Genomic DNA, 136,618 nt, shown 5'->3' on the forward strand with positions numbered 1-136,618 from the left:
CAAACCCAGGTTCATCCAAAGGGAGCACATCCAAAGCCCAGCTGGTTGCTCTTGGGCATGGAGCAGGAGACTTTGTGCTCACGGCGGAAGTTTTAAAAATCAAAATATTAGTCTTAAAAAGAGAAAACAACAAGCGCAACAAACTTCCTGTGAGCAGCAGTGGGAATTTTTCACATTTTTTTGAGGGGGAGGTTGTTTGTGGGTTGGGGTTTTTTTTATTCTTGTGGTATTGAACTGATATTCTCATATCTTATACCTCGTTTTTCCCAGCTCACTGCTTTTCCACCTTCCCTGCAAATCTAATCTTTGGATTAACACTTTTATTTTTCTTGACATTAAACTGCTGAAAACACAATGAGGTCACTGCGAGTCCTGAAAACTGGAAAAAGTCCTTCTGGTTCAAAGCCCTCCTGGGACAACCCTCTGACAAGGAAGAGATCCAAAACACAACTGTTCCCGGAGAAAATGTAATTCCTGCAATCTGCCCACACTGGATCAGGCCAGGAACGAGCTCATGACAAGGAAAACACTGGATTGGAATTAGAGCAGGGCTCTGTAGCCAGCCAGAACCTCCCAGCTGTAAATGTCAGCTCGGAGACACATGGATAGCTTGGGAAAGTCTCCTGGAGCCAAGGTAAACTTGGGATAATCTCCCAGCACGCCTTCGGAGCAGCGACGCCCTGGTACCACCTCCTCCTTGGCATGGGCCTGATGGATGGTTTCTGTCACATCCTATCTCCCAGGGGCTGGTATTTTGTTACAAAGCAATTTTCCTGGCAGGGAACGATGATTCCAGCAGAACTGAGGTGTTTTGTGGGAATATGGCTGACCCTCCCCACGAGGGCATGTTTTGATTTTTCCTTCAGGGACCAACTTTCCTCCCCACGACAAGATGGGTTATCTTTTTCAATCAGAGCTGGAATAAAAGGCCCAGATTCATCCCAGTGTCTGGTTTCTCTCTGGAGTTTTGTTTCCTGGCAAATTCTGAGAGGTTTTTGAAATGAGTTTGCAAACATGGAGCTCACTCCCAGCAATCCTGGCAGGCAGCAGCTCCAAACATCCGACGGCAATCCAAGAGATGGAGAAAAACCTCCACCTGCAACACTTAATTCGTGGGCTCCTAACAGAGGCTGACCCAAGCAAACCTTCTTTTGCAAGGGATGCTTTTCCCTGTTTTTTTCCTCTCCCAGAGATTTTTTTTTTCCCCAGAGAAAAGCTGGTGTTGTTTTCTCAACTCTGCAAAAAAAAACATGGAGAAGGGAAGAGTCACACATCCCGTGTGGATGTGGCACTTGGGGTGAGTTTGGCAGTGCTGTGCTCAGTGGTCTTAGAGGGCTTTCCCAACCTAAACTCCTTCAAGTTCCAGCATGGATACCTAGCAGGAGATGCTGGGATTTCCATACAAAATTGTGGAAAACACAAAATTGTGGATATCCATACAAAATTGTGGAAAACATCACAAATTACAGCAATGAATTGAGGTCATGGTGGCAGCTGGGGAATTGGAGATGCCCAGTCCTGAATGGCAACACAATCCAGGATGAGCTCCTGAGGGACCCAGAGGGTGGAAAAGGTTGGCATTTTCTTGGAAAACCACTTCTGAATCCCAGTGGTATTCCCAGGCTGGGCTTCCTTGGCCATGAGTCCTCTGGAAAACTCCTGGCCTGGGATTGGGAAGCAAATCTCATGGATGGCTTAGCTGAAATGTATTTTGCCACAGGCTTAATGCTCTGGAAAATTAGAGTGCAGGTTTCTTCTTCTTTCTTTTCTCAAGTGTACTTCGGAATTAATTGAGCTCAGTGTTGGAGTGGAATAATTGCAGAACATGCAGAAAAGAGGACTTTTTAGTCCAAACCTCTTTTTGAGACATTTTGAGTGCACAGTTTGCCAAACCATGGCTTGGTTTTGTTGGCTGTTGTAATGGGAAATCTGTCCTGGGTGTGTCCTACCACAGATGTGATCCATGGTGGTTTTCCCTGGAGAACAAAATTCACTCCAAATCAACTGCTCAGGGGTCAAAATAGTGAAGCATCTTTTGGGAAATCTCTTCCATCTGGAGAAGGTCTTATTGGGAAGTGCCATCAGTAGTCACCAAAATGCTGTTGCTCCCCTGAATATATTAATAGATGAATATATGAATATAAATTGGCATGATTCCCACAGAAGTGAAGGAGTCAATAATGTAGGAAGAGGAATAAAACCAGATTAATGCTCTGAGGGTTGGTCAACATCACTGAATCCCAGAATGGTTTGGGATGGAAGGGACCTTAAAAAACATCTTGTTCCACCCCTGGGACATGGGCAGAGACACCTTCCACTATCCCAAGGTGCTCCAAGCCCTTTCCAACCTGGCCTTGGACATTTTTAGGGTTCCAGGGGCAGCCACAGCTTCTCTAGGCCATCTCGAGGGCCTCACCAACATCAGAGGGAAGAACTTTAATGAGGCCCTCAGGATTCTTGCAGGGTTTATTAATTGGGGTGTTGGTTTTTCTCTTAACAAAGATGAACAAAAGGAGCCTGGAGAGATGAAGAAATGGGAAAGAACTGGATACTTTTGCTGTAGGGGACAAGCCAGGAAACTGGGAAGATGCTGGTGTAGGGGATCCAATCCCACTGTGTTCTAGAGTTCTTAAAAAAAAAAAAAAAAAAGGCCAGATTTTTGAGGGATTTTTTTCCCACTACTTTTACAAAAGCTCTGAAAAATGCTTTGTCTGGACCCACCCAGAACTGCTCGTGGGACCAGCGCCGAGGTTTTGCTCCTGGCATCAGCTCCCCGTCCCTTTTGTGCAGCAATTTTTCTTCCCACTGAGGTCACTGCTGAACAGAAAGCCCTGGTTGTTTGGAAGCAGAAAGTTTCCTGTAGAAAAACATCCAAATGAAACATTTCAGCGCTGCAAAACCTTCCCTCCCACCCACTCTGGAATTGCTTGGTTCTCCGCATGGAAAAACCCTCGTGTTGCAAACCCGAGGCTCATCTCTGTCCCCCTGCTCTGTCTGGGGCAGAAGAATCTTCCCACTGCTTATCCCTCCTGCCAAGCATGGACACAGAGGGTGTCTGGTCACTGGTCAGATTTTTGGGAAGCCCAGTGAGGTGGTTTTTAATGGAAGTGGAGGTGACACCCTGATTTTCCTTCCCTCGGCAGGTGTTACAGAGGGAAACAGGAACATTGGGCTGGAATTGCCACAGCTCAGGTAACACTGCACTGAAATTGGGAATATTGCAGGGGAAGCAATTCCCAGCCCATCTGTTTGCTGGATGGTGAGGAGCACAGGCTGTGGTTGGGCTGCTGGTGCTGTCAGTGACACAGCTCTGCTCGGGTTCCAGAGGGAATGGGGACATTCCTACATGAAATTCCTACATGGCACACCGAGCTGTGTGCTCTTCACCCTCAGGACACTTTTTCCAGAGCCCCTCTGCTCTTGAGCCCAATGCAGGTGCAGGAGGAGCTGATTTCCCACCTCCATAGTGCTTTGGAGTTGTTCTCCCTGGGTTGCACTCACAGGTCATTTCCCAGTCTGGCACAATCCTGAACTGGTTTGGCTCCTTTCCCTGCTGGGACAATCCCAGTTGAATGCAGGATTTCTCCTGGGTGTAGATATTATGTGACCATTAAGGACCTCCAGATTTCCTGACATTTCTCTCGGTGAGCTGCTGGCAGGACAAACTTCCAGTGCTCCAGATCAATGCATGTCCTGCCTTGGTGTTCCCACACCTGAGGAGGCTTTTCTGCCCCAGACTTGGGCACTGCTGCTTCACACCTCATTCCCCTGCTTTGCTTCCTCCTTTTCATGTCATCCACAAGAAAGCAAAGGGAGAGACTGAACCAAAGAATCCTGGAATGGTTTGGGCTGGAAAGGACCCTAAAGTTCATCTTGTTCCACCCCTACCATAGGCAGAGAGACTTCCATTATCCCAGGTTGCTCCAAGCCCTGTCCAACCTGGCCTGGAACACTTCCAGGGATCCAGGGGCAGCCAGAACATCTCTGGACAACTTGTGCCAGGGCCTCCCCAATGTCTCCTGGATGTCTCTCATCCAGGATATGCAGGTCACATGTGGAATCCCATTTCGGCAATCCCAAGCAGGTTGTTCCTGGTGAGCTCCTGGCAGCACTGGGACTCTTGGACTTGGAAGCAGCTCTAGGACAGCAAAGAAAAACACAATATTCATGATGTTTTCCATGGCAATGGCAAATGGCTCCAATCCCAAAGAGGAGCTCCAGCCTCCAGTGGAGGGATGCTGTGGGATGTGGTGTAATGGTGGACTTAGTTCTAGGTTAACACTGGACTCAATAATATTTTCTTAATGATTCCATGAAACAAAAACTGGCAATCTCATCCTTCCTGAAAATGCCCATCTCCAGCCCCTGGCATGTGTCACTTCTGTGAAATACACTCCAGCATCTCACAGGGAAACCCTGAAACCAGACAGAAAATTTAGGGAGAAACTACCTTGGAATGATCTTGATTGCATTTCCATCATCCTCCCATACCAGCTGCAACACAAAGGAGAGGAAAAGTAATAAACTGTTTAAAAAGTCATATTTCAAGTTAACTACCCTTTTCTGATGCTCCAGAACAGCCTGGGCTGGGCTGAGCCGGAGTCTTGGAAGAAAAATGAAGGGTTGTTCTTGCTTGGTCTGAACTGGTTCGTTGAGTCATGCTCTTAGTTAATCCCTGGCATCGGCACAGCACAAAATCCTGCTGGAGGGGAAAAACTCACTCAGGGAAAGTTCAGGCCGTTCGTGCTCCTCCGAACGGGGCGAGCAGACAAAGCCTTCTTGTTCCAGAGGCGGGGGAGAGGAGAGAGGAAGAGGGAGGCGAGGAAGGGCGAGGGATGGTGGGATGGAGCCGGAGAAGAGGCGGATTTGGGATGCCTGCCCACGGCGTGCTGCTTGCCCAGCCCCAGCCAGCCGGGACGCATTTTTCTGATGCTTGAGCTGTGTCAGGAAGAGGCATTCCCTGAGCTGGAGGGGTGCGTGCCTCAGAGGGGCAGGATGAGACAAAGCACGGTCTTGGTGGGGTGGGAAGAGCAGGATTTGGGGAGGAATGTCAGATCCCTGGAGAGGAGCCCGTTGGTGGTGCGGGGAAAAGGTGGGATAGGAAGAGCAGGATTTGGGGAGGATCATCAGGGCCCTGGAGATCCCATTGGAGAAAAGGTGGGATAGGAAGAGCAGGATTTGGGGAGGATCATCAAGGCCCTGGAGAAGATCCTGTTGGTGGCATGGGGAGAAGGTGGGATAGGAGAGGTGCCCGATTTGATGGGCAAGTTTTCCAGGCAGGGAAAGCTTTCCCAGGCAGGTTGATGGATTCTCCATTGGTACAACAGCTCCCATGCAGGCAGAGGTTGGAATGTCCCTCCAGAACAGACACAAAGCAATTCCCTTGGGAAATACTGGGTGACACTTTGTGCAAGGCTCTGCTCACCTCGAGAGCCCCTTCCACCCCATCCCACACCAGGAGAGGAGGTGGGATAGGAATGAAGGACATTTTTCCAGCACACACATCCACACTGAGCCAAGCTCAGGCCCCACAGGAGGTCCTGGCAGGTCAGGGCTGTGACAGGACACAGCTTCAGGCAGGCCACCACCTCCTCCTCCTCACCTCCACTGCTGTCATCAAAGGGTGGCAGCCAGGTAAACGCCTCCTGCTCTCGCTGGCTGACTTCCAGGGCTCAATTAGAAAGGCAAAACTGGTTAATTAGGGATGCCTCCAAGCTGGCCAGACGCTGGTGGGTCTGCAGGGAATATCTCTGAGCTCATGCTCTGGAGGATCACAGCAGCCATCAGCCAAATGTGATCTAATAAGCAAATAAATAATCTGCAAATCAACTGCAGCTCTGACAAGTTCCTGCATTTACAGTGGCCTGGAACTGCTCAGGGCAGTCAGGTTGGGTAATTCCTCCTGCCTCCAATTCAAGCTGGTGTTTTGCTCCTCTGTGAGGAACAAATCTGCAAAAGCTGTGGGAGGAAGGGGAATGGCTCTGGCAGCAAAGCATCAGGCCAGAGATTCTCCTGCTCAACCCGTGGAGTGAAAAAATTCCCTAATTACTGAATAATTGCTGCCCCTCAGCCCCTCATGCTCCTGGATAAGAGGTATTGATACCCAACTCTTGTCCTCTGCTCCAGCATCCCATGGGATGAACACATCAGTGAACTCCTGCTTGGAAAGAGGATATATTCATATTCCATATATTATTATACTCTACAGAACATTATCTAGCCCATAAAATCATGTCACTGCACCTTTTATTCTCTTCACATCTATATTATCCCTCTCATCTCAATGTCACCCACTGTCTACATCTGCAGCCACTTCCAGATCGGGTTGGAGACAGAATGAATCATAAAAGTCACTTTGCATTGGCTCGCTCTTAGAATATTCCTAACCTTAAATCCTCGCTCAGCTTAAAGCAAGGCTTCCACATTTCAAAGGGGTGTTCTTTTTTTTAATCCCACCACGCTTCCCAGGTAAGCCTTCCCTGGTTGCCTCTGTTGGGAAATGAGGTCGTTGTGCAGCTCAGTGTTCACAGTGTTCACAGTCGAGTTTGGGTTTAACAGATGATAGAGAAGAGAAACAACAGAGGGAAAGTTCTTCTCTTGGAAAATGAAAAATCAATTCCAAGACGAGAGAAGATGACCGTGAAGCCATCAGGGCTGCACAAGGACAACTTTGTGTCCTTGGCCAGGTGGTGTCCAAGTGGAACACTGGAAGTGTCCAAGGCCAGGCTGGATGGGCTTGGAGCAACCTGGGATAGTGGACGTTGTCCCTGCCCATGGCTGGGGTGGGATGGGATGATCTTTAAGGTCTCTTCCAACTCAAACCATTGTGGGATTCTGTGACACATCCTATAAGGCTCAGCCAGTCAATATCATACATGGGGGAAAACACCATCCTACAAAATAACCCCCTTTTGTGGGGTAATCCAGCTGGATGGATGAAATGCACCTTTTAATATATGATTTTCTTTAAATTTATATTTTAGAATACAGCAGCAATGCTCCACTTCACGGAGTGGGTTTTCTTTTGGAGGACATCTGCCTCCTGGGATCTTCCTGCCGGTATTTAATCCTTTAATATCAGCTTTATGGATATTCTGTGGAGCTTAGATTTAACAGCAAGTTGGGGAGCCCCTCCCTGCCTTTGTTCAGGCATCGTTACACCTGGTGCTGCAGGTAGGATCCATGTTTGGATCCTCTTTCCTTGCCCACCAGAGCTTAAATCCTTGTTTGTGCCAATTTTCTCTTTTCTTTCGTGGCCAGCTGCTGGCTCTGTTCAACAGTCCAGCTGCACAAATCCCCACGAAAAGGGGGAAACACCATCCAGCACCTCCCACCTGCGAGGCATTGGGTTTCTTGGGGCCTTTTGCACAGGTAAAGATGAGACTCTGATGCTCTTCACGGCAAGGAGTAACACAGAGCTGGTTCCTCTGGTTATTTGTCTGCTTTCCTGGGCTTTCCCTGCAGTGAAAATTGCATCCTGCTGCATTTCAGTGCTCAATATCTTATGGAGAGAGTCGCTGGCAGGCTGTGCTGGTGTTAGCAAGGATTTCCAGGGCTTCATCCTCCTTCTGCTCTTCCCAGAGTCTGCCCAGGCTGTTCCTTAGCTTCTGGGGCTATTTGGCAGGAAAAAGGGTTTAAGGATCTCCCAACACAGGGCTCCCCTCCTTGCCAAGAAGCCGGAGCAGAACATGCTTGGCTTAGAAAAGATTTTGGGCTCTGGCTTTTAGGGCAGGCTCAGCACAAAGCAGATCCCCACAAACTGTGGGACAGGAGACCCTGCTAGGGCCACCAAATCCCCCTGGGAGGGTGACAGAGGCCACCACCCCGTCCAACAGAGCCGTGGAGGGAGATCAGCCGGCCCTGGGAGAAACTCTTGCCGCGGGGTGGCTTAATTATATCCTCACTCCAGCAGCTCAGGGCCTTTGATGTGGGGATGTGGCTCAGGTATCTCGCAGAGGAGATGTCTCCCCATCAGCCGCCGTCTAGACTCCCTGTGCACGGCTGGGAGGAGGTGACTCAGCCTGTCTGCATCCCCCAGTTCTGAGGTGACTCCTCACAACCTCAGTGACAATGGGATCACAGCCCTGACACTCCTGGAACCCATCAGTTGATGGTTGAGCAGCAGTGAGCTGCTCCAGGCAGGCAGGCAGGGCTGGCAGGGTGCTCTGCCTCTTATGGTTGCTCCATCAATGCTTCCACAGGTTCCCAAATCCATTGCATGATCCGTTTTCCCTATATTCCAAGTTATCCCTTTGCACCCTAAGTGTTCAAGGGGACATTAAGTGTCCCAGGCCAGGCTGAATGAGGCTTGGAGCAACCTGGGGTAGTGGAAGGTATCCCTGCCCATAGCAGGAGGTGGAATGAGATGGTTTTGAGGTCCCTTCCAACCCAAACCATCCTGGGATTCCAGGATTTTATGCAATACCCAGTGATTTGCTCCCCAATTCCCCAGGCTGGACATTGTCCCCACCAGCCAGGGACAAGCTGAGTCTAAGTTCTGCACAATTTGGGGTGAAAGCATGACTTAACTGGAGCATGGGTGTCACCAAAACAGCTCCTGGCAGGCAGTTGGGCTAATTAAAGTCCATTTAGGGGAAGGAGTTGCCTTTCCCATGGCAGGAGGCAGCAGCTTCCTGGGCTCTAATAAAGTCAGGGAGGAAGGCATGGATGTGGTCATGGATACAGGGATGCTGCTCGTTAAGAACCTTCAGGGGAGGAAGCACTTTGTCCAATTAGCTGGAAATGTAGGAACATTCCCAGGCTCACAGCAGGGAGGTGTGAGCTGATGGCACCTCTGCTCTCTAGGGCCATCAGCTGTAGGGTCAGCACAGCTCCTCCAGCAGTCAGCAGGGATCACCCCCACCGAGGTGAGATCCAACACTGGGACATGAAAGAAAATACAAAATAAATGAATATATTTTGTTCTTTATTCTCCCTGTTCAGACTTTAATGTTCTCTGTTGACCTGGGAGAGTGGTTCTGGCCTCTTTTTTGGCTTTCCCAGCTCTCCAAACCATCCTCACAGAGATTAATTTCTTCCCAGTATGCCATCTTTCAGTGAGAAGCCATTCCCCCTTGTGCTGTCACTCCATCCCTTGTCCCAAATCCTTCTCCAGGTCTCCTGGAGCCTTTTAGTCCCTGGAAGGATCTCCCTGGAGCCTTCTCCTCTCCAGGTGAACACCCCCAGCTCTCTCAGCCTTTTAGGAGAGGAAACACACTTCCCAAATCCAGAGAAAAGGCAGACTGGAGTCCCTCTAAGGCTGACTCCTGTGCCAGCAGCACCTTCCCTGCTTGGTGTTTTTCCCACTTTTGATCTCAAGAGACAAATAGGAACATCTGACAAGCAAATGACACCGTTCCTTCCCAGCCCTTCCAGGTCCTGCACCCGTGACCTTTGGGAAAATGCCACTTCCAGGGGCTGAGCAGAGATTTCACGCCCCAGTCTTTGGGTCTGATGTCCCTCAGCCATGTGTCTTCTTCAGTCCACCCTTGCAGGAACTCTGGCTTTCCATGAAGGCTTTTCCTGAGGAAATGGCTCCCTTTTCCCTCATCCTGCCCTTGAAAGGTTGGCTTAACCCAGCTCTGGATTTCTGTCTCCCACCACTGGCCGCTCCCCAGATAAAGATCCATGTGAAATTTATCTCTCCATCTTTCATTAAAATAAACCAATTAAGCAACGCTGAGGAGCGTCTGATCCAGGCCAGCTCGGTCAGTTGGTGTATCCATGTTTCCAAAGCATCTTCCTTCTCTGCTTAGCCTCACATCAAAGCAAGCCAGGGACCGGCCCTGTCCTTGGAGCCAAGCCTCTCAAGAGACTGGGGAAACAGCTGATTTAATGCCGAGGAAATTAGTAACCAAATGAGTTCTTAGCCAAACGGCTCCTCTTCTTGATCTTGGGAAAAGTGGTGTTTAAATTCTCGATCTCATGGTTTTAGACTCAGGAAATGTGATTACACATCTGTCATTATTTTACTCTTCTGTGTTGATGGCTCATATTAAACAAACCACATTCCTGCATCGCTTAGTAATCTCTGCTGTTCCCTTTCCTTGCCGAGGAGACAAGTTCCAGCTTGACATCCCTATCCCTGTTGATCACAGCTCTGCTGTGAACCAACCGGCAGAGCCGTGCCGGCACCAGCTGCGGGAGCATTCGCACCTCTGACCTCTTTTCTCCAGCTTCCCACAACTTCACAGCCCCCTTTTCTCCTAAAAAACATCTGGGTGAAGAGCAGGAGGACCAGAGCGACATCCACACCCTGCTGAGATCCATGTGTTTTTTGGAAAGGTGGTCCAGCCTACCTCTGTCTTCCACCGAGCAGGTAAGAACATGCGCTTTGGGGTTGGACAGCAGTCAAAAAGGGTAGGTCCTTCCAAGCAGAGCACGATTCCCAGGGATCCTGGCGCCTCACCAGCCCGGGAGGACGTGGAGAGCCCCACGGCTCCTGCGGGATGAGCTCCCAGCGGCCACGCAGGAGGAACCTGCCTTGAAAAACGCCCACCTCTGCAGGGACTCTGAGTTTTTTCTCTTGGTGGCTTTCTCTTCCAGCTGTGCTGAGACAACCCCGAGCTGGCCATGGAGCTGCTGGAGGAACCTGACTCATAGATGTTCCCAGCACCAGGTAGGAAAACGAAAGCCTCTTTTAATGGCGTTGGGAAGGGAAGGGAAAGGTGGGGCAGGTGGTGACCTGTGGGGACATTGGAGATGTGGGGCTGTGGTGTTGGCTGAGAGGTGCCTGTCCAGGTGTTTCCCGTAGCTTGTGAAATCCTTCCCACCTGCTGGGAACTCAGCAGAGGATCTCAGGGAAATCACAGTGTCAGGAAGCTTTGCCTTCCCCTGGTGAGGACATGGTTGGCCAAGCGTTGGCAGCCGTGCTCCTCGTGGCTGTGTTTCTTCTTTATCACGGCATTTTGGCACAAGAGCCGTGCCAGGAATGGTGAAGATGCCTGGGAATTCTTGTGGAGGATTTTATGATCTCAGGAAAACTCCAAGCTCCTGGTGCGATGCTGTTTGCTTGGATCTTGGGTTTTCCCTTGGGTTTTTTTGGTGAGATTTCCACCTTTTGCCTGCGCCAAGCCCCAGATTTCTCCCATCCAGAGGTGGAAGGGTTGGAGTGGACGGGATATCCTTCCTGTCAGCAAACCCACCATGTCTGAGCCAAACTAATTCCTGTGGGAGAAGCGAGGCTGGCATGGCATCGCCCTGCTCTTGTCAAAGAAGAATCCATTTGGTTTAAAACATCTCCTTTTGTTCTCTGCCGTGTGAGATAGGGAGTTTTCCTCCACCAACCCCTACAGGACAAGAAGGGAAGGTCCTGGTGAAGTGGGATTGAAATGAAATGGTGGTGGGAGTGGGAGGGCAAGGCTGGGTGTGGGCAGGGGACCACTCCTTGCCGTGGGAGGCTGGGCGAGGTCCTGGGGGCACCTCTGCTCCCACCCTGCACCCAGAAGGGATCCAGTTTCCCTTGGCACGGGGCATCCAGAGCCCCATCTTCCACACCCACCCACCCAAGGGTGCTTTGGGCAGTGGGTGCAGCACTCTGCCTTCAGGTCCTGGTGCTTGTTGCCTCTGAGCTGCCATAACCTGAGAAATGAGCTGGGATTGCTGAATTCCAAGCTGCCTTCGGGTTTTTAAATATGTATGGCAGGTGTTCCTGGGGTGTTTTTGGCAGGAATCTCCTCTGGATTGCATTGGGTCACACAGTTTGGGGACAAGGCTTCAGAAGCACTTTATGCTTCGTGGCTGATCTTTCATTATATGAAATCATCTGCAAGGTTGATGTGGGCACAGATACTGTCAAACTGCTGGAACAAGTCCAGAAGAGGCTGTGAAGGTGCTCCAAGGTCTGGAGCCAGGCTGGGAGAGCTGAGGATGTCCAGCTTGGACAAGAGAAAGCTCCAGGAAGACCTCAGAGCCCAAAAATAGCTACAGGAGAGTTGGAGAGGGACTTGGGACAAGGGATGGAGGGACAGGACAAGGGGGAATGGCTTCCCACTGCCAGAGGGCAGGGATAGATGGGATATTGGGAAGGAATTCCCTCCCTGTGAGGGTGGGGAGGCCCTGGCAGAGGTTTCCCAGAGAAGCTGTAGCTGCTCCTGGATCCCTGGCAGTGTCCAAGGCCAGGCTGGACAGGGCTTGGAGCAACCTGGGACAGTGGAAGTTGTCCCTGCCCATGGCAGGGGGCAGAACAAGATGGTCTTTTATGTCCCTTCCAACCCAAACCATTCCATGACTCTGTGAAACTCCTCTGGGACTGCTGGAACACAGGACCAGGCTCTCTTGGCATGCAGAGCAGCGTGGGAGGAGTGTCTGTAGGACGGCTCTTTTTAAACAATTAAGAGCTTCTCCAGCTCATTTCCTTCAATGCCCTCACAGAGCAAATCAGCTTAATTAGCAGTCTTAGTGAATAATTAATTTTCTCACAGGTTTTTTTTGATAGCTTCTTTAAAACAAGAGGGCTCGAGCTGCCGCTGAGCATCTCCTGGCACAACCATGCTTTAGCCAGGGCCTGCAGACCCCAAGGCCCATTTATTCCCTCATGGGCAGTGGAAATGACGAAAAAATGGCACAAGAAAGGACAATGCATGCTTTTCCACTCTGTTTTCCATGCAGTTTTCTACCCCCAGCATCCCATGGAGATGCAGCTTATCAATGTCCTCACAAAGCATTGATATGTGGCCCCAAAACCTGCTGCCCAGCCAACCGACAGAGAGGGGTTTGAGGCTCCAAAGCCATAAAAATCATGTTTATTTTCAGCTTTGCCTCTGCTTTTTAATGATAGGAGGGTCTGCTGTTGTTTAGACCTGAGCGGAGAGACTTTAATTACTACCTTGGTGCCAAGGATGTAAATATGGACTCGGGGAAGCAGCAAGGGTTATTAAAAAGAAAAGACTGTAATTGCTGGGCCCCTCCCTCTCCATCAGATTTTCCTCTCGCTCTGGTTTGGAGAGGACTGGCTGATCCAGTCGGGCTGTCTCTGGCCATGGGTTGCAGGCTCTCCCTGAGGAGGGGGAATATCCAGCAGCATCCACCCAAGTCAGGATGGAATTGCCTTTATTCAGGCAGGAAAACTTTGTGGAATCCCTGGCTTTTAGCACGGCCACAGGGAGATGTTTGCAGTGTGAGGCATTTTGGGTGGGTTTTCCCTGGGGAGATCTTTTCGGCCGTGAAAGAAATTCCCAGCCCAGCTGTAAACAGCCTCTCTCTCGGATGCAAACACTCCCATGGCTTTTTTTTTTTTTTTTTTCCGCTCCTATCTTTGATTTCATTTAATAATGGATGAATTATCAGAAATACGTGCTGGCAGGGAGCCCAGGTTTTGTCAGGAGGCAAATGACTTCAGTAACGCGTCGGTTGAAAATATTTTGAAAAAGAAAAAAGGGAGCGAGAACAAATAAAATTTAAAAAAAAAAGAAAGTCAGTCTATGCAAAAGCCTCCGGGGGTGGGAAAAAAACCAAGTTGGCTGCAGAACTTTTTTTTCCTCTCCTTTTTCCTTCATGCCTCTGCTGAGCACAGTGAGAGCACAGTGTTGCTTCTGTGGGTTGGAGGGGGAATATCGGAGCTGTGTCCTCTCTGGAGGAGCCTCATCCCCTCCAATAATTTAGGCACAGCCAAAATTTGGCCGTGGGGGCGCAGAGAGGTGATGCTCTTGACCACATCTAAGGCTGTGCCTCGCTCTTGGCCATGTCCCCTCCATCCATGGCCGTGCCCATCCCCGGGGCAGCACCACAGGGAGCAGGCAGTGGGTGCCAAGGGGGACTTTTGCCGCAGGGCTGGAGCAGGGCTGGAGCGTGTGGGGTGAAGCAATCGCACACAGTCATCGGGCAGGAACAGGGCGAAGCCGGGGCGAGCAGGAGCAGGGGAAGGCAGGGCGAGCAGGAGCAGGGGAAGGCAGGGCCTCCCCACGGCCTGCACCGACACGCCAGGCCCGCCATGGCCTCCCCACAGGGCCTGCTCCAGACAGCCCTTCAGAGCCATCCCAGCACAGGCTGGGTGGGGAATGGAGGGAGGGCAGCGCTTGGGGGTGTTGGTGGGTGAGGAGAGCGATGTGAGGTGCCCGTGGGAGCCCAAAAACCAGCCGGGTGCTGGGCTGATCCCACAGCGTGGGCAGCGAGGAAAGGAGGGGATTCTCCTCCTCTGCTCCACTCAGGTGAGACCTCACCTGCAGAGCTCTGGGGTCTCCAGCGTCAGGAGGATGTGGAGCTGCTGGAACAAGTCCAGAGAAAGCCATGGAGATGCTCTGAGGGCTGGAGCTCCTCTGCTCTGGAGCCAAGCTCAGAATGTTGGGAATGTTCACCTGGAGAAGGAAAGCTCCAGGGAGAGCTCAGAGCTCCTGCCAGGGCCTAAAGGAGCTCCAGGAGAGCTGGAGAGGGACTGAGGACAAGGGATGGAGGAACAGATCACAGGGAATGGCTTCCCACTGCCAGAGGGCAGGGACAGATGGGATATTGGGGAGGAATTTCTGGCTGTGAGGGAGGTGAGGCCCTGGCACAGGGTGCCCAGAGAAGCTGTAGCTGCCCCTGGATCCCTAAAAATGTCCAAGGCCAGGTTGGACAGAGCTTGGAGCAACCTGGGACAGTGGAATTTGTCCCTGTTCATGGCAGGGAGTTGGAACAAGATGGTCTTTAATGTCCATTCCAACCCAAACTATTTCAGAATTCAATGACTCTGTGATCCCTTTGCTCATCCCCAGGCTCTGGATAATTTTGCTGGCTTAGGGATTAGTGTTTGGGATCCCAACACTGGTGATAACATCACCTCCTCCCTCAGCCACGGTGGCTTTGGCTGTGTGGAGGGGACTTTCCCACCTGTCCTGTATTTGCCTGATTTTAAGGTGGAAATGGTGAGACAGGGAATTGCATCCCCCAAAGGCCTGACTCCATTCAAGCTGCTTGCTCCAGGCAGTGAATTTGGCTTTGTTTCCCTCTAGAATGGGATTTCCCTTCTCCAAAGTCCCCATGCTCCCTATGGGATGCTCAGCCCTGGCAGGTTTGGGATCAGTCCCTGTGTCCTGGCAGTGTGGCTGAGGCAGGAGATGCTCCTGAGCCAGATTCCATCCCACTCCTGTGTGCCTGAGTCAGAGTGAGTCAGCCCTCTGGATTGCTCTCCTGCTGCCCTGAGCCAACCCAGCATATTTATTAGTTAATTAGTTTGCATTTCCTCCTCCTCTCTTCCCTTCCCTTCACAGCGAGCCCTCTCCCCCGTCTTCCCTGCAAAACAAACTTTGGGGACCTCCATCCCATAAATATCCCCATCACCCCCTCCCAAAAGCACCACCCTTCCTGCAGAGCCCTCAGGACACCAGCTTAGTCCCCTGTCCATCAGTGGGTGGCAGGAGGGACCCACGCTGCTCCCAGCAGATCCCAGAGTCTCTCCCAGCTTTTCCCCCCACTAAGACCCACTTTTGGCTCTTCAGACAAGCCCAGAAATGTCAGGATTGAAGTTATTTTCCTGCCTGTTTTTCCTGGCAGAGGAACTGGCGTGCCCCATGACACAGGAAGGGTGCAGGCAGCGATTGTGACATCCCGATGAGTTATTAGCAGAGAGGGAAGCATGTTAAGGATTGCAGGGAAGAGGAGGAATTCTTGGTGGTTTGCAAACTGTTTGTCCCCAGGGCTGGTTTTGCTCTGTTTCCATGTTCTTCAGAGACTCATGGAATCCCAGAATGGTTTAGGTGGGAAGAGATCCCATTCCAACCCCCTGCCTTGGGCAGGGATGTCACCCACTAGATCAGGATCATCCACCTCTGCTTCGCAGAGTTTTATCCCTTAGGGAAGTAGCTGAGCTGGGTCCCACAGGACCCACATGCACCAGTGTCATCCTCACCTAGAAAACCTGGAATTTAGCTAAAAACCCGGGATTTAGCTGAAATCCTGATAAAAACCAGAGCTGGCTGAAAAACCTGCAATTGCTCCAGCTGCTGGAGGAGAGGGTCTGTCCTCCACTGGGAAAGGGATGGGAATGGGTAGAGGAACGAAGGTGGAAATGGAGATGGGAAAAGGAATTGGGACTGGGGACAGGAAGAGGAACAGGTATAGGGATGGGGATGGGAAAAGGAACAGGGATAGGGACAGAAATAGGGACAGAAACAAACATAAGGATGGGGATGAGCATGGAGAAGGAGATGGGAATGGCAATGGAAATGGGGATGAAAATGGTGACAGGAATGGGGATGGGAAGGAGGATCAGGATGGGAACAAGGATTGGCAATGGGGATAGGGATGGAAAAGGGGACAGAAACAAGTATAGGGATGGGAATGGAAATGCAAACAGGAACAAGTATGGGGATGAGAACAAGGATAAGGATGGAGAACAGGGATAGGATGGGAATCTGATGGGAACAGGGACAAGGACGGGGATGGGCATGGAGAGGGGGATGGGGCAGAAAGGGAAAGGCAGCAGCCTCCTTCATTCCCGGCTCAGCCAGCTCAGGTAATGAGCAGCTTCCCTGCCCTCGGCTGCCCCGCCTGGGTGGGGAGGGTTGTTCCAGCACTGAGGGTTTGCAAGTGAGGCACAAGAAAGCAGTCAGGGATGAGCAGGTGATTTTTATCCCCATGAACTAAGCACTGCCATTTCACTTGGAAAACGCGTGGATAATCCTGCTGTTCCTCGTGCTCTTTGTTCTTCCTCGCCTTGTTTCCCACAAGAGGGATGGGGAGACCTGGAGGAGCTGGGCAGTGTTAATGGGGCATGTTGGGTCTGATAGGAATCAGGTCCAGCTCTATCTCATCTCTGCTGGAGAAAAAAAAAAATCTCATTTTCTTTGGCTTTGCTGATTAAAGTTTAATTACCTTGGATGCAAATGATTCATCAAAGGAACACAGATTATTTTTTTGTGAGAAGTTCATGTGTAGCCTGGGAAGGAAAGTGTTCATTGAGGTGTTCTCTGAACAGGGTCTGCTCAGTGTCAGGCAAAGCTTTTGGGCAGAAACAGGGAAAAAATTACCTTTGCTCTGCTCCCAAATCGCTTTTCCTTCCCTGAAAGATTTCCCTGAGCCCCTGACAGCATCACACAGCTCATTGCACAAGTGACTTATATTTTCCTGCTGTCCAGGTTTGCAAACCTATCACTTGGAATTGCCCAGACTGGGGAAAAAATGGGGCCTTTGATGGTTTTCCATGTTCTTTGTGTGAGTTCATACACTGGGAGATCTGATTGCAAAACCAGCCCCACAGTCAGGGAGACGGAATTCCAGGCAGCTGTTCCCACTGCACTTGGAGAGCCTCTGCTTTTATTTTGGGGTGTGTAATTCCTTTATCTCGCTTATCTTTCCTAGAGATGCTTCTATGAGCCCAGAGCAAGACTTGCTGGGCAGCCAGCAGAGTTAGCAGGGCTGATAGGAACTGTCTGATCCCCCAAAATTAAAGGGAATGACAGTGTGGGAACACCACTTGGAGGATAAGTAGTCTGCGCTGTGAAAAATCACCTTGGCTTTGTATCCTGATGGATTTAAAGCAGGGAAATGGCTGAGGAGGAGTTGACACCATCATGGTTTTTATTTCCAATCCCGAGGGAGCTGGTCCTGCTGGGAATGGGGCTGTGGAGGGGAAAAGACCTTCCTGCACAATGCTCCCCATGAAAACCCCTGGAAGCAGATAACAAAATAACGCTGCGCTTCTTGCCCTTCCCAAAAATAACCCCAAAACCTCTGGAACACCGTGGGTGGACCCTGTGCTGCTCATCCAGCCTCCTCCCAGTCTCCTGCAGATGTTTGCAGGAATGAAACGCTCAGGGGCAGCCGAATTCCCCTGAAAACCCCAACCTGAGGAATGGATGCAGCAACACGAGAATGCTGAAGAGCCTCGGGGTGAGGGGCAGTGCAGCCATCCCCCCAGGAATCAGACACTCCCAGGAGCAGATAAAAGGGAAACGGCCTGGCTGGCTGCCCGTGGAAAATCCCAGCCCGATCTTCTCACCTGGAGCTGTTTGCAGAGTCTCCTCCTCCATTAGCATGAGCAAAGCCAACTCGATGCTTCCTTCGATCCTTCACTCGGCCGCTGCTCCTGTCGGGATTCCGGGCTATTTTTAATGTCATTCTCTCCTCCCCTGGGACACCCGGAGCAGGACCAGCCTGGCATGTCCTGGCCGCCGGTATGGGCAGACAGACCAGTCCCAGTGGCCTTTCATCAGCTGGGCACCAGCGGGCTCAGCCCTGCCCTGCAGCCATCGCCCCATCCCGTGGGTCAGCCAGGGAAATTCCCATGCCAGCCATACCCTGGGCTCCCCACTCGTGCTGGGTGCTGTGGGAAAGATCCTTTGGCACCCCTAAGCACCCACTTTTCCAGCTCATAGCAAAAATCCCCCATAATCCAAACCCCCAAACACCTCTGCACGTGGCAAAGGCATTAAAATAATCGATCTGCAGGTGTTTAGGAACCATTTGCATAATGCAAAGACGTTATTAATTGCCAATTAGTAGTCAAACAGCACTAATGGCACCTGGCACAGGGAGGGAACATGCAGCTGGGCTCCTGCAAGTGGAAAAACACCCAGCCCTGTGTAATTAAATGTCTTCTCCAGGCTCACCCCACCCGGCTGGCCTGGGCACTGCTGTGGGAAGCTTCCCACGCCGCTGAAATGGGGCAGTGGTTGGATGGGACAGCTCCAGGATGGGATGCTGGGGGATCCCACAGGTGTATTGTCCTTTCCTGGTGTTGCTGGCATGGCTGGGGAGGAATGGATCTCTCACAGTTACTAGGAGCAATCCCTGCACAGGGTAATTGGGGTGTCTGAGGGATGAGAGCTGGCTTAGGCTGAGCTTTAGGCTGGGTGTGAAGCCCAGCTCAAGGGAGGGCAGGCCTGGTGTTTCTCATGCAGCAGCTTGACACCCAGCCCTGTCATAAACACAGCCATGGGAATGGGATCAGTCCAATCTGCAGGGTTGTTTGCTGAGCTCCGAGGTGGAGGAATGGAAAAGGCTTTCCTTGGAAATTATCCTGATTATAGCTGAGAAAGAGGGATGGACGCTTGGAAAAATATACTGGGAGTGTTTTTTCTACTTTGTATAGCTGATTGCCTCCTAGGAGCACTGGCTGGGCAGATGTGTGTCTGCAGCAGAATTCCACATTCCTGAAAAACTGGGAAAGCCTCAGGCATAGGGAATATTACTGTAAAGGGGGGAAAATCCCCACGGTGGGTGAGGGTGGAAAAGAAGGTGGCCTGGCAGAGCCTATGCCAGGCACAGGGGTCCTGGTTCCTTCAAGGAGTGATGCTGCAGCTCTTTCCTTACATACAGAGCACAAAACTGGGGACTTTATGATTTTTTTACCATTATTTGGGGGGGATTTTTGTTTTGTGGCGATGATCAGGATAAGCTGGTGTGGACCTGGGGACTTCCATGCCCTCCATGGGGCTGGACAGAGCCATGAATTCCTGCTCTGACAGCCCAAATCCTTCCCTTCCTCAAGGCAGCATCTCCCCAGTCACTGATGACATGAAATAAATCGTTCCAAGTGGGTGCTGAGAGTCTGTAAATCAGGGGGGTGGGATGTGCTGACACATCCAATCGGAGGAGGAGTGTAAATGGATTCAAACTGCCAGAGGGCAGGGTTAGATGGGATATTGGGAAAAAAATTTTGATGATGAGGGTGGTGAGGCTCTTCACAGGTTGCCCAGAGAAGCTGTGGCTGCCCCTGGATCTCTGGAAGTGTTCCAGGCCAGGTTGGATGGGGCTTGGAGTACCCTGGGATAGTGGAAGGTGTCCCTGCCCATGTCAGAGGTGGAATGGGATTATTTTGAGGTCACTTCCAACCCAAAACCATTCTGGGATCCCAAAAATCAGGGGAGCTGGCTGTGGAGGGGATGATTAGCTGGGATGGCTGAGCCTGGGGACTCCCCTTCTGCAAAGCACCAAAATAAAGAATCTCTTCAGAACAAGAGGTCTAAAGACTTAATTTGCAGCAGGAAAGGCGCAAAGTGGGTACCATAGGCTGGAGAAAATCATGGCTGGAGATGGAGGCATCTGTGCCTGGGCTTTGGAGCAGGATGGGATATGTGGTGAGCCAGGATTGGGATTATTGGGTGGGATAATGCAGCAGGACCCTGATCCCTCTGCAAAAAATGCATTCATCTGAAATACACCAGTGCTGGCAGAGCATGGGAGCTGGAAATGGTGCTCTAAGCAGGGTTTCAGTGTGGTGACAGTTTCCCAATCTTTTTCTGGGATATCCACAGCATTCTTCACCCCTTCCCTTTATCCATCCTTGGACAAAGATGTTTTGGCAAGGCTGAACAAGGAACACCTGGGATTTCTCCCTCACTGCCCATCAGCAGCTTCCAGCCACTTAATTTTTAGTATTTTCTTTAAGCAAAAATCATTGGAAATAATCTCCTGGGATGGATGAGAGTCAGGGCACTGCTTTTCATGCCCCTGCAGTCAGGGTTCTCCTTTAAACCTCTGTTTTCCAGGGCTTTATATCTGGATCATAAAAATTCAGAGGAGGGAGGGAGGGAAAAAAAGGAATCGCATAAAAGGAGGTCGTAGCCACAGCTGCTTTTGGTTTCTTGTGCTCAAAGAGCTCATAAACAGCTTGGGTTTGGAAGTGGAGAGGGCCAGGTGGGATGTTTGGGGTAGGAACCCAGGGATTTTGAGGGTGCCATGAAAACGTGAGCACATGGGAGAGCGGAATGAGGTTTTGGTGATTGGGGTTTGCCCCAGTAATGCCCTGCCCAGGGACACAGGTCCTGCCAGGGATGGAGGGGAGGGCTGCTGGGGTGGGACCCCAAAATGTGGTTGCATCCTAAAATCCCAGAATGATTTGAGTTGGAAGGCACCTTCAAGACCATGCAGTTCCAACCCCCTGACACAGGCAGGGACACCTTCCACTGTCCCAGGTTGTTCCAAGCCTCATCCAACCTGGCCTTGAACCCTTCCATGGATTGGGGGGAGCTGTTGGGCCTGCCAGAGCAGCACAGGACATTTTTGGGGTGTCCCAGATCCATCCCCAAAGCCGTGATTCCTCCCTCCTGCCTCACACCGACTCCCAGACGCAGCCCTGGGGAAGGGCGAGCCGACTCTTTCCCTTTAATGAAACCAGTGCTGGGGCTCCTGCTAGGAATCCTACCTTCCCCAGACCCTGGGAAGGGAGGGAGGGGTCTAAACACTGAGCAAATTCCCTCCTGGAAGTGCAGGACCCCGGGCTGGGCTCAGCAGCCTGTCTGCTCCCCCATCCCCAGGGTGCCAGGTCACCCCAGCACCCACGGTGGGTGGCTTGGGCACTGTGTCCATCCTGGAGCTCCCATCCTCTGGGGTGGAAACCTCCCTGGACAGGCTGGTCTGGGCCACATCCCTGAGCCCCTCAGCCCATTCAGGTCTCCTACACATCCCAAACACGAGGCAATGATTTCATTTCAGGGCCATGTTTCCCAGAAATTAAATGTGGTGATACTCTGGGAGACAACATTCCTCCAAAGGGGGCTTCACTGGCTTCCCGAGGGAGAAATACTTTTGGAGCAGGATAACCCCGCTGGGTGAAAGCTGAAAAATGATCATTTTGGCACAAGGCAGTGCCTCTGCCTGACTCACCATTGCAACACATTCCTTCCTCCGTGCCACGGGTTGGGAGCAGCGTGTGGAGCTGGCAGGGGGAAGGCGCCGGCGGCCGGAGATGCCCCAGCTGCTGCTTCCCGGGGAAATGGCATGGCTGGGAAAGGTTTCCACTGCAAGTTGCCCTTCAAACCAAAACAAAATGATGCCTTTTTCCTGCTGCAGAGAAGGGAGGGAGGGAGGGAGGGCGGTGGAAATCATGGAGTCACAGAATTCCAGAATGGTTTGGATTGGAAGGAACCTTAAAGCCCATCTCATTGCACCCCTCGCCATGGAGAGGGACACTTTCCACCAGCAATTATTTAAATTGCTCAAAATTTATATAATAAATATAACCAAATGCTGTATATACATATATAAATATGTATATCCACATATCCACAGGCTTTCCCTGCCAAAGGAGCACCCCAAGATCCTGCCTGGAAAAACACACTGCAATAATGCACTGCGGTTTTGCAACCCCTCAAATGCATTTGCTCACTTGCTGGTTTAGAAGAAAACCTTCCTGAGCTCTGATATTAATTCACAGCCAAATAAGCAAATAAACACATAAACAGTAGGGAGATATTAATAATCCATGCCTAGAGCTGTGGGGTTTCAAAACTTTTTGGGACATGGTGCCAACTCCAGACTCCCCCATGGGTGCCAGAGCACTCAGTGGTGACACTTTTCCGGTGAGATTCCCCAGGGAACTGGACTGGGATAAAGCCTGAGGTTGTTTCTGAGCTGGTGTCCAGTGCTGGTTCACTGTGCAGCCCCAAAAATGGGGCTTTTTGGCCTTGGAGACTGATGGAAGAGAGGGAAAAGGAAGGAGAGGCACTGGGTGAGGTGGGAAGAAAAAAAGGGGGTGGCCACAGTGGAGGAATGCAGGGATATGGGACCACAGCAACATGTCCAGGGAGCTTGGATACCCCAAGAGCTCAGGGATTTGGGGAGATCAGGGACCTGGAGAGCTTGGAGATCCTGGGAGCTCAGGGATTTGGGGAGTTTGGGGGATCCCAGGATGCAGGGAGCTCAGGGCCACAGGGAGCTCGGCTGCAGCTGTCTGGTTCCTGTGTGCCATTAATAAACACAAAGGGATTAACGAGCTATTTGTGGGAGCCCATTAGACAAATATTAGCCCAGCTATGGATCCTCCTAGAGGCTGCCTCAGTCCATTTCATAAAAATCAATTTGCTTTCGGGCGGGCGGCGGGAGAAGCCGCGGCGGCTTCAAAAAGCAGGGGAATTGCACAAATCCTGCCCAACAACATCAGCACCTTTGGAGCCCCTCGCGGGAGGTGCTTGTTCTGATCCAACTCAAACATTCCTGTGTCTGCTGGTGCTCCCAGGATTGGTTTTAGGCTGAGTTGGTGACCCTGGTGGGAAGCAATTCCCGCTGTCTCCAAAGGGGGTTTTCAGCCCTGATGTGACTTAAACCCCACCAGCCCTGGAATGCCTTGGGGTGCCAGAGTGGGATTAGGTGGATGTGGAAGTTGTTCATGGAACGAGATGGGCTTTGACATCCTTCCCAACCCAAACCATGCCATGTTTCCATGTCCCCATCTGCTCCAGGCTCCTCCAGCATGGCAGCATCAGGGATGCTCAGGATGAGCCCATGGTGCTCGTGGGGTCCAAGGGGGCTCTGCTTTTGTCTGCCTTGCACTCCCATCCCCTCTCCCCTTTGCCATCCATCCCTTCCCCTGCCAAATGGAGCGCTGACCTTGGCCAGGGCCGCTGGGAAGCCCCGGAGCACAAACAGCTCTTCACAGCAGCAGTAAATCATTGATAGGTGCCTGATGGACACATGGGGCCACAGCCAAGCTCCGTGGGCTCCCTGGGCTGCTTTGTCCCTGGGGATGGAGGAGGGGACGGGTGGCCTGGGCTGGCTTTTCGCTGCTGCAATCCTGTTTACAAAGCATGAGGCCGGAGTGATGTTTACCTGGGCAAAGAGGTGCCTGCCTGCTTTCCCTGGGGATACAAACAGCACTTCCCAAAGCATCCCAGAAACTTTAAAGGAGTTTAAAACAATCCCCATGTTTTCAACCATGCCAAGGAAAGCACATCCTGGTGGGCCAGTGCCACCCCAGGGCATGGGGATGTGGATGGAGAGAATGCTGAGCCCATGGGAGCCTTTGCATCCTGCTGTGATGGAGCTGGGGTTTAAATGATGAGAAAATCCTAATTTAACTGGGTTAGGGTGTGAGGGTGTGACTGGAGTCACTCCAGGAAGTGCACTGGAGGATCTCCAGTTCTCCCAGTGGGAATGTGGTGCTGGTCCATGACCCCTCGTGCTCAATTCATCCCTGATGTGGCTGCACTTTGCATGGGGACAGAGCAAATCCAGCCCTGCTCCCCTGACCTGCTTGGCACTGGCTCCTCATCCCAGCTTTATCCCACTTCCCTGGGTCAGGTTTGGAGCAAAACCTACTGTTTCATTACTCCATTCCCAGATTTCACCCTAACTCCTGCAAGCTCCTACCCAAATCCTACTGCCATGGAAAAAATGTGGGCACAGGTGAGCACTGAGCTGGATCACCAGGATGCCAAGGGTGAGATGTGCCCCCCACACCTCCCCTGTGGAGCACCCTGATGGATGCCCTGGCTCTTTCCAGTCTCTCACCACCCAAATTCCACTTGTTTTTCCAGCAGAGAACTTCCCAGAGCAGTTTTCCTCCCACCCCACCACACTGAAGGGGGAATTCTCTGATGTCTCATAGCATCGGGGCTGTTGGTGACCCCCCTAAGGGGGCCCTTTTGGGGTTTCTCTCCCGTTTCAGGGCACGGGAGCAGCCCTGAGGCATCTGCCCCTCTGTCAGATGGGATTGAAGTCATGGAGTGGCGGTGAAGCCGGAGAGCCGGAGAACAGACGGGCTAAAAATATTCCCCCGCGCTCCTGTGATCTTTCCTCCCCGTCCGCCCCTCCCCGCCGCCCTTTCCTGCTTTACACCACAATTCCATGGGATTTCAGCAGCTCTGGCAGGCTGAGAGAGAACTCTAGGAATAAACCCCAGGCCCAGAGCCACCAAAAAAAAAAAAAAAAAAAAAAAAAAAAGGCCCTTTTGGGCCTCAGAAGACAGAAGGGATGGGGGAGCTGGGGTGGGAGGGGGGAAAACGGGATTTTTAAAGCCGGGCTGTGGGAATGCCGAGTGGATTTGGGAATGGGCTGAGCTGTGGGAAAACCAGACCGACTCCACAGAAAATCCCTGCCCACCTCACCCCGCATTTCTCAATAATTTAGTGACAAACCCCAGCTCGGTGCCCCGGTTTGGGAGAGGATTAGGGGTTCGGTTTGGATCCCGCCTTTCCCTCCAGCCATCCCGAAGAATCTGCCGGGCTCCAATCGCATCCGGCTCGCTGCTACAGAGGATGCTGGGCTGCAGGAGCTGTAAATACCGCGGGGTAGATTAGCAGAATGCACCGTATCAGCAGTGCCGAGCCGCGGAGATGCTTCCCTGCCGGATGCACGCTTGGATTTTCTTGATGGTTCCAATACTTGGGGATTCAGGCTGGATTTGCTCCCTCTCCAGCCTCGTTGGGCTTAAATCTCATGCAGCTCCTTTTTTATTTTCGTCCCTGCTGACTTTCCAGCAACGAAAGCTGGCAGGGTAAAAAAAAAGCTGGGGCAGGGTAAATACAGAGGGAGATTTTGGGGTGGGATGGTAAATGTAGTAACTCCCCCTCCCCAATTGGTTTATAGTTAAAAGCTCAGGCTTTTAGTTATAAACCAAATTGAAGCAGAGGCTCGATTATATCTCTGTGAATTGGGTATTTATGGCCAAAAATCAGACAAAATTCTCCTAAACAGCACAGAAAACACTGGCGAGGATCCCTCTATCCTCGTGGTTTCCGTGCTGGGGGGAGAGGGACTTATCCACCCCAGCCTGGATGGGGAGGGAGGAAAAACTTCCTTGGAAATCCCCGTGAAATGCAGGAATGGGAGAGAGGTCCAGCTCCTCTCCGGAGTTTATAGCAACGCTCCGGCTGTTGTGGCTCTGCTTTTCTTTATTTAATTTCTTCCCCTTATGGGCTGAGAAACCTTCCCAGCCCCAGCACAGCCCCTTCACAGTAGCTGGGATTTGTTTTCCCCTCTTGTCCAGGGAGGAATTTCCGAATCCCAGCTGCAGGCAGAGCTGGAGCCCTGGAATATGCTGAGCTGGAAGGAGCCCATCGGGATCACTGAGGCTGTGCCAGGTGTCATCGAGCAGCGGTGACACCTCTGTCCCCAAATGCACCCCACAAGGCTCGTGGGCAGTGCTGAGGTCCTCGTGCTGCTGCTTCAGGGTGAATTTTCCACGCAGGACATCCCAAAAATCCCTAGAAATGGATGCTGAGCACTGACAGCAGCAAGCTTGGGTCGGCACAACTGATCCATCAGCCTTTGGGAAGGGAATGGGATGCAGAGATGGGAATGGGCTGAGTTGTTATTCTGTTGCTTTTGGAATAATTTTCATGCTGTTAACAAAATCTGAGGGAAACTGTGAGATAAGAGAGCTCCCACGTCCATTCCTGCTGGAGACAATGCCGGCATTGAAATTCTGGGATGGGAGACACTCGGCTGGTGATAATGCAGGATCACAGTGAGCTGCTGCTATTTCCTGTCCTCTCCGTATAAATACATCCAGTGCGAGAAAAATCCCTGTGTTTTATGGGAATGGTATTTTCAGTCACAATCACTTTAAAAAAAATTTTTATTTTTATTATTATTATTTTGAGATAGGCCTAGCCATGCCATTAGCTAGGCAAAAGGAAAAAAAAACTAAAACACCCCCAAAAAGAATTCCACTTATTCCATTTTCCATCTGTGTTTCCGCTCCTTGGGACTTTGGAGTGAGATTCATTCCAGAAGTGTGAGAGAAATGTCACCGGACTCTTTGGGCTTTTCCTTTCCCAGAGAGGAGAGGCAGAGCGGACGCTGGCTGAGGTCCATCTTTCCCAGTTTTCCCCACATCTCAGCCCGGGATGGCTTTTCCCAGAGCTTTTCCTTGCGAGCATCTCCCGTTGGAATTTGCCGAGCCGTTTCTGCACCCGCGCCATCCACGGCGCTGTTTATACATCGCCTCGCTGGCATTCGAGAGCTCTTCCTGCTGCTTTATTTAGCCTCTGCGGCAAGGCAGGCGCTGGGTTCCTGTATTCCTGTACTCCACAGGGTTTGGAATGGGGCTGGGGATGTGCTCAGCAAGAATGATTTGTCCTTCTCAGCATCACAGCGATGGGGTTGTGTCCTGCTCGTGCCACCCCATAGCCCTAAAATGTTGTATGGGTTTGGATAAATGAGCCAAAGGGCAGCTTTGCCTGGTTGTCCCCCTGAGTTGTGGGCAGGAATGGTGTTTCCAGAGGGAGTTTTTGGAGAAAAAAGGCATTTCTGGCTGGAATGCCAGGCCCTGCTTGGACAGGATGCTCCCTGTGCCCTCGGCAGTGGCACCAGTGGCTTTGTAAGCACTCAAACAGGAGGTGCTGGGTAGAAACCTTCTCCTGGTCCCATATGACATGGACAGGAGCGTGAGAACGAACCCAAAGCCAAGGCTTTCCCAGCCCCAGCTCCACCGAAAGCCAGGTTGTTTTTTTCCATGGATTCCCGGAGCTGCTACCGTGCACTCCCATAATGTAATTACCCAGCACGATCTGTTGAGCTGCAAACAGATTTCAGCAAGGAGTGTCAGGGTATTCACAGCAGAGCTGCTCTTTATTTAGGGCTGGGAACAAGCGGCTCCTCTCTCCCCGAGCCTTGTGGAGACTGCGGGGGCCGAGCTGGCCTCGCGGGTCAGCCCAAGAAACGCCTGTAGACGCTGAAAAGTGAGGAATAAATAACTACTCCAAAAACAATCTCGCCAGATGGCACTTCTGAAGGAGGAGCGGCTCGGAGATGCTTTGCTGCTAATTTATGGTGCTGCTGCTGTTGCTATTCCCGGCCTGGGTCACCTATGGAGAGAGATCTGAGTGTGCATTGCTCTGAGGGGTGGTTGGGCCTTGCAGGAGTGAGCCCAGCTCGCCTTTATCCAGCTGCCAGGGCATCTGTGGGGGATTTATTGGGAACGGGGTTTAATTCTGCTCTGGCCTCGGTTTGATGTGCCAGTGGCACAGCCAAGGATGAGGATGCTGGGTTGGGTGTGGGGGATCCCCTATCCAAGGGGGTTTGGACCCCCAGAGAGGACAGGTGAGGCACTTCCCTGGGAGATCATAGAATCCTGGGGTTGTTTGGATTAGAAGAGATCTTAAAGAACATCTTGTTCCAGCCCTGTGCCAGAGACAGGGACACATTCCACTATCCCAGGCTGCTCCAAGCTCTGTCCAACCTGGCCTTGGACACTTCCAGGGATCCAGGGGCAGCCACAGCTTCTCTGGGAATTCTATTCCAGGGCCTCAGCACCCTCACAGGGAAGAATTTCTCCCTCATATCCCATCTAACCCTGCCCTCTGTCAGTGGGAAACCACCCCCCTTATCCAAAGTCCCTCTTCAGCTCCCTTGGAGCCCCTTCTGGCACTGGAAGGAGCTCTAAGGCCAATCCAAGCTGGACACCCCCAGCTCTCCCAGCCTGGCTCCAGAGCAGAGGTTCCCCAGCCCTCGGAGCATCTCCGTGGGCTCCTCCAGCGCCGCTCCGCCGAGGTCCCCGCGGGAGGATGCTCAGCTCCGCTCCCGGGCACCTTCGGGTGGCTCAAGTCCCGCAGGGACAGTGCCCGTGTGCCTCCCGGGGGATGCTCAGGCTCTTTCCAGAGCCTTTCGTGAGCACCGTGCCGGCGGCTGCCCGACTCCCCGCGCCTCCTCCGGGGCCAGCCCTGCGCTCCCCCGGCCCGTTCCCGTCCCTGTCCCTCTCCCCGCTGTCCCGGGCACGGCGCCGGGGCGGGAGGCGGTGCCGGTGCCGCTCGGGGCGGTGCGGGGCGGCCCGGGAAGGGGCGGGGGCGGCGGGATGGGCTGGGCTGGGCTGGGCTGGGCTGGGCTCGGCACGGCTCGGCTCGGCTCGGCACGGCGGGGTTCGGCACGGCTGGGCTCGGCAGGCTGGCACGGCTGGCAGGCAGCGCGCTCCCCGCAGCCGCAGGTAGGTGCGTGCCCTGCGCCCCGCTCCGCGCTGCCGCTCGGCTCAGCCCGGCTCCGCTCAGCCCGGCTCCGCTCCGCCCGGCTCGGTTCGGCTCGCTTTGGCTCAGCCCGGCTCGGCTCGGCTCGGCCCCGCGGGGCTGTGCCGCGGGTGGGCCCGGCGCGGCCGCTTGTTGCGCTCGGGGGCGAGTTGGAGCCGGAGCGGTGCGAGCGGCCCCGGCTGCAGGAATGCGAGTCATTTCCTCCGCCCGCCCGCGGGAGCTGCGGCTCCGCCGGAACCCCCCCACGGCCCCCGACAGCCGCGACACGGCCACGACACGGCCACGGCCACGCCGGACCCGCTCCGGCGCAGGGCGAGCTCCAGGGGCGCACTCACCCACGGGACTCCTCACCCCTGGGTCACACTCGCCCTCAGGTCCCCTCGCCCGCAGGACCCCTCGCCCGTTGGTCACACTCGCCCACGGGTCTCACTCACCCGTGGGTCACCTCGCCCCCTCACCCACAGGTCTCGCTCACCCATGGGACCCCTTTTCCCTGGGGCTCACTCGCCCACGGGGCTCACTCAGCCTTGGCACCCCTGTCCCCTGGGTGACACTCACCCCTCGCCCATGGGACCCCTTGGTTCTGGGTCACACTCACCCACAGGTCGTCTCACCTGTGGGTCACCATCACCCGTGGGTCCCTTCATTCCTGGTTTGCAGTCACCCACAGCTGCCTTTGTCCCTGGGTCACACTTGCCCATGGGTCCCCATGTCCCTGGGCCACACTCACCCAAATGTCCTCTTCCCCGTGGATCCCCTCACCCCTGGGTCACACATCCCCATGGATCCCCTCACCCCTGGGTCCTCTCTGCCTGTGACAGCTCTTTCCCATGGGTTGTGGTGACCCACAGGTCCCCTCAGCCATGGTTCCCATCATCTGTTGGTTCCTTTGCCTGTGCTCCTCCTTTGCCATGGATCCTCCCTTTTCTGGGTCACTGTCACCTGTGGGACCTCATTGTCCCTGGGCTCCCCTCACCCACGGGTGCCCCCCACCCCATGGAGGTGCTCAGGGTGCCAGCTGGTCCCTGGTAGTGTCCCTGATGGTCCCCTCCGTGTTTCCTGCCGGGAACACATATCCCCGACGTTCTGTAATCTCAGAGGATAAATCCATGCAGCTCCAAAGCCAGGCTCTGTCTGACACGGTGCCCTCGTGGCAGCAGGGAAACTGGGGCTGAGCTTTCCCAGCACCATCCTTGGTGTTCCTGTGTCCTTTGACTCTCCCGTGGGAGTGAGGCACATCCCGACCCTGCCATGCCCCTGGCCCCCTGCCACCTTTGCTGCCATCTCCCATTCCTGAATCATCCTCTTCCTGCTCATGGCCAATGCCTTTCTGGCCATCAGGGATGTTTTTCCCTCTAAGCCAAACTCTGCTTTTCCAGAGATGCTTCCGCGTGGCACTGATGGAGCTTTGCTGCTCTGCCTAATTCTGGGCTGGTTTGTGTTGGTGTTTTTCCACAGGGCTCGCTCTCCCTCTCCGAATCTTGGATAGAGCTGGGATTAATTCGAGCTCTCTTGCCTGAAAGAGATGTTGTTCCGTTTAAAATTCCCAATCCCGAAGGCATATTGGAGTTTGGTTCTAGGTACTGGATTTTTTACTATCGGTTTTTTTAAAGGGGTTTCTTTTTTTAAACTGGGTTTATTCAGGCGCTTTAAACCCCGAGTCTGTAAGCAATTATTCCATTACATGAAAGTCAGGACGCTGAGAAAGATTAATTCAGACCAGATGTAAAAATAAATGGGAATTTGAAATTAAGATGATGTCAGTTCCCTCCTGCTAAAAAAAAAAAAAACCCAGCAGCCTTTGGACTCCAGATGGAGTACACAAACCATGGCGCTGGTTAAAATATCTGCCTGCTCCTTGATTGAGTTTTATCCTGCTTTTTTTTTTCCTCCTTGACTGAAAAGTGGGCTTAGGATATTTTTCCAAAAAATCTCTCCCCCATTGCAGCTGGGGCAGGGAGGTTGATGGAGGCTGTGGCGTGGCTGAGGAGCTTTCCCAGCTGGAAAACTGGAGAGCAGCTCTGCTGAGGGAAGACAAATCTCCCTCTGCCCGCCCCAGGATTAAAAAAATCAGGAACTTGGTTTGGCTTTGTTTTGCTGGATTTGGAGCTGGAGGAGAGGACACCACAGAGGGCAGCAGGAGCTCCGGATAGTCCAGGCATGGATTTGAGTATTTTGGCATAAAGTGGAGCTGGGTTTTGGGCACTTGGGTGTCTGCAGAGCTCTTTGCATCCTGTTTTTTTCCCCTCTGGGCATTGCCCAGAGTGGGAATGGGTTTGGACACCAATCCCACGTAGAGGAGTGTGCCTGTGAGTGGGATATTGGGAATGGGGCTCCTCAAAAATGCCTATCACTGGGAAGGAAGGGTTTGCCCAGGGTCAGAGCATCCTGGGGGTGTGTTATTATGTAAAAGAACATAAACATTCATCGTTGTCTATTATTAATATTAATATTATTTGACATTATTAATTATATCATATTATATTGTTAATTAAATTTAAAATATAACTTCAATTCATAAAGAGGGAGCTCCATGGTTTGGAGACTCAGGGCTGTGCTTTTTGTGGCACGGGGAATTCGGGATGGCAACTCTGGCCCTCAGGGCTGCTTTGTGGTCCAGGGATCCCACAGCCAAATCCCAAGGGATTTACAGCAGCTGCTGCAGCCTGCCCATGGAGAGGGCAGCAAAGGCAATGCTCCACATCCATGAGCATCCTTGGGAATGGAATTGGAGCTCTGGGAGCTTTGGGGCTGTTGGTGCCAGGGGATGGTTCATAAAATGCCTGGGAATGCTGTGGAGCTGGATGGGAGAGCTGGGCTGCCCCAAGCACAGCTCTCTCCAACCCAGTCTTGATATTGTTGTAATCCCAAGGGCTCAGGCAGAGTTTCCCAGAAGGAAATCCGATGGAAAGGGTTGGTTCTGTAGCAGAGAGGGGAAGAGGAAGAGCAGGCGTTGTCCCTCCCTCGCTGGAGCCCTTGCCAGGAGAAATCCATCTCTGTGTCCATCCCTGGCGGAGGCTGGGACACTTTATTTATATTTTAGTGTTCCAAAGGCAGGGAATGAAGAGGCCTGGGATGCCTCTGCTGTGGGTTGGATGGAAAATCAGCTCTTCCAGCCTGGATTCTGCTCCGTGCATGACGAGATAGGCAGGGGAGCAGTTTCCTGAGCTGCCTGTGTTTCCCCACGGAATGTGTTGTCCCGTGGGGCTCATCAGGAGGGGACATTATCCCATGTCCTATTTTGAGGATAATTTTGAGGCTCAGCCATCCCTGTTGTCCCTTCAGCAGCTAAGGGGGAGGAGGAAGAGGAAGAGGAGGAATGTTGAAGAGGTAGAGACAGGCGAACTCCTGGAGGAACTTTCCTTGGAGAGGCTTTTTTGGATACCCCCAGCACTCAGGGGCATCTGCAGAGGCTGGTGGGGGCTGAGTTTCCAGCATCCAAATAGCTTTTGTGGCGGATGAAGTAATGGAATATTTATAACCGAGTCCTTTTTCCCAGTGAAGGTCTCTTTCATCTGCCTCTCTTCATTAGGAGGAAACTGTTGAGTTCATGAAGAATTGGAGACGATTTTAATTACGGGGCAACCGCAAGCAGGAATTAATCTGGCTTTTGGGTTCGGAGGAGCTGCATTAAGGGACGGCCCTAAAACTTGTAATAACAGCTCTGTGCATACCTGTGCCTGTGATGTGGGGTGAGACCCACTCCAGACTCTTCAAAACAAGAAATTCCTGCCCCGTGAATTCATCTTCCCGTCTCGCCCCGCGCTCTGGGCAGCCTCTGGCCTCTGCCTACGTGTGGGTCCTGGGCTGGATCCCTTCCCTAGCCCCTGGGGTGCTCCAGGAGAGCTGGAACAAAAGCCTGGCAGTGGGTTAGAATCAGGGAATTGTGGAGCTGTTTAGGTTGGAAAACACCTCTGGGATCACATCCAACCCACTAACCCACGTCCCCGAGTGCCACATGGCTGTTAAATCCCTCCGGGGATGGAGATGTCTGATAGGGCAGAATTTTTTTTTTTTTAAAGCGGATATTTTGTCAAGCAGGGATGGATTTGGGTGATGGAGAAAAGGGCAGGATCTGCCTGGAGGCTGTGGATCGTGGCTGGGTTGAACAGGGGTGCCTGGTGGGTACCATGGGGGTACAAACCTGACCCAAACCCATGAGGACTGAGACTTATCCGCTTCTTTTAAATCCGACAAAATCCACGGAGAGGGGAAAACGCTGCTCATCCACCCAGCCTCGCTTCACATCCACGGAATCTGGAAGAAAACCCTACCTCAGCCCAAGCCATGCTCGATCCCCACCCTGGAATTACATCCAAATTTATGTTCCTGACAAGAAGCTGCTCCAGCACCTCCATCTGAAGCCACCCCAGGCTCTGCCTGCCCTCGGATGTGTTTGCAGGACCCCGGGATGAACAAATCCCTCGCCGAGTCAGCAGCGCCGGCCGCGGCTGCTTTCCCCAGGTTTTTTGTGGGATGTTTTCTTTGCGGCAGAGCTTTGCGACAGGATTTATCCCATGGCATCAGCATGAGGGATTGAGACAATATTCCAGCAGCCTGGGCCCGGAAAACACGGTGGATCGAGGAATTTTCTCGGCGTGGCTCTGGAGTTATGAGCAGTTTGCAGTGCCTTCCTGTGGAGTTTTAATGCTCTTTTCCCAAAGCAGGGAAAACATGGCTGGAAGACGTGGATCTCCTCACGCTGCAGAGGCTGATCTGTGCCCAAGTCCTCATTCCCAGTGTTTTTTCCAGCTGATTTTGCTCCCTGGATGGAAAAACATTTGGAAAACTGCCTGGGATGGAGGTTCCTGCTTGGAGTGTGGGGTGACCTGTGTCACCCCGTCTGCTGCGGGGCAATCCAGGGGGGGCTCTCCCTGCCATCCAGGATCTTTCCAGCTTGGAGCCGGGAAGGCAGGGCTAGATCTTTAAAGCTCCCTTCCAACCCAGACCATTCCACGATCCCACGTTTGTGCCTCCAGTCAACATTTCCGCCGGAGCAGGAATGACTCGGCGCGGGGTCGCGGGGAATCAAAGCTGACATTGTCGGAATGAGCAGCAGATGCTCGGAAAGAATTTGCCGGCGTCTGGCCGAGGCTGCTGCAGGCACAGCACCCTGGAAAGGGCTTTGTGTGTCCCCTCGCTGAATCCCTGCAGCTCCCAGCACTGGCAGAGCCCCTGGGAAGCGCCTGGAATTGAGGGAATCTCCACAGGGACCGTCCCTGTGTGGTGGGCTGGTGGAATGTTCTCATTCAGCAGCGGGAACTGCGAGGTTTTCTGTAAAATACCAAAATGTACGGTTTGGGGTTGGTTTTTTCCCTCCGATGTCCGCGCTCTGCTGACACCAGCTCGTGTGGTTTAATCCCTGCTGCTCTGGGACCAATCCAGGCTGCAGGAGGAGGAGGAGGAGGAAATGCAGTGGTTGGTGTGGGGATGAACAGCCCTGGAATGCCAGAGAGGGACAGGACTGGAGGGAATGGTTTTAAACTGGCAGAGGGCAAGGTTGGATGGGACACTGGGAAGGAATTCCTGTCTGGGAGGGTGGTGAGGCTTTGGCACAGAGAAGCCAGGATGTGGTGTAGGGATACAATGCATGGGTGCCATGGTGCTCCAACAATGCATGGATGCAGTGTAGAGGTGCAGTGCATGGCCAGGATGCTCATCTGTGGTGCATGGATGCAATGCATGAATGCCATGAGGTTCCAACACAATGCATGGATACTGCACTGCACAGCTGCAATCCATGGATGCCATGATGTTCCGAATCAATGCATGGATGCAATGCAGGGCCAGAATACATCCCACAATCCATGGATTCATGGATGCAATGCATGGCCATGACACAGCTGTGATGCACACATGCAATGCACAGATGCCACAAAATGTGGGTGCAATGCATGGATGCAGTGCCTGGCCATGATGCACATGGATGCAACACATGATGCACCACCACAACGCATGGATGCAATGTGTGGGTGCAATGCATGGCCAGGATGCAATGCATGGCTGCAATACATGGCCACAACAGACCATCCCACAGCATGGGTGCAATGCATGGGTGCCATGATGCATGGATGCACTGCATGGCCACGACACACGTTTGAAATCCACGGATAGAATGCACAATTCACAATGTACAGACACAATGCTCAGTGGTGCAGACCCAGAGTGCCCTTGAGATGGGAAAACATCACCTTCAGATTTCCCAATTTCTGTAAAACCCCAGGAGCTGCCAACAAAAAGTCACCTCGGGGCACTTTTTTTCCCGTGCTGCTGCAGAAATACGTGAATTCCAGGCTTTCAGAAGCCAAAGGCACTTCCATTCAGCCCAAAGCAAATATTTGGTGACAAGGGAGATGCTCTGCTGTCTGGGTGCCAGCGAAAATCTGGGGTAGGAAAAGGCTGAACTAGGTCAGGGTTTAAAGTCCATCCTCATGGTGTCACGTGGGAATTTGTGTCCCTGTGGACAGTGGGGTAAAAAAGAATATTTACCCTCAGAAATGAGAATTTCCTGGGGTCAGTGCTGGGATGGATTCGTTGGCTTTGAGTGGGAATTCCCATCTGTTAGTGCTTGGATTGTTTTGTTTAATGCCAGTAAAGAGTAGGATTGGGGTGAAGGATGCTGGAAAGGTTGTGGTGTCCACAGCATTTCCTTGCCTTTCCACGGCTGGCAGAGAAACCTGCTTCCTTGCTGGCCCAACCGGGTTATTCCCAGCGGATCAACTTTTATTTATTTTAATTATGCCAGGAAAGCCTTTCTTGAGCTTTTTCCAAACCCGAGCCTGGGGGAGAATCAAACTGCTGGCTCAGGTTTTTGGGGCTGGGCCAAAAACCAGGGGGTTGGAACGGGGTGGCTGTGGTGGGGTGTGCCCAGGGGTTTTGGGGTTCACCCCAAATGTGACCCCACACCGTGTGAGGCCATGCTGAGGGGCGGGAGGGATACCTGCAGTGGGATGTGGGGAGCTCAGGGTGCCATCCTGGGGTTCACCATGCTCTGTCCCACAGGGATGGCACCCATGGGGCCTGAGGCCACCCCGGCCCGCCGGTGAGGTGACCCCCAACACCCCCTGAGCCCCCTGCCAGGAGCACGATGAGCAAGCTGCCCTTCCACAACAACAGAGTCATGCAGGACCGGCGCAGCGTGTGCATCTTCCTCCCCAACGACGACTCCCTCAACATCATCATCAACGTAAGGCAGCCTGGGGAGCTCCCTGAGCGCTCACATTTCACACCCTGGGTTCCATCTGGAGCCTTCCTGGCCTCGCCCAGCCGGGGAAATTCACAGGAGTTGTTCCCCTGAAGGCTGCAGCGGGGTTTGGGGAGGGTGATGAGCCCCATCCTTCAGCCCTCGCTCCACAAATCCCTCCTGGATGGCACTTCAGCCTCCTGTAGCCCAGAGAATAAACAGAAAGGGCTTTGGCTCTGATTGGGATGGAGCATTGAATGTGAAATTCCCCCACCTAATGTTTCTTCTGATGGAGGAAAAAAATTTAAATTCCTTTCAGAACTTAAAGGGAGCTTATAAAGAAGATGGAGAGAGAGATTTGGAAAGAGGCAGATAGTGATAGGATAAGGGGAATGGTTTTAAACTAAAAGAGGAAAGATTTAGATTAGATAATAGGAATAAATCCTTGCCTGTGAGGATGGTGAGGCCCTGGCACAGGGTGCCCAGAGAAGCTGTGGCTGCCCCTGGATCCCTGGAAGTGACCAAGGCCAGGTTGGATGGGACTTGGATCACTCTGGCATAGTGGAAGCTGTCCAGGGATTGTAATGAGACTATGAATGTTCTGATTTCTGCCCCCAAAACATCTCCCCAGTGTTTGGCTCCTCTACCACCTGCTGTTCTCGAGCTGCTTCATGAGCATCCCATCCCTGGCAGAGCATCCCATGCTTTTGGAGACTTCCCATGGAGAACTGACCCCACAGTCCAGCTGTCACCCCCATCCTGCTCGGGGTCCTGGTGTGGGGTTGGTGCTCCCTGCCTGGCTCAGGTGGGCACAGATACACCTGGGGCTCATATGGGTTTGGTTTTTTTTTTTGCAGGTGAAGATTTTGTGCCAAGAGTTACTGGTGCAGGTGTGTGACCTCCTGAGGCTGAAGGACTGTCACCTCTTCGGGCTCAGCGTCATCCAGAGTAAGTCAGGGGCTTAGGTGTGGAGATTAACCCTTTTGGTGGCCTCGTTAGGTGACGAGGAGGTCACAGTCCCTCTCCACCCTCTAATGGGTCGTGGTGGGAGGCAGGGGACACTGGGGACACTGATGCCACCTCTGTCCCTCGCAGACAATGAGCACGTGTACATGGACCTGGCCCAGAAACTCTACAAGTACTGCCCCAAGGAGTGGAAGAAGGAGGCCAGCAAGGTCAGCGGTGAGGTCTTGCATGGAGAGCTGACGGCAGTAAGGCCACCTCTGTCCCCGTCGCAGGTCACTTCCAGGAGCTGGGAATGCTGCCAGGGGTGGGGGGCTGTTAGTCAGTGTGGGGCTGGGGGGTGGATGTGCACTGTGACATCCCTGGGGGCGGTGTTGGTGACACCCCTGGGGTTGTCACTCCAACCACGTGGCCCTGCTGGGGCTGCATCCTCCACGCTCCATCCCTGGAGCTCGGATTTTATTTTCCTCCCTTATACTTCAGCAGAATTTTTAAGGTCCCTTCTCCCAAGTTCCAAAATCAATTTTGGGATTTTTTCTCCCCAAAGCACCTTTTCATTATTCCAGTGCCGAGGGGGAGGTGTCAAGGCTCCAGTGCTGAACTGGTGGATGATGGACTAGGAGAAGGATTGCAGCACTGAGGGTGTTGCAGACCCTCTGGGGGTTCTCAAACCCAACCACTTGCTTTTTTAAATCCAAATCCCCTAAATTTCCAGCATTTTGTGAAGGAAAAATGGGTGCCAAACTCTTAATAGAGGAAAAAAATTAAATTAAGCCATCAGTGCCATGGCGGGCAAGGGACAGCTGTGACAGACATGACCCCAGAGATCTGAGTTGAGGGCTGGGGTGTGATGCTGGGATCCCCATGGGATTCCTGAAAATCTCCTCCATTCCAGGGGATTGACCAGTTTGGCCCCCCGATGATCATCCACTTCCGAGTGCAGTACTACGTGGAGAACGGGAGGCTCATCAGGTAGGGTGTGCCTCATCCAGGGGCATTTCCAGGGGTGGCTGTGCAGCCTCAGGGTGCTGTGGGGTGCTGATCACATCCCAAAAGCTGGGGCTGTTCACGGGTGGATGCTGAGTGGGGACAATGCCCCCAGCCAGCGATGACAAAGCCTTTTGGGGGGTTGGGGATATCACGTTTAGGGGTTTAGCACAGCCTGGTTTGAGCTCACCTATGGCTGGGTGGGAGCTGCAGGCTCTGCTGTGGGGATAAAACAATTTCCAAGGGTTTTTGGGGACACAGTGGCATCTAGAGACCTTTCTGGGGGTGGGGATTTGTGATGCCAAGTGGGAATTTTAACATAAACCAGGGAAGAGGGAGCACAGCCCCACCCTGAGGGCTGGCCGGCTGGTGTCCCCTGGCTGCTCCCTCCTCCCGCTGTCCCTGTCCCTCCCACAGTGACAGGACAGCTCGGTACTACTACTACTGGCACCTGAGGAAGCAGGTGCTGCACTCGCAGTGTGTGCTGAGGGAAGAAGCTTATTTCCTGCTCACTGCCTTCGCCCTGCAAGCCGACCTGGGCGACTTCAAGCGCAACAAGCACTACGGGAAATACTTCGACCCCGAGGCATATTTCCCTGCCTGGGTGAGACATGCTGGTGGGGTGGCTGGTCTAAGGGTGGTGAAGCTCCTGATGCTGGGCTGCTCAGAGCCTTTGGGTTGCATCCTTGGGTTAATCCTGGTTGTTTGTAGCCTGGAAGAGCTGTGGGGATGGAAATAGCTGGGGTGGGGTTGGTGGGGTTGGTGGGGAATTCCCTGTGTGCTGCAGGGATGCCCAGGGGGATTCCCTGTGGACATCATCCCACCACTGTCAGGTGCAGCCCTTTGGGAAGTGTGTCATGAGATCCCAGAATCCCAGAGTGGTTTGGGTTGGAAGGGACCTTAAAGCCCATCCAGTGCCACCCCTGCCATGGGTAGGGACACCTTCCACTGTCCCAGGTTGCTCCAAGCCCTGTCCAGCCTGGCCTTGGACACTGCCAGGGATCCAGGGGCAGCCACAGCTTCTCTGGGCACCCTGTGCCAGGGCCTCACCACCCTCACAAGGAAGAATTTCTTCCCAATCTCCCATCTCTCCCTGCCCTCTGGCAGTGGGAAGCCATTCCCTGTGTCCTGTCACTCCAGGCCCTTGTCCCAAGTCCCTCTCCAGCTCTCCTGGAGCCCCTTCAGGTGCCTGAAGGTCTTCCTACATCCTTTTCTTCTCTCTTCCAACCTCTTTTCTGGTTTTGTCCCAAAATCTGCCAGCCTGTCCCTTTTTCACACACATCACTGAGGAGTGACGGCCCCAGGGCCATGTCCCCAGCCACTGGGAGTCTGTGTGTCACTGTCACACAGGTGCCACCAATGGTGTAAGCACCACAGCATGGGCACATGGCTTACACATCCCAGTGGGAAATCCTGCTGGGAAATCCTATTTTATTTTTGCTCAGAGGTCTCTATCACAAATTCCCAATTTCCCCTTTTCCCTTGCAATCACCACTCCCAGGAGCTCCAGGGCCACCATCCAGCCCTGAGTGAGCACAGAGCATCTGGACAAGCTTCCCTTCTCCTCCAAACAGGTGGTTGCCAAGAGGGGCAAGGATTACATCCTGAAACATGTCCCCAACATGCACAAGGACCAGTTTGCCCTGACAGCCTCGGAAGCCCATCTCAAGTACATCAAGGAGGCTGTCAGGCTGGACGACGTGGCTGTGCACTACTACAGGTTGTACAAGGTGAGCCCTGGCCCTGTGGCTTCTGGCAGCTTCATTTTGGGAATGTCCTCCCTGAGGAATACATGCTGGGCTTTTCTTCCTGGAGCAAAGAAGTTTATTTGCTGAGAGAGCGTGAGGTGTTTTAATAGAATCCCAGAATGGTTTGGGTTAAAAGGGACATTAAAGCTCATCCATTCCACCCCATGGGCAGGGACACCTTCCACTATCCCAGATTGCTCCAGCCTGGCCTTGGACACTTCCAGGGATCCAGGAGCAGCCACAGTTTCTCTGGGCAGCCTGTGCCAGGGCCTCAGCACATTCACAGGGATAATTTCTTCCTTACATCTAATCTAAATTTCATGCTGCCACTCTCTGCCTGCATCCAAAGTCACTTTTCATTTTTAATTTGCCACGTTAATTATAAATGGTGACTGGGGCGACTGTGGGAGGATCCCTGGGCTGAGATGGGGCAGATTCATCCACGTCATGCTGCAAATTGTGTATTTAAAACCATTTTTTTCCCATTAGGACAAAAGGGAAGTGGAGGCTTCTTTGACTCTGGGGCTGACAACACGGGGCATCCAGATTTTCCAGGTAGGTGACTGAATGAAGGTGATGGCTCAGCTCAGCTCAGCTCAGCTCAGCTCAGCTCCTGCCAGAATCCTCAGCCATGGCTCTCTCCTATTTTTGCAGAACCTGGATGAGGAGAAGCAGCTGCTCTACGACTTCCCTTGGACAAATGTGGGAAAACTGGTTTTTGTGGTGAGTGTCACCATCCCCACCCTGGAGCACTGCTTCCAGCTCCAGGGTCCTCAGTGCAGGAAGGGCATGGAACTGCTGGAACATGTCCACAGAAGGCCATGGAGATGCTCCAAGGGCTGGAGCATTTTCCTATGGAGCCAGGCTGGGAGAGCTGGGGGTGTTCACCTGGAGAAGAGAAGCTCCAGGGAGACATCAGAGCTCCTGCCAGGGCCTAAAGGGCTCCAGGAGAGCTGGAGAGGGACTGGGGACAAGGGATGGAGGGACAGGACACAGGGAATGGCTTCCCAGTGCCAGAGGGCAGGGATAGATGGGATATTGGGAAGGAATTCCTGGCTGTGAGGATGGTGAGGGGCTGGGATAGAATTCCCAGAGAAGCTGTGGCTGCCCCTGGATCCCTGGAAGTGCTCCAGGCCAGGTTGGACAGGGCTTGGAGCAATGTGGGACAGTGGAAGGTGGAAGGGGTTGGACTAGACGTTCTTTAAGCCTCCTTCCACCCCAAACCACTCCACAATTCCACAATCCCCAGGCAGAGCCTCTCCTAGGCTCAGATATGGTCATGGGATGCTTTTCCACAGACCCCAGCAGGTGACAACAACCCCTCGGGGTAACAAGGAGCTGCAGCAGGACCAGCTGAGAATTGGGAACATTCTCCTCTTTGCTCCTGACATCTCCCTTGTCCCACGCAGGGCAAGAAGTTCGAGATCCTGCCGGACGGGCTGCCCTCAGCCCGCAAGCTCATCTACTACACGGGCTGCCCGCTGCGCTCGCGGCACCTCCTGCAGCTGCTGAGCAGCAGCCACCGGCTCTACATGAACCTGCAGCCCGTGCTGCGCCAGGTCCGACGGCTGGAGGAGAACGAGGGTGAGTGCTCCAGGCTGCCACGGGGCTTGGCTGCCTCGAAAAGCGCCTGGTCCTGGTGCCAGCCCTGTGCCCAGAGCCCCCGTGGATGCTCGGGGTGGGAATGAGCCCTGCTGCCATTTCTGATGTCCCACTTCCTCCCAGTGCTTCAGCACAGCTTTCCCAGTGTTTCTCATTCTGTCTCCGAGCTCAGGAAGCACTTGTGAAAGCATCTTTCTTTTCTTTCCTCTTCTCATCTTCCTCATTTTCCTCTCTCTCCTCCTCCACCTCCTCCTCATTCATTCTTCTTGTCCTACTCTTCTTCATCCTCCTCATCTGCCTCAACTTCTTCCTCCTTCTCATCCTCCTCATCTTTTTCTTCCTTTTCTTCCTCATCTTCTTCCTCATTCTCGTCTTCATCCTCCTCTTCGTTTTCCTCCTCCTCATCATCCTCATCTTTTTCTTCCATGTCCTCCTCATCTTCTTCCTCATTCTCATCTTCATCCTACTCTACTTTTGTTTTCTTCCTCCTCTTCCTTCTCCTCTTGTTTCTCTTCCTCCTCCTCATCTTCTTCCTCTTCTTCCTCATCTTTCCCCTTCTCATCTTCCTTTCTTTTCCTTATCCTTCTCTTTCCTCTCTTTTTTTTCCTCATTTCATGTTCTTCCTTCTCATTCTCATCTTCTTCCTCCTCATTTATTTTCTTCTCTTCCTACTCCTCCTTACTTTCTGTCTTCTTCTTTCTCCTCTTCCTCAACTCATCTTCTTCCTCCTCTTCTTCATCCTCATCATCTGCCTCAACTTCTTCCTCCTTCTCACCCTTTCCATCTTTTTCTTCCTTGTCTTCCTCATCTTCTTCCTTGTTCTCATCTTCATCCTACTCTACTTTTGTTTTCCTCCTCTTCCTCCTCTTCCTCCTCTTCCTCCTCTTCCTCCTCTTCCTCCTCTTCCTTCTCTTCCTTCTCTTTCTCTTCCTCCTACTCTTCTTCCTCTTCCTTCTCTTCCTCTTCTTCCTCCTTTTTCTCATCTTTCCCCTTCTCATCTTCCTTTCTCATCCTCTGCTTTCCTCTCTTCTTCTTCCTCCTCACCTTATTCCTTCTCATTTCATGTTCTTCCTTCTCATTCTCATCTTCTTCCCCCTCATTAATTTTCTCCTCTTCCTGCTCCTCCTCTCCTTATTTTCTGTCTTCTTCTTTCTCCTCTTCCTCAACTCATCTTCCTCCACTCATCTTCCTCCTCCTCTCTTGGTGGGACAGCCCAGCCCAGAACACAGCAAGTTTGGAGCTCCTGCCCCACCGTCCCTAAATACCACCGGCACAGAGCTGTGCCACCACGCTGGGCTCAGGTGACAATCCCTCTAGGTGCCTCTTCCAGGAGGTCCAATTTACCTCGGGGATGATGGGAATCATGCTGACTCCATGTTTCCCTGCAGAGAAGAAGCAGTACCGGGAATCCTACATCAGCGACACGCTGGACCTGGACATGGAGCAGCTGGAGAAACGTTCCCGCGCCAGCGGCAGCAGCGCCGGCAGCATCCGGCACAAGCGGCTCTCCCGGCACTCCACAGCCTCCCACAGCAGCTCCCACACGTCCGGCATCGAGGCTGACCCCAAGCCCCGGGAGATGGGCCCCGAGGATGGATTCTCCGGCGCCGGCGCCCACCGCAAGCTGAAGACCTGCAGCTCCATGACGAGCCACGGCAGCTCCCACACGTCCGGCGTGGAGAGCGGCGGGAAGGACCGGCTGGAGGAGGATTCCCAGGATGACGGTGAGGCACTTTGGGTTTTCCCGCGATTTGGGGTCGCAGGGTGCTCGGAAGGCTCTCAGGGGTGACTCGTCCTGTCTCGTGGTGTCCGGCAGAAATCGAGATGCTGGTGGATGACCCCCGGGAGCTGGAGCAGGCTGGGGACATGGAGGTGAGCCCCGACATGTGCGTCTACATCACCGAGGACATGCTGCTGTCCCGCAAGTTCAACGGGCACTCGGGTAAGGTGGTGGCCGCTTCTGTTCCCAATCCCCCAGGGCAAGTCACACCTTTGGGAATGAGATGATCGTTAAGGTCCCTTCCAACCCTGGTCGTTCTGGGGTTCTTTGGTGTTTGGGGAATTAGCCCGAAGTGTCCATTTGGGATGCTGGGAAAAGCTGTTTGCCCAATGGGCTGGAGGAGAGATGGGGTAAAAAATAGAGGAACGTCTCTCAAGTTGTGCCAGGGGAGGTTTGAGTTGGATGTTAGGGAAAATTTCTTCATGGAAAGGGTTGTCCAGCCCTGGCATAGCTGCCCAGGGCAGTGATGGAGTCCCTATCCCTGGGGGGATTTACAGTCCATGTGGATGTGGCACTTGGGGACATGGGGCAGTGGTGGCCTTGGCAGTGCTGGGGAACAGCTGAACTCCATGATCTCCTCTGGGTCTGTGCCTGTGCCCAGAAAGTTGTCAGCATTTCCAGCTCCATGCTGGGAGCTGCTGGGAGGTCTTTGGGATGCCAGGCTCCCTGGAAGCTATTTTGGGGCAAATCTGGGATGCTTTGCAGTCAGTTCTGGTTGCAAGTGGAGCTGCTGGGCTGAAGGCACCGCATTGCACCTTTGTCCCCGTGGACAGCAGGATCCCAGGAGAGCTGAGCCACCCCAAAATAACCTTTGCACCCTCCTCTTCCTCTCTCCTCACTCAGGACTCATTGTGAAGGAGATCAGCTCCTCCACCTCCAGCTCCTCGGAGACAGTGGTGAAGCTGCGGGGACAGAGCACCGACTCCTTACCCCAGGTAGGTGGGGTTGGGCTTTTGGGGTTCCCCAACACCCCAAACTCCCTGGCACCTCCTGATCCTCCTCTTGCCTCTCCCCAGACCACGTGCAGGAAACCCAAGACGTCGACAGACCGGCACAGCCTGAGCCTGGACGACATCAGGCTCTACCAGAAGGACTTCTTGCAGTTGGCCAACCTGTGCCAGGACACGGCGCAGAGCTTCACCTTCGGCTGCGCGCACGGCCTGGACGAGGAAGGGCTCTACTGCAACGGCTGCCTGGCCCAGCAGTGCATCAACATCCAGGACGCCTTCCCGGTGAAAAGAACCAGCAAATATTTCTCCTTGGATCTCACCCACGATGAAGTCCCCGAGTTCGTGGTCTGAGCTCGTGGAGGCTCCGATGCCACCCTGCTCCCTGCAAGCCGTGGAGGATTGTCCCGATGAGGGGCAGGATGGGAATCCCTGGAGTTGATTCTGGAGGAGTTTGTGCCAAACACAAGTTGTCTTATTCCGCTGGGAGGAGCAGAGCTCAGCTGGAGCTGGCATTAGCCCACCCGTGTTTTCTCATGGCGAGGTGGCCTCTCCCCCTCCTTGCCCCCAGGTGACTCCAGGGTGGCTGGAAAGTGCCAGACTGTCGTGTTCAAGCCAAGCCAAAGAAATGTAAATAACCCTAAAGGCCAGTATGGGAAGGGAGAATTCAGCAATAACCAGCCAGGGATCTCCAGGCATGGTGATGTTCCATGGAGGAAGGCACAGCCAGCAGCTCCTGGAGCAGAGCATCATCCCAGATTTTCCAAAATCACGTGCTGGAGGTCAGGCCACAGCAGTCCCAGCCAGGTGGATGGTGGCTGGAAGCTCTCAGAGCCATTTGCAACTTGTTTTTATCTTTTTTCTTCGAGGGTTTTTTTTTTTTTTGAGAGCAAAACCCCACAACCAAAAAAAAAAGCAAAGAACCCACCCAAAAAAGAAGAAAAAAAAAAAAAGAAACAGAAAGCAAAGGAGGATGCAAAAAAATAGGTGCCCTGTAAGGATATTGCAATAATGCATCCCAAACATTGAATATCTAGAGAACACATATATAAATATATCAAGGTATGTATGTTTATATATGTCTGGATCTTACAGACCCACCTGCATTTTACTCCCACTCTAAAACACCTTTTATACAAAAGATCTGCCTCTCTTCTTTCACGAACTCTACCAACAATCCTATTGGTTTTTTTTTTTTCTAAGCACTAAGGTGAGAAAACAGACTTTCCTCTCGAGGACAATGTGCATCCAACCGCCTTGTCCGTGTGGCTCTTCCCGCTGCAGTCTCCCTTCTCTTTTCCCAAGGCTTTTCATGCGTCTTTAGGTGTCTTACAGCTGGAATAATTCTGCCAGAAGATGATGGTGACGTGCTAGGAGCATCCAGGGGTGGTTTCTGAGTGTGTCCTAGGGAAGCCAGACAGCCCAGGTGGAATATTTGCCGTCGGTACCGGAGGGGGAAGCGTTGCAGAGTTAATTATCACAGCACAATGCCTTTGTAGTGGATATTTTTAATTAGAGTTTAGCCATTGACAGCCAAAGTTTTGCCATATTTTGATATACCACCGTTTTTTTAAACTGGAAGCTTTTCTTAAAAAAGAAAACCAAAAAAAAAAAAAAAAAAAAGAACTCTAATTATTTTATAAGTAAGCACAATCTTATTTTTGTAAGAAATGTCGGGGGAGGGAGCTGAGAAAGGGGAGCCAAAAGAAATGGAGCGTAGCTATAGGCACAGTGCAAAAAAAAAAATCTCTTGGGATGTTGGGATATGGGAGAGCTGCCTTGGGACAGTGGCACTGGCACTGTGTCCCCACCCCAAAGCTTGAGCTGGCCCTGCCTGAGGGGTTTTATGGGAAAATAATGTCAACATCCCAATGCTGGCAGGGCAGGCAGGAGGATTGGTGTCCCTAAAGCATCCTTACCTCCCTAAACCCACATGGGGCAGCCAGAGGGATGCTGAGTGCCCTGCTCTGGTTTTGGGGGACCCCACCAAACACCCCAAAAGCCTCTCTCTGGGTTCCCCATCCCAGGCTGGGATAACTTTTGCCACTCCAGACCCCCACCCATGGCTGGGTTTGCAGTGTGTGCACCAGCAGTGCCAGTTCCCATGCTGGCACAGGCAGGAAAATTCCCCAAATTCATCCCCAGCCCCTTTGTCCCCCCTCTGCCAGCTCCTGCATGGTGGCACCACCACCGTGGGATCCTCACCCTGCAGAAACACGGAGCTAGGGGGAGCAAGGGGATAAATTGTGTAAAGAAATGCTCAACACTGCCAACGTGGGGCAGCTAAACCAGGACCTCTCCTTTTTCCCTTTTTCCCTTTTTCCCTTTTTCTCTCCCCATCCCATTTCCCTGCAGCCAAAGCTGGAGTGGAGTGCTGGGGCTGGAGTTGGGCTGATGCTGAGGGCTGTGATGGAGTTTATCCCTACAAACAGGGGCAGTGCCAGGCAGGAAGGGGACACAGAGATGCCATTTATTCCCAGTTATTCCGCAGGTGGCCGGGGTGGCTCCGACAGGGGCTGTGCCTGCCTGCCCTCGGGCTGTTCCCCCTGCAATAAGGAGCTGTCTGTCTGCACAAAATAGTCCTTTCTGTGAAAGGATCTTCCCATCGGGGCGATGGGAGAGCCCAGTGACTGTGTTGCAAAAGGAACAAAAAAAAAAAAAAATTAAAAAAAAAATACAAAACTCAAGGAAAACGACACGAAAACCCCCGGAGCGAAATTTCTTTTGTACCAATGAAGTTTGTTGTGTGCCTTTTGCAGTACGGCTGGACGTGACAATAAAGTGACAGTTGTTTGCATCACTTTGGCTCTTGGAGATCTGAAATGCTCCCAGGCTTAAGGAGGAGATGGAGCACGGCTGAATTTAAGGACAACGTTGCATTTATTGTGTTCTCTGCTCCGGCAATCCCAGCTCCGGAGAGCAGGTTAAGGCAACTCCTGCCTCAGGCAGGGCAGGGGATGGGCTGAGCCTTTCAATCCCGATTTTTGGTGATTTTTGTGGAAGTGGCAGCCTGTTCCAGCGCTCTGGAGTCGAGAGGAGGCGTGGGGGGAACTCCTGAAATAAGTGGGAGTATGGAATGCCGATAGTAAGGATCCCAGTGGGATGCTCAGGGATGTCCCCAGCCTTCAGGAGCTGTGGGGATGAAGAGCTGGGGGAGCTCCTGAAATAAGTGGGAGTATGGAATGCCAATAATAAGGATCCCAGTGAGATGCTCAGGGATGTCCCCAACCTTCAGGAGCTGTGGGGATAAAGGGTTGAACCCCAATTGTGGAGCAGAGCCACAGGGTGTGTCCCCAGCCCCCCAGGACCCCAATCCTGCTCCCCACCTCGGGCAGGGGACAGGCAGCAGTCGCTGTGTGATGAACAAGCCCATCAGTCCCTTCAATCCCTCTTCCTCCTTGCTCTCCTCAGGAACAGCAGGGTGGGAGTTTGGGAGCACCCAGGGTAGTTTCCCGAGGGAGGAATCTCCTCTGTGTTGGTTAAAGATGTGTCTCCGAGTGGCATCCTGAGTTTTTGGGTGGATTCTCCGGTGTCTGAGGAGGGTTTGTGACACCTTTCTCCCCCACAACACCAGGGACAACCTTCCCATCTCCCACTTGGCGCTAATTAAACTCCTCAGAACATAATTGGCCACTTCTGCTCCTTGTGATTTTGCCAGGTTTGCTGATCCTGGCACCTCCTGCCTCCAGCCCAGGAAAGCTGTTTGTGGAAGGTACCAACACCCACAGCCTTTCCCTGTCCCCATTCCCAGCTTCCGGAGCATCTCTTGATCCTCAGTGTATTTATCCTCTCACAGGGAGAGGGTGTGGAGTGCCAGGACAAGGGGGAATGGCTTCCCACTGCCAGAGGGCAGGGAGAGATGGGAATTTGGGAAGGAATTCCTTGCTCTGAGGGTGATGAGGGGCTGGGATGGAATTCCCAGAGAAGCTGTGGCTGCCCCTGGATCCCTGGCAGTGTCCAAGGCCAGGCTGGACAGGGCTTGGAGCAACCAGGGATAGTGGAAGGTGTCATGCCCATGGCAGGGGTGGGATGGGATGAGATTTAATATTTTTTCCAACCCAAACCATTCCGGGGTTCTGTGAGGGTGAAGAGCTTGTTTTCCCATGGGGAAGCAGCAGCAGGAAACCTTCCAGAGTGGTTTCTCCCAGCATTTTAGACTGTCCTGTGGCCCTGGATACAGCCAGGCCTTATTTTCAGGCTAGGGCACTGGATCCTGCCTGCCTTTGCCATTCATCCCTCCTCCAAAAACCCTGTGAAAGGGACAGGGATGGGGACAAGGACAGGGACAGGGATGGAGCCATGGGGCTTTACCCCTCCCCTGGCACCTCCAGCATCCCCAGTGCCAGGAGCATCCAGTGCCTTTTCCACGGGCTCCAGAAATAATTGCATGTTCCCAGCGAATTCCCTTTGTCCTCTAAAAATATCCCTTGGCCCCGGGGCGGGGCGGGCGCTGACCATCCGCAGGTCCCGAGCCCTAATTGCTGATTTCTGCTAAGAGGCGACATTTTCGGGGCAGGAGGGAGGAGCACGAGGGAATGAGCCACTTCTGGGAGGGCGACTGCATTGTCTGCGGCTAAGTATAGCCTCCAGATTTCATCCCTGCCCTCTCAAACCCCGGAATTTTCCCCAAAGCAGATGGGGAAGGGTTTGTCGCACCGGCCAGCCCTGTCTGAGGAGGGGAGGAGGGGAGGGAGCTCTCCCCTCCCTCAGGGCTGCGCTCAGGAAAGGCCAAATGGGGATGAATTTAATGAATCCCACTCCCTTTGATGACTCGACCTCCATCCCTCCTTCATCTCAGCACGGCCGAGGTCCCCAGGGGAGGGAAAGGTCCTCGAGTTCCCACCCCGGCTGTCCCCAGGCAGCCACGCTGGCCTTTTCCCCGGGATGCTCCCTGCTGCTGGCAGCTCTCCTGCTGCTCTGCCTCGCCGTTCCACGGATTTAAACACGGACAAAAAGCTGCACCATCTCTTCTCCAGTTGCCCCACTCCCAAATTTCGCAGCTCCCATCGCGATTTTGTGGCAGCTGGGGAAGTAAAAAATACTTGGGATTTGTGGGGCGATCGTGGAGAAATGCCACTTTTACGGAGCCAGCTGCAAAAAGGGAAATGTTGCAGCAGTATCCTTAATTTATGAATTAATTTTCCCACCCTGCTCTCTCCTGCTGTTAAGGAAGGATGGTTGTACCTGGCACAGGATCCTCTTTTTCTCAGCCCTCCCAAAACAAGGATCGCTGGACGTGCCCATCAGCATCACCCCAGTGAGCCACCGGTGACTAACGGGTGATAATTACAAAAATCCCCCGCGTGCTGGTGTCTTTTTAAGGAATTTTTGGCACCCTGGAATTATCACTGGATGCAATATTTTTAATTAACGCAGCCCCGCGGGTCCCCTGCGCGGTGTTGGGGTCACCGCGGAGGGGTGGGGTGACCCTGCCAGCTCCACGCTGGGTGCCAGGGGGTTCCAGGGTGATGCCAGGGCTGCGGGGACAGCTCGGGGTGGCTTTTTGGGGTGTCGGGGTGATGTGCCAGGGCTGAGCTGCCTCGCCCCGCGCGCAGGGCAGAGGAGGAAATCAGTCATCGAAGGAAATCAGTCATCGGTGTTGCTGTGGAAACCGCAGGGGAAGCTCGGTCCGTGGCAGCCAGCGCGGCTCTGCCAGCGCCCTGCGGAGCCTGGCCGGGGCTGGGGTGGCACACAGCGCCCTTGTCCCCTGCTGTCCCCCGGTGTCACCCTTTCGGGATGTTCCCAAAGGGAGCTGCATCCCGCGGGGCTGCTGCTGCTGAGGGCGCTGGCTCGGCTGGTTTGGGGGCTGTTTTTTTGGTTCCCTGCCCCAGCCCTGCCTGGGGGGACAGGAATTTCCTTCCATACAATCCCAGAATGGTTGGGGTTGGAAGGACCTTAAAGGGGTTGGAAGGACCTTAAAGCTCATCTTGTTCCCAACACTCCCTGCCGTGGGACACCTTCTGCTATCCCAGGTTGCTCCAAGCCTCGTCCAACCCTGGAAGCTTCCAGGGATCCAGGAGCAGCCGCAGCTTCCCTGGGAATTCTATTCCAGGGCTTCCCCACCCTCCCGGGAAGGATTTCCGTGAGGACACAGCTGGGATGGGGCAGATGGAGGAAAGGGAAAAGTTGCCTTATTAAAACCCAAACAGCACCCTGTGCCTCCAAAATCTTCCATCTGAAATGCCCCAAACTGGGCTGTGGGGTCATATCGATCGGGGGAAAAAAAATATAAAATACTGAGTGATCCCCTGAGCTAAATGGGAACTTTAGAGTGGGGAAGGATTTGAGGGACAGGGAGGGGTCTGGGTGTGCCAGGGGGATTGGGGCTTAGTCGGGGAGAGGATGGGAGGAATCCAGGGATTTGGGGGCTCAGGGGACATGGGGGATCCAGGCATGAGGTGTTTGGAGCCTGTGGGGGGCGAGAGAGGGTAGAGATGGATTCGGAGGGGCTGTGGGAGCAGGGATGGGGTCAGGGGTGGTTTAGGGGGTGCGATGGGTTTGGGGGAGGTTCAGGGTGTGAGATGGGGTCAGAGGGTATATTTGGGGTGCGGGTGGGTTGGCTGTAGGGAATGTGGGCGCAGTGTGGGGTGCAGCACGGGGGCTCCGCGGTGGGAGGGTTGTGGGCTTGGCACGCAGCATGTGTGGGGTGCAGGGTCGGGCGGCAATGGGGTGGACAGGGACAAGGGACCATCTAAGGGAGCGGGACGGGGAAGGGACAGGAGAAGGGAGCGGCGCAGGCTGCGGGCAGGGCAGGGCAGGAGGCAGCGGCTCTGGGCGAAAGCGATCCGCAAACCCCGGGCGATGGCAGAGCAGAGAGCAGGAGGAGGAGGAGAGGAGGAGGAGGAGGAGGAGAAGAGGAGGAGGAGGAAGTCGGGGCTGAGCCGCTTCCTGTAGGCAGCGGGATGAGCGCAGACAAAGCTGGGTGGGGACTCGCCGCTCGGGGCTGCTGCTGACCACCCTCCTCCTCCTCCGGCCGCATCCCTCCGGCCCTCCCTCCTCCATCCCTTCCTCCATCCTTCCCTCCATCCATCCGTCCATCCATCCATCCATCCCCGCGTCCGTCCGTCCGTCCATCCCTCTCTCCATCCCTCCGTCCCGCTGCCGCCCGCCCCGCGGGGATCGCGGCACCGCCGCCCGCTCCAGGTACGGGGGGAGCCGGGGGGAGCCGGGGCTGGGGACACTGGGGACACTGGGGGCACTGGGGGCACTGGGAGGGCTGGCACTGGCCGCACTGGCCGCGCTGGTGGGGCTGGGCAGGGCGGTCCCCACCCTCGCCACCCGCTGGCACTGACCCCCGCGGGGACCGAGCCGCTCCCAAATGGGGGGAAATCCCCCCAAAATCCCGCACGGAGCCAATCCCCGCACCCCTCGACCCCACGGGGACCCCACGGTCTCGGGGGGCGATGGGCGCGGGGGTCTCACCCCGCCGGGGAAGGTGCCTTGCACGGGGAGCTCAGTCTCCCAACAAAGGTTGGATTTAGAGGGTTTGATCCTCTTTAATCAACTGATTTGCCATCACAGGGAAGGCTTTTTCCCTGCATGAATGAGACGTAGTGTTCTTTTCTTCCCCGATTTTTTTTTTTTTTTTTTTAATCGTGGGAAGGAACGGGGAGACTTTCCCAACCCCAAATCCCCGCAGCAGCCTCAGCTGGGATCAGCCCCAGCCTGGCTGGGAGGGATTTGGGGTGATGTCCGCGCAAGTGAAGGGGCATCCACCCTTTCCCCAGCATTTCTATCAAAATCCTGATTTTTCCCCGCAGTGCTTTGGGAAAAGGATTCCCGGGAAAATCGCTGGGAATCTGAGCTCAGGGAAACCTGGTCCAGGGCTCGCTTGCCCCGGTGGGAGGGGAATCCAGGAAAAAACTGACAGAGGGGAGAATTGGAATAGATATTGGGAGGAAATTCCTGGCTGTGAGGGTGCCGAGAGAAGCTGTGGCTGCCCCTGGATCCCTGGAATTGTCCAAGACCAGGTTGGATGTGGCTTGGAGAACCTGGGACAGAGAAAGGTGTCCCTGCCATGGCTGGGGTGGAATGAGATGAGCTTTAAGGTCCTTTCCCACCCAAACCACTCAGTGATTCCATGATTCCTGCCTCCTTGGTGGAAAAATGATTTATATTTAAGGCAAATCCTGACGCACAGCCGTACCCCCTCATTAATCAATTCCTAATGAGTTCCTAATGAACTTAGAGCACGGCACCCGGAGGGCAGTGCCTCGGAGCAGCAATGAGCTGCCACTGCTGCGGCTCCCATGAATTATTTTTCCTTCTTTCCCTCTGGCCTCCCGAGCTGCCAGCGATCCATCTCCTCACCAGGGATCCAGGAGAAGGGGCTGGGGCAGCAGCACATCCCCTGGCAGCAGGCTGGAGCCAGGCACCGAGGGTTTTTCCTCATAACTGGATTTCCCTGGATGCAACTGGAGCGTGCGATTTTAATCCTCTTGCCTACCATATGGCCGCTGGCTGGATTGAAATATGACTCAATTAATTATTGCCAGGAAAGCCCTGGGGCCAAGCCTTTCTCCAGGAGGAGGTTTGGAGGTGCTGATGGGGCTTTTCTCACCCCGTGCTGTGGGATCCAGGATGTGGCTCAGCCCATCCCACCCCAGCTCCCCTGTTAGCCCTACAAGGCTGGGCATCGCCCCAGCTGCTCCTTGGCACCAGTTTTGGGGATTTTTTAGGCATTTCCAGCCTTGCCGGAGGAGGCAGGGATGCAATGTGCTGCCGGCTGCTCACCTGGGACACGAGTTTGGCAGTCTCAGCATCACCTGGATAACCACTGGAGGCAGCCTCGCCTCCAAAATGGGATATTCCCAGCTTAGGAGCCTCACACGGTGTCCATCCTCTCTCCCAAATTCCCTGGGAGCTGCCAGCTTGTCTCCCAATGGTTCATACATCAGTTTCAAGGATCCCATGGGGTGTCCCGGCACTTGTGAGCCGCTGGTGGCCTTGTGGGGCACATTTTGGATCTGGGGGAGATGACAGCTGAGCTGCTTCATGGCATGGGGGTTCTCAACACCAGGAGCAGGCAATCCCAGCGGGATTCCCACGGATTGATGGCTGCAAGCTGGTTAAGAAGCTCTATTATTATTATTATTATTATTATTACTACTAATCGCCAAGCTCGCCTGCTGCTTTGCCACCCCGTGCCAAGTGGGAAACGCGATAAAAAGGCAACTTTGGCAGGGCAGGCAGCGCCATCCCAACCTGGCAGCCCCGCGGATGCTGCCGCTGGAATTCCAGGGGAATGGCCGAGCTTCTCCTCCCGAAACCCGGTGAGTCACCGAAGGAGGACAGCCAGGCGCCGGCGCCGCCTGTTTCCATAGTAATTAGGGCTGGAGAGACGGTGCTGGAGCCCCACGGACCCCCCGTGTCCCCAAAAAGCACAGCCCGGGGTGGCTGTCCTGCTCCATCCCGGGCATCCCAGCCGGGATGCTCCAGATGGGAACACTGTGGTGCTGCAGGGATCCACTGGATTACCCTGGTTGGGGCTGGGAATGAGGGATTGATCCTGGGAAAAGCAGCGTTTTCTTCTCGGTGTGGCTTCTCTGAGTGTTCCTCTCCCGTGCCCAGAGCGGGATGGGAAAGCAGGATGGGAATTTGGGATGTGTCCATGTGTGCTCAGAGCCAGCACGGCAGCAGCAGGAACGAGCAGAGGGATCAGGGTGGATTTGCAGTTTTTCTTGCTTTTCAGGCTCTTTTCTTGCAGTTTCTCCCTCTTTGGTTTCTCACTCAGCCCTTTATGGGAGCGAAGGCAGTGGGAGATGGAGCCCCACTCCATGGAGCAGGGTGTGGGTGCATCCTGGTCCATTATCCAGGGAATTTTTGGGCTTGTCCTTGCACAGTTTTATCCCCTGCTCGCTTCCAGCACAGCTTTCCTCGTGTATTTTTCCTTCTGGGTGCCACATGCATGGTCAGGCTTGCTCCAAACCCCATCCTCACTCACACTCTTGGCTTGAGCCCCATGGAGAGGCAGGTCTGAGCTGGAGAGAAGAGGATCCAGCTCTGAGGAGAACATGGATTTGGCTCCGTGGGGAAGTCAGGCTTGCTCCAAACCCCATCCAGGGTGGCTGAGATGGTGTTGGGTCAGGCCAGTGATTAATTAATTAATGCTGTTTTTGATTCGAGATGTCGAATTGCCGGCGCTTGGCAGGCAGTGAGGCAGCTGGATGCAGGATCAGGGAATCATGGAATCAAGGTTGGCTTGGGTTGGGAAGGATCTAAAAGACCATCTGGGATGGGTGAGGACACAGCCATGCTGAGGCTGGAGTCTAAAATCCCTCCTCTCTGCATTTCATGTGGGAATGATGGACTCCAAGCACCAGCAGGATATAAAAATTCCTTCTGAAATGGCATCGGACCAATCCTTAAAAAATCAGCACCTCGCAGCTGAGATCCCCTGGATAATTCCTGGGAAGCAGCTGCACCAGGACCTGCTTATCCTCCCAAACACAATTAGTTTTCACCTTATCTCGTCCTTCCCTGCCTTTTCACTCAGCACTTTCCTTCCCCTGTTGTCTGTCATCATCATCCTCGTTAGAACCTGCCTTAATTAGTTTACCCAAGGCAAGCCCCAGGTGTTGCTGGATCCTCCTCCAGCATCCCTGATCCAGCTGAGCTGCAGGTTGGTTGTTCCAGAGGTGCTGCTGTGCTTCCTAAAGTGCTGCTCCTGGCACAGCTGGACACCCCAGAGCTGCTGGATAAGCTCCTTTAGCTGGGCTGCAGTCTCACTTTAACAGGTTTATCTTCCTGCCCTCGCCTGCTCCCCTGAAGGCTTTGGAAGGAGAGTTGGCTCTGTCCATCCTGGGATGTCCCCTAGGAGTGACTCTGCTGGCTGGAAAGGTTCTGCTAAGAGGGATCTGGGTGGGGAAGGAGCAGCCTTGCCCGAGCCTTGGAGCTCAGCAGGGATCTGTGCTCCTTCCTGGATCCCATGAGGTCCCTGGGAAGAGGAAAAACCCCTGGGAGAGCATGGGATATTCCCACTGCAAACTGCTCTGTGCTGCTGGTTCTGCAGGGCTGCTCAGCGTCCTTCCTCCTGCTGCCAGGGGGGATCAATCCCTGCTCCAAAGCCTGGCTGCTTCCTGCTTTTCCTGTGCCTCAAGATCAGTGCCGTGGGGACATCAGTGCCATGGGGACATCAGCACCCTGTGCCACCACCAGCGCCTCTGTGCAGAGACATGGACGGAATTCTGGCAGATTCCCAGAGTAAATCAGGGCTGAGAATCTCCCTCCTCCCTCTCCTGCTGTGCCTTCCTGGGTGGGAGCAGCTGGAGGAGCCCTGGTGTTCCTTCCCATGGATCCCAAGTGATCCCAAGGGTGGCACCTCCGGGAAAATGGTGACAATGCAGGGGTGGGTTTGTGTGCTAATTATGATTTGGGTGCTGTCATGACTCTCATGTCCATCCTGCTGTGCCAGGAAACCTCAGGCTTAGAATCATGGAATTGTTGAGGTTGGCAAAGCCCTCTAAGATCTTCAAATCCAACCATTCCCCCAGCACTGCCAAGGCCACCACTGCCCCGTGTCCCCAAGTGCCACATCCCTGTGGCTTTTGAATCCCTCCAGGGATGGAGACTCCACCCTGGGCAGCTGTGCCACTGCCTGAAATTCTTGTGCAATTTTGGCCAATTCCCTTTGAATAATTTGTTTTCCCAGCTCCTTTGCCAATGAACAGATGTGACATGGAGCCCCTGCAGCCAAGGAAAAGCCACCGAGGTGGTGTGACCCACGTGGCACCCCTGGGACAGGCAGAGTGTCCCTGCAGTGATGGGGAGGAGCTGTTTTTTCTCTTGCCCCCATCTGAGCTGTGTCCCTGAGGAGACAGCAGGAGCTGGATGAAGTTCAGGAGTGTTTCACCTGTTGCAGCATCCCATGGGATGGCACAGGGAACACTGCCAGGTGTCCCAGAGCCACAGCCTGAGGCGTCATCGCCTTAAGGGGAATTCTGAAGGGACGCTGAAGGGATTCCCCAGGCTTCAGTTGTCTTAAAATCCTCCCTGAAGCTGTGAATTCCTGTGGACTGAGCACTGCAGGAGCCGTGGGTTTGGAGGAATGGAGCTTTTGGGGTCATTTTGGGTAAGAAAGCACCAGCTGTCAGCAGATGTGAGACGCTCAGTGCTGATTTAATTCCTCTTTGGAGCCAATGTTTTTGGTTTTCCTGTGAAGCAGGTGCAAGCAAGGCAGGGAAGGAGGATAAAGAAGGTGTTGAGAGTCAGGGGTGCCAGGAAAATGTCTTCTCAATCCCACTGTCCCCCACGGGATGCCAGGACAGTGCCAGCCTGGGACATTTGTCATTGTTAGGGCCAAAGGTCCCCTTCACATAAACCTTCACAAGGCAGGGCTTGGTTTGAAATTCCTGAGGACAGGAAAAATTCTCAGTGCCCAGAGCGAGTCCTGAGGAGGCCATGGAGCTGCTCCAGGGCTGGGAGAGCTGGGAATGTTCACCTGGAGAAGGGAAGGATCCAGGGAGAGCTCAGAGCTCCTGCCAGGGCCTGAAGGGACTCCAGGAGAGCTGGAGAGGGACTGGGGACAAGGACTGGAGGGACAGGACACAGGGAATGGCTTCCCACTGCCAGAGGGCAGGGAGAGATGGGATGTTGGGATTTGGGAATCTCTGCTCTGCACTCAGGGCAGATCAGCACTGTCCCCACAGCTGTGCCATGAGCCCATGTGGTTGCAGGTGTCCCCAGGATGTCCTGTGAGGTCTTCTGCACATCTCCACATTCCTTCTCAGGGACTCCCTGTCCCCTCGCTGGGTCTGCAGCAGTTTGGGGTCCTTAGTTTGGGGCTCACCAGCCATCACAACCTACCTGAAGCTCTTCCAGTTCATCTCCAGCCCTCTGGCTGCTGCTGGAGCAGCTCAGATCCAGCTGGGAATTGGCCAAGCAGAGGTTTCCCACCTTGGCAAACGCTGAACATTGACCAGGCCTGGTGGATTCCATGGCTTTGTGTAGAAGTGGTAAGGACCTGGTGGGGACAGAGCTCCTGGGACAGCTTTAGGTGTTGGGAAAGGCTTCAGGTTCAGCTCCTGAAGGCTGCCTGGGCTGCATCCCTTGGATTTTTCATCTCCTGGAGATGGTGGTGTTTGTGCAGCACTGGCAGGGCTGAGCCCATCAAAATCCCTTGCATTATTTATCAGCTGATTTAATAGAATTGCTCAGCCTCACATCCTTGCTCCAGGATTTGTATCCTCCTCCGGTGCTTCCCTCCTTCTCAGTTAATGCCAGGGGTGGGAAACGACTCTCCCTCCCTCCTCCCTCCACACCTTGAATAAAAACAGGGAATAAAGGGAATAAAAAGATTATTTTAATGCAGCTGCAAGCCAGGCTTATGGAGAGGTATAAGCAGCAAAGAAGGGAGGTGCTGATTATTATTTTTTAAGCCTAAAATCAAAGCCCTAAAATCTAAAACTGTGTGTTTCTGTTAAATGATGTGAAAGTTAGGCTGGCTTTGCATCCGTGCTGCTCCTGCATCCTGCCTGGAGCTGAGCCCCACAGAGCAGCTGCTTCCAGTGGTTTTACAGCTCAGGAAAAATAGAGAAATCTGCTGGAACTGAGGTTTCCCAGCAGCAGGTAGGCAGGGAAAGGTGTTTATCCTCGGGAAGGCAGCTCGTGGAGCGTCGTGGTGCAAAGGCAGTGATTCCAGAGGGATGGAAGCTCTGGGAATGGACACGGAGTGGGATAAATGAAGCACTTGGGGCCACGGCATGGATTGATCTCTGGAACATGAGTGATCCATGCATGGGAAGGGAAGGAATCCAGCAGTCTTGTCCTGCTTAACCCAGGCTTTGCAGCTTTCCTCGGGCTTTAAATTTTCCATCCTTTCTTCCTTTCCTGCCGTGTAAGTGTCAAAACCACCGCCCAGGCTGGCGGCTTCTCCTGCCGCCTGCGTAATCCCGCTGTGTGCTGAGCATGTGTCGTTCCACAGCCGGGATGGGGGGGAAAGCAGGGCCCTTGACTCAGCAGGAAGATGCTCTGCCAGGGTTTTAAGGGGGTAACGGGGTGGTTCAGGGATTTAGGGCTCTGTAGGGAAGCTGAGATGTTGTGTGTGGAGGTCAGTGAGCGATGAGGGTGGGTGAGGATGGAGACAGGCTGGGAATGGTGTGGGAAAAAGCTCCGAGGGCACAGCTGGGGAGGGAAAAGGCAATTTTGCTGTTTTGCAGGAGCAGCGTGGTGAGGGAAATGGAGGTGGGTCAGGCTTGGAGCAAAGGGAAGCTGCTGAGCACAGCCTGCTGCTGCTGCTGCCTCAATCCCACGCCGTGTCCCTGTCCCAATTCTGCCACGCTGGCCGTGCCCTGCTGTCCTCCTGGGAAGGACCCAGGTGTCCCTGCCTCCAGCACCAGGGCCTACTTTAGCCCAGAATGCAGCAGGGCTCAGGGGAAAAGAGGCAGCAGCGGGGCACGGGAGTTAGATTTAATTGGGATAATATGGGTCAGCTCGGCGACCGAGCAGCAGCAGCAGCAACAACCTAATTCTGCCCAGCTGACCCGGTTAGAGCTCTGCCAGGGCTGCAGGCAGGGCTGCATCCCTGTCTGGATCCCTTCATCCCTGCAGCCCTGCATCCCTGACTGCATCCCTGTCTGGATCACTGCTCTGATCCCTGCCTGCATCCCTGCCTGAATCCCTACCTGAATCCCTATGAACATCCCTGCCTGCATCCCTGCCTGAATCCCTACTAACATCCCTGCATCCCTGCCCTGATCCACACCTGCATCCCTGCCTGAATCCCTGGATCCCTCTCTACACCCCTTCCTCCATCCCTGCCCAGATCTCTGCCCACATTCCTGTCCTGATCCCTGCCCACATCCCTGTCCACATCTTTCTCCACAGCCCTGCCACAGGCTGTCAGCTTGGAGAGCCTCCTCTCACAGCCTCAGGTTTGCCAGGCTGTGAAATGTCAGAGCCAGCACGAGCCACAGGAAATTCCTCTTCAAAGTCATCGATTGTGAAAAGGCAGAATACACAGGGAATTTTTTTCCTTTTTTTCCTCTTTTTTTCCTCCTTTTTTCTCCTTTTTTCCCTTTTTTTTGGTCTCTTTTTTCTTTTCTCCCCTCCTTTTTCCTCTCTCTTCCTTTTTTTTCCCCCTCTTTTTCCTCTTTTTTTCCCTGTCAGAAACCTGCTAAAGCCACCCCCATTCCATGTGGATCCTCCACCTGCACGTTGGGATGTGGCCACCAGCAGATGCTTTACTCACTTCACGGCTGTCTCAGAGATGTGAAACCCTCCCAGCTCTGAGATAACAGGGTTTTACCCCACAGCCCACACCTAAAACACACCAAATCCCAAAAAATAACCACAAAACTCCCTTCTCCATGTGGTGCAGCCACTATTGGAGTAGTGGCTATAAAGGCACCAGCTCTGCATGCTGTGAAAAACATAGAAAAAAAAATAGAATCCATGAATGGTTTGGCTTGGAATAGACCTTGAAATCATCCATTCCCACCCCCTGCCATGGGCAGGGATGATTCCCACTATCCCAGGTTGCTCCAAGCCCTGTCCAACCTGGCCTTGGACACTCCCAGGGATGGGAATAAAGAAGGAAAATCATTAGACCAGCTTGCTCCAAACCCCATCTGACCTAGCCTTGAACACTTCCAAGGATGGAAGGAAAATAAATACAAAAATTTTTTTAAAAAAGGTAAAAAACATTCCCAGCCTTGTTCCTTCCACGACAAGGATGGGAAGAGAGAAATACCAGGCAGCAGCGTTGGGAATTCTCTCACCACTCTCAGCTGGGCTGTGACCTGTTTGCTGTATTTGAAGCTTGAAATAGAGCCTTATGAGTAATGTGGTTCAGGTGCTTATCACCAATTAATTAATTCTTTTGCACGGCGGATACCTAATTAAAGCAGTCTCAGGTAATTCCTGGGGGGCAGGAGGGGCTCAAACTAATGGGGCTGCTTAACGAGGTTCTTCCTCTGCTGATGGAACTTGCTGGGTGATTCCCAGCGGCTGCAAAGGGTCATTGGGCTCCCTGTGAGTGTTACTTAAAATCCAATCCTAGTGAAGCTTTGATCGGGGTGAGATCATGGGAGGATGATTTCTCATCACGAGGATTTCTGCAGCTCAGGGCTTTGCCTGCTGCAGGGGGGTTTTTTTGGGGGAAAAGGGGAGGTTTTAGCAAAAAAAAAAAAAGGGATTTGGGGTTTATTTGAGATGAAAGGTGCTTTGCAGAGGGGTGGGTCCAGCAAGCTGGCATGAGCTGCAGTCAAATCCAAATGCTCCTTTCCCATTCCCTGTGGTTACATGGAGATTGTCCCCTAAAATAGGATATTTTAGCCAAATCAGGGCAATGTGTTGTCCCAATTCCTCCAGGGTGGCTGTATCCCCATGCCAACCAGCAGGGATTGGTAAATCATGGAATCATTTAGGTTGGAAAAGATCTCTGGGATCGAGGAGCCCAATCATTCCCCAGCCTTGAATTTGGGGTGATTTGTGTGATGTTTGGGGTTGGTTTGTCTCTTACCAAATCCTCTTGGAAAAGTGATGTTGGCACAGCCAAATACCCAAATCCTCCTGGAAATGTGATGCTGGGAGAAACAACTCCATTTGCAATGATCTCTTCATCTTCCCTTCCCTTTCAATCCCCATTTCCCATCTTCCCTTTCAATCCCCATTTCCCATCTTCCCATCAAGATCTCTATCCTAACTCTGGCCAATACTTAAGAGCAGGACGTTAAAAACCGAAACCCAAGGCTGGATCCGTTAATTAACGTGAAATAATAGCTCTTGGCTGCTTCCCTTAATTGAAGGTCAGAAGTTCAGAGCTGGATGAGCAGATAAGGAGGAAATTCCTGGCTGGGAGGGTGGTGAGGTCCTGGCACAGAGTGCCCAGAGAAGCTGTGGCTCTCCCTGGATCCCTGGAATTGTCCAAGGCCAGGCTGGATGAACAGCCTGTGACAGTGGGAGGTGTCCTTTCCCATGGCAGGGGGTGGAATGGGATGAACTTTAAGCTCCCTTCCCACCCAAACCAGTCTGGGATTCTGTGATCTGTGTGCTGAAAATACTCTGATCCATCCATGGATTTCAGGGAATTTCTGAAGCTCTGTGTTCTCCTCCCTTCCACTCGTGTGCTACAGCAGCCTCCAGCCTCCTGGTGGCCTCTGGGTGTTGTTCAACATTTTATTAAACCTTAAAACCCCAACCCAACACAAAAAACCCCATTAAACCTTAAAGCATTTTCATTTCTGGTGCAATGCAGCTGTGGTGGGGCTGAGCCCTGGTGGAGCCATTCCAGCATTTGAGAATCCTTGTTCCTCAGCATTTGGACATCCTAATTCCTCAGTATCCTAAATTCCTTAGGATTTTAGCAGCCCTGAATTCCCCAGGATTTTACATCCTTATTCCTCAGTCTTTGGGCATCACTATTCCCCAGGTATCTGGGAATTCCTTTTTTGCCCTGTATATGGCCATTTGTATTCCTTGGTGTTTGGGCATCCTTGAATTCCCCAGAATCCTTATTCCTCAGTAGCTGAGCATTCCTATTCCTCAATATTTGGGCATCCTTGTTCCTCAGGCTTTGGACATCCTTGTTCCTCAGGATTTGGGCAGCTCTGAATTCCTCAAGATTTGAGCATGTTAATCCTCAATATTTCAGCATCCTTGTTCCTCAATATTTGGGCATCCTTGTTCCCCAGTATTTGGATATCCTAATTCCTCAATATCTTGGCCTCCATGTTCCTTAGGATTTTAGCAGCCCTGAATTCCCCAGTATTTGGGCATGTTATTCCTTGGGTTTTGGGTATCCTTATTCCTCAGTATTTCAGCATCCTTGTTCCCCAGTCTTTGGCCACGGTCAGGGCTCCAGTGTGGGATTGTCCCTTGTGCTGGGATTGTCCCTTGTGCTGGGATTGTCCCTTGTGCTGGGATTGTCCCTTGCTCACCCACACTTTTTCCCTGGGTTTTCCCCCAGCCAACAACCCTGGAGCAGGCTGAGGGATCACTCCACTGTGGATGCATTCCCAGTGGCATTCTCATGGTTCTGGACCCTTTTTCCAACCCTGGAGCAGGTCTGAGCTCCCTGCCTGTGGCAGCAGGATGGAGAGAGTAAAAATCCTGTGGGAACAGTGGCAGGAGGGACCAGAGCAGATGTCCCAGCCTGCTGGCCCTTCACCTGAACAATCTTTTTTCAAAAACCCCAAAAAACAAAAAAAGGAAGTGGAGGTTGGTTCCTGTTTGCCTCGGTTTGAGCCGTTAAGGGTGAGAAAACAAGCAGCTGAGGTTCTCACGTGATGCCCACGGGGCTGGGACTGCTCCAGGAAAAAGGGACAGAGAAGGGACAGAGAAGGGACAGCCTGGGAAGGTGAGGCTGGAGCCTCCTGACCCCATCTGGGCTCCAGCAGTCGTGGTCAGCTCCAGCTCAGCACACAAGGTGGGTGGAGGGCACATCCTGAGCCAGGCTCTCTGCAGAGCCAATTCCAGGGCTCAGCTTTTTCTTTGGAGCAGAAGTAGGGAAAACAGGCTTTGCATTGCCTTGATAATTCCCATCCCTGGAAATGCCCAAGGCCAGGTTGGACAGGGCTTGGAGCAGCCTGGGATGGTGGGAGGTGTCCCTGATGGAGTGAGATGAGGTTTAAGGTCCCTTCCAACCCAAATCATTCTGGGATCAATAATTGGGACTGAGATGGGAACTCATCCCACCTCTCCCGTTTGGCAGGAGGGATCGGATGCTGCTGGGATAACGAAGCTATTGCCATGGAAACAGGCTCATTTTCCACTCTGTTGTCTTTTCATTTATTTATTTATATGTTTGCCAGCGCATCTCTGACCTGCAAGCTGCTTCCCAGTGATTTAAACACAGTATTGGACATCCAGGACTAAAAATACCTGGGAAAGGGAATGAAATGCATGCAGAGAAGGGCTGGGAGCTGTGGCTATAACCACCACTCAGGATTAAGGTTTTTTTGCCCTGGGGAATCCCACAGGCAAAAATCGAGCTCAGACCATTTTCTTTCCTTAAGGAAAGGGTGAAACATTTGGAATTTGGGTGTATCAAGGCTCCTTTCCCAGCCAGATCTGTAATTCCCATCAGGATCAGTGGGACTATCCCACCTCCCACCCCCTGGAAAACATGGCTCTGCTATTTTCTTCCTTGCCTGTTGTATTTTTATACTTTTCTGGATATATTTAGCAGGTTTTCCTATTTTTTTTTTTCAGCTGAGCCACCTATTTTTAGCCATGGCTTTTAGCAAAAGCCACAAGATGCCTGGCAAAGCCATCCAGCCCCTCACGAGGGATTCCCACGCTCCAGCCCGATGGTGACCAGCAGCACCAGCCCTGCTCCCAGTTTTTCCTTCTGGATGCTGCAGCCTGGCTGGTTTGGGGGAGAAAAAGGCAATTTTTAGGAGAGCCTCCTTGCCTCGGTGGGGTTGCATTGAGCTGGGCTGGGCTGAGCTCTTGGGAAGCTCAGGGAGCAGGAGAAATCCTAGCAGGAATGAGACCTGGGATAATTCCCTCCATTGTGGTACCCAGCTTGGAAACTTTGCTGGACAAATCCCACCTTTTCTGGACCAAAAAAACCCAAAAAAACTAAAACCCAACCCCAAAAAAACAACCTTTTCTGGAGCAAAACCCCCCTGGGTGATGCCTGCTTGGTAGGAACAAGCCTGATCCCTGCTCTCCCCAAAATCCTGACTGCCCCAATGGAATTCACCCTCTTTGCTATTACTGAGTGGAACATGCTGGTGCATCAGGGATGGAAATTGGGATTTTTTTTTGAAGCTGAGGAGCAGGGAGGCTTCTGCTTTCACCCCAAAACTGAGCTGTTGTCAGGGCTGGCTGATGCTGCTTTCGGTCTCTGTGGTGAGGGAACAGAGAGGTTTCACCCTGGCCAGTGTCAGCACTTTCTCTTTCATTCCTGCTTTTCCTTTTGGTTCAGATGGGGAGAGAAGGGTTTTCTGGGAAGCTGAGAAAAGCCTGACTGGGAGGTGAAAAAAAGCCTGGAAAATGGAATCCTAGAATCATTAAGGTTATAAAAACCTCCCGGGATCATTTTGTCCAGTTGTTCCCTCAGCTCTGCCAAAGCCACCGCTGTCCCTTGTCCCCAAGTGCCACATCCACATGGATTTTAAACCCCTCCAGGGACTGAGCTGCCTATTCCAGTGCCTCTCCCTGCCTATTCCAATTCCAGCTGGCAGGAAAGGATGTGTTCCACAGGTTTAAACTGCACAGCTGGGTGGGCAAAGACCTCAGAGCTGGAGAGATGCAGGAAGTGCCTCCTGATAGCCACGAAATCTCACTCAGTGCCAGTTTGGAATGTCAGGAAGTGCTTTCCAGGGATTCTTCCCAGGGTTGGGACTGCCTTTGGACAGTGACAGGCCCAGCCTAGTGCAAACTGTGTTTTGAGAGAGCTCTTCTGTAAAGGCAGGGCCTGTTTGGGGTAATTGCACTGATTAATCAGCCTTAAAATCATGAAACTGTGGAATGGTTTGGGTTGGAAGGGATTTTAAATCTCTTGTTTTTCCACCCCACACCTTCCATTATCCCAGGTTGCTCCAAGCCCCATCCAACCTGGCCTTGGACACTGCCAGGGATGGGGAAATGCCATTTTTTTAAACATTCAGAATTCCAATCTCCACCCACATGGACATTGAGCCAAAACCCAACTAAGAGAGGAGAACAAACTTACCAGAGGTGGTTAAGCTCTGATTCCATGGGTTTGGAGCTGGAGCTGGTGATGGATCCAACACTTGGATTGCAGGATCCTTTCTGCTCCAGAGCCTCTCAGCTCTGTGCAGAGCAGGCAGCAGCTTGTGCTGACGAGGAGCTGGCAAACCAAGCCTGATCTCTCCTGCAAGCAGAGCTGGCAGCTCCTGAGGAGCCCAGGCTGGGAGGGAGGAATGGGATGGCAGCTTAGCAGGAGGGCTCAGCAGCAAGAAATGCTCCTTTGGCAGTGGCTGTGTTGGGTTGGATGTGCCGTTTGGTGTGGAATTGCATCCCGAAATCCTGGTGGATGGGATGGACCTGCTGGGATGGAGGAGGGCTGCTTGTCCCCTGGCCCAGAGCAGGGGTGGCTTTTAGCTCAGAGCACTTTAAACCCCAAGCTCATCCCAGCAGGATGCTCCACATCCACATTTTTTGCTCCATATCCTGGGTAAAATATGAAAATTCTGGCAAAGCTTCAATGAGCAGACCAAGAGCTGATGCAGCTTCATCAGGGGTCAGGGATGTGCCTCGCTGTTTGCCCACGAAAATCCCAAATTTTGGTGCCTGTTTGGGCTGAGGGCTGCTGGTGACAGAAGAAAATGTCATTTAGATGGACCAGAGGCTCTTCACTCACCAGACAGCAACAAATGAGGAGGCTTTGTGGAGCTTAGGGACCAACTAGGAAAAATCAGCAGCAAAATTTCTGTGTCCAGGCATTTATTGCAAGCAATTTTAATAGAATTACAGAATGGTTTGGGTTGGAAAGGATCTTAAAGTCCATCCCAGTCCATCCCAGCCATGGGCAGGGACACCTTCCACTATCCCAGGTTGCTCCAAGCCCTGTCCAACCTGGCCTTGGACACTTCCAGGAATCCAGGGTTTTCTCTGGAAAACCTGTGCCAGGGCCTGCCCACCCTCACAGGGAAGAGATTTAAGCCAAGCCAAGCTGCTGGAGCATCCTCCTCTCCTTCAACCCCCAGTTCCTCTTTACTCATTGCAGTCAACCAAAGAACACCCAGGAAAGTATCCTCAAATCCGAGGAAAAACGCCAAAATATTTGAGCATTCATTTAGAAGGAAGCTTCTTTTCCAGGCATTGTAATTCCAAGCATTTTCCCTAGCAGTGGCAGGCACTTCCAGAGCCAGGGCTGGAGATGTGGTGGATGCAGAGAGCCTGCCTGATCCTATTTGGGCAATCTGGGCATTCCCAGGATGGTGGAGGGATGGCAGCCCTTGGGTTCAGCTCACTCAGGGAGCTGTGCCAGCATTATCCCAATTCATCTCTAGATCTCCTCCATCAGATCTCAGCTCTTGGCCCTGGCCAGCAAAATCCCAAGGATAAGGTGGAAAACCACTGTGCTTCCCAATGTTTCCTGGTGTTCCCATTATCTCTCACACCCACAAGGAAAGGAGTTTCATGGCACTCCCAGGGGAATACAGGCAGTGCCTTATTTCCCTCACTGAATGGCAGGTGTGCCTGGATAATGGGATTCCTGCCTTGGAGCCCACAGGTTAATGAGTGCTTACTCATTATTTTCATGCTAATGATGTTTAACATGGCCAGGACATGGATATTGTCTCTTTTGGGCTCTGCACTGTAATTACAACTCGGGATCTTGCCAGGTTGTTGTGGTACTTTGTTGTGCAGAGGGGTTATGGTTTATTAACTGCTTGTGGAAGGGGTTGGGTTGGTTTAAAGGGATGTAAAAAAGCTGGAGAGGGACTGGGGACAAGGGATGGAGGGACAGGACACAGGGAATGGCTTCACATTGGAAGAGGGGAGATTTAGATGGGATATTGGGAAGGAATTCCTGGCTGGGAGGGTGGGGAGGGGCTAGGATGGAATTCCCAGAGAAGCTGTGGCTGTCCCTGGATCCCTGGAAGTGTCCAAGGCCAGGTTGGACAGGGCTTAGAGCAGCCTGGGACAGTGGAAGGTGTCCCTGCCATGGCAGAGGTGGAATGGGATGAGCTTTAATATCCTTTCCAGCCCAAATAATTCTGGGATTCTAGGATAAATCCACTCAAAAAGAGTTGGAGGTTTGGGTTTGCTCCTGGTGGCTCCACACCTTCCCAGGGGCACAGTGGGGTCTCCTCACTTTGGGATTTTCAAGCTGCTCTTGTGGCTGCCCTGTTTGAGCACCATCCCTGCCCCCTGAGCCAGTGCAGGGCTGATTTCACAACCTCAATCTGAAGTGTCACCTGCTGCTTTTTTGTTATTTACAGTGGAGGAAACACCCCATTTCCCCGGGGTGGAAATGCTCTAAAACCATTGCTGGCCCCAAACTGGTTCTCATTTCTGCTTGAAGCATCTGCAGAGCATCTGGCTGAGGGTGTGGTGGCTCCTGGGAGGCTCCTCTGAGGTGGCTGAGTTGCCCCAGAGTCCCCCACGTTGTCCCCAGCATTGTCCCAGCAGGCATGTGCTCACAGATGGTCCTACCCTTCCCTAACCTTATTTTTGGGGCTGTTTTCCCCACTTTAGTGCCCCTAGGGCTGGATGGAGTAAGGGTTTCCTTGCAGGAGGGTGGCAGCAGTTTATGATTTATAAACCTATAGGATAATTTAAAGGATCAGGGCTGTAACAGCCCCAGAGATGCTCTCAGCAGTCCTCCCTGCTCCCATGGACCCTAAACGTGGAGTGACTGAAATCACTGAAGTGATCCTCTGCCACTGGAACAGATCCTTTGGCACAACATGGAATCATTAAGATTGGAAAAGCCCTCTGAAATCGAGCCTAGCCATTCCCCCAGCATGTCCCCAAGTGCCACATCCACCCTTTTGGAACACTTCCAGGGATGAGATGATCTCAGGGATGAGGATTCCATCAGAATGACGTTAGAAAAATCTCCGTGGCACCCAAACCGTGCAGCAGCAGCACCTGGGCTGAACCTGCACACTCCATGGCTTTTCTGGGAGAATGGGAAGGAATAGCAGCAGGGATGCACTCTGCTGCCCAAACCCCTCTCCAGCCACAAAAAAACGGGGGAGAGATGAGATAAACCAGCATGGAAACAATGCAGGGGCTGAGCTACACCTCAGGCAGTGACAGAGAGATGGACCAGAGGGGAGCAGAGCCAGCCAGGAGCTCGGGATGGAGGATTCTGGCAGAATTCCCCAGGAGATGCTCCTTCCATCCCACCCCAGCACGAGCTCTGTGCAGCAGACAGTGAAATCCATGCCCTGTCCCTGTGCATCCTCCAGCCTTGTCGTGGCTGCCAGCAGCCCTGGGCTACTTGCCCGCTGCCTGAAACCTCTTCCTGTGCTGAAAACCTCGCTGAATGCAAACAAAAATGTGTCACTGGGGGCTGGGCTTGCAGGGCAGGGGGCAGGGGACACTTGGGAGGAAGCTGGGGATGTGGCACCTGTGTCTGTGAGGGTCCCTGGTGCTGTGATGATGTTCCTGCAGAGCTGAGTTTCGTTTTCTGTTCTCTTTGTTTGTAGGCCAAGAGGAGCAGAGCTTCCTTTAGAGGCACAAATCAGCGGAGAGATCGGATTCTGGTAAAAAATAACCCTTCCCTGTCCTTCCCTCCTCATCCTCAAACCCTGGCTGGCCCTTGCTTGATTCCTCCAAGCACAGGCAGCAATGCCAGCTTGATTTTTGCTATAAATCCCAGGATGAGCCTCTCTCCAAACACTAAACCCCCTGAGATGGGCTTGAGCTGGGCATGCCCTCAGCTTTCCCTTGAAACACCACAATTCCCTTATTTTAGGGCTTGTCCCATCGCCCAGGGGTCTCAATGTGCAGGACATCGCCAAAAAACCCCATTTTGGAGCTGGCAGGCAGGAGCAGTGCTGGAAAACACTGCTGGAGATGCTGGAATTCTGCTGCCTCTGCCAGAGCTCACTGCTGGTGGAAGGTGCCGGAAAAACATCCGTGATCCAGCCTGGCCTTAATGAGCATCCCCTGCCTGCCTGGGCTGGAAATCTCGAGAAACAGGAAGCTCCAGCATCCTGTTCAGCATCTCAATGTCCAAATTGGCAGCAGGGACAAAGCCAGGGAGGCCAAGGGACACTGGACACACGCTGGGCATTGGCAGGGGCAGGGAGTGAGTCTGGCACGGCAGCTCAGGCTGCTGGGGGGAGGCTGTTCCCTGGTTTTTGTTGCTGTCCCAGGCTTTCATGGCACAGCAAACACCAAAGGGCAGCTCAGCTGGGGTGCTGCTGCTGCAGGCTGGGCTCTGGATGGCCCCAGTGTCACCTCAGGGTGACCCCCTGCTCTGGGGATGATGGGGAGGGCACCACTGGGTTGGCATCTCCCATCCTCGTTCCGACGGCTCTGACGCTCCACGTGAGCAATCCCAGCCCAATTTTGGGGGTCTGGAGCAGCCCAGCAGCTGATCCTGGTGTGTTCCTGCCCCAGCCCATCCTGGGAACACTCCTGGCCTGCCCATGGCTAGCAACAACACTGCTAGCATAGCACAAGCCCGCAAGCTGGTGGAGCAGCTGAAGATGGAAGCCAATATCGACAGGATAAAGGTAGGGATTCTGGGGATTCGGTGGCTCTGGGAATGCTGGGAGGTGGTGGGAGCTGGGATGTGGAGCCAAGTGGTGTTTGTGGAGGATATGTGGTCCTGGTGGTGCTGGCTGAAGGCAGGGGGAGATCCTCACCCATGGGATCATGGAATTTGGGAGTGGTTTGCTTTGGAAGGGACCTTAAAGCCCATCTTGTTCCAACCTCCTGCCAGGGACACCTCCCACTATCCCAGGTTGCTCCAAGCCCTGTCCAGCCTGGCCTTGGACACTTCCAGGGGTGAGGAAGCATCACCTGGAGCCCTGTGGCTCCAGGAAGGAGTGACTATCCCCAGGGCATCTCAGCTCCTTGCTGAGAGCCTAAATCCAGGGAGAGAAGTGCTCCAGGGCTGGGATGAGCTCCAGTGGCTCGGGAGCTGCTGCCATGTCTGGGATAAGAGTGAGGTTGGTGGCTGAGGGCAGGAAATGCTGCTGTGGCTGCTCCTGCTTGCAGGGATGCTAAAGCCAAGTGAAGGATGGGGAAGTCTGGGAATGGGAATTCACCCTGCCAGAGCACCTCAGAGCCCAGGGGTGAGAAGCCAACCCCAGCAGGGATGTGCTGCCGTGCCTTTGGTCAGCTTCTTATCTCAGACCTGATGCTGCCAGCCCAGCCCTGCTGGTGCCACCTGTCCAGCTGGGATGTCCCCAGCCTGTCCCTAACGCAGGGCTCCTTCCCTTGCAGGTGTCCAAAGCAGCAGCAGACCTGATGGCTTACTGTGAAGCCCACGCCAAGGAGGACCCTCTATTGACCCCAGTCCCGGCCTCAGAAAACCCCTTCAGAGAGAAGAAGTTCTTCTGTGTGATCCTGTAAACCCCACAGGAGCCTGACAGGCACTCAGGCCACCCTGAACACTGATGTAGAGTTTTTAGGAATGGGGACGACCTGCTGGCCCGCAGAATTTAAACAAAAATCAGTTAAAAAACACGGCCTGGAAGCTACAGAGATGTGCATGTTTAAAGAACCTGGCCACCTTTGGGGGAATCAGATGATCTGCATTGCGAGGCAAAAGATCTGAAGTCTGTAGAGTTGCCTAGAAAGAGAAAAACAAAAAAAACAGAAAAAAAAACCCAAAAAAAAAAACCCATGTAAAGAATAAATCTGTGTCACTTTTCTGCTCATGAAATTGTTTGATTGTTCCATATTTAAAGCACCAGAGCTGTGCTGAGCAAAGTTAACTGCTAAGGATGTGTATAACCTTCTTGGAATGATATTGTTGGTTTCTCTCCAAGCTAATATTTTTGATTTAAGTTGTCAGATATATAGAGACAGGTTAGGTGGCTGTGCTGTTGCTCAATGTTTGGTCTTGTGCTTTTTCATTTCTGGCTGTAGCGTAGCAGGGCGGCCGAGGGGACACTGGCAGCTCTGTGTTCCCAGCAAACCCCACTTTTTATTATTCTCTCTATGGTTAGCTTTGGTTCTGCAAGTAAAAGTGATTCCTGTGTCGTGCTTGGTGCTCCATAGCCCTGTGATGACATTCAGTGGTAGTGCATGAGAGTTTGAATTCTGTTCATCCGCTCCAGACTTTTCTTTTCTAGCGTTCGGCACCACGTGCTGGTGGAAGAAGCCGTAGGGAGGAAGCTGAGGCGATTCTGAAAGCAAAGAGAGCTCCTGAGATGCCTTAGACGTGCCTGAAATACCTCCTGTGACAGGGCAGGTGCCAGCCCGGGGGCAGGGGGAGCCAGAAATCCCAAAATCAAAGTCGACCGCTTCTTTCCGGGGTCTTTCCTTTCTCCTACACCTCTGTGCCTCTGCCCTCCTCGCTTGGTCCTGCTCTTTCCCGGTTCCTGGTGGCACTTCCTTCCCTTGGGGCTGGTCTGGAATGCTGCTCCGTGCTGGGATGGTGTTCAGTGCTGGGATGCTGCTTTGGGGTGGGATGTGGCTCCAAAATGGGATGCTATTCCACCATGGGATGCTGCTCCGTGGTGGGATGCTGCTCCGTGGTGGGATGCTACTCCAAAATGGGATGTGGCTCCAAAATGGGATGCAGCTCTGCCATGGGATGCTGTTCCACCATGGGATGCTGCCCCATGATGGGATCCTGCCCCATGGTGGAATGCTGCTCCAAACTGGGATGTGGCTCCTCCATGGGAGCGGCTCCATGGTGGGATACAACCCCATGGGGGGATGCAGCTCCAAAATAGGATGCAGCTCTGCCATGGGATGCTGCTCCATGGTGGGATAAAGCCCCATGGGGCTGCTCCAATATGGGATGCTACTCCAAAATGGAATTTTGCTCCATGGTAGGATACTGCTCCACCATGGGATGCTGCTCCATGGTGGGATGCTGCTCCAAAATGGGATGCTGCTCCAAAATGGGATGCTGCTCTATGGTGGGATACAGCCCCATGGTGGAATGCTGCTCCTTGGTAGGATGCTGCTCCACCATGGAGTGCTGCCTCATGGTGGGATCCTGCCCCATGAAGGGGTGCTGCTCCATGGTGGGATGCAGCCTCATGGTGAGATGCTGCCCCATGGTGGAATGCTGTCCCACCATGGGATGCTGCTCCATGGTGGGATAAAGTCCCATGGAGGAATGCTGCTCCATGGTGGAATGTTGCTCTGTGGTAGGATGCTGCTCCACCATGAGGTCCTGTCCCATGGAAGGATGCTGCTCCACCATGGAATGCTGCCCCACCATGGAATGCTGTCCCATGGAGGGATGCTGCTCCACCATGGAATGCTGCCCCATGGAGGGATGCTGCTCCACCATGGAATGCTGCCCCATGGAGGGATGCTGCTCCAAAATGGGATGCTGCTCCACTGTAGGATGCTGCTGGATGCTGGGATGCTGCTTTTGGTGGGACGTTTCTGCCCCTTCCCGCCTCTCCCATTCCCGCTGTCCCCTCGGCGCGTTGGGAAGGGCCAGGGGAGCAGCTCCAGGATCCGTGGGGCTGTCCCTTCAGGAGGTGCCTGATTCCCTGTTTACACACAGCCTGGGCTCCCTGCCAGGCTGGGGAATTATTCCCAGGTCTTCTTCATCCTCTCTCAGCTCTGGGGGGACACACGCCACGTTTCTGGGCTCTGCTTTGGGTCCATGTTTTTGAGGATGTGGCTTGTCTCTCCTTTCTGCTGCTAAACCCCTCCTGGCTTTCCCCACTCATCTGTCCTCCTGGGAAACTTTGGGAATCATCACCTTGGGAATCCTAATGTGGGGATTTATGTACAAAATGAGCTGGGTGTCACAGAGGGCTTTGGGGGTCTGTGGTGACCCTGCTGAGCCAGTTCTGAATCAGGTGTGAGCTTAAAAATCCCTGTGGATCTGGGAGGGCAACAGTCTTTAGGTACCTTTTGGTGACTCTTTCTAGCCCGTCAAAAAGTGCTTTTTTTGGTTTTTCTACCTTTTCATACTCTTTTTCTAGTTCTTCTACGGAGAAGGCCAGTTGTTCTCACACTGGGCTCCAAACTTTTGGCATCTGGGAATGTTTATAAGCCACGAGTAGCCTAGATGGTCCCAGCACTCCCTAATTCCCCCAGTTTTGCTCTTTTTACTACAGCTCCCACAGCTTTAGGATGAAGGATGGATGAAGCTGTTAGCTCTGCAGCTGGTTTCACTCTTGGTGTCACCAGGCAGAGATGTAAATACCCCATCCTGGGTTTTGGCTTTTCTTTTTAATCTGATTTATTGCCACAGAGAGTGAAGTGCAGCCGGTCTGACCCGGGGCTCCCACCCCACCCCTTCTCAAACACTGCCCTAAAGTGGTTTGTAATAATTTTTTAAACGACTTGCCTATTTTACAACTCGAATTCTTAATAACTTAGATGATGAAATAAACCTGCATGACTAGGGGGGAGCGGGGAGGGGGAAATTTTGAATTAACCCAAACTACTCATTGAAGGTGTTTTACGTTGCTGGGCTTGATTTTCTGTTGGTTGTGGTGTTGCCATTGGTGTGCTGCCAGGTATTTCACCCTAGAATTTCTTACTCACACAGGTCTGCCTTTGTTAGCCAAGCAGAAATCGCCTGCCAAGGTTGTTTCCCCTCCTCACAACAAAAATCCCAGCCATCCCTCCATCCCAGCGCTGGATTTCCAGCCTGGCCTCAAACAACATTCCACTACCCCCAGGCTTTTAAAGAAAAAAAAAAAACATCTGGAGTACTGGAAAAAGGACTTTTCTTGTCTGCAGAGGGAGCAAATCTGCCCATGGTTTGCCAACCTGCCTCCAGCAGGGTTTTGGGGAGGGGGTGGTTGTAGGCGAAAGCCAGTCGTGGTGTAGCGCATCCCCATCCCACATGGTCTGTGTACTCGTTGGAAATAAACTTTTGGATTTGTTTCAAGCCTCTGGAGATGATTCTGTGTGCGTGTCGACCTCTGGGGAGGAGGGTTCTCATCCTGGTCGTGGTTGGGTGTTGTTCCCAAGGGGGTCTAAGGGGGTTTGCCTCTCAGCGAGGGTTTAGCAGGAGTTTTGCTGCCTGTCAAGGAGGGAATGTGAAACCTCTTGGGTTTTCAGCAGCTTTTTGTTCCCACAGGATGAGCCAGGTCAGGGGAGAACTAACTCATTCAGGGTGGGATGTTGCTCCTTGCTCCAAAATTTGGAGATACCTAAAATTTCCAACTTCATTGTCCATCCATTCTCCCCTCTCTTTCCTTCTCCTGCCAGCCCTGGGAGTCAGAACAGGAGCAGGACCAGAGGAGGCCATGGAGATGCTGGAGCCCCTCTGCTCTGGAGCCAGGCTGGCAGAGCTGGGAATGTTCACCTGGAGAAGAGAAGGATCCAGAGAGACCTCAGAGCTCCTGCCAGTGCCTAAAGGAACCTTATAAAGAAGGACAGATTTTTATAGGGCCTGGAGTGACAGCAAAAAGGTTGTAAACTAAAAGAGGGTTGAGTCAGACTAGATGTGAAGAATTTTTTTAATGAGGAGGGTGGTGAGACCCTGGCACAGAGTGCCCAGAGCAGCTCTGGCTGCCCCTGGATCCCTGGAAGTGTCCAAGGCCAGGTTGGACAGGGTTTGGAGCAGCCTGGGACAGTGGAAAGTGTCCCTGCCCATGGTAGAGGGTGAAACTGGATGTGCTTTAATGTCCCTTCCAACCCAAACCACTCCAGGATTTTGTGATTCCACGATTCTTACTCATTCTACTGCCAAAACACCTCCTGATCACAGCATCAATCATACTCTGCTCCTACCAAATTCTCCACATCCTGAATTTTCCCTCTGGTTTCCCAGGACCCTCACGGGTGAGTGTTTTCCCAGCAAAGCAGCAGGACACAGTTTGAGGCTGCTTGGCCTCAGCTCATTCCTGGGGCTGGGAACAAGGTGTCACCGTGGGTTCTGCAGTGAAACCACCAGCACCGAGCCCAGCGTGGATCTGTGCAGCCATTCCAGTTTTCCCATCACCCTGACGAGCAGCAACATCACCTCCCAGCCCCTCCATCCTTTCCCGTGTCCATCAGAGCAGCTCGAAAGCAAAATGGTGTCACCGGGAAGCAACGAGCCAAGTCTCTCCTCGCCTGCCAGGCAGCTCAGCTGTTCCGAACCTCCCTGGCTCCTCTCCAGCTCCAACGCTTGCTCCCTTCCATCCTCACCTCCCCAGGCTTCAGCTCGGAGCAGCAGCACCTCGGAGCCAGCAGCATCTGCCGAGCGGGAGGAGGTGTGGAGCATCCGTGGAGAGCGTGGGCGAAACGCTGCTCCCTGCGCTGCTGCCAGCCCTGCCGCCGGAGCCAAGCCCTGGCCGGCTCCCTAATGACAATAAACCCATCTGCACTAATTGCGTTCATTAGCCGCAAGGCCGGTAGCTCCGCAGCGCGGGGAGGAGAAGCACGAAGCCTCGCAGGGATGGGTTTGGCCCGGGGGGTGCTGCAGGAAGCCGCTAGGGGATGGGGATGATGCTCAGATGCAGGGTGGGATCCAGGGATGGGTGGGGAAGAGCTGTTCTGAGGGTGAGCAAGGCAGGGAGGGGTGGAGAGCGGAGGTTTCACTGCCTCCGTCCTTGTCACTCTCGGTGGCACGGACAATGTGCGACACTCGTGTGGCCGAGGGCACTGCGGGGATGGTTCCAAGCTCCTTTTAGCCGTGCTGGAGTTGTGCCTTTCCTGCTCACTTGCCTGGCACTGCTGGCACATGTGTGGCTCCAGCTGGGAGGTGGGAGAGGGACACTTCCTCAGGAACTGCGGTGACAGGACAAGGAGGAACGCGTTCAAACGGAGAGGGGGAGTTTAGGGTGGATATTTGGAATTCTTGGCTGGGAGGCTGGTGAGGCCCTGGCACAGGGTGCCCAGAGAAGCTGTGGCTGCCCCTGGATCCCTGGAAGTGGACAGGGCTTGGAGCAACCTGGGACAGTGGAAGGTGTCCCTGCCCATGGCAGGGGTGGCACTGGATGGACTTTAATGTCTCTTCCAACCCAAACCATTCTGGGATTCTGGAATTCCGTGAAAGCTGAAGGAGGCTGATTTGACAGGTAGTCCCTGCCCTCCTTAAACCAGGCAGAAGCTGGAGGAGATCCAGCAGATGGGAGAGGAATGGTCCTAAAGGGAAAGGGAGGCAGAATCCCCTCTGCATACCCCTGGGCACACGGAAGGGGGATGGCTCATGCCGGTGCCATCCTGCAGTGCCGGTGCCAGCTGGAGCGCTGGGAAGGGCTGGCACGGAGGGAAATGTCACCACGAATATCGCATCGGCTCGTCACGCTGTCAACGCCGCGTCTGCGAAGTGCCACCGCAGCCACGCGGGGGCGGCGGGACGGGGGCGGTGCTGCTGCCAGCCCGAGCTCAGCGCCTTCTCCCGGGAAAACCAGCCGGGAAAACAGCCCTGCAGCGGGCAGCCTTCACCGGGCGGCTCCCCAGTGCTGCCCAGTACAGCGCAGTGCTTCCCAGTACAGCTCAGTGCTTCCCAGTACAGCGCAGTGCTTCCCAGTACAGCTCAGTGCTTCCCAGTACAGCACAGTGCTTCCCAGTACAGCTCAGTGCTTCCCAGTACAGCTCAGTGCTTCCCAGTACAGCTCAGTGCTTCCCAGTACAGCACAGTGCTTCCCAGTACAGCACAGTACAGCTCAGCACTGCCCAGTGCTCCCCAGTTCGGCTCAAATGCTCCCAGTGCTTCTCAGTACTGCTCAGTGCTCCCAGTACCCCCCAGTATAATTCCCAGTTTTCCCAGTAAAGCTCGTGCTCCCAGTACAGCTCCCAGTGTTCCCAGTACAGCTCAATGCTCCCAGTGCCCCCCAGTATAGATCAGTGCTCACAGCGCTCCCTAGTTCGGCTCATCGCTCCCAGTGCTCCCCAGTATAGATCATTGCTTCCCAGTCTTCTCCAGTACAGCTCAGTGCTCCCAGTGCTCCCCAGTACAGCTGAGTTCTCCCAGTACTGCTCCCCAGTGCTCCCCAGTACTGCTCCCCAGTGCTCCCCAGTACAGATCACGCCTCCCAGTCCTCCCCAGTACAGCTCAATGCTCCCAGTGCTCCCCAGTACAGCTGAGTTCTCCCAGCACTGCTCCCCAGTGCTTCCCGTACAGCTCTGAGCGCTCCCGGTATTCCCCAGTACGGCTCCCAGTCCAGCCCAGTGCTCCCAGTACCCCCAGCCCAGCCCTCAGCAATCCCAGCACAGCTCAGCTCACACCCCAGCTCCCCCTGGGCGGGCACTGAGGCCAGGCCACGCCCCCTGGCACTGACTCCGCCCCTTGTTTTCCCGCCCATCATCAGGCCCCGCCCCTAGATGAGACCACGCCCCCATCAGGCCCCGCCCCTCTCCACCGCGTCCATCCCCGCGGCCGAGCGGCACTTCCCCTCCCGGCAGTCCATCCTGCCCTCTGATTGGTTTAGATTCCCGCCGCTCAGCGTGCTGACCAATAGGCGTGCGGAACGCCGCTCAGGGGGCGGGCGTTCCTCTTGTTCCGGTGCGTGCGGCGCTGTCGGCGCGGCCTGGGCGGGGAGGCGGCGCCGGGACCGGGATCGGGCTCAGGGCCGGGATCGGGATCGGGACCATGTTCCGCCGCAAGCTCTCGGCGCTCGACTACCACAACCCCGCCGGCTTCAACTGCAGGGGTGAGGGGCTGCGGGGCAGGGCGGACAGGCTTGGAGCAGCCTGGGATGGTGGAAGTGTCACTGGCCGTGACAAGAGTGGGATGAGACAGGCCTGAGGGTCCCTTGGCACCCAAACCATCCCATGATTAAAGCTCATCCGGAGCCCAAATATCCCAGCGGGGTTTGGAGGGAGCGGTGAAAGCCCAGAGCTGTGAGCTGCTGGGTTCTGTCCCAGTGATCGTGTCACCCAACCTGAGCATCCCTGAGTGCCCCACCGCCCGGGAATTGGGGAACTGCAGCTCCCAAATAACCCAAATAAGAGGAGTTAATGAAGAGAGATAATGTTTATGTCGTGCTTTTTGAGAAGCAGTTGTGTTAATGTTACATATATCATGTTTGTCCGGAAAACAGAGTTAGAAAATTAATTTTTCTGTTATTTTTCCACCTTTCTTTCTGTGCGTGCTAAGTTATAATTTCATTCCCAATAAAGCAGTCTGTTGGCTGATGCCTTTTAACGAGGTCAGGCAGTTACAGCCAGTTTGAAAAATCAAAAAATACTCTGATTTTTGGTCAGAGAATACACAATTTTAGTGGGTTTACCATATATATATTTATATATTTCTGTATATATGTGGGGGTGTTTAATGATGAAAGTGCTCAGAGGCATCAGGATTTGTATAAATTGCATCAAAACTTCAAATATTGGCTTTTTTCTTCTTTTTCTTTGTTTTCTTCTCCCCACAGATGAAACAGAGTTCAGGAATTTCATAGTCTGGCTGGAGGACCAGAAAATCAGACACTACAAGATTGAGGACCGAGGGAATCTGAGGAACATCCACAGTGATGATTGGCCCAAATCCTTTGAGAAGGTATTTCCTTGCTCCAGACAAGTGCTGGTGGGAATGATCTTTACCAGCTGCTGTGGTTGTAGGACAGAAAGAACTCAGAATATTTGTCCTGTTGCTGAACTCTTACATTTCTAGGAATTTAAGTGTATCGTTGAAGCCAAACTGGGGGAGTTGATGACAATGGGAGAATTTTGGACATAGTTTTCCCTCAGCTTTGTTTGTTCAATGGGTGGAGCACCTATCCTTGTCTGGTTTGGGTTTTTTTTTGCCTGATTTGATTCAGCTCTTGAAGCAGAAAGAAGTCTGACTGCAAATAAACACATTTTTTCTGCGTTAATGCTTCTGCTGTCTCAAAAGGAGGGTGGATGAGGCTCCTGCAGGCCTTGCCAGCATGTGGGGGAAAGCTGCAGCTCATCCCTGCACCTTGTGTCATTCCAGATGGATTTCCTGGATCCAGCTGGACTCTGGGTGATCTCCTCTGTGCTCCTGAGCGTTTGGAGTCACCACAAGGCTCTGGAGCTCTTCCTCTTGCTTCCCATTTCCCTTCTCTGTAATTCCCAGTGCCTGTTCATCCCTCTTTTTTTTTCCCCCTGGAGTCACTTGCTGTGCTCACTGCCCAGGCTGTTTTGGCTTCTCTGGGTGCAGCCTGACACTAAAAAAACATTCATTAAAAAGAAAATGCTGCTGCCAAATGTCAGACTTGAGCTGGAGGTGGATTGGGACACTCCAGCATGTCCTGGATGGATCAGATGCCACAGCAGGAATTTCACAGTGACAGTTCTTGTTAATTAGTATTTTCTGTGAGGAAAATGACTGTTCACACATCACTCCTGTGCTCCCAACTGATTCATCCAGGTGGCTAAAACCCATTTGTTTTCTCCTCTTTTTGCTCCTCAGTACATGAAAGATGTGAACTGTCCTTTCAAGATACAGGAGCGACAAGAAACGGTGGATTGGCTGCTTGGCTTGGCTGTGAGGCTGGAATATGGAGATAATGGTAGGAGGGAATTGATTTAATGCTTCAAAATGGGAGGGAAATGGGGGGTTTTGATTCATTTCACACAATTCCAGGATGGTTTGGGTTGGAAGGGACTTGGAAGATCATCCAGTCTATGGGCAGGGATGCTTTTTACTATCCCAGGTTGCTCCAAGCTCTGTCCAGCCTGGCCTTGGACACTTCCAGAGATCCAGGGGCAGCCACAGCTTCTCTGGGAATTCCATCCCAGCTCCTTCCCACCCTCCCAGCCAGGAATTCCTTCCCTTTGGTTTGCAGGCACTTTGCAGCATTCCCAGTGCAGGGTCACTCCCTCTGCTCCTTGGAGCATCCATCCCATGTTCCATTGAGCTCAGAGTCGATAAAAATAAAACAAAATAATAAACTATTTATTATCCAAGAGGTGCTGTCCCTGTGCTCTGGGACAGCTCCATCCACTGCCCCATCCAGCCTTCCTGGGAGCCTTGCTAGAGCTGGGAATGTGTGGGCAAGGAGCCAAACGTGTCCTCTCCTCCTCGAAACATTCCTGTAGTTCCTTGCTCTTTTCTCTGGAGAATCACAGAGGGATTTGGATTGAAAGGAACCTGTAAAGACCTTTTAGTCCAAATATCCAGCCAGGCCAGGTTGCTCCAAGCCCCATCCAGCCTGACCTGGAACTCTTCCACAAAGGACATCCTGCACTTGTGCAGGTGGCTCAGGTAGCTCTTCAGCAGGTCAGGGTTTTCCTTCAGCTGGGAGAGCAGCTTGGAGGTCTTGCAGGAGCATGCAGGACGCTGGAAGGCACAGGGCAGGCAGCATGGTGACAGGGACAGAGGGACCTCAGGCCACCCCTGGAGAAACTCAGGCCTGGCTGGGCTGCCCCAGGGAGCAGCTAGTGTGGGAATCGTGGAATGAGTTGGGTTGGAAGGCTCCTAAAATCCCATCTCATTCCAACCCCCAGCAATGCTTGGTTTTCTCCTCAGTGGCCAGGCCCCACCTCTGCCTGCTGGGGCTGGACAAAGGCTGGGAAGGACTTTCCTTGTCCCCATGGTCACCTGTCACCACCCTACTGCCCCTCACCTTTTTCCTGCTGAGGTGACGCCCGAGGAGAACCGCCAGGAGCAGCAGGCCCAGGGCTGGGATGCTCCAGCAGAGCAGCTGTGTGGTGGTGATGCCCCTGTAGGCACTGCCCTTGTCCAGCTCCAGGGGAGGCACATCCCACACCAGGGTGGCCCAGGCAGGTCTGCAGGAACGAGGGTTGCTGCCAGGGTAGAAGCAGCTGAGCCCGAGGGCCACGAACAGGAACTGTTCCAGGCTGGGCATCCCTGCTCAGGACATCCCTGTCTGGCACCCTGAGCTCTGCAGGGTGTCACCCCCACTCTGTCACCCCCACTCTGTCACCAGAGGTGCCGTGGTGTCACAATGATGTGACATCAGCAGTGCCCCACCTGCTCCTAACACCACTAAGTGCCACCTTCTCTTTGGAAGGAATAAAGTATTTTATTGCTTCCCTTTGGAAGGAATAAAGTGCTTTATTTTATTTTCCTTTGGAAGGAATAAAGTAAAACAGCAAAGTGCTGTTTCTCCATTACCCTTTGGAATAAAGCACTACCTTAACTTAATCCTGTAATTCCAATTTTTTTTTAAAGCTCCATTTAAAGCTTTAGGAATGCAGAGAGCTGAACTTTGACATGAACAGCTTTGCTCTGTAAATCCTAAGTACTCATTGTAGGTGAGCGAGAAATAGCAAGATGCCTTAAAAATTCACACTATTTTTGTGAAGTTCTCATCAAATTCAGACAATGTCAAAAGTATCTTTCACTTTTTAAAGAAATAAAACAGAATTTCGTGGGCTTGTTTTCACCCTGTACTCAGAGAAACTGTTTCCCTTCAGCTCCCATGGGACTGGAGCAGCATAATTGCATTTGTTATTTTATTTCTGGGTACAACCAATCCCATTGTAGATATTTATCCCCTTCTCCCTGTGGGATTGCCATTATGAGAACTTACTCTGAAGTGTATTAAAAGCATTATATTTAGTACTGCATTTATTCAGAGAGGTTATTCTTAGACCTCCTTTTTTTTTTTTTAACAACAAATAGATGTGGAACCCTTGGGAACTAGGACAAGGTTATGAAAAAGTGGAGTTAAATCTCCCCAATCACAGCAGTTCCATTTCCTTGTGGAGAGATTGGGGAATACAAATGTAATTACTGGAGGCAAAATAACAGCAGCCAAAGTGCTGTTCCTCCCCCTTCCCATTAATTCCTGCAGGGCTGAGCTCTGCCCAAGACAAGGATGGGATATAAATAAATACCTGTGATCTGCAGAGCTGCTGCTCAGTGCCTCATGATGGGCAAAATGAGCTGTTTGTTCCTTGGGATTTTGTGAAGGAGGAGGAGGAGAAATCAGGAGATTCCACCCTCAAAAAAGCATGGAAAAACCCCTGTGTGGGCTCAGCTGAATGCTGCACTCTGTGAAACAAACCCTGAGCCTGAAATTTGCTCTTCAGGACCAACATCACCCCCTAATTCAGCCCTGATGATCTCCATGTTTGCCTCTTCCTTTTGCAGCTGATAAGTACAAGGATTCCACCCCTGACGGTGCTAAAAACACTGACAACACAGCAAAGAATGCAGAGCCACTGATTAACCTGGATGGTGAGTTTGTCACAACCTCAAATTAAAATTTTTAAAGCCCCATTTAAAGCTTTGGGAAGGCAGAGAGCTGAACCTTGACACGAACAGCTTTGCTCTGTGAATTTTAAGTACTCATCAGAGGTGAGGGAGAAATAGCAAGATGCCTTAAAAAATAAAAATATCCAAGCAAACACGATGGCAGGCTGGTTATTTCCATGCTGTCAGGAATTTCATGTTGTCTCAGTCTTCCCCAGCTGTTCCTGTCATAATAATTTCAATTTTATTTTATTTTTTTTGCCCGCTTGGCACAGTCACAATAAATGGAAGTGGTGGGAAAGAGCTGCTAAAATCAACCCTAAATCCTCAACTCTTTTTTTTCCATTCCTCCATCACCAAAAAAGCAAAAATTGATCCTGCCCTCACCCAGAATCACAGTTCTGCTCTGCAGTGATAAAAATCCACAAAAGGGAATATCTGCCTGTAATTTGCTTTATTCCCAAAGACTTTACCTGGTTCTGTAGCCCAGTGCTGGTTGCTCTGTAGTCAGATTATTTCCTCACTGCTGTGTTTCCATGACCTTGAAATCATGGAATTAAGGCTGGAAAAGCTCTCTAAAATCATCAAATCCAGCAATTAACCCAACACTGCCACATTCACCACTAAATAATGTCCCCAAGTGCCACATCCTTGTTTTTTTGAACACTTCCAGCCATGGTGAGGAATTGCCCATCCTTCAGAGCAATCCAATGCCATGGAGTAAGGAAGCCTGGAATCAGTTAAACCAGCATTTCTTTTTAATGATAATCCTTATTTTTAATGATAATCCTTCTTTTTAATGATAATCCTCATTTTTTTTTCCAGTGAATAATCCTGATTTCAAGGCTGGAGTGATGGCTTTGGCTAACCTGCTTCAGATCCAGCGACATGATGATTACTTGGTGATGCTCAAGGTGAGTTTCCCACTTTTCCCACCTCCTTTTTCCCTGCTTTTCCCCAGTGCCTGCTGTGTGTTCACAGCTTGAGGTGCAGTTACTGGTAACTATGAATTTTTAGGCAAAAATAGGGGAAAAAACCCTCATCTCTGTGTTTTTTCAAGCAGATAAGAACACAGGAGATAAATGGTGGAAATTCATGCAGGGAGAATTATCCTGGGAAACAATTCTAGCTGAGTTCCTTAGGGAACATCCTCAAAGCAGAAGGTTCTATTCCAGTGCTAGAAATTAGAAAAAACTTGAAAATACAGAAGTTAATGATGCCAAGGATATTTAAAAACAATATTTAAAAACAGCAAGGGAGAAGCCACAGTTAAAAGTTTCCTTCTTTTGGTCCTGTGAACTCTTTACTCCTTGTAAATTAATTCAGTTTAATTTAATTTTGGCAACTAATTAATGCTTTTAAATGCTCTCAGTTGGCTAATTAATTTTCTAAACCATCTTTTTTATGCCTTTAAGAAAATTTCTGACTTTCTGGTGGAACTCAGTAGATTTGGGATCAAACCCATGCTGTATTTTTTAAATAAAAAATACATTCTTGATGAGAGTCTAACAATCCCAAGTTCCTTCTTGATCGTGTCATAATATGGGAATAAGCTGAATTTTGTTTGGCATTAAAATCAAGGCATCTCATCCATCAATCCCTGACCAAAAAACACCTCAAAACCCCACAAAAATCAGTGAAAAATAATGTCAGGTAGGGAGGGGAGACCCTGGGAATGATGATACTGAGGATTTGCAGCATCAATGAGCTCAACTCTTACCAAAATTCCTTCAGATCTTCTCCCAGGGCTGGCAGACTTTACTGGGTGCATCAGTCTATAAATGCTGCATACATTTATTTACAGTTCTGTCACTATTTCCACATTTTTACTCTCACTTTTTTTCAGACAGATTTGGGCAAAACCAGCCTGAATTTTCTCCCTTTTAATTCCAGTCAGAGGAGATGCCTGCAGTGAAAATCCACATTACAGGCACAATGCAGAGCTGGGGTTTGGGTTGAGATGATGATATGAGAAGGTGTCAGTTAAACTCCTGAATTCTCCACCACAATAAGCAGGTTTTCAGGGAATTTGTCATCCCTATCCAGGCTTGGACACTTGGGAATGAATGTTTTGGGAGAGCCAGAGGGTGCAGGCACAGCACAGACATCTGGCCAGGGGGAGCAGACATTCAGAGCCCCATTTTCATCATTCAAATCTGGCAAGTTGATCAGAAAGCATCTGTGGGACACAGTTGGATATCCATTTTCTCATGCCAGAGGCACTTGGAATTCTCTTAAACAAGGGCTGGTTTCACTGCTGGAATTCAACTCCCCATCAAATCATTCTTTTTTGTCCAGGCCACTTCCTCCAGTGAAAGGTTTCTAGAAATATTTAATGCCAACTTTCTGGTATCAACTCAACTTTAATCCCTGACCAAAACTGGGAGAAATCCTTGGGGGAGAAATGCAGAGCTGCTTCTGTCACATTTGGCTGCTCGTCAGGGAAAATCTGAGGAATGTGGTTGACAGAGCCAATTCTTCTTTTCCTGTGCAAGTCTGCCTGCCTGGTATTCCTGCAGTTATTTTTGGAGGCATTGGGAGCTGTAGGTATCAGTAACTGATAGCTCTGATAGGATTTCACCCCATGTGCTGCAGCCAGGGACAAGAGATGAGCACCAGGATTGGCAAAGTCAAGGCTTGTTCTTGTTCCCAAGGCTAAAATTAATTCCTTTCTGCACTCAGTCCTCTCCAAACCTGGCTGGGAAGCTTTGTTTCAGGTTTCTCTGCATATGGGAGGTGGTTTAGCACCTTCTAAAATCTGCTCTCAGCAGGATTTCCTTCCCAAAGAAGGATTTCCTTCCTGGAGAAGCTGCTCTGCTGCAGCGTTAAACCTGTGAGATCTCAGGAAAAGGAGATTGGTGCTGCTGCTTTGGGCTTGTGAGCAGCTTGGCTTTGGAATCATGGATTTGTTTAGGTTGGAAAAGAGCTTTAAATCATCGAGCCAAACCATCCCCCAGCACTGCCAAGGCCACCACTGCCCCATGTCCCCAACTGCCACATCCACAGGGCTTTTAAATCCCTCCAGGGATGGAGACTCCACCATTGTGAAACCCTTTCTGATGCCTGTCCACAATTCCCATGAAGAAATTTTCCCTAATATCCAATCCAAACCTGCCCTGGCACAACCTGTGGCTTTTTCCTCTTGTCCTGTCCTTGTTCCCTGTGAGAAAATCCAAACCTCCCCCCAGCTCCTTCCTCCTTTTCTCCAGGCTGAAAATCCCAAGCTTTCCAGGCTGTTCCTTGTATTTTGCAGCTCCTAAACCTTCTTTTCTCCAGGCTGAAAATTCCAGGCTATTCGTTGTATTTTGCAGCTCCTGTCCCAGCACTGGCAGGAATTAATGGTGTGAAATTAATGTCCTTGTCACTTCTGCTTAAGATGTTTTCCACACCTGGCTAAGATCCTGCATGCCAAGATTATTCCTAAATGGAGAGCTTTAAGGGCTGAAAGAGTTCTCAAAAAAAAAAAAAAAAAACCCAAAAAACTTTCACACAAAACTGGGTTTGAGGTTATCATTTTGGCTCCTTTTCCCTTGGAATTAGTGAGAAATACCTCAAGGCATGAATTAATTCCTGTCCCCTTTCCCTGTTTTTTCCCAGGCCATCCGGATTCTGGTGCAGGAGCGCTTGACTCAGGATGCCATCGCCAAGGCCAGCCAGTCCAAGGAGGTTTGTACACACTGCACATGGCCAGGGTTAATTATTCCCACTTAATTAATGAGGATAAAGGTCTGTCCTCTCAGTCAAAACCAGTTCTGTTCCTACATTTCATTTAGGAGGCTGCTGGAAGTTTCCTGTATCCTCCCTGTCCTGATTCCAGCAGATCCAGGGGGTTGTGGAGAGCAGTTTACAAAGCTCTTTTTGTTCTGTTTGGATGCAAATACACCTGGGTGAGATCTCATGGAAGAACTCTCCCCTGAGGTGTTTTCCAGAGGATTATCCAGTGAGTGTGATAAGAAATGCATGACCTGGCTTTTCCTTGGAATTTTGGCTGCAGAAACAGGTTCAGCTATTCCTTGTGTGGAATATTTTGCTTTATATGGACACCTCCTATGTGTTCAAGGAATGGGATGTTGGAAATCCAACTCCTCCCTCCTCTCTGCCCCAAAAAAAAGAGATGCTGAAGGAAACTTCTGCCCTTAAAACTGAGATTTTTGCAGAATTCTTTGCTAACCACGAGCTGTCTGTGGGGAAGATGTTCCAGGGGATGACTGTGGGTTTTCAGCTTGTCATTCCTTCAGCATTCCACTTCTCCAGCATTTGGGAAAGGCTGGGAAAGACAACCTCACCTGCCCTGAAGGTGTGTGAGTATCCCTGCTAAAGCAGCTGAATCTGCTCAAAGAGCCCAAATTCTATTTTTTTTTTTTAATTTTTTAATTTATTTTTAAATTTTTTTTTGGGGCAGCTGCTCACAATAGTCCATGATTTGTTTGTTATCATCATCCTGCTGATGGTGTTTTCCAAGTGGGAATCACAGGTGCTGCGAGTTGCTGGAATTGCCAGAAACATTGGAAGAGTAAATCAAAGCTTTGGACTTGTAAATCCATAAAGCTGGTAAAAAATCAGGAAAACAGGAAAGCAGCTGAGGCTGTTGTCTTCATTTTGGGTTCTGTAATGTTAATAAAATGCAGGTTTTAGTTGGTGTTTTCATAGCTGCACAGCAGGGATCAAAATGGGATTTTCTTGGAGGAAGAGGGAATTTTTTTCCTGCCAGGGAATTGTTCATGTCTGTTGGGTCTTCAAAGCATCATCAGGGCTGAGATGTCTCTTTCTGTGATGTAATCTGGGAGTTTATTCTCCTTAGGAATGCCACATTCCAAGGGATGTGGAGAAAAGGTGGAAAATCTGCACCAGCAGAGTCCATCAGCATCATCACGTGCCAGGGGAAAGAAGGAAATATCTCCAATCAGAGGGGATGGCTGGGTTGGGAATAAAAAGAAAGAAAAATTAGATTTATTATTCTGCTTTTGACCGATTTTTTGGTGCATCATTTATCATAATGGCCATTTTTTGGTGCATCATTCATAAACAAAAATTTTTAGGGAATGAGGGTGGAAATGAAATTATCTGTGTAGCTCCAGATGCAAAAGTGCTCTTTATTATTTGGCTTTATTCCCTGTTTGAAGCTGCTGCACAGAGGATTGTGAGCTGGTTGGATTTGTAGGATGGGCTGGGGGGATTCCAAAAAGGATCAAACTTCCCAAAAAGGATCAAACCCAGGGAGTGTGGGAAGAAGGGAGAATAAGGAATTTCCAGGTGACACTGAAGGAACCTTGGGGAACTCATCCACAAAGAACTGGGAGGGACAAAAAAAAAAAAAATAAAAAAAGGACACAATTTTTCCTGCTTGTGTGACTCCCAGGCTGGCAGGGAACTCTTTGCAGCCTTAAGTACAAACCTCATTTCTTAAAAAATCCATGTAGGAAATCTGATATTTGTGGAATCTTTTTGGAGTGGTGTTTTTAGGGTTTTAACAGTGGAGATGGATTTTTAAGACTGCAGTTGAACGTGGATTTTTCTGTAAAAAGGCCATGGAAAAAACCCACTTTTTGAAAATGGGTTGCAGCCACCAGTTTGTGTTTAATGTGTGTTTTGACAAACTCAGATTCTTCTTTTTTTTTTTTTTCCATGTGTATAAAAGCCTTTAAAGGAAATCCTCACTGTCTAAAAGCTTTCCAGCCCCAATCACTGCAGAAATTAATGGTATTGAACTCCAAGGTTTTTCCTGTGCCAAATACAAGGCTTTTGGCTAATGCCAAAAGGGTAGGAAAAGCAAATGCTAGGATTTGGGATGTTTAAATCTAATTTTAAGTGCATGTTGAAGCTCCCTGAGTAATGATTTAGTGTGACCACTCCTCTGCAGCTGGACAGGGTGAAAAGAAACAGAACAATGCTCAGAAATGACCACTGAGAAACTTTGCCTTGGAGTATTTTAATAGAGAAAATGTCTAGAAAATGGAATATTTCGCTTTATTCCTAAGCTTAACACTCCAGTAGATGCTTCTGGGGATGTTGTGAGCTCAGCAAAACTTGATTACAGAGAATTTCTGCAGCTCTTTGCAATCTTTGCATCAAGCCTGGCAGCTGTTGAAAGGCACAAGTTTTTAAGAAAGCCCAGTTTTGTTTTCCTGGGAAGCTGCTGGATTGGGGGATGGCTCCCAGTGCTGCTGTTGGCCTTTTAAGGATTGAATGCAGGCTCTGTGTATCCAATGGGGGATTCTGAAAGCAGGAAGATTTTGCTTTATTAACACTCTGGGTTTGGTGTTTCAGGACACAAAGGGAATTATTTCATCAACCCCAGTGACATTTTTATATAAGCAAACCCCCTATTTCCCCCCTCCAGTTACCTGCTGAAGTGCTTGATTTTATTTACCTGCAAAATTACATTTTAAAATGTGTTTTCTTTCTTTTCCCAGGGTCTGCCTGTTGCTCTAGAAAAGCACATTCTTGGATTTGACACGGGAGGTGAGCACTGCTCCTTAATGTGACTTTTAAATGGGAATGTTTGCCTCTGACAAAGTTATTACTGTCAAACCCAGGGCTGATGTGGACAGTAAAAAAATCCTGGAGTGGAAAGAATTCCTCCCTCCCAGCTGGTTATTTACAAGCACTCCTGAGCGTTTTGGGTTTGGAACAGCAAAGCCTAAATCCAAATCGTTGGGAATATGTTTAAATAACAGCTTTGAATGGCAGCCCGAGGAATGCATCCTGCTGTTTGTAAATCCTGCTGCTACCAGCAGAGGACATCTGTGCTGCTTCCATGGATTTGAGCTGCCTCTTTTCCCTAAAATCCCATGCAGGCAGCTCAGGTTGGCGTGACCTGATGGATCCTTTCTAAGGAGCAGCCAGGTGACCTGGAATTCCACAGGTCTGGCTTCACTTTCGCTCCATGTCCCCTGGAATGGTTCACACCAACCTTCCAGCTGGAGGTTGGCATGAGATGATCCTTAAGGTCCTTCCAACCCTGTGACTCCCTGATTCTCTGCCCCTGAGCTGCAGGAAGCTGAGGGAAGGTTTGGAGGTCACCTCATCCCTCTTGAGCAGCAGGGAAAATTATTCCCAATTTCCAGCCTGGAAACCACCAGCAGCAACAAAGCACAGAGTGTTAAAACTTCCTTAAATCCCTCCTGTGAGCTGAAAATTATGGCTAAATGATGGATAAATGATGGATAAAATGCAAACTCCTCTCTCTGCCCTCCCCCAGATGCTGTTATCAACGAAGCTGCCCAAATCCTCCGCCTGCTGCACATCGAGGAGCTGCGGGAGCTGCAAACCAAAATCAACGAAGCCATCGTGGCTGTCCAGGCCATCATTGCTGATCCCAAGACTGACCACAGACTGGGAAAAGTGGGGAGATGAAGGGAGAGAAGGTTTTTAGCCCCTGTGTGTACTTAGTGCAATTAGGATCCACCCACAGATCCCATTCTGGCATGCAGTTCGAAATGGGATTATTTTCCTGTTCGGAAAGAAAACAGGAAATTGAATTCTGACTTCTGATGAATTGTCAGGTTTTTTTTTTTTTTTTCTTTAAATAAATGAAATTGAGCAAAACAGACAAATTGTTCTGGTGAGCTCTCAGTTGGCAAATAGGACGTTTTTGGGGTTTTTTTTTTAATTTTTTGTCTCTTTTTCATTGTGTTTGGCTTTGTGCTGAGGGGAATGTTACATAAAATCCTCTTCTGCTGAGGTCCTGCCCTAGGAACAGCTTGCTCCTGGCTTTCTTGTTGCTTCCCTGTGCTGAAATACTGAAAGACTGAATCCAAAGGGAAACTTAAACCAACCTTTTTTTATTCCATTATTGAAGTAACCTAGAAAAAGTGAAGCATTACAATGTAACTGGTATTTCTGAACATGTATTGGTCTACACTGGGTAGGTCTAGGAAGGCACTTGGAAGACCCAACAAGCATGAACAGATCAATTCTAGCATATTCTTCTAATATAAATACTAAAAGACATGCATGGAGGCAGTGGTGAAAACACAGAATCATCCTCTGGAAAAATCTTCAATGCCTTTGCCACATCCCATCCCTGTTCTGCAGGATTTTGGAGCAAACACAGTCTCTGTCTTCAGGGCTGTTTGTTATTTACACCCAGCAATTTACTGCATCCAAAGCTTCCCATAGGCACTTAATTGTTTTTTTGGATAAAAGGACCTCTTGGTCAGATTGTCAAAACTCTGAAAAATGAAACTGTTCTTCTTCCAATAAAATAAAGCACTGGAGTAAAAAAAAGCTACATTTTAAATCTTGCAGGAGCAAGAGTTCGACTTGTGGCCTGAGCTTCCCAGGACCTTTTTTTTTTTTGTGAGATCTCAATGTTTTCCACGTGGTAAAAAAATACAGTAGTAAAATCTTGAGGTATAACTATAAAAAATACTTGGTAATCTTTTGCAGGAAAGCAGGGCACTTCACTGGCCTGGGTGAAGGACTTTTCCCCTTTATATGCAGTGACAGTTTTCTGGGTCTGAAATTCTTCTGGGTGCAAAGATGTTGTTGTTTCCTTGAGATTGGAGTTACTTTTTCCTTGCTGCAGGGAGAAATGGAGATTTTTTAGTGTGTCAGGCACTGAGCAGCCATCAGAATTCACAAGGGGATGGGTTTTGGGGGAATTTTACCTCCAGGGCAGTAGGGATAAACTGCTGTTATTCCATAGAGGTGGGATCGCTGCTCTGGAAGATACTCATCAGTGAAGGAGCCAGTTTCTTTATTTACAGCTATCACCCCATCCCTGGGGAAAAAAAAGGGGGAGAAATGTTTTAGTCACCTATGAAATGTGGGATTTTTCCCCCTCTCTATGTGTTTTTAAGAACAGGCAGCTGAAAAGCTTGCTCTGAACACCTGCAGGACAAGTGGAAAGAAATTTGCCTCGTAAAATCCCCCTCCATCTCATTCAGTGCATTTCTCTGTGGTGATGCAGCCACAGAAAAGAGCCTTCCAAGGAGACATTATCTCCCTGAGAGTCTCCTCCAAGCGTGGCAAGCTCTTAAGTGTTTGTTGTAATCCAAGATTGGATGGGAGCTGTGAGAGCTTCCAGCTGGAGTGGGAATAGAGGCGAATTCCTGCTGCCGAGGCAGAGGGAACGGCTGAGGACAGGATCTTTCCTTTGACCTGATCTAGATCCAAAGACTTGAGCCAAGTTTAGTTAAAAAAAAAAACCCCAAACCACTGTTTCTGTGAGTTTGGGAAGGAGTTGGGCTTGTGGCTAAACAACTGCTCCGTGCTGAGATTTACAAGCAGGTGTTGTTGGAGCTACGCTCAGCTCTCCAGAGACCCTCTGGGGAGGCTGCAGGATTTGGGATTCCTCTCAGGGAGGGGAGCTCAGCATTCCCAGCCTTGCAGGGATGGGTTTTGCCTCACTCACCGTCTCCAGTCCGTGTGGTAGAAGTGGTTGGCGTAGCTGATGATGCTGAAGGGGTAGTTGAGGTTGCTCTGGATGAGGCGCCGGCCTGTGCCGTCCGGGAATGTGCATTCCAGGTGCTTGGTGCCTGTTCAAACACAAGACACTTGCCAATCCCACTGAAAATGCCACACCAAATGCTTTCTTTGTATTTTTACAGAATCCAGTTTGGCTCCTGGCCCTGCAGACACCCCAACAATCCCATGCATCCCTGTGCATCCCTAAAAGCATCCAAACACTCCCAGAGCTCTGGCAGCTTTGGGGCTGTGACCATTCCCAGACCCAGCACCCTGTGGGGGAAGAGCTTTTCCCTGATTTATTCCATTTTGAAAGAGCTTTTCAGCCCAAAGATGTAGAATCATAAACTTGAGGTTGGAAAAACCCTCTAAGACCGTCAAGTCCAAGCATTTTCCAGCACTGCCAAGGCCACCACTGCTCCATGTCCCCAACTGCCACATCCACACGGCTTTTAAATCCCTCCAGGGATGAGGACTCCACCACTGCCCTGAGAACAACCTTTTCCATGAAGGAATCTTTCCTAAAATCCAATCTAAACCTCCCCCAGCACAACAGTGGAGCCCACAGGTAGCACTGGGCTGAAGACATCAACAACCTTGCAGTTTTTCCCTCAAGGCTCAGTGTGACATTCTCTGGTCCATCCTTGGGGACATTACCTGCGTCTGCCCAACACAGCAGCTTGGAGAAGGGGTCAAAAGTCAGGCCATTGGGCAAACCAATGTCCGTGTGCACCAGGACCCTCCTGTTGGCTCCGTTGACAGTGGAAGTTTCGATTTTGGGAGCTTCCCGATTCCAGTCGGTCCAGTAAAGGTTGCTTGGGAAATAAAGCACAAACAGGGCACACAGTCAGGAGCGGTGAGAGATTATCCTGGTTCTTGCCAGGAGCAGGGCCTGGTTTTCCCCTTATCAGTGCCTGAACCATCTTTATTTTATTAGGAAAAAATCTCTCCAAGCAGAGCAGAACGATATCAAACATGTTTATGACCCAAACTGCAGCTCCTCGACCAGGGCGAGTCTTAGGAGCAGCACATTTTGTATCCCAACAGCACCCTGGAGGCACAGCTTGTGTTTCCAAAGCTTTTCAAAATAATCTACATCCTGATACTGAAACAACAGCTTTAGCCAAATCCTGAATTATTAAATAAAAGAGGGACTGGGGAAGAGAACCAATCCCTCCTACAGGGTGTGCAGAGCAGGAGAGCTGCTCCAGGCTCAGCTGTGTCCAGGTTTTGCCCCTTGCAAAGCCCAAAATCCCTGCGGAATCGCTGCTGCTCACCCTCTGACAGGATCCACGGCGATGGCGCGGGGGTTGACGAGCTCGGTGTCGAAGAGCATGCGGCGCTCGGAGCCGTCCAGCCGCGCCCTCTCGATCCTGTCCAGCCCACTGTCCGTCCAGAACATGGCCCGGCGCAGGTGGTCCACGGCCAGGCCCTCGGGGCTGATGAGCCCTGAGGGGAGATGGCCATGCTCAGGGAAATGCTGCTCCAGGATCCCTCAGGCATCCCAAACCCAAAACCACGGGATGGGAGCAGCCTGGAGCAGGACAGCCCTGGAACTGTGGTGGGAACAGCAGATGTGGCTGTGGGCAGGTGACACAGGGGACACACCTGAGCTGATGATGGTCTCTGGCTCGGAGCCTGGCTCCAGGCCTGCCCGGCTGATGGTCCGGCCGGCCACGTCGGTCCAGTAGATCATCTTCTCCCGGCAGTCGTAGTCGATCCCCACCACGATGGAGCCCTGCCAGGGTCGGGAGAGGGACACGGGGTGACATCCTGCCAGGAGGCTCCGTGAGCATCCTCATCCCGAGCTGCCTGGGACACTCAAATCCCATTTCCCCAGCAAAACCCGGCCCTGACGGGATCCCACTGCACCCTCCCAGCTGAATCCTGCAGCACAGGATTTCAGGCCAGCTGGTGCAGCCTCACACCCATGGCCAGATGGATTTGAACCCTCTGCCTCAAGGAGAGGCTGCTCCAAGAGCAAAGCCAGCCCGGGAAATGACCTTCAGGATGGGGAGATGGAATACTTGACAAGGCTTTTCACTTCCCCAGGGTGCTGGGAGGGTCGTGGCCCAGATTTCAGCGTTCCTCTGCCTTGGTCTGGCCTGGCTGGAGATGCACATGGCCAAGATCCAAGAGGAATCCAAGGAAGGAAAAAGGCATGTCTGCAGTAGAGCCCTGCAGCTGGAAGTCTGGGCTGTGACCAATGCTGGAAAGCTCTGGGAGCACCTGAACTTCTTCCCTTCGTGGGCAGTCCCAGATCTGGGACCTGTGTGGGACTTGCCTCTCTGCTGGGGAGGGCTGGAGGGAGGTGAAAATAGAATCCATGGATCCCAGCATGGTTTGGGTTGGAAGGAGCCTTAAAGATCAGTTCCAACCTCCTGCCATGGGCAGGGACAACTTCCCCTGTCCCAGGTTGCTCCAAGCCCTGTCCAGCCTGGCCTTGGACACCTCCAGGGATCCAGGGGCAGCCAGAGCTTCTCTGGGCACCCTGTGCCAGGGCCTCACCACCCTCACAGGGAAAAATTCCTTCCCAATATCCCATCTCTCCCTGCCCTCTGTCATTGGGAAGCCATTCCCCCTCATCCTCTCCCTCCAGGCCCTTGTCCAAAGTGCCACCTCAGCACTAAGCCAGCACAGCCAATGTCCCCAAAGACCATCATGCCCCAAGAGGTGACCCCTCAAACTGACAGCTCAATCAGCTGATCAGACAAGTGATCCAGAAAGATGTGAAAACACCGAGTGGCAGCACCAGCCTGTCCCCAACTCCCTCAGGTATTCCTGCACCCCATCCCCATCCCAAGGATACCGTACATGCAGGGAGAGCAGGGTCTTGGCCGCCTCCTTCTGCAGCCGGGTGCCGTTCAGCGGCAGGTACCCGATCTGCTGGCCCTGGGCGTACAGCAGGAATGTCCCCGTGGCCGGTGGGGACACATCAGGCCGGGGCTCGGGCCGGACGCTGGGCGGGGCGACAGTGGGCAGGCCTGGCAAACAAATAGAGGGACAGAGATGGCTCAGGGAGTGCTGTCCCCTCAGCCCCACACCCAGAGCGGGTGCTGTAGGTGTGGCAGGGTGGCTTTGGGGCACTGTGCTCTTACAGGGTGGGGTGGTGCCAGGCTCGGAGCGCGTTCCCGGGATCTCCCTGCCGCTCTGCTCCACGCACCAGCAGTAGCCGCTGTCGCCGTGGCACTGCAGCGGGGTGAAGTCCCCACTGCTGTCACACTGTGGCACATACTGGTCCCCGCGGGGGCTGCCGCCGTAGTGCTCCAGCAAGCTCTGCCGCCAGCGCTCGCACATGCTGGGAGGTCTCTCTGTGGGCTCTGGCACAGGCAAGGGGACAGTCACCTCCTGTCAGCCTCCCCACTCAGGGGACTCAGGGCTTTTTTGTGTCCCCCTCTCCTTGCCGTGTCTCCCCGGGTGTCACTAACCTGGGCTCCCGCAGCGTGGCGGGGTGGTGCCCGGCGCTGTCCGAGTCCCGGCGATCTCCTGCCCGGCCTCATCCACGCACCAGCAGTGTCCAGAGCTGCTGTGGCACTGCAGCGGCCGGTACCTGCCCTGCTCGTCACACTGGGGCACGTGGCCGTCACCCACGGGGAAGGGCCCCGGTGGCACCTCCCGCGGGTACATCCGCGCGTGTTCGCAGGGCGTCAGCTGCTGGATGGACTCTGCCGGCGGCAAACGTCCCCGTACTGGACTCAGGGGGTGCCACACAGCTCCCCTGGAGCCACTTGGCACCACTGCAGCCCGGTCTTCCAGCACCCCTTGGATTGGGCAGGGTCAGGGCTGCCCTGCTCCAGGCCCCTCCACACCCCACAGGTGTCCCCTCCACACCCCACAGGTGTCCCCTCCACACCCCACGGGTGTCCCCTCCACACCCCACGGGTGTCCCCTCCATCACAAGTTGACACAGGAGGTGTCCCAATGGCCACAGCCACTGTAACCTCATGGGCCAGGGCACCCTAAACACCCACGAGCCCCTCGATGCACCCACTGGACAGCACCCTGCCCTCAGGCCATGGCAGTGAAGCCCCAGCCAGGTGGTCAGGCAGGGGCTCACAGAGGAGCAGAATCCTCAGGGTTGGAATGGACCTCTGGATATCATCCAGGCCAACCTCCCTGTCAAGGCAGGGTCACCTGGAGTAGGTGACACAGGAACACATCCAGGTGACCCTGGAATGTCTCCAGAGAGGGAGACTCCACATCCTCCCTGGGCAGCTGTTCCAGGACTCTGCCACCCTCAACGTAACGAAGTTCTTCCTCGTGTTGAGATGAAACTCCTTATGTTTTAGTTTCTGGGTCCCCTCCACTCACTGTGGCCTCACAGTCCCACTGGCTGGGTGTAAGTGGGATGTCATTGGGATGCCAGCCAGATGTCCAAGCACCTGACCCCACTCCCCTGACCCTGGAGGGTGTGACTGACCTGGGCTCCCGCAGCGTGGCGGGGTGGTGCCCGGCGCTGTCCGAGTTCCAGCAATCTCCTGCCCGGCTGCATCCACACACCAGCAGTGTCCAGAGCTGCCGTGGCACTGCAGCGGCCGGTACCTGCCCTGCTCATCACACTGGGGCACGTGCCTGTCACCCAGCGGGGAGGGCCCTGGTGGCACCTCCCGCGGGTACATCTGCTCGTGCTGGCATGGCGTCAGCCGCTGCGGGTTCCCTTCTGCTGCTGGAAAGCCAAAAAAGAGGACAGTGAGGCTGGGGTGTTGTGCCAGGCAGGGAGGGCACAGGGGCAAGTGGGCAACTCACCATATGTGCACTGGAAGCCATCGCCCTCATAGCCAGGCCGGCAGTGGCAGGAAAAGGAGCCTGGGGTGTTGTAGCAGGTGGCAGCCGGGTGACACGGGTTTTCAGCACACTCATCCACATCTGCAGGGGGAAATGGGATCAGCCAGGACAGGGACACCCCAGTGATACCTTAATAATTTCAGGGTTTTTTCCTGTTCATGTATCTATAACTTGGTGTAGTTCCGTGCTCTTACAAAATGCTGAAAACTTCTGTTCTCAACACATTTAGCCGAAACAAAGCTCTCTGGATGGAGATTCAAGGACATATTCATTACCTTAGGGCCTGGAAATATATAAACAACGGTGGAAAAGGGAAGCAGGGCCTGGGGCAGTCAGTATCATCACCTCAAGGTGTGATTGGAGAATTAGGGACCAATATGCTAATAAGACAAAACTTATAAAAGGAGAAGAGCTCATCACCCGAGCATCCATTTTGGGTGTAGTTCCCCAGGGGGGCTTTGCTTGCCCCAATGTACCTTGAAGGCCTTGAATAAATTTGTCCACATTTTATACACCTAATTGTTTTGCCCTCTGTTTCAGGAAGCCTGTTTCAGGCATCACCAGCAGCTGCGGCGTGGGGTTCCCCCGTGCCCCCCTTACCCGAGCAGTGGATGCCATCACCGCTGTAGCTGGGGAGGCACTCGCAGGTGGCACGGCCGTCACCGCGGGACAGACACCGCGCCCTGTCCGCCGGAGCGCAGGGGTGCCGCCCGTCCTCACACGGGTCACTCGCCGGTGCCAGCGCTGCGGGGACAGAGGAGGCTGATCGGGACACATCCGTGGGGCACAAGAGTTGGGGACACCCCAAAACGGCGATGGCACTTACGCACACACGCCTGCCCATCTCCTGCTGGCCGGTAGCCGCCGCGGCACTCGCAGCGGTAACTGCCCGGCACGTTCAGGCACACGGAGAAAGGACCACACTGGCTCAGGCCCTCGGCACACTCGTCCACATCTAGGGAAAGGAGGAGACACAGGGCACCCTGATGGTGCTGGGCATCCCCATCTTGGGGGGCTGGCTGCTCCTGGTGTGACAGGGAACATCCTGCCCCATGCTGCCCATCCCATGTCTGCCACTGAGCTTTTTTCAATTTATAATTCAACTGCAGAATTAACTTTCTAACAATTTCAAAGCAAAAGGGAAAAAATAACAAGATCATTTTTGGTGTATTGTTTTGATAAGCTTTCATTCAAGGCACACCAATATTTGGGGATATCAATGATTTGAAACTACAGAGATAAGATTGGTTACTCAAACTGGGACCTCAGGAGAAGGAATCCTAATCCTTATTGAAAGGTAGAACCCTTGAATTCCTTACCAGCATCACTGTGCAGTGCAGCTCACAGGCACTGGGAAAGGGACATACTTGTGGAAAGGGATTTGGAAGACAAATTTGCATTATGAAGTTTGGTGTAATAGGAAAGCGACAATGAAGATGGCTGGATTTATGAAACACAGAGATTATTTTTCCACTGGTTTTGCTTTTTCCTGTCTCTCTTTTCTTTTTCCCTCTTTTTTCTTTGCTCCCGGACCACTTCCCCAGGGACATCCAGCATCCTGCCTCAGTTTCCCCTCATCATTCATCCGTATGCTTGGTGAAGCTCCCTATGTGTGCTGCGATATCCCAGCATCCCAAATACCAGGGATATTGCCTGATGGGGCACAGATCCACCAGCTCCCCCCCAGCAGCCACCCCCGGCCCCGCTGACCTCGGCAGCCCCGTCCGTCTCGGCGGTAGCCAGCCGTGCACTCGCAGGTGTACTCCGTGCCCACGCCGGGCTGGCAGCGCGCTGGTGCCTCGCACATGTGGGTGCCATCGTGGCACGGGCTCACCGCGGGATTCCCGGCATCATCTGCGGGCACAGAGGGATGTTAGGGGGAAAAAGAGATCTGGCAGATGCAGGGAGTGGCCATTCCCATTTATACCCAATGTCACAGCACCATTGTCCCATGCAGGGAACCATGGCTGTGCCACCCAGTGCCACCCCCGCCATGCTAGCAGCGCTGCAGCTCAAACTGCTTGGAAAAACCCTCCTTTCTGGCTGATTTTGGGCAAAGCAATCGCTCCGCAGCTTTGGGAGATGGCAGCACTCCCAGTGGGGGTTGGCACTCTGAACTGGCACTCTGGGATGGGTGCTGGCACTCACCTCGTGCCGGGCCAATGCGGGCAGCCAGGGCGTAGCGCAGGACGTGCTCGTGGCTGTCGAAGAGGGCGAAGGCACGAGCCACGCTGAGCTGCTGCCGCGCCGGCAGCCGCGAGTGAGGGCAGCCAGAGAAGGTGATGTTCTGGCGCAGGCGGTAGGACAAGCTCTGGTTGGCGGTGCCCGCGGCCACCACGTATTCCCGCTGGCCTGAGGATGTCACGGCTGCCGGACAGCAAGGAGAAACCCGTGGGATGTGGGGAAGACAGTGTCAGCATTGCTGTGTCTCGGGTGTTTTTGGGCATTCAGGGGTGGCATCAGAGGAACTGAAGCCAGGTGGGCACAGGCCTTACCTGAGCTGGAGTAGGAGTAGAGCTCCTTGTAGGGAGTGATGTGGACGGTGACATTGTCTGGCAGGAATGGCACCTCACCCTGGATGTGTGTCTTGAGGTTTAAGTAATTGTCTGGCCCCAGGCCCTCGGCTGTCTGAGTGACCTGGACAGTCTCCCCACCGGGGTAAAATGTCACCTCCAGGTTCTGGGTGAATTCGGCGCCTGGGCAGGAAAAGGGAACAGGCAGCATTTGTAGGGACAACAACGCCAAAGTGTCCTTCCCTGCTGCACCAGCACACCTGCAGGGTCTCACAGCGAGGAGTGACAGCCAGTGTCAGGTGGACCTGAGACAGCTGGAGGAGCCATGGAGCTACCCCAAACCCCTCAGCACCCACCCGAAGATCCACACCCCTGGGAGCAACAGCCCATCCCAAATCCCAGCTCACCGGTGATGCTGAAGCCGTTCTCGGCGCCAGGCTCCTCCAGGGCGAAGAGCCACGCGAAGAGCCCCCCGACGGGCAGCAGGGGCAGCAGGGCGCGGGCAGCAGGCTGGGGCACCCCGCTGATGGCCGTGTAGGCTCTGCCGTCGCTGCCCACGATGTAGGCGTGCAGGTCCACATCCTGGAAGCGCACGGACGCCCGTCCCACCCTCAGGCTCCCGCTCACCTTGCCGTTGAGGCGATGCACGGCCCCTGGGCGGGGAGACGGGCACCCCTGGCAGCGGCCACCCAGGCACGGGCTGCCCGTCCCCGCCGCCCGCCCCGCGTACCTTCGGGCAGGCACTGCCGCCCGTTCCCGTAGAAGGTGGCCCGGCAGTGGCAGCAGAAGCCGGTGGTGTAGTCGGTGCAGAAGGCGTGCGGGGAGCAGCGCCCGTGGTGCTGGGCACACGTCTCCTTGCTGGCTGCGCTGTAGGTGAACCCTGGGGACGAGGGGAAAGGGTTGGGGACACAGTGACAAAGCCACCCCTCGTGGGGGGTGACTGCCTTGTTTTCTTGGCCCTGAAAACACCGCCTGGAAATGTGCCAGCTGGCAGTGGCAGTTCCCAAAGGAGTCACCCAGGGTGCAGAGGGGCGGCAGAGGGCTCGGAACCTGTTGTCTGATTTCAGGCGGATCTGACAGAGGGCAGGAGATCAAATTCCGGAGGGTATTTTTGGGAGCCAGTTGGCTAGGGACGGGGCTCTGCTGTCCCGGGCACGTGCCACGGCGGCTCCACAGCTGGCTCGGTGGCAGGGAGGGCAGGAAGGCCAACCCTGGACTCATGCTGTCCCCTGAGCATCCCATCCCTTCCCGTGCTCCAAGCCTCCCGCCTTTTCCATTGGCAAATCCGGCATGGCTCCAGCAGCCCTTGGCAGCGGGATTGGGCTGGGAGGAGGAGCGGGAAGGGCAGCAGCTTTGCAGGAGTGGCTCCAGCCCACACTCCTCCAGCACCAGCCCCTTGGGAAGGGGTGAACTTGCAGTCAGGGGATGTTTTTAGGGAGCCACCCACCACGAGCCGTCCCCGCTTGGTCACTGTCCCCACCGGGTCATCAGCCCAGCTGGATCGTTGTCCCTGCTGGGCCATCGCAGGGGCTGTGGTCACTCACCATCAGGGTTGAAGTGCACATCCTCCTCCACGCCCACGCCGTGCTGGCCGGAGCTGTAGGATGAGGGGTTGGCAGCGTAGCTCTGCCGGGTGCCACCATCCCCGTCAGGCTGCAGCCAGCGGCTCTGCTCCGGGGTGTCCCTCCTGCCGGGGACAAAGCCCAGCAGCACCGGGGCATGGGATCCATGGCTGGGAAGCTGTGCCATGGCTGCGTGGCTGGAGAGTGGGTGGGTGTAGCTGGCGGTGCCAGGTTTGGGGTGCTCAGGGAGGCTCTGGGGCACAGCAGCAGCAGCAGCTCCTTCACTGCCTCCCGGCTCCGCGTGCTCCACGCTGCCCACACGGAAAACCCACACGCCAGGGATTCCCGTGTTGCTCTCCCTGTGGACACAGAACACATAAACATCACCCCAGCCGTGAGGGGAAACCCACCCCAAAGGGGACACCACCCCTCCAGGACCCCAATGCACTCCTGTGCCTGTGGGGTTGAGCCCTTGACACAGCCCAGCACCCCCAGCTCACTTCTGGAATTTTTCCAGGCCCGAAATGACTCCAGGGGTGGGATAAGGTGACCCTGCTCCCCCTGCCCACCCCACACAGCCCCCCAGTGCCACACACCTCTCCAGGTTCCTCAGAGCCTGCTCGCTGCTGGCCAGGCTGTGGAACAGCCCGTCCCTCTTCGGGTCGTCGCCGTCCCCCCAGCTGAAGCCCACCCTGGCTGGCAGCTCCAGCTGGACGTTGTAGGACTCCTTGGGGCTCGTCCCCAGGAACTGGAGGCCGCCGTGGGGATAGAGGAAGATGCTGTAGGTGTCCTCATCGTTGTAGGCTATGACTGCCTGGAAGGTGTTGAGCTGCCGAAGGGAGAGGCATGGATGGCATGGAGGGGCAGGAACATGGCACAGGAGGGAAGGAAGGGGAGCAGGGGTATGGGAGGAAGCTCCACACACACCACAGGGCATGAGAGCACCCCAAAAGGGCCCTCGGACAGAGAGCACCTCCATGGAGCCAGGAGAGGAGAGCTGAGGGTGTTCACCTGGACAAGAGAAGCTCCAGGGAGACCTCAGAGCTCCTGCCAGGGCCTAAAGGAGCTCCAGGAGAGCTGGAGAGGGACTGGGGACAAGGGATGGAGGGACAGGACACAGGGAATGGCTTCCCACTGCTATAGGGCAGGAATAAATGGGATATTGGGAAGGAATTCTTCTCTGTGATGGTGGTAAGGCCCTGGCACAGGGTGCCCAGAGAAGCTGTGGCTGCCCCTGGATCCCTGGAAGTGTCCAAAGCCAGGTTGGACAGGGCTTGGAGCAACCTGGGACAGTGGAAGGTGTCTCTGCCCACAGCAGGGGTGGACCTGGATGTTCCTTAAGGTCCCTTCCAACCCAAACCATTCCATAGTCAGCCTGCAGAAACCTCCTGGGGAAAAGCAGGAGCTGGGGCTGCTCATGCCTAGCCACACCCCAAGTGCCACGTCCTGGGAAGATGCTCAGCATCCCCATAGGAGCCCACAGCCCAGCCAGGCCACCTCTCAGTGCCAGGGTGTCCCAGGAGCATCCCTGACCCCTGACACCCCTGTATGGGGTGGCACTGAAACCTGGAACCCCTCACTCCCATCCTCCCCCTGACACCCCCTTGCTCCATCCCATCAGCACCGGAGGAAAACCTGCACCCCCCGCTTGTCCCTGAGAACAATTTTAGCTCCATTTCCTCCGGAAAAAACATGCCTGTGCTCCCAGCTTCCCATACATCCCGCTATAGGCACGCTGGCCGCCTGCCCTGCCAGCCCTGCCAGAGAGCCTTGGGGCCTCACCAGGCGGCAGGACTGCGGCCACAACCCAGGGATGGGGAGGCCACGGAGCCAGCACAGCCCTCCTGAGAATCCACACCCTCCAAACCCGGAGAAACCAACCCCACACAGCTCCTGCTCCCCCAAGAAATAACCCCAAGAGGGGAGCAGCAGCCCTTCCCGCCGAGCTGCTGGAATCAGCACGCAGGGAACGGCGCCCGAGAGAAGGAAAAGCGATTAAACTCCCAATTTCACCCCCGGAGCAGCGGGAGGGAGGGTGGGGATGACCCCTCCACGCCACCCCCGCAGCACCAGCCCCGATTTTGGGGCTCCAGCCCCGGAGCATCGCTGGATTTCCCGGCAGCCCCGCGGGATATAAAGAGCCTTGTTGTGCCTGTCACACACTCGGGGCATTCAGAGACCCCGAAAAGGCAGCCAAAAAGCTGGAGGGGAGGCGGGATAACCCCCCCTCCCCCCGGGGCTGGATTCCAACCCCACGCAGCCGAATCCCAGCAGCAGCTGCAGGGCTGGTCCTGCCCTGTGGCGAGGGGGACATGCTGGGTGACATCGATGTGCTGGCGCGGCGGGACGAAGGGAAGGGGGGGAAGCCCCCGGCTGCTCACAGCGAAGAGCTGCAAAGGGCAAATTCCACCCAAAAGGGCAAGTTTTGCTCCTAGAGAAGCGGGGTCAGCCCTTGTCCTGCTCTGCAGCCCGGGAAAGCGTCACTGCAGGGAGCAGGAGGGTGACCCGAGGAGCTGGAGGGGACAGGGAGCTGCCACAGCACCACCAGACCACCCACCCAGGAGAGGTCTGGGGATCCGCGACTTAACCCAGTTTTCTACTTTTGGGGCTCAAAAGGGATTAGCTGTGACTTTCCAGAGCAGGGGGAAAGCCTTTGGAGTCAGTCCTGGTTCTGAGCAGCAGGAGGGCAGCGTTTCCATAAATGCCACATTTGGTCAGAAAAAAAAAGGTGATGTTTGGGGAGTTTTTAGCAGTTTTGGAGAAGGGGGAGCTCAGCAAAGCACAGGCTGCATTTCAGAGAATCTTGAACGAAGCTTTCCCTGCAGATTCTCGTTTCCAAACCAGACCAGTTTCATTTTAAAGCCTGATCCAAACTTCTCAGAGAGTGGGCAAAAAACCACAACTGGGAAGAGAAAAGGAGGCTGCGTTTTCGATGGCCTCGAGGTCGCTGTGAGGCCCCTGATGGCATCTCTTCAGCTGTTTTCCCAAGTTTTAAATTAGAGGAAAAAATGTGCCTCACTCCCTTCCAAACCTCAGCTCCTTGCCTTGCTCAGCTTCCCTCTTGGCAAGGCGCTACCGAAGGGCCCTGGAGCGGGGGGATGGCTGGGGTGGCTCCTGGTGGCCCTTGGGGACCTGGTGGCTGCTGCTGGGCTTTGGGTGACAGCCCATCACCCTCACACAGCTCCGGGGATCCATCACCAGGGTTTGCCTCGTGCAGCTCATCATGTTCAGCTCGTCGGACTCCACGCAGCTGGCGGAGCGTCACTGTCACCTCCTCGGCATGTCATCAGCCCGATGTGACAGCTCACGGCCCGGCGTTTTTGGGGAAAGGCAGCGCTGGAGATCCACCCACGCAGGAGCCTTATCAGCCCCATGGGTGGAGAGCACAGGTCGCCCCCTGACCTGGCAGACCACCTATGAGCTTGTTTTGCAGACACAAAATCAGCCCACGGTGGAAATTCCGAAGGCGGATCCAGCGTAATCAGCACAGGGGCAGGAGGAAGGACCAACCCCAGCCACCAGGAAAGGTCAGGAGCACAATAGGTGACCTAAACCAGGGCCTCCCCCAGCTGCCTCTGGCCACCCTCTGCCCTGCAAATCCAGAGCCACCAGCACTGGAAAGCTTTGTCTGAAAAGAATCAGAAGCCTGGAATGGTTTGGGTTGAAAGGGACCTTAAAACTCATCCAGTCCCACCCCTGCCATAGCAGGGACACCTTCCACTATCCCAGGCTGCTCCAAGCTCTGTCCAGCCTGGCCTTGGACACTTCCAGGGATCCAGGGACAGCAACAGCTTCTCTGGGAATTCCACCCCAGCCCCTCACCCCCTTCACAGACAAGAATTTCTTCCTAACATCAAACCAAATCAATTTAAAGCCATTCCCCCTTGTCCTATCACTCGTTGCCTTGTACCATCACCTCCAACCACGAGGCTGAAGGCAACCTTAAGGCCAACAGCCCCACCACTGCCACAAAAGCTCCCTGTTCCTCCTGCTGCTCATCCAAGGGTGGATGCACGGAGCCACCATCCAGCTGCTCAGAACGCTCAGTGTTTTGGGCACCACGAGAGAAAAACTCATCCTCCCATGCCATGTAGGATGGGCATCCAAGCTCAGCCCGTCGGCCTCACCTTTGTGGAGGGCTCAGCATCCTGGGAGAGCTCCTGGTAGGCGCCCACGTCCTCCCAGGTGGCAATGAAGGCATTGGTGGGCACGAAGGAGCTGGCAGAACGGGGGAACCCAGCCTGGATGTATCCCACAGCCTGCTCCAGCACGTCCCGAGAGTCATCCTGCCGGTAGTAGATGTTCCCTCTGTCCCCGGAGGTGTCGAGGTCGGCCAGGAAGGGGGCGATGACGGGGAAGTCTGTGGGGAAATCGTCATCCACGTACTGCGTCTCCCTGGGGAAATCCTGGGTGGAGATGACCCCGTTGGTCCCCACCTGCAGGGAGAGAGGGGCAGGATGCTCAGGAGCCGCAGAGGTGCCACCACCGCAGGGCCCCACGCCCTGTCCCCCCCTCCTCGGGCTCTGAGGCCGCGTGGCCCCATCCGGCCGGGCAGAAAACAAAGACCTCGGGCTTCTCCATCCCCCCAGGGAGCTGCAGCTCAGGGGCCATCCCAGCTGCAGCCGCTGCTGGCGGGGGAACAGCTGCGGAGGAGAAAGCCCTCTTGTTCCTCGGCAGCCGGAGACACCGGGCAGGAGAAGGCGGGAACGGGGGAAATGGATGGATGGATGGATGGATGGATGGATGGATGGATGGATGGATGGAGGAGACACACGTGCGTTGGGACGGCAAAGGTGCGCGTGGAGCGGCAGGGGCGGGGAGGAGGAGGAGGAAGGAGTGTAAAGGCTGCGGAGGAAGGATAGAAAGATGGAGGGATGGTGGGACAGAGGGATGGAGGGAAGCAGAGTGGGAAGACGGAGAGAGACAAGGCTGGAAGGAGGGAGGGACGGAGGGTGGAGAGATGGACGGAGTGAAGATGGAGGGGCAGAGGGAGATGATGGAGAGCAGGAAGCGGGGCAGGGAGGAAGAGTAGCCGGGGAGAAGGAGGGCAGGGAGGGAGAGCGGAGCGGGGAGCGCGGCCAGCCAGGACTCACGTAAAGGCGGCGGGCCGTGCGGCCGTAGAGGCGCAGGGCGCGGCGGAGCAGCACCCCGGGAGAGCTCTCGTCGTCCCCGGGCCGGAGCTGGGCATCGCCGCGGGCCGCGCCGTGCGGGAGCAGCCCCGGGCGGGGCAGGGCTGTCCCCACCGCCAGCACCGCCGCCAGCACCGCCGCCACCGCCCGCATCCCGACACCGGGACACCCCGACGGCGCCGCGCGGAGCCGAACCGAGCGGAGCAGCCGAGCGGAGCGGGACGGACCGGACGGGGCGACCCCGGCCCGGCGGAGGGAACCGGAGCCGGCGGAGCGGGACGGGGAGTAGCCCGAGGGGGGGCGTGGCCAAGCGGCGGCCGTCCCCGTCCCCGACCAATCGGGTCTCTCCCCAAAATCCGTCCCGGCTTGCAGCGCCCGCCTCCCGCATCCCCGCGCGTCCCGCTGGTCACTGCCGGCATCCCGGGGGCAGCGCGGTACCGCAGCGGCGGTGTGCCGAGGGGGCGTCCCGGGAAGGACAGTGGGGTCCCCTCTTGGTGCCCCGTGGCCCCCCGGAGCCCAGCATCCCCCCCGGCTCGCCGCAACGCCCCCGGGGCCGGGCCCGCGTCCAGCCGGGGTCGGGGCTGGGGTCGCGGCGTGGGCGGGAGGCTCTGGCCGCTCCCCGCTCGCTCCCTTGAGCCGGGAAGAAACGTGACTCCTCATCCCCAGGGGACACGCGGGGGGAGGACAGGGGCGGCCAAAATCTGTCGTGCAGCTCCACTGGCAGGCGGTCAGCTAGCGGCCCCCCACGCACGCCCGGCAGGGCGAGGGGTCAGCGCTGTTTATCCTTCCTCTGTCCCATCATCCATCATCTCCGCCCGGAGAGCTCTGCAGCGACCGATGGAGCGAGGAGGGTTCCCTGCCTTGGGGTCGGGGTGTTGGGGTGTCGGGGTGTTGGGGTGTCGGGGTGTTGGGGTGTCGGGGTGTTGGGGTGTCGGGGTGGGAGCACCCACAGCGCTGGAGGGGAGGAAGAGCTCAAATCCCGACAGCTGGACTCAATGAATGCTCCTGGAAATCCGGGCTGGGAGCAGCCAAAAGCTCTGCTCCAGCTTCCTGCAGCGTTTCCCCCTTCCCTGGCCTGGAGTGCTGCATCTGTCCCAAGACATCCATGCCCGAGGAATGCCAGATAACAAGGGGAGAAGTGTCAAACCCCTGCAGGCTGTCGCGAGAAATAAATCAGGGACACATTCATGGCATTCCCGACAGGAATCCTCCCATGGGAAGCAGCTGGCCACCCTCCACCCCGTCGATTGCAGTGACAGGGGTTTGTCACTGCTGCCCCTGTCCCCTCCATCCTAGGCAGAGTGCAATCCATGGCACCCTGGAAAGCAGCTCCCACCCGTGCTCGGACTGAGCTGGTTTGGAAGTCTGGCTATTCCAGGGAATGTGACTGCTGGAGCCACATCTGGAGAAGCCACTGCCCCTGGGCTGCAGGCAGCTGGCTGGCTCCAGCCCCTGGAAGGAGTCACTCTGCCTGGACATGGAAAACCATTAGGATTTCGAGCAGGGTCCAGGCCAGCTGGACACGATCTGCAGTCTTTGAGGCGCATCCTGTGCCAAAATGTGGCTTTTCTTTGAAGCTCAAACACCTCCACGGCTCTCCAGGGAAACTGGGAGCTGCAAGAGGCCAGCAGCTCCTCTGCCTGGTGAGATCCCAGCTGGGATGTCCCTCCCACGGGGAATGGTGGCATTTGGTGGCACCTCAGAGGTGGCAATGGGCAGGGGGGGGCAGGAAGGGTGGGAGGGAAAGGGAGGAAAACCTTGCTGCCCCATGGGTGTTGAAAATCCAGACCATGAGGCCTGAGGATCCTCTGGACCTGGAAGGAGGAGCTGCCAGGCTTCCTGCAGTCTTTAGGGTGCTAAAAAGTGCCTTTTCCCGACTCCTTGAGCCACCAGGCAGCTAAAGAAGTGGCAGCTGGGAAGAGCAGGAGTCACACCCTGGCCTTGGGAGTAGAGTCCTGCTGACGTGGGCATCCCTGTGGATTTGGGAGAAGCTGGGAGCCTCAGCAGGGATGGGGAAAGGGATGAGGAAAAGGATGGGGAAAAGAATTGGGATGAGGATAAGGATGAGGGCCTTGATGGGGATGGGTAGAGATAGGGATGGGGACAGAGACAGGGATGGACATTGGGAAGGGTAGAGGAACAGGGATGGGTGTAAGGACAGGGATGAAGATGGAAACAAGGGTGGGGATGGGGATATGGATGAGGATGGATGTAGGGAATGAAGAGGAAGGTGAGGAAAGGGACAAGGATTTGGGATATGCATGGGCATGGGAGTAGGTCTAGGGATGTGGACGGGATTTGGGATATAGATGGGGACAGGGACAGGCTGTGCTCTCCCACACCATGTGCTGGCAAGGGAGGTGCTGCAGGGACTGATCCCTGTAATCACTTCCATGTGCCTCAGCAGAGCCTTTTGCTGCAGGGTCCATCCCTTCTCTTCGCTTGGGCATGAAAACAATCCGGAGCCATTTCCTGGGAGGCATTTTGGGCAGAAACAGATGTGCTGACATGGCAGGACATGGAGGAAGCTCTGGGACGAAGCTGAGGACAGATCTGTCCCGACCCAGCAGCCCCACCACGGTGAAAACTGGGAAAACCAGGACAAACCACTGGTCACACTCCTGCCAGATGTAGCTGCAGGGGAGCCAGCACCCCCCTGCCCTGCTGAAAGCTCACCTTCCCCTGGCGAGGAGCAGGAAAAGCAGAGGAATCCCTGGCGCTGAGGCTGCTGAGGCAGGAAATCCCGGCAGCCTCTCCCCCAGGCCTGGCACTGCTGAGCCCCTGCAGCCGGCAGAGATAAGGGAAGCAGCAGGAAACGCCTCTCTGCCGGGGCAGCCGGGGGAGGAAGCGTGATTGCCGGCGATGGGAGATGGGAGCGTGCCTGGGGGCTGCAGCAGAAAGGAAAGGCTCACAGGATGCACCGGGGCCGTTCGGGGCTCTGGGATGTTTGGAGGGAAGCAGGGCTGCAGTGGGATGGGATAAGGGCAGGGATGCAGCTGGCTCTGGCACAGGCTCGGTCAGCAGTGTGCTGCTGCCAGCTGGGTCAGTGGGTCACTGCAATAATGCCCTTGGAGTGTTTCTCCCCCTGGATATCGGAAACCAGGCCTGCTCAAGGTCAGCCTATTTGGCAGGAAGGGCCTCAAAACGGTGCCTTGAACATCTCTGTGGCTCTGCCAAGAAAAAGGGCTCTGGCAGGGAGGGGGCTGTGCACCCCTGAGCTCCCTGGAGCAGCACCAGAAATTGTTTTGGCCTCATGTCCTAAGCAAAAGAGATCTCTGGGGTCCCTCCTCATAGAATCATGGAATTGTTTAGGTTGGAAAAGCCCTGTAAAGTCATCAAGTCCTCCCCTTCCCCAAGCACTGCCAAGGCCACCACTGCCCCATGTCCCCAAGTGCCACATCCACAGGGCTTTTAAATCCCTCCAGGATGGTGAACCCACCACTACCCTGGGCAGCCTGGACAACCTATCCCATGAAGAATTTTTCCTAAAATCCAATCTGAACCTCCCCTGGGACAACTTAGGCTGTTTCCTCTTTCCTGTCACTCATTCCCTGCGAGCAAAGCCCGACCCCACCTGGCTGCACCCTCCTTTCATGGAACGGTAGGAAGAAAATCCATCCATCCTTAATAACCAGAATCTCTTGGATAATACCAGCCAAACGTGACAGCAGCATTTCTGAGGGTCTGTAAAACCAGACAGAAGAGAAAACCATTAGCTTGGGCATAAAAACAATCCAGAGCCATTTCCTGGGAGGAAAATTCCCCCTTGCCTGGGAAAGTGGGAACAGCCTTGGGTTTGAGTTCAACCCTTTGGGGCCACCTGAGAACCCACAAGTGGTGCTCAGCTTTCCAGCAGCAGGAACAACCTCTGAGCTGTGCCAAGGACAAAGGGGGACTCGCTGGGTGGCCATGCCCCTCCTGTGGGGTGGCTCTGCATCCCCTCAGGCCATTTGAGGGATCTCTCCTGGGATTCCATCCCCTTTCCTTTCCCGGGAACATCCTGCTGGGATGTGCTGGCAGCAGGGCAGGTCTCCCCCAGCACAGCACCCAGCTCTCCACATTTTTGTTCCATTTTTGGGAACGCTTCCCATTCATTTTGCCCTGGGATCCTTGACTCAGCTTCTCCTCACGACTCAGCACCTCCTCCCACTGCGGGGATTCTTCCCAATGGATCCAGGGATGGAGCAGGACCTGCTGAGGTCCTCAAGGACAGCCACCCCTGCTGCAGAGGGTTTCCCACAGAGGGTCCATCCCACACCCTCCAGCTGTGACCCAGCACTGCTCTTTCTGCTCAGGGCATCAAAGGGAGAAAGGTTTTCCTTATGGAGAGTTGGAAGGATGGGGTGCAGAACACCTGTGGGTCCATAGCATGGAAAACCAAGGTCTTTATAAAAAGGGTTTCTTGGTCCTGGGCAGCTCGGCTGGAGCAGAAATGTGGGAAAATATTTCAGTGCATGGAGAGGAGGAAAACCTAACTGGACAGGGCTTGGAGCAACCTGGTCTAGTGGAAGGTGTCCCTGCCCATGGCAGGGGGTTGGAATGAGATGAGCTTTAAGGTTTCTTCCAACCCAAACCACTCTGTGATTCCAGGATTAATCTGCTGAGTCATCCCAGCTGGATATTGGAGCTCAGATCTGCCAGCACCTCGGGAAGATGAAGACTCACAGGGTGAAAACTCTGCTCCTCCATGGAAAAGTTTTCTGAGACATCTGAGCCCCAGCCCCAAGAACTGCTCCAGCTTTTAGAATGTATTTTAAGACATAAAGGTAAAGAAAAGGATTTTTTTTTTTTTAAATCTCTGGGGCTCTCCTTCCTTCCTTCCTCTCTCTAAATATTGCTGCAAAGCTGTTTTTTGCTGCAGCAGCTGCCGGATGAGCGTGCAGAGCCCCAGCAGCTCGGCACAGAGCTCACACCCGTGCCTGGCACTGACTGATTCCTGCTCCCCAAGATTAGCCACGAGCTCCTTATTTGGTCCAGGCTCCAGCAAATACCCTGGCAGAGGGGATTGCATCTGCAGGCAGAGCAGCCCTGATGGGTTTGTGCTGGAGCATCTATCAGGGCTCACAGCGCAGATAAAATCAGCCCAGCCGGCGTTTCCAAGGAGTCTGCTGTTTTTCCCTGCAGCACAAAGACACACATGGCCTGTCCCTGTCGTTCTTGATAGCACAGAATCACAGAATACAATCAGAGAATTCTCACAGGGATCATCCAGGTCGAGTCCTGGCACTGCCCAGACACCCCAACAATCCCACCCTCTGCATCCTTGGGTTGTCCAAACACTCCTGGAGCTCTAGCAGCCTCAGGCTGTGCCCATTCCCTGGGGAGCCTGGGCAGTGCCAGCACCCTCTGGGGTAAGAACTTTCCCTGAAATCCAAGCTAAACCTCCCCTAACAGGTCTGCTCCTGCCCCATCCCAGGGCTCTGACCCCAACACACCCTGGGCAGAGCTGCTGCAGCTCTGAGACATTTCCTTGGCTGTTAATATCCCAAATTAAGAGTTTCCTGCAGAATTAGGTTTTAATTGCTGTATGGATTAGGTGCCCCTGGAATCTGCCCAGCCTCTCCCCAGCTGGAAGTGTACAGGGAGTCATTGAATCCCTGAATCCTTTGGGTTGGAAAGGACCTTAAATCCCATCTTGTTTCAAACCCCTGCCATGGACAGGGACACCTTCCCCTGGAAAGGGGACACTGGGATCCATCAGAGATGGGCTCCAGCCCTTCCCACGGCTCTAACAAATCCAAGCCTCCCCCCAAAAACCTCTTTCCAGCTCATCTCTCCTCGCCTGACCTCCTGGGGCCTCCAGCGCTGACCCCTGCAGCCCCCGAGGGCTCCGGGGTGACTAATCCCAGCAATTAGCCTCGTTCGCCGCATTTATCTGCTTCCTGCCTTTGTCTCCCGCTGACAACCTCTCCGAGCAAATCTGCTCCCAGCCACATTGCCCTGGCTCCATCTCCCCTGCCAGCCTTTGTCCCGCCGAGCCTCTCGGGGCTGGGTGAAGAGGCTATTGCCCCCCGACACGTGTCCCCTCCATCCGCTGTGACCAAAAGGCAGCGTCCAGCAGCGCCGAGGTCACCCTGGCCCGGCAGGACCCGCGGCGGCTGAGGGCGGGAGGATTTGTTCTTTAAATTGGAGACGGATGCAGAGCCGGCGGCGTTTCAGGCTGAAAGGGATTTTAGGGCTGAGCGATCCGGCTAAATGGGGACAGAGATGGCTGGAAATTCAATGGGAACTAGCGGAACACATGGGCAGCACATTTGGGAGCTCCGCCCAGCGCGCTCCCCGGGACAGGCTGTGCAGCCGTAGGGAGCTCATGGACACACGGAGATCCAGAGGGATGGAAGTCCTCCCATGTGTGGGATTCACAACCTTTCCATGCCTAAAGCAGTGAGCCAGCCCGCTTGCATTGAATTATTACGTTTCCCAAGATTTGATTTTGTTTTTTAGCTCAGGGTCCCTCTCCTCTTAAAGCGAACTTCAAATCGTCTTGGGATTTTTCCCCATGGAGAGGGAGGGAGGGAAGGAAGGATGGAAAGAAGGAAGATTAAAGTTCATCCCATTCCACCCCCTGCCGTGGGCAGGGACACCTTCCACTATCCCAGGCTGTCCAGCCTGGCCTTGGACACTGCCAGGGATCCAGGGGCAGCCACAGCTTCTCTGGGCACCCTGTGCCAGGGCCTCACCACCCTCACAGGGAAGAATTCCTTCCCAATATCCCTGTCCCCTGGCAGTGGGAAGCCATTCCCCCTTGTCCTGTCACTCCATGCCTTGTCCCCAGTCCCTCTCTGGCTCTCCTGGAGCCTCTATAGCCCCTGGAAGGAGCTCTAAAAATCTCACTGCTGAACACCTCCAGCTCTCCCAGCCTGGCTCCAGCCCTGGAGCATCTCCGTGGACTCTCTGGACTCGCTCCAGCAGCTCCACGTCCTTCTGATGTTGGAGGCAACACTTCAGCTGGGATCGGCGGGGGAGCGCTGGGCAGCGCCGGGAGGGAAGGAGGGGAGGAAAAGGGATGGGATGGGATGGGATGGGATGGGATGGGGCGTGGAGCGGGGCCGGTCCTGCGTCCCGGCGATCGCTGCGGTCGCTGCCGCCGCCTGCCGCCCGCCCCGGGACACGCACCGGGACCGATGGCACACACGTACCTCAGACAGCCCTCAGCCCCGGCGGGACCCCTCGCGGTGCCCCCGCACCCCGCTGGCTCTGCTCAGGCACAGGTCAGCCCCCGCACCCCGCAGACAGCCGCGGGTGACACAGCCGGGACCCGCAGGAGGTGATCAGAGCTGCACCCGCCCAGCCCGGACACACACACAGCGGGGCTGGGACAAGTGTCCTCCTTTTCTTCTCCCTTCCCTTTCCTCCCACCTTCCTTCCCTCCATCCCTCTTTCCTCAACCCCCACCAGCCCACCCTTCCTCCCCATCCCAGGGGTGATTCCCTTGCTCTCCCTCCCGATTTCCAGGAACTCCCTCAACCTGTCCTCACCCCTCTCCTGTCACCCCCTGCACCCCCCGCCTCCCTCCCCGTGACTCGCCCTTGGCTGTGCTGGAAACTCCACCGAGCCCAAAACCACTTTCCTTGCTCTTTCCGGTCATCCCACGGCCGGGACAAACCCAGCCCGGGCAGGGCTTGTGCAACTGGGCAGCGTTGCTCCATCGCCCCCTTCCTGCCCAGCGCCTTCCCGCCGCGGCGCTGCTTTCTCTCCCCTTGGTTTTCCTCCCTCGGGCAGAGCTGGCGGGATGGAAAAGCGGCAGGAGGAGGTGGCTGCAGCCCCGGGAGCCCCACGGGATGAGCCCGCGGCTGGCGGCACAATTCCCGACTGCCCAGGGCTTTTTTTTGCTCCTCCGCAGCTGGAAACAATCGGCAGGATTGCAGCCGGTGACTCAGAGCGAGGCTGTTGTCTTCCCAAATTGTGCACCAGAACTCCGCTCTGCCGGGGACACTGTCGCAGTCAGGGTGAGGGGACACGGGGACCAGCCCTGCCTCTGTCTGTCGCTTTAAATCAGGGTGTTCGGGCGTGTTTAAGATGCTCGGAGAGTTTTCCCAGCTAAGAAATCCCACTGTTCCGAGGGAGGGAATACCCCGGGGTATCACCAAGGTGACAATTCCCTATCCCTGTGCTCCAATCCCTGGACACCTGACCCTGGGTGCCTCCCCAGCCTCTCAGAGCATCATTTTGGCAACAGCAGCATCACCTACCCACGCCGGGGAGCTGTGAATCCCCAAATCCCGCCGCCTGGAAAAAGTGAAAGGCTGTTTAGTCTGGGGAAACCGGAGCTGGGGGAGACGAGGGAATAACTGGGAAAGGACTCTGGGGAGGGGAAGGCAAGGCTCTGTCCAGGAGCAGCAAAGGGAGCGAGACTGGGATGGTCAGGAAGCACCAGCAGTGATGATCCAGTGCTCCCGGACAAGGAACAGGTTGGCTCTTCCCTGCAGGACTCTCCCAGCCCGGTTTGCTCCGCATGACAATATCCAGCAGGAGCTGCCAAAGCCGCCGTTCCCGGGCAGCAGCATCCCTCCATCCGGCTGCCAAAACCCGCCCCGGCTCACGGGCTCTAAATTAGGTTATCCACACGCCACGGCAAACACTTCCAAAGGGAGCGCTGAGCTGCGGGAAGGCAAGAAAAGCCCAGCGCGGCCGCCTTGAGCCGTGATGTGACAAAGAGCTGCGGCTCCCCGGGCAGCTGTGGCTCTTTGGGAAAAGCCAGGCTTGGCAAAAACGTGGCACAGCGCTGGAGCAGGCAACCTTCACCAAAGGCTGGCAGGGAGAAGCCGTAGGCAGTCAATAAAAGTTTTTTGGGGAAAAAAAATCCCCACTAAAATTCTTTGTGGATGCTTCAAGTTTTTTCCAGCTCCTCGTTTGTCTCTGGGCTTTGCGGCTGCTTTTTCTTCCGCTTTGGGTTGTTTTTATTCCGTTTTTTTTTCTCCCCTCTCTCCACCAGGAATGTGACCAGCCTGAAGAGGGTCACGTCGGAAGCGTGACGAGCGGGAGAGATTTGTCATACGGGCTGAGGACACTTTCTCCAAATCGTTTTCCCCTCTCCAAATAGCTGCAATTTATGCAAATGAGCCCAAAGGAGAGCTAAACGGGGACTCGGCTCAACCCGGCTGCCCGCGCTGGGTTCTCTCCCAGGGGGGTGGAGGAGGGGGTGAGTCTGCGGTTACATTCCTGGCTGCACACCTATCCCGGCCCCAGCCTGGTTTGAGGGATCATCCCTCTCCCCGGAGAAGGATGGGCGCTGTGGTTGGCCATCCTCAGCATCACATCCTCCAGCAGCAGGGGAAGGAGTTGGGATCAGGTGAAAGCATCCCCCTGCCCACCTGCTCTGACTCCCCCAGCCACCTCTGCACCAGGTCCTGCCCCACGGGGCTGCACCCAGAGCCTCAGAGCCACATGGCCCCAAAAAGTCCCTTCTCCACCCCAGGCTTTCCCCATCGAGCAGTGCAAGGTCAGCAGCAGCAGCATCCCCATGTCCTTTGGGGTTTCCAGCCGCAGCTGGTGCAATGACAGGCAGCACCAACCTCCAAAAAGCGCTGCGTTTTGTCACAGTTCCTCCTCCTCTTGCCGAGCATTGAATTGTCGCCAAATCTGATGGCTGTCGAGGGACTTTCCAGTGCTGAGGGAACAGCCCAGAGCTTCAGTCTCTTCCCCATCAGAGCAGATGTGGGACAGTGTGAGGTCACCACTCAGCTGGCAGCACATGCCTGGGGTCATCACAGAATCCCAGAATGGTTTGGGTTGGAAGGAATCCCAAAGCCCACCCAGTTCCACTCCCTGCTGTGGGCAGGGACACCTTCCACTATCCCAGGTTGCTCCAAGCCCTGTCCAACCTGGCCTGGAACACTTCCAGGGATCCAGGGGCAGCCAGAGCTGCTCTGGGCAACCTGTGCCACTGCATCCTCCCTGGTGTTCACAGCGTGGCAGCAGGGCTGGCAGCGATTGCTCCGGGGATCAGGACAGACATTGTGCTCCCAGGAAATCAGCTCTCCACAGGTGCTGGGCTCTCCTGCCCAGTCTTTATCCTGGGGAAAACCTGAGGGATCCCTCCACATCTTCCCCCTCTTCCCTCCTGCTGAGAGCAGTCGGTGGGACCGGGGTGCTGGGTCAGCTAAGGAAAACAGTGGTTGTGTTTATCAGGAGCTGTTTTGGAGGATAAAACTCAGATTGCTTCCCAGGGCAGTCCGAATTTCCTCCCCCCCCGGGGCCCAGGCAGGAAGCAGCCTCTGGGTTCGCGTTCAGCCCTAATGAGGGCAGCACTTCAACACCAACCGCGGGTGTTGCAGCCGAGCTGCGACGAGTTTGATCTTGATTTCTTCCAGACCGGGGACTTTCACTCGCGCTGCCACAAACACTCTCTGCGCTCACTGCTGGAGGAATCCCCAGCTCCCCCCATGCAGCAGAACCACAGCCCATCGCTCACACTTGCCGTGCTGATGTCAGACCCCTCAGCCCTCCTTTCCCACCCCTGCTGTCATCTTGATACCTCCCTGTGCCTCGTCTACGCTCCCTCAGAGTAGCAAAAAGTGTCCTGAAAGCAGGCAGCCACGGTTTCGTGCTTATTCATCATCACATGCATCCTGCACGCCGCTGTGTGTTTTGCAGCCGTGTTGCTGCGGTCGGAACTGCTTTTCCTGGCAGAAGCTCTGGGGGCTTCTCCCGGAGTTTGCTGGTGGGATGGAGGAGCACTGGCAGGGGCTGGGGGTCAGCAGCGGTGCCACCACAGGGCACAGCTGCGGGGTGGGCTGCAGGTAGATGTGGTATCTGCTCAGGGTGAATCGTAGCACAGAATCTCAGAATTGTTTGGGTTGAAGTGGATTCGAAAGATCATCCCGTTCCACCGCCCTGCCGCGGGCGGGAACACTTTCCAGGATCAGATTGGTTTCTGTGACACCCACCAGGGAATCAGCCCCAGCCCCCTGTCCTGTGTCACCCGGGGGCTCAGCCGGACCCCTTGTCCCTGTCACCCCCCAAGGGCTCAGTCCCCCCTCTCCAGTAACTCCCCCGCCGTGCTTGGACCCAGCTCGCCCACCTTAACCCCCCGGGGCTCAGCCCTGTCCCCCTTCCGGCACTGCCCACCCCCGAGGGGCTCAGCTCCCCTCATCCGGAGCCCCTCACCCGTAACCCCCGGCACTCACCCCCGGCCCCTTCCCCTCCCTCTTCCCGGGAGCCTCTCGGTTCTGCCGGGGGAGCAGCGCAGCCCCCCCGCCCCGCAGCCCAGCTCCGACGGCCGGGGCGGGTCGGGCGGCGAGAAGGGGCAGTCCCGGGGGCCGTGCCCGCTTGTACCGCGCCTCTCTCCTCCTCCTCCTTCTCCCTCCTCCCCCTCTCCGCGCCGGGGGCAGCCCGCCCAGCCGGGACAGTCGCCGCCGGCAGCCGCGGCGCGGTGAGGTCCATCCATCCCATCGCATCCCGGTGCGGGACATCCATCCCATCGCATCCCGGGGCGGGACATCACCCCTGTGCGGTGCGGAACATCATCCCGTCCCGCCGCGGCGGGGGACATTTATCGCACCCCGGTGCAGCGCGGGACATCCCGAGGCGGAGCGGGGCATCCATCGCATCCCATCCCGTCCCGATGGGTTACCGCTGCCGCAGCAGCCGCTACATCGAGAGCGGGCAGTCTGCCGTGCCCAGCTCGGTGCTGTTCGCCGCGGGGCTCCTGGGGAACGTCCTGGCCCTGTTGCTGCTGGGCCAGCACCGGCGGCGTTCCCGCTCGCCCGGCGGCCGCCCGCCCAAGGTGTCGGTGTTCTACGTGCTGGTCAGCGGGCTGGCGGTCACCGACCTGCTGGGCAAGTGCCTGCTCAGCCCCATCGTGCTGGCCGCCTACGCCTACAACCGCAGCCTCAGCGAGCTGGGCCCGGGGGGACGCGGCGAGGACGAGCCGGGGGTGCTGTGCCAGCTCTTCGCCTTCCTCATGGCTTTCTTCGGGCTCGCCCCCACCCTGCTGCTGCTGGCCATGGCGCTGGAGTGTTGGCTTTCCCTGGGGCATCCCTACTTCTACCGGCGGCACCTGACCCGCCGCCTGGGTGCCACGCTGGCTCCGGCGGCCGCGGGGCTGTGCGCTCTGTTCTGCGCGCTGCCCCTGCTGGGCTTCGGGGTGCCCATGCAGTACTGCCCGGGCACGTGGTGCTTCATCCGGATGGCCGGCGGCGGCCCGCGCGAGCTGGGCTTCCCCGTGCTCTACGCCAGCCTGATGGGCTTGCTGGTGCTGGCCATCGTGGCTTGCAACGTGAGCAGCATGCGGCACCTGTACGGCATGGCGCGCCGGCAGCCCCGCCGCGGAGCTCCCCCCGCCGCCGCCCCGCGCATGGAGGAGCTCGATCACCTCGTCCTGCTGGGGCTCATGACCGTGCTCTTCACCGTCTGCTCCCTGCCGCTCATCGTGAGTAATCCCGCAGCCCCTCCGCCTCCGGGAAACCCCCCTTCCTGCCCTGAGGGTGTGGGTGGTGCCTTTGGTCCCTCGCCGGGGGTCGCTCGGTGCATTAATCTCCTTGGGAAATAATCTTTCCTCAAAGCCATCTCCTCGCGAGGAGGTTGGATGCATGGTTTGGCCTCCTTGGGATTGTCCCTCATCCTGTCCATGGGGGTCAGACCACTGCCAAAGACCCTGGAATATCCCCCCCAGCAGCAGCGCTCAGTCCTGGCCGGATCAGAGCACTGATTTTGGGATAAACCCTGGCACCACCTCCAGCTCGTAGGGGATAAGATTTTGCCTCCTAAACACTCCCCCACTCTGCCCACAGGGACCAGGTCTTGCCTAAAACCCCTTGGAATAACTCCCCCATCACCACCACCCTCTCCCGGGGGGTCAGGGGGTGCTTTGACCCCTTGGAATAAACTCTGGAACTGCCAAGCACTCCTGATGTGCTGGGGGGATTCATGGCTTTAGTCCCCTGTGAGTAACCCACCCGTACCACACTGAGCCCGAGGGTCAGGCTGTTCTTTAATCCCCTTGGATTAAAACCCCCCTGGCTCATCTATCCCATTCTGGGATGCTGCTCCCCTCCCAACACCAGCACTGTGTCCCCGGTTCTTAATTTATTAAAATTCATGGAATAAAGTAAATTTAATTTCTTTAAATTAAAGGTTATCCTTTAGCCCTCACGGAATAACCCCCCAGCACCACCACTCTGTGCCAGAGGTACCGGGGTGGGGGTGTCAGGTAATTTTTTCCCCCTCTGAGTGTCCCCCATCCTATCCCAGAGACCTGGCTGTTGCTTTAACCCTCATGGAATAACCTCCAACCCCAATCTGGGATGGGGAAAGTTAATTCATTGCTTTAATCCCTCTGGAATAACCACAACAACCTCAGCACCCTGTCCTGGGGGTTGATTTATTGCTCAAATTTCCTTGGAATATTTGCCCCCCCCACCCCATTGCCCCAGGAATACCCACTGCCAGCACCACATCCCATGGGGTCACTTCATTCTTTAATTCCCCTGGAATGATACCCCCGATCATCACCACTGTCCCAGAGGTGTTGGAGGGCTTGGGTGATTATTTTAGTCCCATCCCAGTGTCCCCCAACCCATTAGGGATCTGTTTGCTGCTTTTACTCCGTTGGAATAACACTTCCCTCACCCTCTATTCCTCTGAGGTTGCCCTCGAGAGGTTTAAGGGTTGGGGGGAACAGTTCATTGCATCAAAACCCCCCATTCTCACCCCCATCAGACCCTTCAAATCCCCCCATTCCCACCCCATCAGACCCCTCAATAACCCCCCATTCCCACCCCCATGTCCCAAAAGTGCTGAGTAGATCCAGCTCCCTTTGATCCTCACTGGATTGCCCAAACTGGGGGAAATACTCCCCAAAATCCTCCCTCTTCTTGCCCAGGGATGGAGGTCCCGCTGGTGGGGTGGGGGTGGAAAAACCCCAGCATGAGAGCTCTTGCTGCTCCCCCACCCCATTCCTGCCTCTGGATCCTGCAATTCCACCCTTCCATCACCCTCAGCAGGCAGAGCTGGTGCCACAGGCGGGGTTATCCCAAAATCAGATTGGGGGGTGTGCGTGGGTGCTGCCACTGCCCTTGGTGACGATCTCCACCTCCTCTTCCTGTCCCCTCTGTCCCCTCTGGAGCCACACCGTGAGCTATCAGCCACCAGCAGCCCTGGCTCGACTGGGTTCGTGCTGGTTTTGTGATCAGCCCTGTGGTGTCAATCCCTGCCGGGTTATCCCATGGATTCCAGGTCTGATATCCACGGCAGGACTTGGGGACAGAGCAGCACCTGCCAAGGTGGGATGATTCCTTCAGCCATGAAACCACCCCGGTCACCAGGGCCACCTTTCCAGCTCTGACACAGTGTCCCTGTGCCACCACCCTCCGTGACCCAGCCCCACTCCCAGCTGGATCTGCACCCCACAGCACATCCTGATGCCATCCATAGGGACATTGAGGGATTAAAACTTCTTTCGCTGCCCTCGCAGGAATATTTTTATCCCCACCGCAGCAACACCTTCCCTAATCCCCCCTATTTCCCTGACCTCTCAATTTTCCCCCTATTCCCTCATTTTTTTGCCAGATCCGGGTGTACATGGGCGCTTTTGCCGCCGATTTCAACGAGAACGCCGACCTGAGCGCTCTGCGCTTCCTCTCCGTCAACTCCATCGTGGATCCCTGGGTCTTCATCATCTTCCGCACCTCCGTCTTCCGCTCCTTCGTGCGCAGGGTCTGCCGGAGGCTCAACTCCCGCAAAGCTTCCCTGCAAGGCTCCAAGCCGGCGGCTGAGGGCCAGTTCTGTCCCCCGGGCTGGCGCAGGACAGATCCCCCGCAGCTCGGCATCCCCTGAGCGCGGCGCTGCTGCAGAAGCCGGCGGCTGCTGGCGAGGATGAGGAGCGAGCCTTCGGCCCCGCATCCCTGCCCTGGAGCATCCCGAGGGCGGTGGCAGGCGGGGACAGCGTCCAGCTGGCTGCGAGGGACGCCGTGAAGGGTTTCTGTCCCCTCCCCAGGCTGCGGTTTCGCTCCCGAGAGGAAGCGGGCGGGGCTCCCGCGGAGCTGGGGATATTCCGAGCAGCAGCGCTTTGCGGAGGGATTAGGGAGCGCCCGGCTGCAGGAAAGCAGGAGGGGTTTGCAGTGAGGTTCAGGGCAGTGGGGACACCCAGGGAGAAGTGGGGAATGTGTCCCCATGGAATAAAAGTGGTTCAGAGCTCTGTTTCATCCCGTGCACAATCCCATTCCATGCCGAGGGCGTTCATCCGGAGCTGTTTGGGGTGTCCCAGGCTGGGTGAGGGGCAGGAGGGAGCCTTTGGGGTGTCAGGACTCAGAAAAATGAGCAATAATTCACGAGGAGCTGGAGGGCAGGCGGGATCCCTCCATGGGATTCCCACCATCCTTCCATCCCTGCCCAGGATCTTCCATATTCCAGGAGCAGGGCTGTGCTTTATGCACTGTTGTCTCGCTCTTCCCTGGAAAATTGATTCCTCCGAGCGCCAGTGTTGCATTTGTGTTGCTCAGCTCTACCTGTTCTGCTGTAATTATTTAAATTCCGTATTTATGACCATCCTGAGCCCTAATGAGAGCAGTAATTGAGAGAACACAGAGCCTGGGAGGCACAAGCTCTCGGTGAAAGCGTGCAAGAGAGCAACCGTTTTAATGGAAGATCCATTTCCCCTCAACCACACGTATTAACTGGATTTAATATCTGCCTCAAGTGACCATTTAGCCCAAAAAAATTATGATGACCAACTGTTTAGTGCCCTTGGAGAAGACAGAGAATATTTCTCTCTATTTAGCTCAGCCTTGCAAGGTGTAGCCGTGTTCCTACCTGCTCTCACGTGATGTTTGCTCTCGGTGTCACATTCTGGGTTTGAAGGAACAAACTCTATCTTGGAGCTTTTTTGGAGGTGACCTGCTGGGCTTGGCTCTGGCTGTTTGACCAGCCAGGCTCTCCAGGCTGGACAAAAGGGCAGAGCTGTGTTGGGGGATATTTTGGGGGCACCTGCAAGCTGCCAGCTCAGGGCCTCTCCTCGGGGTTTTCTGAGGAGAGAGAAGGAAATGAGTGTTGGTTCATGGATTGGTTTCATGTTACCGACATGGTATCGACTTGGAGATGCTCACGTGGGGCTGCAGAGTCAACAGCTCCGAGCCTGTGCCGTGCCTTTCCCGGGATCTGTTCCACCCCAGCCGGGTGAGATAACAGCCCTGAAACGCCTTGTTGTCCCCCTAAATGGGGATCTCCTCCCCAGACAGATCCACTCGGGACAGACAGACCAGGCACGGGCAGGCTGGGAGTGTTCAGCAATGTAGAACGATGGAATGATCACTGAGGTGGGAAAAGAATTCCCAGATCATGGATCCAGCAATTAACACAAGCTAGGGGTGCTCTGTGTGTGCAGAGCATCATCTGCCTGTGATCTCAGCGAGGATTTGCCTGCCCCAGGAGAGATCCCTGCTCCAGGAAAGGTCACTGCCCCAGGAAAAGTCACTGCCCCAGGAGAGATCCCTGCCCCAGGAGAGATCCCTGCCCCAGGAAAGGTCACTGCCCCAGGAAAGGTCACTACCCCAGGAAATGTCCCTGCCCTACGATGTGTGTGTTTAGATCCCAGGGTAACCACGATCTGTGAAAAGCAGTAATTAAATTGACACAAACCAAACCAGGTTCTTTATTAAGGTGCAAAACCAGGCTTCACCTGAGCTCCAAGATGATCCAAACACTGCATCACTGACACATCTGTGAGTTTATCATCACAGGAATGAAATCAGAGAGCCATGGGTGACTCCCCATCCCTTCAGCATCTCTCTCCCCAGCTGGGATCACACAGATCCCAGCGACCTTGACACTCTCCTCTGGCTTGGGCAGCACTTTTAATCGGCATTCTGCCCTCCCTGCTATCCAGCCCGCTGTGGGAACAGACTCGGAGTCTCCAGCCGCCTGGGTGAGCCAAGCTGCAGCCAGCGAGGTTTGGGCTCAGGGCTGCAGCCAGAACAGCCTCCAGGCAGATAAATCCTCACTCCTGGTGCTGCCGGGGCTGCCGTGTCTCTGTCCTCTCCAGAGATGGCAGCACGTCCCCAGCCAGGGCCGAGGAGGCCACGGATGTTCTCCACCCCAAGCTGGTCCCTTGGACACCCCGTTTTTCAGTGCCCAGACACGGAGAGTTTGGGGCTTCAGGAGTTCTGTCGGAGCTTAGAGCCCCTTCTTCTTCTTACTGAGTTCGGAAAAGATCAAAATGAAAGGAAAAGGAAACATGAAGTAAATAAAAATCGGAATAAAAACCGCCGGCAATCCGTGGGTTAGTTGTAAATGCTGCTAAATAGGAGCCAAAAAAGCTCAGGGATCTCCAGCTGAGGAGGGCAGAGCTGCTGTGGAGCTCTCCCTGATCACAGCCTCCCCCCAGCTCCTCACACTGCTCAGTCATTCCCCACGGGATCCCTCCGTGCCAGGCTGCTCCCGTGCCAGCCATTCCCAAGGGACAGACCTGACTCGTAATGGAGGCAATAAAGAGAAACTGCTCAGCTCCAGGCTGGAGCTCCACCAGCCATGCTCTTTTCGGAGCTGTTTTATGTCACTGCCACCCTCCAGCACTGCCAGCTGCCCTGTCCCACGCTGTCACTGCTGCCACCAGCATCACCTCACCCTGCATCCCTCTCCTTTCCCGGACATAAATCACTCTCAGGGTGGTTTTTTTTATTTTAGCTCACAAAATCCAGGCTCAACTTTGCAGGAGCTCATTTCCCGACAAATTGTTTCATTCCTGCAAAGAGCCCGTTTGGTTTTTTTATTGTCTGCCTGCATTTTTCAGCTATTCTGGAAGCAGGGAGGCTCGTGCCTGGGCAGGCAGCAGTGCCAGGGCTGCCAGGAGCCCCAGCCAGCCCAGGAGTGGCTCGATTTGTTTTTTAACTCATGCACCCAGGTGCTGGAACGGGACAAGCCAAGGCACCAAAACCTGGAGCTGCCGTGCCAGCCCTCAGCCCTGCTTTTTTTAGGGTGGGGAATGAGGCTGCTGGAAGCACTGGAACACAAAACAAAGGATGGGAAAGTTTTGGAAGAAAAGTGTTGTCTGGATTTGCTAAACATAAGATGGGATTTTGGTTTGAAAAGGATGAAATCCACTCACCATAAAGGTGAGGGCTGGACTCCTCCATGTCCCTGGAGCCAGAGCCATCCTTTAAAACCCACCAGGGATGGAGCAAACTCCAGAGGCTGAGTCCTCTCTGTGAAGTTCATGAAACTTTTCTAGAAAGCCCAGAGTGTTCTCTCCAACTGGGCCAAGCTTGGGAATCTTCTTCTAGGGAAAACAATGCCAATAAACCTAGGGAGGATGTATGAGGAACTGGAGAGTGTCCAGGGATGGGAACAGAGCTGGGAAGGGTCTGAAGCACCAGGAGAGGCTGAAGGAGCTGGAAAGGAGCTCAGCCTGGAGAAAAGAAGCTCAGGGGGACCTTGTGGCTCTGCACAGCTCCTGACAGGAGGGGACAGCCGGGGGAGTCAGGCTGTGCTCTCAGGGAAAAGGGACAGAAAAAGAGGGAATAGCCTCAAATTAGGCCACAGAAAGTTTAGATTGGATATTGGGAAAATTTCTTCATTGGCACAGCTGCCCAGGGCAGTGGTGGAATCCCCGTCCCTGGAGGGGATGCTGTGTGGATGTGGCACTTGGGGACATGGGTCAGCAGTGGCCTCAGCAGTGCTTGGCAGAGGAATGGATGGACTCCATGTCTCAGAGGACTTTTCCAACCTAAACAATTCTAGGATTTGACATGGCCCTCGCTGGAGGCGAGACACAGGAGCTAAACATGGAAGCAAAGGGAAGAAAAACACTTCCCAAGGCAGGACAGATTGTACCAAGCAGCCTGTTCCTGGTTTCGAGCTCACAAGGGGGAATGAAAAAAAAACAAAAGCCCAGCAATTTTCCCATTATTGCAGAAAAATCCCATCAGAGACAACTGTCAGTGGAGAAGCCCAAAGCCCCAGAAGGGTATTTAAGGCTCCATTAGCTGCCAGGAAAATGAGCTCCACAAGAAGCCAAAACCCCTTCCTGAGCTGTGACAAGGAACGCCAGAAAGGAGTGGGAGGCTGGGAAAAGCCTTGGAGAAACCACCCTAGAGGGTGCCTGCTGCTCGGAAAAGGTCTCTGGATGAGCAGACTGAGGCTGCCTGGATGGATCAGGCAGGATTCAGCCTCAGGGGAATTTGTGGATGCCACAAAGGAGGGCTGAAGGTGCCAGGGTGCCACCAAATCCTCCGGGAGCAAGCAGGATGGCTCCCTACACTGGATATGTCCATGGATCAGGAGTGGAATTAGGGTTCAAAGAGCTCCTGGGATGTGTTTTCCTGGCCCACCTGGGCTGAAGTGCTCAGGCATAGCTAAAACATCTTCCCCTCCATCTCAACCATCGCTTTGACCTTGAGGACAGAGCTGGAGCTGTGCCTTTGCCACCTGACCCTCAGCTCATCCTCCCCACCACTCCAAAGAGGCCTTTGAGCTGTGTGAGGGAAGAAAGCAAAGCCAGGAGGAGGAGTGGCCCCTGGGAAATGGAGGTGCTGTCACAAACCGCAGCTCACGCAGCCCTGGAGTTTGCCATGCCCTGTATTTCCTTTACGAAGTTCCTGTTACAAAAGTGTGGTTTAAAAAAAAAAAAAAAAAAACCAGCCAAAAACACTCTCGTGTCTGCAACCTGTTGTGTCCACTGCAGTGTTTTACTGAGGTTTGGGGGACAAGGTGTATGGTGTAAATCAAAAATTAAATTATTGGAACAGTCCCAGGGCCACAGGAGGTGAAAGATTTTCCACCCTTGAGTGACCTGTGAAGCAGCAATAAAAGCACTCTGCTTAAATAAAGGCAGCTGCAGTGAGGGGTGGTGTTCTGAAGGATGGACAGAGCATCTGGGATTTCCCATCCCTGGATGTGTTCCAGGTTGGATGAGGCTTGGAGCAACCTTGTTTGATGGAAAGTGTCCTTGCCCAAGGCAGCGGGTGGAATGGGATGGGCTTTGAGGTCATGGCCAGACAGGCTGCACCCCCTTGGGGACCTCTGATGACATGTAGGACAGGGGGACAGTGGGGACATGGCACAGTGCCAGCCACGGGGCAGAGAGTTCTCATCGGTTCTGGGCACCTCTGGGGCCATAGGGACCTCCTGGGCTCAGCTGGGATAGCCACCCCACACCAGGCTCGGGATGGTGGCCCTGGGGGTCACAGTGCTTTGGGGTCCTGGGGCAGCACCAGGGCTGGCCATGCGAGGGGCTCCCGAAACCTCACCGGGGCTGCTGGACCGACACCGGCCGCTCCCGCTCGGGCAGCGGGACTGGGCGTGTCTCGGGGCTGCCGGAGCCGGGATAGCACCGGGGACTGTCCCAGCGATCCCGGGGCCACCCCGGCATCCCCGGCCTGGCATCGGGGCTCTCGGACCGCTCCGGGACTGGCCGTGTCCGGGGCTCCCTGACCAGCCCCGGCACTCTCGCTCCGGCCGGGGTCGGTCCGTGCGCGTCCCCCGGCTGCGCTCCGTCCATCCCTCGGTGCTCCGGCCCGGGGGGGCCCGGGGCGGTGCCGGGGGCTCGGGGCGGTGCCGGGGGCTCGGGGCGGTGCCGTCGGGGCGGGCGGTGCCGGTGCCGGTGCCAGGGGCGGCAGCGCAGTCGGGCGTGCGGCGGCGGCGGCGCGGGATGAACGGGACGGAGCGGGCGTGCGGACCCGGCGGGACAGCGCTGCCGGCCGGGGTCGGGCCGCTGGTCAGCGCCCTCATGTTCTCGGCGGGGCTCCTGGGCAACCTCCTGGCGCTCGGGCTGCTCCTGCGCGGCCGCCGCTGGCCCCGGCAGCGCCCGCCAGCGCTGTTCCACGTCCTGGTGCTGGCGCTGGTGGTCACCGACCTGCTGGGCACCTGCTCCGTCAGCCCCTTGGTGCTCGCCTCCTACCACCGCAACCGCACCCTCACCGCGCTGGCCGACGGAGGACACATCTGCCGCTACTTCGGCTTCGCCATGAGCTTCTTCGGCCTCGCCACCATGCTCATCCTCTTCACCATGGCGCTGGAGCGCTGCCTGGCCCTGGGGCGGCCGTACTTCTACGAGCGCTTCCTGAGCCCCCGCACGGGCTTGGTGGCCCTGCCGGCCATCTACACCTTCTCGGCCGCCTTCTGCTCCCTGCCCCTGCTGGGCTTCGGCTGCTACGTGCAGTACTGCCCCGGCACCTGGTGCTTCATCCAGATGCGCCTGGATCCCCACCGGCTCGACCCGGAGGCGGCCGGGCTGGACGTCACCTTCTCGCTGCTCTACGCCACCCTGCTCCTCTTCCTCATCCTGGCCGTGCTGCTCTGCAACCTGAGCGTCATCGTGAACTTGGCCCGCATGCACCGCCGCGGGCAGAGGACTCGCCGGCTGACCACGCTGGAGCAGCCCCGCTCGGGCAGCGGCTGCGCCCGGCGCATGTTCTCCATGGCCGAGGAGATCGACCACCTCCTGCTGCTCTCCATCATGACCATCACCTTCGTCATCTGCTCCCTGCCCTTCACGGTGAGTGCCGCTGCCTGTCACCTTTCCCTGGCACCCACACTGCTCTCTCTGCCTTTATAAGGTTCCCCCAGCTCTGCTGCCCAGACCGCGAGGGTTGAGGTCAAAGCTTTGCTCTTCCTGAAGCTTGGGAGATCCCAGCTCGGCCGTGAACTTGGCAATTTGCACATCAGTTGGGGAGCAGGGGGAACCACTCCCTGTATCCTCAGTGCCAGGAGGTGGATGGGGTGGCAGGAGGGTGGGGTGGCAAGAGGATGGGTGGCAGGGGGATGGAGTGACAAGAGAGGAGGATGGAGTGTCAGAAAGATGGGATGGCAGGAGGATGAGGTGACATGGATGGAGTGGCAAGAGGACGGAGTGGCAGGAGGATGGGGTGGCAGGAGCAAAAGTGTCCTCCCACCCCACAGATTCTCCAAGGGCAGGCAGTGTGGCTCAGGCAGAGACAGGGTGGATGGAGGTCCCCTGGACCCCTGCAATTCCCAGGATCCAGGAACTCGTGGTTGAAGTGTGAGAGATGGCAGAGCAACCAATTACACTCCTAACGATGGGATGAAGGAGCTGCCCTGGGCTGGAGGAAGAGGGTGTCTGAGCTGGGCGGGATGAGTTATCCCAAATTTCTGTGGATGGAGCTGGAGATGCAGGAGGCTGTTAGACAGCAGTTTGTACTCCTCTGCAGCAGCACCGAGGTGCAGGCACAGAGATGGGAGTTCTCTGGGAACAGGGAGCTGGCACAGCAGCCACAGCACGTGTCATCCCAAGGGAAATGCCCACATCCCGTGCCCCATCCAGCAGAAATCCAGGATCAAAACAGCCAAGTGTGGAAGTGGAGAGAGCAAATGCCCTGACTCTGCCCTGGGCTGTCCCCTCCAAAGGGCTACTTTTCACCCATCCAAGTGCTTTTCCACCAGGAGCATTGTGGACTCTGGAGCCCCTCAGCCCCCCTGCCCATGTGTGTGATCCCCACTGCAGGAGGTCACTTTGTTCCCATTAGAAGTGACCTGACCAAAGTTGGGAGCACAGCCAGTGCTAAATTCATGCTCCTGGTGTTAAATAGACTCTACCTTCCCTTCATGCTCCCTTGCTTTTCCCAAGGGAAAAGGAAATAACCGAGCCAGGCTGATGGGGTTTTAGGACAAAGGAGTAATGTCCAGATACCCACGAGCATCCCAGGAGCCTCAATGCCCTGAGAGGCACTGCAGCTCCTGACAATGAACCCACAGATGATGGGCAGCTCTTCCCGTGTCCCAAAAAAGCCTGGGTTTGGCCGCTGCGGTCACCAGGAAGCGGAACCCCTCGGTGGGGACACGTGGGCAGAGCCCTGGGGGTGTGCTCGGGGCAGACAGGCTGGGAAAGCGGCGCTGGCCAGGATCCCATGGGCCCTGTGGCAGCAGATAGAGCCTTATCCAGAGCCAGCTTCCCTTTTCCCATCGCTGGCTCCCCTGTGGGGCTGCGCTTTGGCAGCAGCTCAAACCCAGCTGTCCCCTCGGGGTGACACTTTCTCTCCTGTCCCCGGCTGCTCACAGCAGTCACCGCTCCTCCCAGGAGCACACCAAGCACACGACCCCATCAGGCCTCCAAATCCCTCCCAAACCCTCCCCGAGCTCAGGACAGCCCTGGAAATGCTGCCTGTGGCCACCTCGTGCCGTGGGATGTGCCATCCCGGGGTGATACCCGGCAGATCCCAGGCAGAGCAGGGATGTTCCTGCTTCCCACCCCCATCCGAGCATCCCCTCAGCCCGGAGCAAGGGGGTGGCTGACCCGAATGAGTAAGGAGTGCTGAGTCACCCTGCCAGGAAGCCCCGCAGGACGTGATGAGTCGGCACATTGCAGGAAGGACCGGAGAGGTCCAGCACCTCTCATCCTCTCCATCTCCCAGGTTCGTTGCTCCTGCATGGGCTCAAGGTGAGAGACACCACCTTCCTGCAGCAGCCACTGGTTTTATTGGGTCTCTAAATGAAACAGCACAGGGCTGGCTTTCATTTAAAGTTCATTTAAACCCATGGAGTCAGCAGATTTGCTGTGACAGCCCCAGTTGCCCCAGAAAGCTGGGATCCTGGGAGCCCAGAATTGGCTTTTTTTTTCTCCCAGTGGATTCTCCCAGGTTGAGGGAGGTGATTGTGAGACCCTTCTGCAGGGCTGTGTCCAGCTCTGGGGTCCTTCCAGCACAAAAGGAGTGAATCTAGAGGTGGAACAAAATTGATTAAAGGGATGGAGCAGCCCTGCTGTGAGGAAAGGCTGGAAGAATTGGGATTGTTCAGCCCAGACAAGAGAAGGCTTTGGGGTGACCTAATTGGGACCTTCCAGTACCGGAAAGGAGCTGCAAGAAAGATGAAGAGACTTTTTCCAAGGGCAAGGGGGAATGGTTTCAAACCAACAGAGAGTCCCATTTAGATGGGATATTGGGAAAAAATTCTTCCCTGTGAGGGTGGTGAGGCCCTGGCACAGGATGCCCAGAGAAGCTGTGGCTGGAAGTGTTCCAGGCCAGGTTGGACAGGGCTTGGAGCACCCTGGGATGGTGGAATGGCAGGAGGGTGGAACGAGATGATTTTCCATTCCCAACCAACCCACCCCATCCCACGATTCCCTGATTTTGCAGATCTGTGCCTACATGAACAAGTTCAGCAGGGGAGAGGCCAACCACGACTGGGACCTGCTGGCTCTGCGCTTCCTGTCCATCAACTCCATCGTGGATCCCTGGGTTTTTGCCATCCTGAGGCCACCAGTGCTGCGCCTCATGCGCTCCGTGCTCTGCTGCCAGGTGCCACCCACCGCCCCGGACAGCCAGACTGCCACTGTCACCAAGCTGGCCACACGGCTGGACATCTTCAGGCAGTAGATCCGTCGGCCATTCCGGGAGATTCCTGCCTTAGGGCTTGTGAAGGGAGGTGTCTGTGGCAGCGTGGGCTGGGTGGGGGTGGCTCAGCCAGGTGTCACCTGGGGAGCAGCTGGAAAGCCACCGTGGCCTCTCCTGGGGACAAAAGTCCAGTGGGACAAGGTTGGAAGGGCTGAGGAGTTCCTGAGTGCTGCTGTCACCCCTGGGGCTGATCCCACCTGGAGAAGGGCTCAGCCCTGCTGGGGAGTGAAGTGTGGGGGGATTTGCTCTAACACCACGGCTGGGAGGTGTTGGGAAGCAGAAATCCCTGCTGGGGTGCTTCCCAGCAAGGTCTCCGTGGTTATTTGGGATGCAGGCAGGGCTACAGCTCCTGGAGATGGGGCTGGGGGGCTGCAAACACCCATCTGTGCCCCCAGAGCCCTAAGGATTGGGTAGGAGAGGGAGGGAGCAGTGTATCCTCAAATACTCCCCCTTTTTCAGGCTGGTTGCCTGAGGAAATGCACTTTTTCAGGTGCGTGTCTGTGTGCTTGTGTCTGTCTGTCTGTCTGTCTGTCTGCCCCACACCCCTGAGATTTTAGGCACTGGTGTTTCCCTGAGGGGCACCAAGGTACTAAAAAAGCCAAATTTTGGCCCTTCCCTGGTGCTGTGATGGAGCAGAGCAGCCCCTTCTCAGCATCCATTTGGAAATTCCCTTTGCCCTGTGATTTTTGCAAGAGCCAACAAAGGGAATGAAGAGCCTTTCCCAGGGAATGAGAGGTTTTGGTCACAGCCATGAGCTTCACCCACATCCAGGGTGATGGGGTTTGGGCTTGGCCTTGACTAGGACAAATATTTAAAATAAAACCCAAAAAAATCAATAAAAGCAAAAAAACCAAGTGCAAAACCATCCAGGTTATCAATCCTGCCTCGCTGGGCAGCATCCTCCAACACCACTAGTTTGTTTTCTGGGATTCCTGTTGCTCTCTGGGACTCCAGGCTGGTTTCCCCTGGGATGAGGAGCATCCAACTCCTCAGTCCAAGGTCACCACTGCCATTGGGAATTTTCTCAAGCCCCCAATTTGAGCAGCATCCAACACACCCTGGGGCATTTCAAGTGTTGTGTCTCGTCTGGGAGCTGCAGCTCTGCTCAGGGAGCCCAAAGGTGCCAAGATTTGGGGCTTTTCCGTGGTTCGTGACTCGAGGTGATGTAAAAGAGAAGAGTTCTTTTATTTAAATAATAAATGTCTCTCAGAGGAGCCTGCTGAATCATGCGTGGGTTTGTGCTGGGGATGTAGAGGTGGAGGAAATGTCTGGCTGGCCTGGAGCATCCGTGGGATGAAACCACGGGAATGAGGGGAGAGGGCAGCAGAGGGAAGTGGCTGCCCTCCAGTTCCCTAAAAAGTGACACTAAACTGCGTCTCACAGATGCCTAATGACATTTTCCACCTTCCCTCTGCCCCCTGAGCTGCAGAAATCCTCCCACCTCTGTGCTCTTCCCTAAAACCTGCCCATCCCACAGCCAGGGGGAGGCAGGCTGAGCTCCCACCTGTTATCAAAACACAACCCCCAAAAATACCCACCCTAAAAAAAGCCAGCATTGAGGTCATCACTCCTGTCAGGCAGCCAACAGCCACAGGAAGTTTCCTGGCCTCCCAAACGCCTGTGGGCAGATGTCAGGCAGGGGCTGCAGTTGCTCAAGAGGGTTTTTTGGCAGCACCCCTGTGGCTGGGGGGGCTTTGGAGGGGGTGTGGGATTTTTGGGATCGGGTTGCCAGGTGTGCCTGGTGAAGCTGGGGTGGAATGGGATGGTGGAATCCGAATGGAATGTCATCCATCCTGGTGCCAAGCCCAGGATTCCTGGGAATCCAAACCTGGCAGCATCCTTGGAGGGCACAGCTGTCCCTTCCCAGATTATTCCCTCAGCCATGCACCCAGCAGGAGGAAAGACACATTCCAGGCTCAGGGTTTGGTGCTCCCATCATGTCTCAGTGTGTGCTTGGCTGGAAAAATAGCTAAAATCTTCGGGAAGAGCCATGGATCAGTGAGCTTTATTTATCTAGATGGTCATGACCTGGTTGTTCACGCTGGAATTTCAGGAGCAGTTGCCTAATTCTCCTCTAAGCCGGAGGGAAAGGCTGCCTGGGGTGCAAAAATTAGAAGGAAAATTTTTTTTTAAATGGGAAAAATGTTGGAAATGGTGAGGTGGTCACATCCTGCTGGGACTGAGGGATGTGACAGGGTGGGAAGAGGACACGGCAGGATCTGTGGCAGCACAGGGTACAACCCCAAGGCAGGATTCTCCCAGAAGCCAAGGATTCACTCCTGCCAGCCCCCAGCTCGGCTGCTGACCACTAATTAGCAGCTGCTTGTTTTTTTGGGAGGTTTATGGCTCCTTGTCAGGAAATGCTGGGCTGGGAGAGAACCTCCCAGCATTCGTCCCGCTGGGATCTGCTTTGTGCTGCAGCAGAGTCAGGGCAGCAATCCTGGCAGGTGGGCTCTGGGAAGTTAGCTGGATCAAATTTAACGCCAAAATACAAGAGAAATTGCTGCCTGCAAGGAGAGGAACCACCTGAAACTTGAGTCTCTTTGCTGGGATTCATCCTGAGCTGCTGGCCAGGGATTACCCCCGAGCCCTGGAATAAAAAAAAACTCCTTTTCCCCATTCCAAAGGAGAAAAGAGCTTTCATCAGGGCTCTGTGAGGAGATGGAGAACCAGGAATCTCTGCCTCCTGAGCCCTGAGCCTGCACAGAGCTCTGCTTTTATTACCATCACGCAGGAACCTTTGCAAAAGGCAAATTAATTTGCCTCTCATCAGCTCCCTCGACGTCTGCTCGGCTCAAATGCAAGATGACAAAGTCTCATTTCATTGTCTGCCAGCCCTTAATGACTTTTTTATTCCCACACCGGAAACCTGCTGGTGCAGGAAAGCTCCAGGCAAGTCTTTATGTCCTTCAGGCCCTGGCAGGAGCTCTGAGGTCTCTCTGATCCTTCTCCTCTCCAGCTCAACACCCCCAGCTCTCCCAGCAGAGCTTTGAATTTTCAAGCTTTTCTGTGATATATTAATAATAATAATAATAATAATAATAATTCTTGTTCTGGCTTTTGGATTCATCCTTGCAGAGGATGAAGGTCTCGTGAGTTTTCCCCAGATTACCACAAACTCTCCAATTTCTCCAGCCTAACAATTTATTTTTTTTTTTAGCTGTGGATGTGACCTCCTCATTTAGAGTGGCTGTGCCCAGACATTTTCTCATGTAACTCTGTTTTTCTCACACTCTGACAGGAAAACAACAGCCTGAACAACCTGGTTTAGTGCAAGGTCTCCCTGCCCATGGCAGGGTGGAACTAGATGGGATTTAAGGTTTGTTCCAGTGTAAATATTCCATGATTCCATGGAGGTGCAGCCCTCCTGGGTTGGAGGAGGTGGAGCTGGCTGTGGTGGGAGGGTGAGGTGGAGAATCCTGGAATGGGGCTGGACTTTGTATTCCTAAATCCCTGTATCCCTGAATCCCTGTATCCCTGTATCCCTGAATCCCTCTATCCCTGCAGTTCCCTGATCCATCCTTTATCCAAAATACTCATCCAGGCAAAGGGCTGGATGGAGCAGAGCCCCCCAGGGTTTCCCCCTCCAACTGGGGGACATCCAACCACAAAACCAACAAGAGGCAGTGGGAAAAATCCAACCAGAGCCCCGAGATGATCCGCTGAAACTGAAAACATAAAGGAGGGAAAGTTTTACGAGCCTGGCTGGGATGTGGAGCTAAAAATACAGCGGCTGTGACTCGAGGAGGGACTGAGTGTCCAAGGCCACCGCTTGTTTGTGCACTCATGGAGAAAGTCCTTTCCCCAAGAGCATCCAGATGAGGTGTGAGGGAATTTATATCCTCACTCGCTGCTCTCCGTGCTGATGCATCCGGCAGGGAGGGCGGGGTGGCTCTTCCCTGGTGCCCGCGGGTTTTTCCAGAGGTTTGGAAGTGGCACATCGTGTCCCTGTTTGACAGCCTGAGGCGGGAGATGTGTTGGGGACACTCCTGGAAATCGCCAGGGTTTCCCGGGCCGAGCTGCTTTTTTAAACTTTAACTGCTTTCCCTGAAATGTGCAAACATCCCTGTCCATCAAATCCGCAGGGAAATGCTGCTGGTGTTGCTCCCAAAGAGACCAAAATCTTCCAAACCAAGAGACTAAACAGTGTCAAACTCACAGGGAGCATCTGATTTTTATAGGGCCATAAAATCTTCGGGGCATCGTGGCGTGGGGTGGATGGCTTACCAGCCTGCCCTGCATGATGAACCTGTGAACTCTCCCAAAAACCCCACTTATTAGGAAAAATCAGGACCCTGTCAGCAGCCTCGTGAGCTGAACTCATGTGAGGAGGACAGCAAAGCTCCTGGGGTTGCTGAGTAAGTCAGACCATAAATCTTTGTAGGGTTTTGTGTCCCAGTGGCTCTGGTTTCACAGTGGTTCCTGCTGAGCTGCCCCAGATGCAGAAGGTGTCATTTTGTGGCTGGAGGAAAAACTCTCTAAAAAAACACCTGTAAAAGCTTGTTTTTCTGACCAGCTGGGTTGTGACTGAGCTCCTGCCATAGCCAAAATTCCAGCCCTCAGGTCTGGCACGTCCCAGCCCTGGCAGTGTCCAAGGCCAGGCTGGATGGGGTTTGGAGCAACCTGGGCTAGTGGAAGGTGTCCCTGCCATGGCAGAGGGTGTGCAATGGGATGATCTTTAAGGTCCCTTCCAACCCAAACCATTCTGGGATTCTATGATTTCCCTGCCTCAGTTTCCCCTCTGTGGTGTTGGGAGAGACAACTCCTTGAGCTCATCACCCTCCCAAACCCACACCAGCTCCAACTCCTCCCTCTGCACTGCAATTCCAGCCCCAGAAAGCACCTAGAAGGTGCTGGAAAAGCAGCATGGCAGTAGTTGGCAGAACCAAGATGGATAAATCCACTCTGGATGCCATTTTTTGGGAGCCCAGGATCCCAAACACCACAGCAGGGACGAGGTTTTATCAATCTGCTGGCGTGGGGACAGGAGGAAATGGCGAGGGCCAGCACAGATGTGAAACATCAAAAGCAGACAGAGTTTTGAACAGAGTTAAAATGCAAAGGAACTGTTTACAAGAAGCGGTTTGGAGCCTGTTTATCCCTGGACTTTTCGTGCTACCAGAGCTTTGGCCATGGGGTTTGTCCTGGGGAGTGGATGTGTACACGAGACAACATTTATTTGTCATGAGCAGCTGCTGTTTCCTCTGCTCAAGACCTTTTTCCATGCAATTAGGGCTGGGAATTGCTCGTCCAGAGGCACGAGGTCTCCCCGAGGGCCCTGCAGGGGTTGGATTGAGCTGCAGATCCGTCAGGATGAGCCCTTGGCATTGACTCCCAGCAAAGCAGGGCCTGGGGAAGGCAGGAGCAGCCCATGCCCTGCTGAGAGGCTCTGCCAAGTGCTCCCTGGGGCTCCTGGAGGAAGCTGCTCATCATCTCGGAATGATCACAGTTTTGGAAAGCTGTGCAGTGCTCCTGCTTCCTCCAGCACGCCGGGTCAGCTGGGGGTCCCCTGGGGCTGCTCCCAGAATGGATCCCTCCTGCAGGACAATGGCCCTGAGGGGGATGAGAAGGAGCAGGGAGCCTCTGCAAATAGGGATGGGGACAGGGGAAAATAGAGAGAAAAAAGGGAAGGGGATGAGAAACGAGAAGAGAAAAGGGAAAAAAGGATGGGGGAAAGTGGGCGAGAGAAAAGGGAAAGGAAAAGGGAAAGGAAAAGGAAAAGGAAAAGGAAAAGGAAAAGGGGACAAGGGAAAGGGGAAGGGAAATCAGGAAGAGAAAGGGGAAAAGGAAAGGGAAAGGGGACAGGGAATGGGAGAAGGGGGACAAGGGACAGGGAATGAAGGAACTGGGAAGGGGATGGGAAACAAGAAGAGAAAAAGGAAAAGAGGATGGGGGAAAGAGGGCAAGAGAAAAGGGAAAGGGGACAAGGGACAAGGGAAAAGGGAAAAGGGAAAGGAGACAAGGGAAAAGGGAAAGGGGACAGAGAACTAGGGAAGGAGGAAGGGCAATCAGGAAAAAGGAAAGGAAAAGAGGACGGGATGGGGAAAGGGGAAGAGAAAAGGGGAAGGGGAAAGGGGGCAAGAGACAAGGGAAAGGGGGCAAGAGACAGGGAACAAAGAAAATGGGAAGGGGAAAGGAAGAGAAAATGGAAAGAGGGAAAGAGAAAAGGGAAAAAGTGAAAGGAGAAGGGGACAGGAGAAAGGGGAAAGTTTCCAGGCTCTGTCCTGCTGTGTCTGACCATTGGAATTGCTGTGCCCAGCTGGTTTCTCAGAGGGAGCATTTTGCCATCATCCCTTTTTGCCATTCATTACCTTCATTGTCATTTTGCCATTCATTACCTTTTGCATCCCCCAGTTTTGGCAGCCAAATCAGCCCTAGAAACCTCAACAAGATGCTCTGGAAACCTTGGTGCTGCTGAGGGGTTTGGGAGCATCCTGGGAGAGAAAAATGCAGAACTCCTGCTGTGCCTGAGAGGGTTTAGGGATCAAAACCCAACCCCAGCACATCCAGGGCAGCACATCTGCTGCTTCCAGCAGCTCTTTCCCCTCAGAGAGCTCCTTCCCCAGGGAGCTTTCCCCAGAAAATGCAGAGATCCTCAGCATTTTTCTCCTTGTTGGAGTTTCTGCCCAAACCAGGGCATTGTGGCCAATTCTGCCCCCCACCCCAGGCATGGCATTTTCCATCCCACTGGCACCACTTCCAACTGCAGCATGGAGCTGCTGGGCTCAGATTCAAATCCCCAGTGCTCCCACGGTGCCAAACACTTCTCCAGAGCTTCACAAGAGTGATTCCCTTAATTATTCATGGCTGGGATTAATGCACAGCAGTTGTTGGGATAAATCAGGGTTTGCAAAGTTTATAAACAATAATTATTGATTGTAATCAGAGGGGGGCTGAAGGGCCCTGGGGTGGCACATCCCTTCTGTTTGGGAGCATTGGAGCAAATATCCAGCGTCTGGCAACTTTTTTAGGGGGATTTTTAGGCTCTCAGGGATTTCTGCTGCTGATGGCCCCAAATCCCCATCCCCGCTGGGACAAGGATTGAGATCCACTCACCAAACACCATCACGTGGCTGCTTTTCTCTATTTTTTTCCCCTCTGGGGAGGGAAGATGTGTTTTCTCACATTTTTCTGAAGTCATTGTGTGTTTTCAGAAGGACGTGCTAAGCCAGGGAGGATTTCTTCTGTCGGGCGTGTTTTCTCTCAGACTTTCCTTCACACAGTACATTTTAAAATCCTATTTAACTGTCCTTTCACCCCTGCTTGGCTTCACTGGTGCCTTTCTGGGAGTGGAAGGCTGCTGGCAGCCCACAGCTCAGAGGGGACACCTTTGGGGTCCCCATCCTTGCAGGGCAGTCCCTGTGGGATCCTTGTCCCAGCATCAGGGTCCCTGTTCTTATCAGGGTGATCCCTGTCCTTGTAGGGAGTCATTGTAGGATTCTCATCCCTGTAGAGGGTCTAAACCCCTTGTAGAGTGTCCCTGCCCTCTCAGGGGGCCACAGGGGATGGCAGCAGCTGAGGGGAGCAGGGTGGATCCCACA

The 136,618-nt window shown here is 54.1% G+C and overlaps 7 protein-coding genes across 14 annotated transcripts; 5 read left to right on the forward strand and 2 right to left on the reverse strand.

Annotated features, from left to right (window-relative positions):
• Positions 1-10,087: 10,087 nt before the first annotated feature.
• On the forward strand, positions 10,088-46,605 carry FRMD6 (FERM domain containing 6). Of its 6 annotated transcripts, none has more exons than XM_085060951.1 (15): positions 10,088-10,318; positions 10,546-10,618; positions 35,598-35,781; positions 36,636-36,726; positions 36,874-37,016; positions 37,637-37,713; positions 38,146-38,332; positions 39,303-39,458; positions 39,966-40,031; positions 40,131-40,199; positions 40,886-41,060; positions 42,467-42,802; positions 42,895-43,020; positions 43,702-43,793; positions 43,875-46,605. In XM_085060951.1, the coding sequence occupies exons 3-15, from the start codon at positions 35,683-35,685 to the stop codon at positions 44,157-44,159; spliced, it is 1,902 nt and encodes a 633-aa protein (XP_084917077.1). In that variant the 5' UTR covers positions 10,088-10,318; positions 10,546-10,618; positions 35,598-35,682; the 3' UTR covers positions 44,160-46,605. The 6 variants fall into 6 exon arrangements, with proteins under 6 accessions (XP_084917077.1, XP_084917075.1, XP_084917074.1 ...); XM_085060949.1 differs by lacking the exon at positions 10,088-10,318 and adding an exon at positions 30,054-30,175 and having other exon boundaries at positions 10,409-10,618; XM_085060948.1 differs by lacking the exons at positions 10,088-10,318; positions 10,546-10,618 and adding exons at positions 28,432-28,558; positions 30,054-30,175.
• Positions 46,606-50,682: 4,077 nt separating this feature from the next.
• Positions 50,683-70,071, forward strand: GNG2 (G protein subunit gamma 2). Of its 2 annotated transcripts, none has more exons than XM_085060954.1 (4): positions 50,683-50,948; positions 67,880-67,936; positions 68,799-68,914; positions 69,630-70,071. In XM_085060954.1, the coding sequence occupies exons 3-4, from the start codon at positions 68,828-68,830 to the stop codon at positions 69,756-69,758; spliced, it is 216 nt and encodes a 71-aa protein (XP_084917080.1). In that variant the 5' UTR covers positions 50,683-50,948; positions 67,880-67,936; positions 68,799-68,827; the 3' UTR covers positions 69,759-70,071. The 2 variants fall into 2 exon arrangements, with proteins under 2 accessions (XP_084917080.1, XP_084917081.1); XM_085060955.1 differs by lacking the exon at positions 50,683-50,948 and adding an exon at positions 62,003-62,169.
• A 6,699-nt stretch (positions 70,072-76,770) lies between these two features.
• RTRAF (RNA transcription, translation and transport factor) lies at positions 76,771-88,952 on the forward strand. The gene is made up of 8 exons (XM_085060958.1): positions 76,771-76,921; positions 77,645-77,769; positions 78,646-78,745; positions 81,295-81,381; positions 82,222-82,310; positions 84,994-85,062; positions 87,810-87,858; positions 88,598-88,952. Exons 1-8 carry the CDS (start codon positions 76,861-76,863, stop codon positions 88,750-88,752), a joined length of 735 nt encoding a protein of 244 aa, XP_084917084.1. The 5' UTR covers positions 76,771-76,860; the 3' UTR covers positions 88,753-88,952.
• On the reverse strand, positions 79,111-80,130 carry LOC146435758 (uncharacterized). Its single transcript, XM_085060960.1, has 3 exons — positions 79,802-80,130; positions 79,393-79,515; positions 79,111-79,290 (listed from the first exon to the last, which is right to left on the reverse strand). Exons 1-3 carry the CDS (start codon positions 80,042-80,044, stop codon positions 79,210-79,212), a joined length of 447 nt encoding a protein of 148 aa, XP_084917086.1. The 5' UTR covers positions 80,045-80,130; the 3' UTR covers positions 79,111-79,209.
• A 207-nt stretch (positions 88,953-89,159) lies between the features above and the next one.
• On the reverse strand, positions 89,160-105,421 carry NID2 (nidogen 2). Of its 2 annotated transcripts, none has more exons than XM_085060957.1 (22): positions 104,761-105,421; positions 103,795-104,103; positions 100,264-100,496; positions 99,650-100,026; positions 98,836-98,985; positions 98,513-98,758; positions 98,088-98,288; positions 97,741-97,959; positions 97,303-97,446; positions 96,419-96,547; positions 96,193-96,336; positions 95,554-95,673; positions 95,228-95,470; positions 94,236-94,472; positions 93,906-94,127; positions 93,622-93,791; positions 92,416-92,545; positions 92,085-92,256; positions 91,465-91,622; positions 90,755-90,878; positions 90,009-90,121; positions 89,160-89,920 (listed from the first exon to the last, which is right to left on the reverse strand). In XM_085060957.1, the coding sequence occupies exons 1-22, from the start codon at positions 104,947-104,949 to the stop codon at positions 89,907-89,909; spliced, it is 4,044 nt and encodes a 1,347-aa protein (XP_084917083.1). In that variant the 5' UTR covers positions 104,950-105,421; the 3' UTR covers positions 89,160-89,906. The 2 variants fall into 2 exon arrangements, with proteins under 2 accessions (XP_084917083.1, XP_084917082.1); XM_085060956.1 differs by having other exon boundaries at positions 95,228-95,473; positions 104,761-105,419.
• A 10,705-nt stretch (positions 105,422-116,126) lies between these two features.
• PTGDR (prostaglandin D2 receptor) lies at positions 116,127-120,285 on the forward strand. The gene is made up of 2 exons (XM_085060961.1): positions 116,127-117,169; positions 119,308-120,285. The coding sequence occupies exons 1-2, from the start codon at positions 116,363-116,365 to the stop codon at positions 119,572-119,574; spliced, it is 1,074 nt and encodes a 357-aa protein (XP_084917087.1). The 5' UTR covers positions 116,127-116,362; the 3' UTR covers positions 119,575-120,285.
• Positions 120,286-125,329: 5,044 nt separating this feature from the next.
• Positions 125,330-130,291, forward strand: PTGER2 (prostaglandin E receptor 2). The gene is made up of 2 exons (XM_085060962.1): positions 125,330-126,226; positions 128,820-130,291. Exons 1-2 carry the CDS (start codon positions 125,381-125,383, stop codon positions 129,057-129,059), a joined length of 1,086 nt encoding a protein of 361 aa, XP_084917088.1. The 5' UTR covers positions 125,330-125,380; the 3' UTR covers positions 129,060-130,291.
• The last annotated feature ends 6,327 nt before the right edge of the window (positions 130,292-136,618 follow it).

This window comes from Lichenostomus cassidix, chromosome 5 (genome assembly GCF_008360975.1).
Source record: "Lichenostomus cassidix isolate B80296 chromosome 5, HeHo_3.0, whole genome shotgun sequence".
NCBI classification, from domain to species: domain Eukaryota; kingdom Metazoa; phylum Chordata; class Aves; order Passeriformes; family Meliphagidae; genus Lichenostomus; species Lichenostomus cassidix.

What these genes read in the sequence shown, in the direction of transcription:
- FRMD6 (XM_085060951.1), top strand. Translation starts at nt 35,683, where the DNA reads ATGAGCAAGCTGCCCTTCCACAACAACAGAGTCATGCAGGACCGGCGC. An exon ending in ACGGCTGGAGGAGAACGAGG is followed by an intron (nt 41,061 to 42,466) that starts GTGAGTGCTCCA and finishes GTTTCCCTGCAG; the next exon opens with AGAAGAAGCAGTACCGGGAA. An exon ending in GCACCGACTCCTTACCCCAG is followed by an intron (nt 43,794 to 43,874) that starts GTAGGTGGGGTT and finishes GCCTCTCCCCAG; the next exon opens with ACCACGTGCAGGAAACCCAA.
- GNG2 (XM_085060954.1), top strand. Translation starts at nt 68,828, where the DNA reads ATGGCTAGCAACAACACTGCTAGCATAGCACAAGCCCGCAAGCTGGTG. An exon ending in CCAATATCGACAGGATAAAG is followed by an intron (nt 68,915 to 69,629) that starts GTAGGGATTCTG and finishes CTTCCCTTGCAG; the next exon opens with GTGTCCAAAGCAGCAGCAGA.
- RTRAF (XM_085060958.1), top strand. Translation starts at nt 76,861, where the DNA reads ATGTTCCGCCGCAAGCTCTCGGCGCTCGACTACCACAACCCCGCCGGC. An exon ending in CGCCGGCTTCAACTGCAGGG is followed by an intron (nt 76,922 to 77,644) that starts GTGAGGGGCTGC and finishes TTCTCCCCACAG; the next exon opens with ATGAAACAGAGTTCAGGAAT. An exon ending in AGGCCAGCCAGTCCAAGGAG is followed by an intron (nt 85,063 to 87,809) that starts GTTTGTACACAC and finishes TTCTTTTCCCAG; the next exon opens with GGTCTGCCTGTTGCTCTAGA.
- LOC146435758 (XM_085060960.1), bottom strand. Translation starts at nt 80,044, where the DNA reads ATGCCCAGCCTGGAACAGTTCCTGTTCGTGGCCCTCGGGCTCAGCTGC. An exon ending in GTCACCTCAGCAGGAAAAAG is followed by an intron (nt 79,516 to 79,801) that starts GTGAGGGGCAGT and finishes TGTGCCTTCCAG; the next exon opens with CGTCCTGCATGCTCCTGCAA. An exon ending in CCTTTGTGGAAGAGTTCCAG is followed by an intron (nt 79,291 to 79,392) that starts GTCAGGCTGGAT and finishes GTGATTCTCCAG; the next exon opens with AGAAAAGAGCAAGGAACTAC.
- NID2 (XM_085060956.1), bottom strand. Translation starts at nt 104,949, where the DNA reads ATGCGGGCGGTGGCGGCGGTGCTGGCGGCGGTGCTGGCGGTGGGGACA. An exon ending in GCGGCAGTGCCTGCCCGAAG is followed by an intron (nt 98,759 to 98,835) that starts GTACGCGGGGCG and finishes CTCCCCGCCCAG; the next exon opens with GGGCCGTGCATCGCCTCAAC. An exon ending in AGATGGGCAGGCGTGTGTGC is followed by an intron (nt 96,337 to 96,418) that starts GTAAGTGCCATC and finishes CTGTCCCCGCAG; the next exon opens with CGCTGGCACCGGCGAGTGAC.
- PTGDR (XM_085060961.1), top strand. Translation starts at nt 116,363, where the DNA reads ATGGGTTACCGCTGCCGCAGCAGCCGCTACATCGAGAGCGGGCAGTCT. An exon ending in TCTGCTCCCTGCCGCTCATC is followed by an intron (nt 117,170 to 119,307) that starts GTGAGTAATCCC and finishes TTTTTTTGCCAG; the next exon opens with ATCCGGGTGTACATGGGCGC.
- PTGER2 (XM_085060962.1), top strand. Translation starts at nt 125,381, where the DNA reads ATGAACGGGACGGAGCGGGCGTGCGGACCCGGCGGGACAGCGCTGCCG. An exon ending in TCTGCTCCCTGCCCTTCACG is followed by an intron (nt 126,227 to 128,819) that starts GTGAGTGCCGCT and finishes CTGATTTTGCAG; the next exon opens with ATCTGTGCCTACATGAACAA.